Source organism: Magnolia sinica, chromosome 2, assembly GCF_029962835.1.
Source record: "Magnolia sinica isolate HGM2019 chromosome 2, MsV1, whole genome shotgun sequence".
NCBI lineage: Eukaryota > Viridiplantae > Streptophyta > Magnoliopsida > Magnoliales > Magnoliaceae > Magnolia > Magnolia sinica.
The window spans coordinates 75,757,662-75,901,840 of record NC_080574.1 but is presented as its reverse complement, the minus strand read 5'-3'; the positions used below and the strand labels follow the sequence as shown (position 1 = coordinate 75,901,840).

Below are 144,179 nucleotides of genomic sequence, written 5' to 3'. Positions count from 1 at the left end.
GACCACCACAATGGGTCAAAGAAGCTTTGACTCGATGAAAAATGAATGTTTACATTTCAAAACAGAACTCCCGCCCGACACCGTTTCAAATAGGACTGTCCGTTTGACGATGCAAACAGATGTTTTTGTAAAAATGGAAACTAGATCCAGACCGGCCATCTGATAGATAGGGTCCCATCGACCCTAACCATGCTTAAACCCATAATTGAAAACCACCTGTGCCAACCCTATCATCAACCGATTAAACAATATAGGAGAAAGACGTTGACGAAGAGAGTGTATCCGTGTCCATCGGTCCTCTAGCAAATCCAACCATTGGGAGTCGTTAGATGGAGGCCACGTACATAGAGAAATCCCAGTCAACCCTATTGGTTTCCAAAAATGTAACCCTACTCATCTGAAAGCGAAAAGAATCTTTCCATATTAAGGAAAGACAAATCTTAGCCGATCGTTGGCTTCTAAAAGTTTCTTCCGAACAAATCTGGGGCGTCTACACTAGGGCAGTTTAAAATGTCATGCATATCCAAGATTTTGGTGAGATGTCGCATCCGCGCAAAACATCGCCTCTCCCTGATTAGTGTTGTAATGATCGGCTCATACACACCATTGGGTGGGCCACATAGACCCCCTTGACATTATCCAAGCCTTCTAGACGCATCAGATCAACAGATAACCCGACCATGGCAAAAACGCCATGATCAGTGGGTCATCATCTCCAATCAAACCGTGAGCGGCGCATTTCGACCAAGTGCTCTTTTCCATGATCCAAGCCGCTCGTCGTGTGGCCCACCACATTTAATGTCCATCAAGGACAATAACAAAAACCCATGCACGAGATCTAAAATAATGAGAAATCCTGATGCCAACCATCTTCAGCTAACTCACGTTATCTCCTCACTAATCCTCATGATTAGCTACGGATGTTTCTTGAAACGGAAAGGTTATATATAACCGTCCACTAGGGCGAATCCCAATGAAGGAGAGGGAAAGGAAATAGTAAATGAGAGATGGAGAGAGTGAGAGAGCGCAACAGAGTGAGTTGCAGGCCTCTGTAGCAACTCGACTCAGCCCGAGTCGTCCAGTTCCTGAGAGAAAGTTAAGAGAGAGGAAGGAGTTAGTGAGAGCGAAAGATGAAGGAAGAGTGGGTCGGCTGCTAGAACGGGTTGGAGGTCCTATTGCAACTTGACTCAGTCACCTTGTCAGGCAAGTCATGATTCATTTTTTAGCTGAGAAGGAGAGGGAGGTTTAGAGAGCTCCGTTTACCCCAGCGGTCCGTTTCCATCTCTCAACACAGTCAGGTAACCCAGCTATCTCTCAGCCATTTGAAAGTGACGATACACCCATCTCGGTAACGGGTTAACTCAACTATGAACCATTGAACTGTTGCCTCCAGGAAAACCTCTAACCGACTACCTTGAAAGATAATCAACTCCTCTTCCCTAATACCAAACCTACGCCAGTTTTTCAACCCATCTGTGCTTGAAAATGAGTCGGGAAATTGGCCTCTTCATATGACTCGGCCAGACGCTGAGTCAAAGCCCTCGGACTCAGCACGGACATGCCAAATCGGACCCTCATCTTGCCATCCAGTAATGCTACCTCCAGCGTAGGCAAGGTGACCGCACTCATCTCTGCCATGATGTTACATCTGACTAATTGGCAAGTGGATTTTTGCAACACCCAACTGAGTTGACTCAGTAATAAAGAGCTGGAATACCGCAATCCGGGATTTTTCATTTCAGAAAATCTGAAGCGCCACTATAAGTCCAGAAAACCAACAGCCAAATGCTACATCTGGTGGTTTTCTAAGAATCTAAAATGATTGGCTTCCTTGTTGAGAATCCCAACTGAGTTGACTCAGTAATGACCCACTGAACCTTGGAATGATTTATCCAAGTACCACTTACAGCAACCCTCCTAGAGGAACAACTAGTCCCCTAACTAGTAGTGAAACAAGTAAGCAATGATAAACTCAAAACAGCTATATTCCATACCTTGGTTAGAATAGAATTTGATTTACATTTCCTTGATTTAGGAACTCATAGACCCACCTCATAAGAAGGTTAAAAGTAAGAGGAACATCCACTCCAGGTGAGGGATATCCCACATGGCTTCTTCATTTCATTGAATTCCAAATTGATGTTAAGCCTCGATGGTAGGATAGTGTAAATGTTAATTTCACTCCTTGCAATTTCTGGTTAATGTTAATAATCTTCAATGAATTTTAAAACCTCATTACTCTAAATTATTAGATAGGATTGTGCATTAAACTTCTTATGCCACCTTGTGATTGCTTGATATGGGTATATTTCTATTAATTATAACATGAGGTGGAAAATCTTATTTACATTCATCTCATAAAATGCATAATAAGAAAATTCCCCCATTACTTCTTACTTTGCTAGACTCCACTTTAGTTTAAATTTAAACTTGATAAATGTTAGAATGATGAGACTTGTAAGTTATTTCCTCCATTTCTAATTGATATGGGTGAACATGAGGTAACGTTTTAATCGCATATTTATTAATCATGTGAATAGAACTTAGCCTTATATCCATTATGTCATATTTGTAATTGCATGATTTCCTGCACATTTTTACTAATAATGACAAAATACACAAACCCTCACTCCCTCTTATTCTCCAAAGTGTACAATGAAGGTTATGAGTGGAATGCCCTCCTCTCGAGGGAATGTAGAATGAGTCTGCCAGCAGTTAACTATACTTGATATGTCATATTTGTGGGCCCTTATTGGACCATGAGCAAGTAAATGGACTTATATCGAGCTCATGTTGGATGATTGATATCCTATTAAAGGACCACAAATTTTGACAATGTTTATGTGAGAAATCTTGTTAATCCTATGGAATGTACATAAGTATCATTGTGCATGACATATGAGCTTTTCCGAGTGCTCAATGTAAGTCACACTTTGTCGATTTACTGCGAGTCCTACCACTTCAGTTAAACTCCTAGAGCATGTGCATTTGTGTTACTTTGGGCACTCTTTCTTTACGTGAGGCTTTTCCGGGATTAGACACTCCTCGGGCGTACCCCATGTATTTTTCTAGGAGATATCCTTGGGCACTCTCACTCGCATGGTCTTTTTCAGGTGGCTAGCTTTCCTTAGGCATACCTATGTGTATTTTTTCGGGTGACTAGTCATCCTTAGGGCGACCCCTTTATTTTGACAGCTGGATGTGCATCCTCAGATCTGTGACTTGAGCGTACATTCATACACTCATACATTTATTTACAAGTTCATGTTATCCTCTTTATTATATGAATATGTTGGTTTAAACTGTTTTGGAATGATATGATATGCATTAATCTTTGTGAGAAATTTCCACTGAGTTTTCACTCACCTAATTGTACGGTTGCACCAAATAAACACAGGTATGATGAACAAGTGAAGACCCCTATGACGGGTTTCCAAGGACAGTTGAGTAGGAGTTTGATAAGGAGGGCCTCTATGCCGATGTAGTTGAGACGTTGGAGCTCAACTGATATTTTAAGATTTACATGCTCTCATATTTCAGACTTTGAAATTTTGCTTAAATTGTAATAAAAATTCCCTACTATGGGATTTCATTTTGCTATACTTTTAATTGGTTTGAATTCCCTTAGTTATTTCTCATGATCTCCTTAGCTTATGCAGTAGTTACCTCACTTTACGTTATGAAATTTTCTATTTAATTAGATGTAAAGTTGTTACTCCATAGTGTAATACTCGGGTTCTCAACGAGGAACGATCATCCTTGGGTGTTGAGAATCAGGGTGTTACACCATCACTTCTCCTTTACTTTCATTGTATCATGTGCATTGCATGCTTATATCTTTTACAGCGAGGACAATGTAGATTTTAGGTTGGGGGTGTGGACTAGGCAAGGTAATCAGTGTTTTCGTAGTCTGTGAGCAAATTTTGTGAAAAATTTTCAGAAAATTTTGTAAATTCGAGCGATTTTAAAGTTCATCCATAATTTAGAAGTATAAGATACTTAATGTTGGTGATTTATGATTCTTGGGTTCAGTTACTTGTTAGATTTCACAGTTAAGTTCGAATTATTAATCCATGATTAGAAGTTTTAAACATTGATTGAGTCATGATTTCACATGTCACATCTAGCTTACACATTAAGGAGTCAATTTGATATTGAATTGTTAACTTGGTGATTATTAAGCATGGAAACAACCAACCTAGGGAATTTGTCCATCATCTTCAATGAGAAGAATTGAAAATAATAATAATAATAATAATAATAATAATAAATAGATAAATAAATACCTAGCTAAAAAAATAGTAAGTCAAAAACGGCTATCTATTAAAGATCTTTAAAAAGGTTGACATACCGTGAAAGTCATCAATGGAAAAATCAAAAGCTTGAAGAATCAAAAGATGAACAGTAAGGCAAGTTTTAGTTTAGGTTTTGTGTTTAGGGTCAAATATTACATATTATCCCCCATTTATTACTTAGTTTTATGAACATGTAATGCTTAATGTTCTATGTTAATCATGTTTATGTTACAAGGTGAATTTAAGAGCTTGGATTGAAAAGGGTGCTAAAAGCATGGATTTGATGCTCAAGAATCATCATGGCAAGGGATGGATCTTAGAAGGCTAATATTGAAGAATTCACATGCTAAGGATTCAAAAAAACCAAGTGAAGAATGAAGAGAATTAAATATTTGAAGTGAAGAAAAGGAATCCTGAAATTGTCCTGAAAACAAACATATTCTTGAAAGTGTCCTAAACAAGCATATTCTGAAACTCTGGGTCATTTTTAAAAATTGCGCAGAGTAAAGCCTACTTTGGGAAACTGCTTAAATTTGAGGCAATTTTTAGAGTTTTCCAACTAGGTGCAAAAGTTAGAGTTCCATAGCTATAAATAGGACTCTCAATGATGTTCTTAGGCATCTTCTAGGGTTTTTGGAGTAGAGCAAAAGCGTAGAGAAGCCATCGCCAAGAGTTTTTCTTCCCTTTCCTTAGTTGTTTTTATGCTTTTCTTAAGAGATTCTAGTTCAATCATGTCTATGGTTGGCTAAACCTCAGACCTATGGATAAAAGGTGAAGCTTGTAACGTGATGGGATGTTTTTTATTGCTTTGATTCATGTTTAAGTTGAACTATCTTTAATTCTAGTTTAATTATAAGAAATACTTTTAGTTTTTAATGGTTTGTTGTGACTTAAATTACAATAGATCTACGATAGCTTTGAGTATGTTCTTTTCATGTATTGAGATCGTGAAATTAGGAAATCTCGTTGTTCACCATTGTCCCATAGGCATGGTTGGGTGATGGAATCTTTCTAATCTTCATGATTCTCTTATGATTGGTTGTGGGATAGGTAAATCCTATTATTTGCCTTGTTTCATGGGCATAGTTTTGTGATGGAATCACTTCCAGTTCTCACACCTCTCATCCATTGAGTATTAGGTCAAAGGAAGTTCAGATTTGGTTTTCATTTTAGGTTTTCATCTTCTTCTAGTTCTAGTTCTAGTTGCTTTCAGACAACACACGAGATTAGTCCCTGTGGATTCGACCTCGGTCTCACTGAGATTATTACTACATCGCAGCCCTACACTTGGGGTTGTAAACAAGGGCCTGGGCGAACTACCAATGGTTGGCAGGCTACTGTGCGTACAGTGAGGCAGAACCTTGTCCCACATCGGAAGCACTATGGCGGTCATATGTGAACTTACTGAGTAGGAGTTGCGTACTAAGAACTTGACTCATTCATTCATTCATTCACTGTTTACTCGGGCTGGTGTGCGTAACCAAATCATTATGTGTATCTTCGCAATGACTAGGATTTCGGTTGGGCGCGCAACCAACCTGAGATTAAGAGTTTACTATATTGAGTCTAGCTATCCAAATTTAGGTATGGGACTGGTTTGGATAGAAGTCCCTTGTGATGGACTCCATAGCTTACAACACTACATAATATCATCCCAACTTCACACTCCAGCTTGGTCATTCTTTCACACCACATATTACATTGCATCCTCAGCACATAGCATTTGGTTTAATATGTTTCTGTATTGCCTAGCCTGAATAAGGTTGATGGTATTATGGACTCTCCAGGATCTGCATATTACATTACATCCGCGACATATGGCAATTGGGTTGCTATGTTTCTGTATTTACATGGCCTAGATGAGGCTAATGGTATTCGTAGCTCTCAAGAATTGCATATTGTATTGTATCCTCGGCATCTGATATTTGGCTCACTATGACTCCGCATTGCATAGCCGATCTGCATTGCATACTCTAATTTTGAATGACTTATGGACTTGCCAGTATTCTGCTTATGCTGATATTATATGCTTCGCACATTCTTTATGAACACACGCACACCACCCTCCAAGCTTCGTAGTAAGCCTATGCATGATCGTTGCGTGCAAGTGACGTTAGGCCGTAGCAGTGCTGAGACAGGAGCAGGTGCCAGAGCTTTGAAGTTTTGTTTCATATATATGTATTTTTCCTTTTCATGCACTGCAATCAAATGTTTATATTAGTGGATATGTGATGATGATGTTGCCTTTATGATTTGGGTACACTTGTGGTTATGCTCCAATATTTACATAAAAAAATTCACACTGAAAATCCTTCTTGGAAGATCCCAGGATCGAAACCTGGCATATGGGCAATGGGAGCCAAGAATGGGGTACTACGGATGTTATCGGTACTGGACTCAGCGATCGAGAATTCTGTGAGCCTAGTTTTTGAGTTTGGGGCGTGACAGATAGAGCCGCGTTCTTGACTTCCTCCAATGATGGGAAGGACTTGAGCATTCTGATATTGTCTTCTAAGATGAGGTGTGTGTTTCGACAAGAAAACAAATGCGTTTGATTTGAGGGATTTATTCAATGATAACAAAGAAAGAATGAGAGAACAATGATCACATTTATTCTGAGTTCATTTACATCCTCGGGTTCCCTTGATTCTGAAAATAAAGTACAATCATTTGAAGCAACAAATGAAATAGAAGACAGTCTGATGGCAATTTCGATAGCATTTCGACACTTTTTTATCACATCTCTAGGGGAGATGGGTTGTGCAAGCTTAAAACCCTTGATCTGATCATTGAGATCAATTTTGATCATCTTTCCATTCATTCTTCCTTGATCTGACTGTTGAGATCAGTTCTGATCATCCTTCCATTCATTCTTCCTTGATCTGATTGTTGAGATTAATTTCGATCATCCTTCTGTTCATTCTTCCTTGATCTGACTATTGAGATCAATTTTGATCATCCTTCTATTCATTCTTCCTTGATCTGATCATTGAGATCAATTCTGATCATCCTTCTGTTCATTCTTACTTGAAATGTGGAGTGATCCCTTGAAATGTGGAGGCCATCTGTCTGAGGGTAGGAGAACACAGGCTTAGATAGGGAATTTAGAGTGCATGGATCTTACTTCGGGAAATATGGAGTGCATGGAACTTACTTTAGGACAAAAACCATGCATCAGGGCAAGTCTTCTCACAAGGTGGCGCATGGGCTATCTGTTAAAACAACATAAGCCTCTCCTTAAGACAAAGGGAGAGAGAAGTGGTGCATGGGCTATCTGTTAAGACAACATAAGGCATGTCTTAGGACAAGCTCCACACAAAGTGGCGCATGGTGTTTCCTTTGTAGAAATGATTGCAAAAGACTTCTTCTGCAAACTATATCCATTAGGACAACATAAGTCTAGTGTCTGGACAAGCTCCTCTTGATGTGGCGCATGGAGTTTCCTTTGCAGAAGTGATTGTAAAAGACTTCTTCTGCAAACTATATCCATTAGGACAACATAAGCCTGGCGTCTGGACAAGATTCCAAGAGAAGTGGTACATGGGGTTTCCTTTGCAGAAGTGATTGCAAAAGACTTCTTCTACAAACTATATCCGTTAGGACAACATAAGCCTGGCGGCTGGACAAGATTCCAAGAGAAGTGGCGCATGGGGTTTCCTTTGCAGAAGTGATTGCAAAAGACTTCTTCTGTAAACTATATCCGTTAGGACAACATAAGTAATGTAGAGCGGGTCGCAGACAGTTTCATGGCCAAGATGGATCAAAAAAGGCCCGGTCGATGACAAAAGTGATCCAGACTGTCGGACCTTAGATCGGGCGTATCTCGCAATCCGGAATGAGTTACCAGACGTAAAATATATAATTTTGGGGTAGAACGAGCTACTTTAGCCAATAACCCAGTTATGCCAGGTTACGCAGCCCAAAATTGTGAAAAACCCCTGGATCGATGGTCGTTTCCCTGTTTTAATTTCGTTTTTACTATAAATAGTAAGTTTCAGTTTGATTATAACTCTTCATCCGTCGGGCTTTAGGAGTTGCGTCCAATATGAAAAGAGCTTAGAATAATTAGGGGAACGGTTTGGTGAAGCTAAATAGGACACTTACCATCTTTGGCCGAAAACCTTGCACACTAGTAGACATCACAACCGTCTATAAATAGTAAGTTTACTATTTATAGTAAGTCGCGAATTCTAGGAGTTTTAGTTGTAGTTTGATTCTGATTTCTTTCCCATTGCTTTGTACCCCTATTTAAAGGGTTGTGAACTCATTTTTAGTAATCAATTAATCACTTTCGAATTTATTAGAATTTATTTCTATTTTTTGCTTTGTTTCCTCATGGATTCGAGAAGTCTCTGTGAGGAGTCCAGAGAAGCTCCGTGGATTCGGAGTAGTTATCCTCATCACATTCATCCCTTCATCAATTGGTATCAAAGAGAGGATTCCCCTTGGGCCAATGACAAACAACGAAGGTATGAATCAAAATCCTATGGACGGTGATACAGGGATTCGTTATCTTTCGAAAAGAAAGGAAGCTTTCCACCGGGAGAGTTAGTTGACCATGCAAGGGCTGCAGGCAACTCTCGACCATCTTGCAGATACGCTACTTTCACCCCGAGCCCTAGGCGGTGCTCCACAACCTTTGGTTGCTCCACCACCCATGGTTGTTGTACGACGCAACCCCGATTTTCGTAGAGCACTACCAGTGGCAATCCGTAGGGCTACACCAGATGATTCAAGTTCTAGCGACGAGGATCTTAATGAGGGTTTTACCCGACGACCAATCCATGGAGGAGATCATCTAGATCGTGCTGAAAGAGACTATCGAGGTAAGGCTGAACTTCCTAGTTTTAACGGTTTTTACGTATAGAAGATTTTCTCGATTGGCTAGCCGAAATACAGAGATATTTTGATTATATGGACGTGCTAGATCATAAAAGGGTAAAATTGGTAGCATTTAAATTAAAATCTGGTGCTTCTGCATGGTGGGAACAATTACAACTCTCACGAGCCCGCTGAACAAGGCACCCATCTCATCATGGCCACAGATGAGACGTCTTCTTTGATCACGATTTCTCCCCGGTGATTATGAGCAGATATTATTCCAATAATATCAAAATTGCAGATAAGGAAATCGAACCGTCACAGATTACATTGAAGAATTTTAACGATTAGCTACATGAAACGATCTATCAGAATCTAAGTCACAGAAGGTGGCACGATTTATAGGTGGGTTGCGACCAACAATTTAGGATCGAGTTCAGAAGTACCCAATTGGGACTGTGGATGAAGCAGTTCAATTGGCGGGTAGGGTAGAAACATAACTTGCAAGAGCTCCTGCTCGTCTATATCCTTCAACTCAACCCCCCATGACGGGTCCCACATAGGATCCAGTGCTGCCACGAGGAAAAGACCCAGTATCTCAACTTCCTACAACCGCAAACCGTGAACGGGGAGCGGCCCATCCAGACCTCAACGTGCAGGACCCACAACAGCGGGTCCAAGTAGGATTCCAAATCCTTATGCTAGGCCAAGGTCGAACAATTTTTACCACTATGGCCAACCAGGCCACTTATCAAACACTTGTCCTCAACGTCCCACAGCACACTTGACTATAAACGAAGGGAGCACTGAAGATGAGGCCGTAGAAGAAGACCATCACTTTAATGAACATGAACAAACCACTGAAGAAATAGTAGGTGGCGATGAAGTAACGGGCGATGATCGTGGTAAATTTCTAGTTGTGAGGCAATTACTGTATACCCCACGAAAGGAATTACATCCACAACGACACAATATATTTTGTACTCGGTGCATCGTCAATGGAAAGGTCTATGATGTGATCATAGACAGTGGTAGTAGCAAGAATATCGTCTCAAGAATGATGGTAGACAAGTTGCAACTATCAACGATGAAATATCCTTCCCCGTACTCAATTGGGTGGATAAAAAAGGTGAATGAGACCAAGGTAACTGAACAATGCACTATCTCGTTTTCAATTGGCAAAAATTATAAGGATCAAATACTTTGTGACGTGGTCAATATGGAAGCTTGTCATATGTTACTCAGTTGACCCTGGCAGTCGGACGGTGATGCGACCCATCAGGGATGAGATAATGTCTACGTATTCGTCAAGGATAGTTGAAAAATCATCCTTGCTCCTATAAAACCAGAGAACCACCCTGAAGCCTCTAAAGTGGAGGGGAGTTCCCTCTTGACTATTCGAAATTTCATGGAGGAATCCAAGGAAACTGGTGAGGTATACGTCGTAGTGGTGAAGGGCGAGGAAGAGGAACCCTCAAACATCCCTCCAAGTTTAAGACTGTTGCTAAACGAATTCAAAGAAATCTGGCCTGAGGATTTACCTAATGGATTGCCACCCATGAGGGACATCCAACATCACATAGACCTCATCCCTATGGCTAGCCTGCCCAACCGCCCTCATTATCGGATAAGTCCGAAGGAGTGTGAGATACTTCAGGGTCAAGTGGAGGAATTGATCCGTAAAGGTGTCATGAGAGAGAGCATGAGCCCATGTGTCATACCAGCATTATTAACGCCAAAAAAAAGATGGAAGCTAGCGCATGTGTGTCGACAGTCAGACAATCAACAAAATTACCATTAAGTATCGGTTCCTAATACCATGGTTGGACGACATGCTCGATATGTTAGAAGGGGCCAAGGTATTCTCTAAACTAGATCTAAGGAGCGGGTACCATCAGATTCGTATCCGACCCAGTGATGAGTGGAAAACGGCATTTAAGACCAAGGAAGGGTTGTATAAGTGGCTGGTCATGCCCTTCGGCCTATCGAACTCACCAAGTACTTTTGTGTGTCTAATGAATCAAGTTCTAAAACCGTTCACTAGCCGATTTGTGGTAGTATATTTTGATGACATATTGATATATAGCCAGGATGAGGCGGAGCATAGGAAACATCTCAGGCAGGTGCTACAAGTCCTATAAATTAACAAGTTGTACCTCAACTTGAAGAAGTGTAGTTTTTTAACTGACAGCCTGTTGTTTTTAGGATTTGTTGTAATGTCCACAGGCATTCGTGTGGACGATGAAAAAGTGCGAGCTATTAGGGAGTGGCCAATCCCGACAAACATTCATGAGGTGAGGAGTTTTCATGGGTTGGCAACCTTCTATCATCAATTTGTGTGAAATTTTAGCACCATAGTCGTGCCTATGACAGATTGCATGAAAAAAGGACCGTTCTAGTGGACCGATAAAGCTGACAAGAGCTTTCATGAGATTAAGCATCGTTTGTCTACAACACCGGTCTTGGTGCTTCCTAATTTCGATAAATTATTTGAGGTTGAGTGTGACGTTTCATACGTCGAAATTGGGAGAGTATTATCACAGGAAGGCAAGCTGGTAGCCTTCTACAGCGAGAAGCTCAGTGAAGCCCGAAAGAAGTGGTCGACTTATGAGCTTGAGTTGTACGCAGTTGTTCAGGCGTTACGACATTGGCGGCATTATCTGATTCAAAGAGAGTTTGTTCTGTACACTGACCATCAAGCATTAAAGTTTATTAATAATCAGACTAACGTGAATCGTGTGTATGCTAGATGGGTTGCATTTTTACAGGAATTCACATTCGTCCTAAAGTACAAGTCAGAGCAGCAGAACAAGGTGGCTGATGCACTTAGCCGTCGTGCATCACTTCTTGTTACGATGAGTAATAAGGTGGTCAGCTTCAACTGTCTCAAGGAGCTGTATGCCGAGGATGAGGACGTTAAAGATTCTTGGGTGAAGTGCCAAGAAGGTCACCCCAGTGACCTTCATATACAGGACAATTTTCTCTTCAAAGGGAATCGATTGTGCATCCCCCAAAGTTCTCTGAGGGAGCAGATTATTCAAGAGCTACATGAAGGTGGCCTCGGTGGACACCTTGGGCGAGACAAGACTCAAGCTCTTGTGGAAGAGCGGTGTTACTGGCTGCAATTAGTACATGATGTGGGAAAAGTTGTACAACGTTGTCATGTTTGTCAGACCTCCAAGGGGCAATCTCAAAATACAGGCCTCTACATCCCGTAACCTGTGCCTGACGGTCCTTAGGAGGATTTATCAATGGACTTCATGCTTGGTCTCCCGCGAACACAACGCGGTATGGATTCGGTGTTCATGGTGATAGATCGTTTCTTCAAGAAGGCACACTTTATCCCATGCAAGAAGACCCTCGATGCAACACACGTGGCGAATCTATTCTTCAGAGAGGTCATACGGCTACACGGGGTCCCCAAGACCATTACTTCTGATCGTGACACGAAGTTCATTAGCCACTTTTGGCTGACTTTGTGGACTCGATTCGATACACGACTTCAATTCAGCAGTGCTTACCACCCACAGACTGATGGGCAGATCGAAGTTATGAATCGCATGTTGGGAAACCTCCTTCGCTGTATTTCGGGAGAAAAATCGAAGCAATGGGATTTGGCCTTGTCTCAAGCAGAGTTTGCATTCAACAACATGGTGAACCGCTCGACAAGGAAATCACGTTCCAGATTATCTATGGACGAGTGCCTCGCCACATGCTTACTTGGTCCCTCTGCCCAAGCACCCAGGCACAAGCATTGCAGTAGAACATATGGCAGACAAGATCTTAGGCATCCATGCGGAAGTGCAGACTAAGCTACATGCCTCGAACGAGAAGTATAAGGAACAAGAAAACAAGCACCGGCGACAAAAAGTGTTCGAGGTGGGCGACCGCATTATGGTCCATCTGCGCAAAGAGAGATTTTCGACTATGACGTACAATAAGTTGAAAAATAAGAAGATTGGACCCATCCCAATCATTCAAAAGATCAATGACAACGCTTATGTTGTTGATCTTCCAGATGACATGGCGATCTCACGGACTTTCAACGTCACGGACTTGACTGAGTATCATGAACTTGACCAGGATAAGAACTCGAGGATGAGTTCTTTTGAAGTGGAGGAGACTGATGTAGAGTGGGTCGCAAACAATTTCATGGCCAAGATGGATCAGAAAAGGCCCGGTTGATGACAGAAGTGATCTAGACCGTCAGACCTTAGATCGGGCGTATCTCGCAATCCGGAATGAGTTACCTGACATAAAATATATGATTTTGGGGTAGAACGAGCTACTTTAGCCAACCAACCCAGCTATGTTGGGTTATGCAGCCTGGAATTGTAAAAAAACCCTAGATCGACGGTCGTTTCCCTGCTTTAATTTCATTTTTACTATAAATAGTAAGTTTTAGTTCGGGCTTTAGGAGTTGAGTCCAACGTGAAAATAGCTTAGAATAATTAGGGGAACTGTTTGGTGAAGCCAAATAGGACACTTACTATTTTTGGCCGAAAACCTTATGCACTAGTAGACATCACGACCGTCTATAAATAGTAAGTTTACTATTTATAGTAAGTCGCAGATTCTAGGAGTTTTAGTTGTAGTTTGATTTTGATTTCTTTCCCATTGCTTGGTACCCCTATTTAAAGGGTTGTGAACTCATTTTTGGTGATCAATTAATCACTTTCGAATTTATAAGAATTTATTTCTATTTTCTGCTTTCTTTCCTCGTGGATTTGAGAAGTCTCTGTGAGGAGTCCAGAGAAGCTCCGTGGATTCATAGTTATCCTCATCATGTTCATCCCTGCGTCAATAAGCCTGGCGTCTGGACAAGATTCTAAGAGAAGTGGTGCATGGGGATTCCTTTGCAGAAGTGATTGTAAAAGACTTCTTCTACAAACTATATCCATTAGGACAACATAAGCCTAGCGTCTGGAAAAGATTCCAAGTGACGTGAAGCGTGGGGCGGTTCGCGCAAGGACTTTTCTGCAAACATGGTTGCGCAGTTCTCGCAACGAACTTTTTTGTAAAAGTGGTTATGCGGTTCACGCAACGGACTTCTCTAAGGCTTTTCTCCAAAGTGCTTTGCTTGTATAGGCGAAGGGGTCTTTTCTCCAAAGTGCTTTGCGCGGATAGGCGAAGGGGTCTTTTCTCCAAAGTGCTTTTGAGTGGATAGGCTCCTCTCCACAAAAAGTGGTGCAAGAGCCTCCATTTAAACATGCCTCCACATTAAGTGGCGCATGGGACTTCTCTCATTCCCGTTGCACGGGTCGCGCGACACTCTCTTTCCTCTCTCCTTCTGTTGCGCCAACCGCACAAGGCCTCATTCCTGTTGCGTCAACCGCGCAAGGACTCCTTCTTATTCTGCCAACCGCACAAGGCTCCTTTAGATGTGGAGTATGTGACCTCCTTTCATTCTCTCTATCTTCCAACCTACCAACTGACCAACCCCCAAATGAGGCATGGGAAGGAGTATTGATAGGCCTCTCTCTCTTACATAGTGGTGATCACCACCACTTCTCCCTTCATATAATATCCAACCTCCTCTCTTAAACAATGGTGTCCACCAAGCTCTCTTAAATAGTGGTGTACAACCACTCCTTTATACTAAAATACTCTCCTTCACTGATTTTTACCAAAATACCCCCGAATACCGATTTTTACCAAAATAAGGAGTGAATGACCTTAAGAAAGATCTGCACCATGGAATTCTCTGACCAATTCAATGGAATATTTTTTGTGCCTCAACAATGTGGAATGACATCCGCAGACTGGATGGGATGTGGTTGACTCTCCGATTTAAAAGAGCATGAGAAGAAGTTAATTGCTTCTTCTTTAATGCAGGCTGGGTCAGAAGTGGTGTCCCCTGAGTTCAGCACAATCTCTGAAATGCAGGCTCTCCTGGATAGCACTATGGCTGACTAATGGAAGAATCTGGTGTTGCAATCTCCTTCCTTGAGCTAGTTGTTCCTGGCCTTTTGTCTCCAGAAGATCTCCTCAGCCAACTCCATCTACGTGAGTCTTTGCTTTACCTCGGCTAATGTGGGTTGGCTGACCTCCTCTGAATTAGTCTACGCCTGATTTTCTAAGTGTTGGAGGTTCTCCAAAAACATTCTTATTCTAGCCCTTTAGATGATTTTTTGCTTTCCTGAGCTTCAGCATAAGGTTGATCATAGGCTGGTCTGACAGATCTTCCTTCCACACCTCTTTAATGACATGAAGATAGTCTTGGTGCGTAAGCCACATCCGTTGAAAGCGAAAAGGCTTGGCACTAGGAGGGGGGGCCTGGGGAAATTAAGGAGGGGAACATGGTCGAAGTTGGTGCTGGGTAAATGTTTCACACTAAACAGCGGGAATTGGTTTAACCGTTCCCATTGCATAACACCCTATCGAGTCTAGCCCAAACCCGAGAGGTGCCTGCTTGATTGTTGCACCATGTATAAGCATTGCCAGAGAAACCTACGTCCATCAAGCCTGAGTTCTCTAAGGCTTCAGAGAATTCAGCCGAGCTGCCACGATCTTGAATCCTACTTACCCTTCTTTCACCAAGAGAAAGGATGGTGTTGAAATCTCCTCCCACAACCCACGGGCCTGGCATGCCTCTCGCTACCGAGGATAAATCCTCCCAAAGAGCTCTCCTCTGGATTCTGGAACATTAAGCATACATAAAAAATAGGTGAACATTGTGGGGTGAGTTATGAAATTGGATATGAAATGAAATCATCTGGTTAGATTTTTGAACAACAGAAACACTCATGTTGTTGTTGTGAAAGAACCATATTTTTCCCCCAATATTAGCAATGGAGGAGGAGTGAAAGCCTAGCTTGAGACCCACTGCCACTCTCTTCTCCTCTTTGGCCATCAGCTCTAAAATAGCCAGACACCAGGGGGAATGGTTGTGGACAATCCTGTGAGCAGTCCTGAGAGTGGATAGGTTAGCCATCCCTCTAGCATTCCAAATTAGCACACTATCCATCAGAAATATTTCCAGAGTTAGTGGCCCGCCTCTTGAGTCTTCTTAGTCGGCCGTTCCATTCTTCTGAAAGGAATTCCATCTTGTTGCTGGCAATTTTTCTCCCTCCGGTTTTTTTCCTTCTTGTCTTTGTTGGTCTCCTTGGTTGGGGAATAACAAAGTTTTCATTTTGAGGAGTCAACTGCTGATGAATCTGCGTAGATAAGGAGTCTAAGTCGAGATCAATGGTTTGAATCTCACTATCTTGGTCTTGTGGCAGTTGAGCATCTTGCTGTAGATTATGCTCAAGGGGTTCTTCTTCACAGCTGAGGTTGGCCCTGCTGCTCGTTCGAGGAAAATCCTCCTGAAGAAGTGGGATAGCTTCATGCTGACTGGGATCATCACCAATGATTGGATCGGTAAGGTACGGGGGATAGGTCCAATGTGAGCTCCAGGGAGGTATCTACCAGTCCGTTATTTAGCTTGCTGAGCAACAGCTCTCCTCTGTCTGGAATGAACACATCGCGGCCAACGCTTCTAAGAACAGGCCTAAGTTTCTGTATTTGGATAGGGGAGTTACCTTCTGAACGGGAAGTGTGAGGATGTCTGGTGTAGAAATGTAGCGGGCTATCCTTTTGTTGATCATTCTGTTCGGACATATGGTGGGTACGAGCAATGGGTGAGGTAGGGTGGCTGTCCTGACCAATTGGGGCTGATGAGGCTACAGGCAAGTTAGTAGCAGGCGCATCTGTAGCTTGCCTTTCGCAGTTTAGATCAAACTCACGGGGCGGAACTGTGGGCATTGGTCGAGGGGCAATAGTTCTGGATGTCCCCAGAGTATCTGCAGATCTTGGGATAGGGTGGAGGATGTCTGCTGGTTCTGTGGGGTGACTCGGGCTACCTAACTACCTTTCAAACAATGCAATCCTCAAAGGGGGAAGGTGCCTGGGAGTAGCAGCTTGTCTGGCGTGCTCCTGGAGGTCTGAGTGCTGGACTCTTTGTAGAACAGGAGAATCGATGTGGCCTGAGTCCTGGATTCCCACCTCTTTTAGGCTAGTGGGAGGCTGTGGGAGGGGTGGAGCTTGGCCGAGGATACCACTATCGAAGCCCGCTGCGATCGGTTCCTCCCAATTCTCAATAAGTTGGGGCGGCCTGTGACTGATCAGGGGTGTTCTAAGAAACTCTCCACACTGGCCATCTGCTACCTGAGAGTGGGGGCTGATATTGGGGAACACCAGATTTCTCAACTAATCGTTGGATTAGTTGTGAGATAGCGTTTTAATTCGCAAGCGTTTTAAGAAGATAATCCTGGCCACTGATCGTATGGTGAAAATCTGACATTACAAATGTGTTCTAGGTATCATAGGTCATTAAATGGATGTCTCAGATCAGGAGGTGGGACCCCACCCACTTGAGAAGATGGGTCATTTAGCTTAACGTGGAAAACAATCCACTCGTTAATGGTGGATCATCAATGTTCGGTTAATGTACTGATCTAGTGCATCTGAATTGGCTATAATCTGTCCCCCAATCACTGTGGGGCCCACTTTTTGGATGAAAAGTAGTTACCTTGACGAAACGTGAGGTTTTATCATTTTATATGTTGTTTTCTCGCCCGATGAGCTCTCTCCCGAGATCTTCTCACCATAAGTGAAGGGGCTTCCTAACGCCCTATTTTCGACGCCTGGGATGATCCGGGATTATTTCTAGAACGATCCCAGTGGCTGAGATCATGCCAGGAATGAAACGGTGGGATTCTTTTCGCCTCTCTCTCTCTCTCTCTCTCTCTCTCTCTCTCTCTCTCTCTCTCTCTCTCTCTCTCTCTCTTTTCTTATAAAAAATCTAGTTTCAAAGGCTAGGATTTCTTTTGATGGATGGACAAGATTTATAGGAGAAATCCTGCGTGGAACGCCATCACAACAACAACACGTAATCCCCATTTTTGGAAAGCCTCCGCACGAAGCTCGACTCATGCATTCTGACGTGCACATCCGCGAGAGTTCCAACACGTAGGAAAGGTCAAGTTATGGTAGGATATTCCCATTAATCATGATGAATGGTTCGGATCTCTCATTTGGGCGATCATGGTGGGCCACGGCTCATCAAGAGTCGATTGTATCCATTTAAATCAGATCAGGGCGGGAACAAGGAGAAAATTCTCTTTTTGTCTATTTTCATTTGGTCAAGCCTGGTTTGACTGGCTACACAGTCCAGTGCATAGTGGGTGTGCACTATCTGTGCATATGCACAAATCTAACAGTGGGGTCCATTTGTTACTTAGTGAGATCCACACCGTCAATTCCGCTCTACCACTCCTAATAGGACACCAGTCCCATTTTCCAGCAGATCCAATGTTCAAGTCAGCCATACATTTGGATTTTGTCCTTCTAATTGTAGATTCTTATCAATCTGACGGCCAGATTGCATTTGATTTAATCGTCAATGATCATCAGGGTTCGTAGTCTAGTTTAAAGTAAATTTGGTAACCCTACAACCTGATTAAATGAACAATCACAAGTTTAAATGACTAGATTATTTTAGAATTGATCCTCTATGATCCAGGAGTCCTTTAAAGCATCTAGATGAATCTAATGACTGGTTTTAATGGTCAAACCCTTTATCGAATTATGTGAGGTCTAATTCTAACAACCAATCTCAAACCCCTTAATCAATTGATAATTTGAAGGCCGGATCTTGAAGTCCTACTATAAAATTGTCCTAAAATCGATTCCCATTGGTTCTAAGTGTCCTAAATCTTATCTAGGTGGGAATCTATCTTTGATTTATAATTAGACAGTTAGATGGTTAGATCTATGGGTGGTAATCATTCCTAATGGTTAGATCCAGGCTAGCGAAGTTGAATGTCTAAGTAGGATAGACTTGTGTTTATATTATGTTAGGTCTTCATGATAATGCTCAAGTACTGAAAAGTACGAGGTGTTACAATTAATGAACACGAATAACTAAAGAAAAATCTATCCTAACCAAATCCTAAGAAATCAGCAAACCTAATTATATCTCCATCAGACTACGAGGTCAATCTTGATACACAGGATTAATCAGACGGATAGACGTAACCTCTAAATCAAACATCTCATCGAATGGCTTGAGACGATGTCCGTTCACTTTGAAAATGTGACCATTCATTGGGTTCTCAATCTCGACGCCCCATGAGGATAGACAGTTTTAACAATGAAAGGGACAGTCCATTGAAATCTCAGTTTCTCCAGAAATAAATCAAGTCGATAATTGTACAAGAGGACTTTTTTATTTGTTGTGAATGTTTTCCGAATAATGTTCTGTTCATGGAACTTCTTCATCTTGTCCTTGTAAATTCTGGAATTCTCATTAGCATCATTCCGGATCTCTTTAAGTTTGTTAATTTGTAATTTGCACAACATGCCAACATTGTCCAAATTAAAGTTGAAATTCTTAATTTCCTAGTAGGCCTTATGCTCCAGCTCGAACGGCAAGTGGTAAGCCTTCCCATAGATAAGTCCAAAGGGTGACATTCCAATAGGGGTCTTGTATGCAGTACGGTATGTAAGACCCCATCCATTCTATACCTTTTCTAAGCCTATGTGTACAATGATTGATGCCCTTGGTGAGACCTGAATTGGCCATACATAGTGACCACTCAAGCGACCAGAACCTTGAGACCCCAAGACGCATGTCATATCGACTGCCCCGTCACCGCGGTTGTAGAGGTAGCACCTGCGTGTTTGTCCGACGCTCCGTTGGTGAGATACGCCACGAGAGTCATTTGTGTATCATGTGCGTATGGCATCGTGCATTTCATTCCACACATGTGTGCAACACATGCTTTCCACACATGGGTAAGAGAATCTCTACTTATGTGTGCGATGTCACCCTCCCATACCACGCCTCTCTCATGTGTACCCCAAAGTCAACTCTTCTCCATACTACACCTTATGCATGATCTCATCATACCATGACATCCCATGTCCCTTTAATGCACCATTAAGTCCTAATCATGCATTAATTTCCATAATCCTTGCTTAAGCTAACCATAATCGCATTAATTTAACCTAACCACATTTTTAGCCATTTCTCTACAAATACTCCTCCATTCCTGAACATTTTCACCATTTTTCTACAATAAGTAAGAGAGAGAGAGAGAGAGAGAGAGAGAGAGAGAGTGTGTGTGTGTGTAAGAGAGAGAGAGAGAGCTAGGGAAAGGTGATCTTGGTGGGCCATCGACCACATCCCTTCCACTATCAACTTTACCCTTTCATCTCAACCATCCATCTTAATCATCAAGGTGAGTACACCCAATCACATTCTCATCTCTTTAATTCTTTGTTTTTCCCCTTTTGTGTAGTAGTTATGGGACCCACGAATGTGGGCCTCACTTTGAAAATTGCACACCATCCGGACCTGCCATAATACCCAATGGGTTGGATGGTCTTGATACACAAGAGTCAACTTGATCTAAAGTTGTGTGGAACCTACTGACTGTGGGCCCTGCTATGACGATTACCAGCCATCCAACCTGTCCTTAAGGCCACAAAGACCTGGATGAGATGAAAACATAGTTATCAGCTTGATGAGTAGGCTATGACCCTACTGTGGCCCATTATGACACTGCATGTGGTCCAGACCGTCTAGGTCATGGGCTGAACTAGGATGTTCAATCCCAGACACACTACCCTTATGAGGAGACGTCCTCTGTGGACATTGTGAGGAGACGTACTCTCTGGGCATTGTGCATCCAGGGAGACGTCTTTGACTTCTCTCTCTTTCCTAAAGAGTTATGGGCCCACCATGACCACATCGTAGTGTGTATGTAAGATCCACATCATTCATCCATTCCAACAACTCATTCTATGGTATGAGTCCAAAAATAGGCATCTTGAAGATCGTCTTCATTTTCATTTTCAAGGTCACTCCTGAGATTTTCATAGTCAGACATATTACAACTATCTGAAAAAGTGACTCTGACTATAGTCATGAGGGCTTTCAAATCATTTGTATTTGTATTTTCTTGGTCCGATTCATCAGACTCGGAAGTGCTTTCAATGTCAGATGATTCATCCTAAGTAGCTATCATGCCTTTCTTTAGACTTATCCTTCATATGACATTTATTAGCAAAATGCCCATATTCATGGTTGTAGAAACATTGACTGTCCTTTGTTTTAGATTTCCAAGAATTAGATTTTTCCTTTTCTTTTATAAGTTGATCTTTGAAAATCTTTCTTTTCTTGTTTTTGAAAATTCTATAAAATTTCTTAGCTAACATTATTATATCATCTTCATTTTCTTCAAAATTAGAATTTGTATTTTCTTTTCAAACAGAATTAGAAGATTTAAGAGCAATGGACTTAGCTTTAGGAGTTTTAAAATTCAACTCATATGTTTGTTGGAACATAAAAAAAAAAAAAAAAAAGGAGAGAAGAAGAAAGATTGAAAGAAAGAAGATTTGAAGAAAAATGTGGAAATGAGGAAGAAAGGAGGAGATGGAATATCATATTAGGGGTTTGCGCGGACCGCGCAATCAAATGTTGGTTACGCGGGTCGCATAAACAGTTTAATCTGTTGTGTGGGCCATGTAAAGGAGTTTAGGGATAATTTGACATGAATGATTGGATCTGATGCGAGGTGGGCCCCATGGCACAAAAATTGAGGGTTCGCACATGTGAAGGCCTATAAATACCCCACTTCCCCTCTCATTTATGGATTGGAAGAATTTTGGAAGAAGGTCAGTGCTTCAGAAGAAGCTGAAGGTAGGAGAAGGAAAATTACAAAGGGTTTGCGCGACCCACGCAAACCATCTTGGTTGCGCCGGTCATGCAACTAGACTGTTATACAGTTGTTGAAGATACGGGCCGAAATGCTACCAAAATTATCGGTCTTGGTCTTCACCATCTCAAGTTCTCCTTTTTGCATAAGGATAAGCTCAAGAGGGGTTGATCAGATGATCAAACCTGCACAATATTCCTCCTAAAGAGATGATCGGATCGCAAGTCGAAATGCTGCCGAATTTGATATTCAAATTTGACATTGGAACTTTGTCAATTTTTGTATTTTGAAATAATCTATCTTATAATCAAGGGATATTTGAGGATGTAAATGAACCTAATAATTAATAATACAATGATTGTTCTTCATACATTCTCTCTATTACATTCGAATACGACAATTCCCCCAAATCGAATACATTTGTTTCTTATTCGAAACAAAATGGTGACTCCACTAGGGACATTATCTTATTTAATGTTAACATTGAGAAGGTTATAGGACTTTCGTTGTAGTTTGGCTTCTTTCTAATGCCAAAATGGCGACTCTCAGTGGGAACATCCTCCCCTTCATCTCTCAGATAGATTACATTACTATTCAAATAATAATTACGATTTCATGTTTTATTTGAAGGTAAGAAGATAAAATAGCAACTTATAATCAATGACAAGTTCAGCGAAGAAGGTAAATTTCTATTTCACTGCGACTGGGTTCGTAGTGGAATATGCAACAAGTCAATCATCGGCTCGTAGAGTCCAATCTCCTACAAGTAAGGGTGACAAACCTCTAGTGATGATCGGAGTTATTTCTGCTTCCCCTCGAGCACTAGAAGGTGATGAGGATTAGATTGTCGTGACATCTCAAAGGATGAGAGCCTAAAACACAAGAAGTCCTAGAACGGACTTACCTTCACCAAGAATTAGGGGACCAATAACGTGGAATGCTGCTAAGAAGAATCCCGAACTTGCCCCTCCTGCGATATATCTCGAGTAAACGGTTCCACAGTTAGCATCACATGACTTCCCGATGCTGATTTCCTTAAGAGCCCGATGGATAAAAGAATAAAAGGGTAAGGCACTACTCGTGGGATAACTTACTTCTGTATCACCTCAATCAATCAGTTGAAGTGAAAGTATAAGAAAATTGAATGAGACTCCCCTCTATATAAGCCTTATCACGTCAATATATTCACATCCTACTCTGAATACAGCTTCATCAAGAAGTGGGGAAGCGACAGTGCATATGGCTGGAACAAATCAGGAAACCATGTTAACTGTAGAAGATTGTATGAATGAAACGGCACATGCACAAAGAACACTGATGGAAGAGTGTAGAAATCTCAGGGAGGCTTTCGCAACTCTCATGCACAACGTGGCCCAGATGGCAACTCCTCTAATGATGGGCACGATGAACGGACAAGAACACCAACCTGAAGGCTTTCAGCCACCAGGGGAAGGATCATTCGGATCTGCTCTAGCAGTGAGAACCATAACCCAATAGGAAGTATGACAAGTTGTTGAGAAAGCTGTAAGAATAGAAAGGGAGCATGAGAATGTCGGCCAATTCAGATATAGAACACCATATCCAGGGGAAGTGGAAGACGTCCTTTTTTTAGTTAACTTCAAGCATTTAAACTTTCAAAAGTTTAATGGGGACGGATTGCCAGAGGAACATTTGATGCATTTCATCACTAGAATGGGAAATTTCTCCATGATACCACAATATTGCCTACGATTGTTCGGATCTTCTCTGACAAGTAAGGCATTCCGATCGTATTTTAGTTTGGCTCAAGGATCAATATGCACTTGAGAACAAATGCAAGACGCTTTTATCTCAAATTTCTTCTCATCAGAACATGATGTTAGCATTACGGAGTTAGCTTCGGTACGGCAGAGAGAATGGGAACCTATGGAGAAATTCAAAGACAGATGGAAGACATTGGGAGCTTCTTGTAGACAGTTTCGAAAAGAGAAAGATCAAGTTAAGATGTGCTTGAAATCCATGGAAACGGGAATCGCATTTGGGCTTACTAGCGCCGATATCAAGACTTTCCGTGATCTGGCCACTAAAGTCCATGCCTTAGAGTTGATGACTCGAAAAATGCCAGCATTTCTGAGGCAATCTCTCCAAAAGCCCTATAAATTGAGCATAGGACTAGAGGAGCAAGAGAATATTTGAACGCTTCAGCCATTGTGCCGGCAACAACAAACACTATAGGGTGAATAGAATCTGCCCACTTTGAGCTGGGCAGGAGCACTACACTCAACCAATACACAAGAAACGCCGCAAGTTCCCCATAAAGAGTATACTCCGGATGTTCTTATATATTTTCGCAGACGTCCTCCAATTCTCGCGAACGGTTGCCATTAAACCTAAGGAGATGAGAAAAGGTGAATAATAAGAAGTATGTATCTGGATACAATAAGAAGTTGATAGTTCGTAAGAAAGAAAATTATCAAAGAGCTCTGCTGAAGTGTGCAAGCCATTGTAAAGGGGAGATCTTGTGAATGTTTGGGAATTTGGACATTCCTTAAAAAGTTCGGTGGTCGTTTCTGAGATAGAAGCAACGTGGCCTGGTGAGGAGATATAAGCTAGTTCTTCATTTGTTGGCACAAACTCATCATAGAATTTTCCGGTTATTGGAAGACCGGTGATTCGCTGAAGATCCCAGAGCGTGATACTCATCTCACCCGCGGGAAGATGGAAGGAATTGGTTGAGGGACACCAATAATTTAGGAAGCCTTTTAGAACAGTGAGCTCCTTATAGAAATGTTGCAATGTAGCTTCTATCGCATTGTAGGGATCAATCTTCACTAAGATTTTCGAGTGCTTGGCTAAGATCGTTGTTGCCCATCCAGGATAGTAGTCACGAGAAGTCAGGAGGCCTCTCATCCTGAATTCTTCCGGACTCCAGATCAGTTGACGCTCTCTGAAACGTTGTTGAAGCGTCTCGTAAAAATGAGTCGGGAATAGGTTGTGCAGATTATGAGAAGGGGTGAGGAAGATCATCTGGTGAACATCGCCAATCTGTTGCCTTGGCTTTTTTGGTAGCAAGATGACTTCCAAAATTCTGGGTTCCCTCGATGACCAGGATTCTATGAAGGCCAGTTTCTCTCCTTCCATTTGATCTGTAGGCTCACAGTTGAGGATAGACTGATGGCGGTGAAGGCTCAATAGGATCACTACCATGCCTTGCTTATAAGGGTTAATAAATTTCATAATACCCTCAATGACTCTAATCCCTTCCCAGGAGTTCTGGAGTTTCTTTTTCTTGTGTTCTTTGATTTTCTCCTGAAACTCCTCAACTTTGTTGTGGCGGTCTTCTTCAACCTGGATGGTGGAGGAGTGTCTTCTCTCATTGGTGGCTTCTGACTCGTCGTCAAAAAATTAGTCATTATCTTTAACCACTCATCCTAGTCGTAATCTCGACCATGTCTCAGTGGTCATTCGATCTCGCCCATAGAGATTGCCCGGTGAATAGGAGGCAATGTGGCTATCCGTTCACCAAAATCAAAGGTAGGTAGCACAGGTTCCTTTATATAGGTCGGGCGCTTGCTAGTGGTTTTGAAATGTTTGCGTGATGGTTAGAGAGGAGATGATGATGGTTCAATAGCTTGGGAAGACAGAAGATTGTGAAAAGGCCTAGCTATATGTTCTAGAGGGGGGGTGAATAGGACAATGCCAAATAAAACTTATAACAGCGAAATTAAAAAGAATATGATAGCCAAAATAAATCACAATGCAAGAAAGTAAAATAGCCTCAAAATTCAGATCTTGGGAGGTTGATACAAATGTTGTTCTAAGGACAACCTTACACCAAAAACCAGAGTTTATGGTAGGACAACCTTATTTCTAGAAAGATCTTTGTATCAAATCTCAAACCGAAGAGGAATACAGAAATAAATACAAACTGAACTAAAATAAATTGTAATCACAAATGTATTGTTCTAGGGACAGCCATACACCATAAAAATGGCAGGGCAACCTTGCTGGAACAACTTTTAAAGGAAATTGAAAATCAAGCTGATAAAGGAATAGCAGAAAATAAATTCTAAACTATTACAAAATTCTCACAATGCTTGAATTAAATGATTACAATATTCACCACCATACATACATCCCACAAAAGAATAATTAAAGATCAGAAGTATAAATCATTCAACCACAACACAAGGGATTATAGTGGTTCACCTGTGTGTTCACCAACTGTTAAACAACAGCCACACAGAATGCTACTCCACTCCTAATATCCTCACACAGGGGATATTAGCGTTCACTAACAAAATAGGTTTTCCCAGGTTCACCCAAAACCTTTACAATTATGTCTTTATCTATGGGCTTACATAATTAAAAAAAAAAAACCCTCTTCTGAGTTTTCCTGGCTCTCCTCAGATAACTAATACAACAAGATTTTTCTGGCAAATCTTGAAAGAAACCAAAACAGAAAGGAATTTACAATTAAATGTAAAATACCTGATTATCTCCTTCGTTGTAGCAGCCCGGTAGAACCAAATCAGAGTAGATGATTGAATGTCCAAGTTCAATGTCCAGTACTCAATTACAATGGTTCTAATTCTAATAGATTTTAAATTAAACCAAATAGGGCTTGCCTTAATTGATTTTGATTCCAAAGAAAGGGAATAACAATTCCTCTTATCAAATTAGATTTAAATAGCAGAAACAAAATCAATTAAATAAAGCTAAGGAAAGAGAATATTAAATAAGCACACTTAGCTTAGATGGAGCACAGAATTATCTCTCAGAAGTTCGACGAAGATTGGCTTGAATGGACTAATTAATTCGATGATTTCTTCTGAGATTCGTGCACTATTTATAGGTGAGCAGATCGTGTCTTTGAGTGGTCTAGGTAGTTCTTCGACTAGTCGAAGCAATAACAGATATTTGAAAAATCAGGCGCGATAAGCTTTGACCGTTCTACGACTGGTCGAAGGTCTCCTTCGACTGGTCGAAGAACCTGAAAAACATCGCTGGATTTTGAGTCGAAGATTTTCGACTGGTCGAAGATGCAGTCGACACTGTTCCTTCGACTGGTCGAACAGATTCTTGGACTAGTCGAAGCCTAACAGATTTTATCCGAAATTTGTAACAAACTCACGACTGATCGAGGAATTTCTTAGACTGGTCGAAGCAACTCTAAGACTAGTCGAAGAAGGCCAAGGACTAGTCGAAGAACAGACCAAACTTATGTAAAATAAACATTCGATTTATGTATCCAAAGTGACCTACTTTTAAGGTCAACCTAAGGTCAGTCAAACCTCAACCATGAAGTAAGGACATTGAAACATTAGGAACTAGTGACCTTGAAGTATGAGCCTTGAAGTCTTGATGTAGTTCAATCTTGAAATCTTGATGTAGCTCAATCTTGAAAGTGTCTTGAGTTATTTACAAACTGTCTTGTACTCTTCTTGAAGTCTTGCAGCTTGAGTTCTTGCAGCTTGAGTCTTGTCTTGTGAGCAGTTCTTGCATTCAAGATTGATCCTTTTACTTGTGAGCTTTGCTTGTTGTGAGCTTAGCTTATTTATGAATGTTGATCCTTGAGAGAGCTTCACTTATGCAAGTTATATATAACAGTGATTTTGGCACCACAAATTTGACAACAGGCAGGGATATAAACTATAATACTTACAATCTCCCCCTTTGTCAAATTAGTGACAAAACACATAACCAAGATAAACATAAAGTGTAAGACCCATATCTTGGCCCATACTGTTCCGTAAGCTTCCGCGGTCCTCCCGTTCAAATTTCGGCGACTCGCGATCTGTAATTGGCAGTTGCGCGCGACCCTGAGTAGTATCCCATTTTTTCAGAGTCAGCTCGACCCGAGACCTGTACCTTTGCGACCGCGCCGTCGCCGCGGTTCTGACGCCGTGTCTCGCGCGCTGAGGCGATACCCAGGCTAGGAAATGTGGGCCCGCATTCGGTTCAAGAAAAGGCCGCGTGTTGCAAATACCGAGGGAATCTCTACAACATGTCAAATCAATCCCATCAATCAAACAAGTACCATATCACATCACTCCCTTCACTCACACCCATCCCTAAGTACAACTAACTACCCCCAAAAGTCAACTTTCCATCACTTCACCCATCTCTCTCCCCATCACCCCATCACTCACATCACCTTTCTCTCTCTCATTTCTCTCCCAAGCTCTATGGGAGCAATTCCAACGTCCCAACCTCCATGAGAGAAGCATTGTGTGGCCCACTCCCTACCACTCAATCCAACCCTTCTAAGCCGATCTCGACCGTTGAAGCACACCCTTTGGAGCTCTAGAACCTATAGGCGAAAGGAGAAATGAAGGAATTCGAGGTGGGTGATTTTATTCATTTGATTTATGATTTGAGGGCCCACATATGTGGGACCCATCTTGATGTATGTGTCGTATCAAAGAGGGGCCCATAGTGGCGGGGTCCCTCCATCTCACGGATCTCTCTCTCTCTCTCTCCCTCTCTCTTGATGTGTGGCCCACCTAATGATACACGCAGGATGATCCAGACCGTAAGATTCACCTTGCTGACTGTTTTTGGGCTGATCTAGACAAAAGGGAAATCACTAACATCAGCTTGAATTTTCTTATGAGAGTGGGGTGGCCCACTGACGTGTGGGCCCTACCTTGATGCATGATTGAATCCACACCACCCAGCCAGGGGAGGACGTCCCTGCACTGAGCCCAGCAGGTTTGGACGTGCCAGTTGCTGGTACCGTCCAGCAGCATGAATGAAGGGAAAAATACTGATAATAGCTTTATCCTGGTGGGTCTCACACGTGTGGACCCACCTTGATGATGTGTTGGATCCACACCGTCCAAGCAAAGGACGGTGGGTCCCAAGCAGCATGCTGCTGCTGCTATAGTGACGTCATTAAGTCCTGGGACCACCATGGTATGTGTTTAATCCATGCCATCCATCTGATGTGGGGCCCTGATGTAGGTGTCTTGACCACCCGCATGGGACGTGGGCCCCCACCCAAGTCATACGTGTGGTGCATCCACACCGTTCATTGATAGTGGGACCCACCTCTATGTATCATGCATCCAGGCCGCTGTCCAGGGCCTGGACGCTGTGTGCATTAAATAATAATAGTAATTATTATTAATATAACAATATTATATTATATCATGTGGTGGCCCACATAGGACCCACCGTGATGTACGCTGGGCGTGGGACCCACCAGGCATGTTATATCCTGGCCGTCCCTCAATATATGATCAGACCCTGGACGTATAACAACAACAAAACAAAATAAAATAATATACAATGTTATATATATACATGCATATATCATTAATATTATAATATTATGATGGCCCCATATAGGACCCACCTAATGCACGTGCCTGACATCTCTGCCGTCCATCACATGGACCCTATTAATGCACGTGCCTGACATCTCTGCCGTCCATCACATGGACCCTATGTGGTTTAAATCCACACCGTCAGTCCAGATGCTGGACCCTTTCCTTCAAATATAATATTTTATTATGTTATATATATATATGCGTGTGATATATATATATGGCGGGTCCCATGTGGGACCCACCTGCTAACGGATTGGCTGGCACCTCACGCCACATATATGTCTGCTGCACCGTCAGCAAGTTCTATGGGCCTCACCTCGATGATGTGTTGCATATCACACCGTCCCATGCCTGGACGGTGTTGATTTGTTATTAAAGGTGGACGGTGACGTGGTGTCCACCTTGATATATGTGATTGTAGCCACACCGTCCAGACCATCTGGACGGTGCTGGACAGTTTGGACGGTGGTCTAGTGCCCCGCATGATGTATTTAACCACACTGTCTGCCATGTGGGCCACACCGTGATGTATTTATCCACACCGTCCAGATTGTGCTGGACAGTGCGGGACGATATTTGGAAAGTACTGATTTACATGGACAATATTTGGGCGGCAGTGATTTACATGGTCAATGTTTGGGTGGTGCTGATCATCATTAGTGTATCACGTGGGACCACCGTGATGTATGTGATTCATCCACACCGTCCATTGTTTGGGATGGGGGACCACCATGATGTATGTGTTGTATACGAAGCGCCCATCCATCTTACTGGCAGGACCGTGGGCCCCGTTATCTTGTGAGATCCACCAATATATATATATATTTTGTGTGTGTGTGTGTGTTATATACACCAGGTTCATCCGTTTTTAAGGACCATGGGCCGCCCAACAGGCCCACTGTGATGTGTATCTAGGATCGTATGTTCTTTATGACACCCACCTATATTATATAATGCCCACCTATTTGTATTTTTTTAGCCTATGTGATGAGGCCCACCTGCTTGAATCTGAGGCCCATGGGCAAGGCCCATTGTGATGTATTCGAGGCCCATGGGCAAGGCCAGACGTGATGTGTTTATGGCCCATATGATGAGGCCCATTGAGATGTGTTTCCAGCCCATTCGACTTAGCCCATTTGTATCGGCCCATTTGACTTGGCCCATTTAATTCGACCCATTGATACGGCCCGTTGTTGTATACATTGGCCCATGAGTGAGGCCCAATGTGATGTGTATACGCCCCATAAGCGAGGCCCATGATGATGTGTATTAGGCCCTTGTGTGAGACCATGGGCCCACTATATGTTGGCCCTATGAGGACCGCTCCTTGAGAGCAATGATGGTTAAATGTCCACATTGTTGGGCAATGATGGTTTAATGTCCACGTTGCGACCTTCCCTTAGGCCTTGTTCGACCGATTATTGTGACCGATTGCCGATCCCGATTGTCGTGACCGAATTGCCGATTCTGATTATCGATTGATTTCTATTGTCGTGACCGATTTGCCGATTCTGATTATCCATCGATCTGATTGTCGCGACCGATATGCCGACTCTGATTATCGATCGATCCCGATTGTCGTGACCGATTTACCGATTCTGATTATCGACCGATCCGATTGTCGTGACCGAATTTTCGATTCTGATTATCGATTGATTTCTATTATCGTGACCGATTGCCGATTCCGATTGACGTGACCGATTGCCGATTCTGATTATCGATTGATTCCGATTGTCATGACCGATTGCCGATTCTGATTGACATAACCGATTTGCTGATTCTGATTATCGATCGATCCCGATTGTCGTGACCGATTTACCGATTCTGATTATCGACCGATCCGATTGTCGTGACCGAATTGCCGATTCTGATTATCGATTGATTTCTATTATCGTGACCGATTGCCGATTCCGATTGACATGACCGATTGCCGATTCTGATTATCGATTGATTCCGATTGTCATGACCGATTGCCGTTTCTGATTGACATAACCGATTTACCGATTCTGATTATCGATCGATCCCGATTGTCGTGACCGATTTACCGATTCTGATTATCGACCGATCCGATTGTCGTGACTGAATTGTCGATTCTGATTATCGATAGATTCCGATTTGTCGAGGCTGAGTATCGAGGCCGATTATATAGGCCGATTCCGATTGTCAAGGCTGAGTATCGAGGCTGATTCTGATTTGTCGCTGATTGTATAAGCCGATCCCGAGTGTCGATTCTGAGTATTGAGGGTGAATATCGAGTCCGATTGTTGAGGCCCAATGCGATGTGTATGCGGCCCGTATTTGAGGACCGTTGTGATGTGCATTCAGGCCATGTTTAAGGCCTAGTATGATGTATATGAGGCCTATGTGATGAGGCCCATTGGGATGCATTTGAGGACCAAGCTATGAAGCTCATTATGATGTATGTTAGGCCCATGTGAAAGGCCCATTGTGATGCATTCATGGCCCATTTGATGTATTCGAGACTCGATTGTCGATGCCGGTTATTGATATCGATTATGAGTATGTGACAGCATAGCATCATGATATCTACCCATACGCATCATCTGCATGTTTGTTATGAAGTGTGGTTGATCCTTGCATATGTCATTGAGCATGTTGTTATGAGACTCCCTGATAGGCGGAGGTTATCTCACATGAGCGCACGGTATGCGCAAGATTGATGCATGACTGGATTGTATGACTCATGCATCTTGCATTATGATTACTGTACGCCCTAGCGACATCAGGGTCGTAGCCTCTACAGGCATATCATGGATGGCCAGATGGGACACCGGAAATTTGTTCTACATGGGGTGCTATAGATATCCCTGGGTGAAAGTCCCTAAACCCTCTTGGTTCCAGAGGTTGCTCCAACGTCTAGACCGAGTGGATGCATGAGCGCATGAGGGCCGTATACCATTAGGCCGCGTCTCCCACTGTGTCGTGGTCGGTTGGAAGGGGGTGTGGCCTTACCTGCCCGAGAGGAGGGGGCAATGCTAGGCTGAGTCTGACCAGCTCGAGGAATGGGTCCGCTATTGACGAGCCGGGCCCGATATTGGCAGGCGGATAGTGAGGTCTCTTCCACTCACCTTGTTGCGCGCGATGGGGCGGCAATCTGGTTTGGAGTGTAATAGACCCCGGTGATGATCCTAGAGATGAACCGTACTGATATGTGGACTTAGTGAGTAGGAGTTGCATACTCATTCATTCATTCATCATTCACTATCCACTCGGGCTGGTGGTGCGCAACTATTTGTTACGTGTACCTTCGCAATGGCCAGGATTTCGGTTGGGGCGCGCGACTAACCTGAGATCAGGAGTTTACCACATTGGGTCTGACTATCCAAATTAGGTATGGGACTAGCTTGGATAGAAGTCCATTGTGATGGACCCCATAACCTGTGATACTACGTACTACCATCCCGACTTCACACTCCAGCATGGTCATTCCATTTGCACTGCATGTTGCATTACATCCGCGGCATATGGTATGACTGACGCTGTTTATTTTACTTATCAGGAATGTATATTGCATTGCATCCTCTGCATCTGATATTTGGCTCTTTATAACTCTTCATTTGCATAACTGATTTGTATTGTGTATTTTAATATTGTATGATTTATGCACTTATCAATATTTTCGCTTACTCTGTTATCGTGTGATTTATGACTTTGTCAGTATTTCTGCTTACTCTGATAATTCATGATCTTGTTCGTATATTTTTTTTATTCTGATATTGTACGATTTATGGATCACCAGTATTTCCGGTATTGTATGATGATGGCATTGTATTGAATACTTGGCACTTATCTTGTGCACACACTTACACCACCCTCTAAGCTTTCTATAAGCTTATGCACGAAAGATACGTGCAGGAGATGTTAGGTTGCAGCATTGTTGAGCTTGGAGCATGCAGCGGTCTTCTGGAGCTTGATTTTCGATTTATATATTTCCTTTCAGCATTGTACTCAAATGATATTATTAGTGGATATGTGTTGTTGATGTTGACTTTGTGAATTGGGTAATCTTGTGGTTATGCTTATTACGAGTTAAATGTATATAAAAAAAAATCCTCCTTGTAGGATACCAGGATCGGAATCTAGCGTATGAACATTAGGATCCGAGAATGGAGTACTACGGAGGCTGTCAGCACCAGATTCGGTGATCGAGATTCCTATGAATCCGATTTCTGGGTTTGGGGCGTGACATAAAGTAAAACAACTGGTTAAAGAGTTATGAACCAGGTCATATCAACTGGCTTACCTGCAAATCAATATTCAATATTCAACATTCAACATTCAACCAGTTTCATTCAACTAGTTCAAACATACTCCCCCTGAGTAACATAACCAATGCTACTCCTCTCACAATCACATCGTTAAGAACAAACCATTCTCCACCTTTTTGTCACAATATGACAAAGGAAACAACAAAAAAGGAGAACTAAATAAAGGGATATATGAGAGTAAACATGAGGAGTTATGAGAGTATAGCAAAACAGTGATAGAGATACTCAGCATAGCTTCACATAGAATAAATATCCAGCATAAAACATAGATAGTATCCAACTCAAAATCAGTCAACCAAGTGCTAAGTTATAAAGTTATTATAGACCAGAAGTCACATATAAACTAGTCAGAACCAGAACCAGATGACGGAGCAGGAATAGAGGGATCAAGTTGGTGCATGCCTTTGTTCAATCGCCTAAGATATTTGCGCATGTACTTGAATTGTAAATCATGAGCAACAGACATGTTTTCCATCTTTATATTTAAATTCTCAACTTTATCCTCTAATGCACTAAGACAAGCATCAACATCAGACGGTTCAAAATCTGGATCATTTGTTGAGACAGAATCCAGTTCCTCAAAAATGTCATCACCAGCTTCTTCATGACCACCACCACCACCACCACCTTGTTCAGGAAGTAGATCCAGCTTCATCTTATTGATATTGTTGAAGATCAGATGATGGATTGGTACCTCATCAATCGGCATATCGACTAACATATGTGTAGCCAATACAGTCATTAAATAGGCAAAAGGAATGTCACTATGACCAGGATGGAGTCTAAACTGAAGAATGAAATGACAGATTAAGGATGGTAAACAAATCTGAGTACCATTGGAAATAGCATGGATAACACGAACCATAAACGAAGTCAAGTCAGTTTTATTACCCGAACGAGGATACAGATTAGACACAAAGATTTTGTGGAGAATTCTGTACTTGGGTAACAAATACCTTGCGGGAAGCGCATTCCCTTTTTGTGTCCATCAAACATCCATGTTGCACAAATCTCTAGTGAGCATGCGTTTTTCAGACATTGAGGGTTTATCAGTTAAGTTATGGATAGGAATACCCTCATCATTCATAGGAATGTCCATAAGGGCTGAAATTAAATGACGATCAATGTTAAAAGGCCCTTCTCTAGTAGATATTTTAAAAGTTAAATTATCCTGTGAGAAAGCACTAATACATGTAAACATGGATTGGGCAATGGACCGGTATGCAGGCCCACCCCAATGTAATAAGTTAACCCAACCTACAGCTTCAAGCATAGGAAGGATGTCAAAAGGTGCAATATGATTAACATCAACGGGATGTTCAACAATAACATTACGTAATCTCATTTCCCTAACAAAAGATGGATCATCATTGGGAACAAGAAGATGACGCTTAGAGATAATGGTCGATCTGGAGGAGGAAGAAGAAGGACCGCGGGAAGTAGTTTTTCTACCTCTAGAAGCCATTTGCAACAAGGATATCAAGGAAATAAGAAGTTACAAAGGATTAAGAAGTGGGTTTACACAAAACAGATTTTTCAAAATCCAAACCCTAAATCTCAATGAAATCCAAAATACAAAGCTTAAAGCTTGAAAAGTAAACAATCTAGACACAAATCTGCAAGAAAAACGTGATTTGGAACTCTAACCTTGAAGAACATGAAAGATGGGTTCAACAAGTCGAAGCACGGCTCCTTAGAGAAGAAAAATGAAATGAGGAAGAAAGCAAAAATCCCTAAATTTTAAGTGATTCCCGAGTTCTACGACTGGTCGTGGATATCTACGACCGGTCGAAGGTCGACTGGTCAAGTATACTCACGACTGGTCGAAGAATGTCCAAAAATTCATATTTCTTACAAATTATACAAAAATTGGAATTCAATCTAGCAAATATATACACTATAATACAAGTAGGCATAAATAATCATTTTAAAATGCATATGCCAAGATCAAATTTCATCTTTTTGAACCTGCTTTTATCGAGAGGTTTTGTGAAAATGTCAGCTCGTTGATCTTCGGTAGGAATATATTCTAGAGATATAACTTTTTCTTCTACTAATTCCCTTATATAATGAAATCTAATGTCAATGTGCTTAGTACGAGAATGTTGAATAGGATTTTTTGAAATATTTATCGCACTGGAATTATCACAATGTAATAACATAGAATCCTGTTTAATTCCATAATCACTTAGCATTAGTTGCATCCAAACAAGCTGTGTACATGCATTACCAGCTGCGATATACTCAGCTTCAGTTGTTGAAAGTGATATAGAATTTTATTTCTTACTAAACCAGGAAACTAGACAATTTCCAATGTAAAAACAACCACCACTGGTTGATTTTCTATCATCTAGATTACTAGCCCAGTCAGCATCCGAGTACCCAGCTAATTGGACACTGGTCTCATGAGGATACTAGAGACCGAGATTTACAGTACTTGCGACATATCTAATAATTCGCTTGACAGCAATCAAGTGAGATTCTTTTGGATCAGATTGATATCTTGCACAAATACCAACACTTAGAGAAATATCAGGTCTACTAGCAGTTAAATATAACAAACTACCAATCATACTCCGATAAAGTTTTGAGTTAACATTTTTACCATTAGAGTCTTTTGAGAGTTTCAGGTTAGTACTCATAGGAGTATCGAAATTCTTGCCATTCTCAAATCCAAATCTCTTGATTAGATTCAAAGCATACTTAGATTGAGAAATGAATATTCCTTCAGGTTGTTGCCTTACTTGCAATCCAAGGAAATAAGTCAATTCCCCAACCATGCTCATTTCGAACTGTGATTTCATCAAATCTGCAAACTCAGTAGTCAAGTCAGTACAAGTTGATCCATAAATGATATCATCAACATAAATCTGCACCATTAAGATATGATCATTATGTTTTTTAACAAACAGAGTTTTATCAACAGATCCCATTTGAAAATTATGGCTTAAAAGAAATTTCGTTAGTTTCTCATGCCATGCCCTAGGTGCTTGTTTTAATCCATAAAGTGCCCTTTTAAGCCGATACACATAATCAGTATTTTTGGAATCTTCAAAACCCATTAGCTGTTCAACATAGACTTCTTCATGTAAATCGCCATTTAGAAAAGTACTTTTCACATCCATCTGATAGATCTTTATCTTTCTAAAACATGTAATGGATATAAATAGTCTGATAGATTCAAGACGTGCTACTGGTGCAAAAGTTTCATCGAAATCAATCCCTTCAATTTGAGTATAACCTTGTACCACTAGTCTAGCCTTGTTTCTAATTATATTTCCACACTCGTCAGACTTATTTTTGAAAATTCATTTTGTTCCAATGATGTGTTTATCTTTAGGTCTTGGTATGAGATACCAAACATCATTTCTTACGAATTGGTTGAGTTCTTCTTGCATCGCACCAATCCAGTTCTCATCAGTAAGAGCTTCTTTTATGTTAGATGGTTCTATTTGGGATGTAAAACATACATAATTACATATATCCTCAAGTTGTCTATGGGTGCGAACACCGGTGAGAGGGTTTCCAAGAATTTGTGTGGTTGGATGATCTTTAACAGTCCTCAACTCAGAATCAGTCTGATTCGAAGAAGTATCAGGTTTGTCAATGATTAGTACTTCATCATTATCTGAATTAAAAATTGGCGTGTTTAAGTGATCATCAATGACAACATTAATGGATTCTTGAATCACACCAGTCCTTTTGTTCAAAACCCTATAAGCTCGACTGTTTAAGGAATATCCTAGAAAAATACCTTCATCACTCTTCGTATCGAATTTTACTGATTTAAGTAGATTTTTCAGTTTGAATCCTTTTGAAAACTTTTCTTACTTCTTCAAGGGTTTCAGATTTATCCCTTAAGAAGACTACCCAAGTGAATCTGGTAAAGTCATCAACTATTACCAGGATATACTTTTTCCCACCACGACTTTCTATTCTGGTAGGTCCTATCAGATCCATGTGGAGAAGTTCGAGTGGTCTTGATGTGGTATTTGAATTCACCTTTTTGTGTGAGTTCTTTATTTGTTTGCCTATCTGGCACTCACCACATATTTTATCTAATTTCTGAAGTTTGGGTAAACCTCTTATAAGTTCTCATTTGCTCAATCTATATAAATTTCGATAATGTACATGTCCAAGACGTTTGTGCTATAAATCAGTCTCGTCTGTATGGACCATGTAACATGTTTGATTAGATGAGCTGGATTCGCTAATAATATAGCAATTTTCAGACATTCTACGTCCAGTTAATATTACAGAACCCTTATTGTTTAGTATCTCACAGCTTTGATTAGAAAACCGAATATTATGGTTATTATCACATATTTGAGATATACTAAGCAAGTTATGTTTTAAGCCTTCAACATATAAAACATTTTTAAACACAGGAAGATTAAAAAGTTGAACCGTACCTTGGCCTATAATCTTGCAGTTTCTACCATCACCAAATGTGACTGAACCATCAGTCATATCTTTCAGATCCGTGAATAAAGCTTTGTCACCTGTCATATGCCTGGAGCATCCACTGTCTAGGTACCACTTTGAATGACTTGTTGCTTTGAAAGCAGTGTGAGCAACCAAGCAGGTAACTTTAGGAACCCATATCATAACTGTTTTGGGTTTAGAAACATAGTTGGTCTTCTTTTGTGTATATTTGTAGGAATGACCTATAGAGTTAGATTTTAAGAGCTCCTTGAGTAAATCAACTATCTTTTCAGCTAGTGGATTTTGTTTCTGATTAAAGTTGACATGGCTGCTTCTAGGTTTTTGAAAAGTTTTTAAATTTTTAAAAAAATCTTGATAAGTACTTTTCCCTTTTGAGTTTGAGGACTCTCCTTTAACAAACATAGGAGGAGTATACTTTTGTTTAGGAGATAGATTTTTATCATAGCCCAACCCGGATAGATCGCCACATTTTCTTGATCCGGATAAAAGTTTCTCTAACTTTGGATCACCTTGGGCATATTTTCATGTGTCCTTTAGACTCAGAAGAGAAGATACTTCAGTTTTAAGTTTCTCAATTTCAGATTTTAAATCAATAATTAGGGAGTTTTTGAATTCCAAATCGCATTTTGATTTTTCAAAACAATCTGAAATTTGTGATTTTTCTAAGACAAGTGATTCAAAACATTTTTTAAGTTTAGAAAACTTTTCTTTTTAAAGTTTAAGTTTGACAGCAATTTTACAACTTTCCTTATATAGGGCATTGTAAGCGTCTTGAAGATCATCTTCATTTTCACATTCACTACTCAGATTTTCTTCACTTGTTGAGTCATTATCTGAAAATGTGAATTTGGCTAGAGTCATAAGAGCTTTAACCTCATTGTCCGATTCAGTTTCAGAATCTTCTGATTCAGAAGAACCTTCAGAATCAGATGATTCATCCCATGTAGCCAACATACCCTTCTCCTTGGGTTTGTCCCTTTTAGGACATCTATTTGCTAAGTGCCCATATTCTTGACAGTTGTAACATTGACTATCTTTCAAAGATTTTCGAGATTTGGGTCTAAACTTCTTTTTATCATTTGATTTTTGAAAATCAACCCTTTTCTTGCTTTAAAAAATCTTGTAAAATTTCTTAGCTAAAAGAGTCATATCATCTTCTGAATCAGAATTTTCTTCTGAATTACATTTAAAAGATTTTAGTGCGATAGATTTACCTTTAGGAGCTTTAAAGTTTAACTCGTAGGTTTGTAGAGAACCAACTAGTTCTTCTACCCTCATATTTTCCGTATCACGAAGTTCCTAGATCGCGGTTACTTTAGAATTGAACTGTTCAGGAAGTGAGCGTAATATTTTTGCACACACTTTACTTTCTGGGATTTTATCGCCAAGACCCCACATTGAGTTTACAATGTCATTCAATCTAGTGTAAAAGTCCATAAACATTTCATTTTCCTCCATATGAATTTCTTCAAATCTGGTTGTGAGGAGTTGGACTTTAGATTTTTTGGCAATTGTAGTACCCTCGTGTGTCATTTCTAATATATCCCAAGCTTGCTTTGCAGTATCACAGGAAATGATTCTTTTGAACTCATCCGGTGATAGTGCGCAAGTAATTGCATTTAGTGCTTTAGCATTTGCACTACTCTCACTTTTCTGAAGAGTGGTCCATTGGTAATATGGTGTGACTTTCATAGATTTTGAACCATCAACCCCAGTAACTTCCATGATAGGAGGTTTCCATTCAGTTGTTGTGACTTGCCACACACTCTCATCCATTGATTTGAGGAAGACCCTCATTCTGCCTTTCCAATAGGCATAGTTGGAGCCATCAAAGGGTGGAGGCCTAGTGACTGAAAGGCTATCAAAATTTGACATCTTAAATAGCTTAAATCGTTAGCTCAGGAATTAAATCCAAGAATAAAAAGGAGCTATTAGGCTCTGATACCACTTGAAAAGGCCTAGCTATATGTCCTAGAGGGGGGGTGAATAGGACAATGCTAAATAAAACTTATAACAGTGGAATTAAAAAGAATATGATAGCCAAAATAAATCATAATGCAAGAAAGTAAAATAGCCTCAAAATTCAGATCTTGAGAGGTTGATACAAATGTTGTTCTAAGGACAACCTTACACCAAAAATCAGAGTTTATGGTAGGACAACCTTATTTCTAGAAAGATCTTTGTATCAAATCTCAAACCGAAGAGGAATACAGAAATAAATACAAACTGAATTAAAATAAATTGTAATCACAAATGTATTGTTCTAGGGACAGCCATACACCATAAAAATGGCAGAGCAACCTTGCTGGAACAACTTTTAAAGGAAATTGAATATCAAGCTAATAAAGGAATAGCAGAAAATAAATTCTAAACTATTACAAAATTCTCACAATGCTTGAATTAAATGATTACAACATTCACCACCATACATACATCCCACAAAAGAATAATTAAAGATCAGAAGTATAAATCATTCAACCACAACATAAGGGATTATAGTGGTTCGCCTGTGTGTTCACCAACTGTTAAACAACGGCCACACAGAATGCTACTCTACTCCTAATATCCTCGCACAAGGGATATTAGCGTTCATTAACAAAATAGGTTTTCCCAGGTTCACCCAAAACCTTCACAATTGTGTCTTTGTCTGTGGGCTTACACAATTAGAAAAACCCCTCTTCTGAGTTTTCCTGGCTCTCCTCAGATAACCAAAACAACAAGATTTTTCTAGCAAATCTTGGAAGAAACCAAAACAGAAAGGAATTTACAATTAAATGTAAAATACCTGATTATCTCCTTCGTTGTAGCAGCCCGGTAGAACCAAATCAGAGTAGATGATTGAATGTCCAAGTTCAATGTCCAGTACTCAATTACAATGGTTCTAATTCTAATAGATTTTAAATTAAACCAAATAGGGCTTGCCTTAATTGATTTTGTTTCCAAAGAAAGGGAATAACAATTCCTCTTATCAAATTAGATTGGAATAGCAGAAATAAAATCAATTAAATAAGCTAAGGAAAGAGAATATTAAATAAGCACACTTAGCTTAGATGGAGCATAGAATTATCTCTCAGAAGTTCGATGAAGATTAGCTTGAATGGATTAATTAATTCGATGATTTCTTCTGAGATTCGTGCACTATTTATAGGTGAGCAGATCGCGTCTTCGACTGGTCTATGTAGCTCTTCGACTAGTCGAAGCAATAACAGATATTTGAAAAATCAGGCGCGATAAGCTTTGACCGTTCTACGACTGGTCGTAGGTCACCTTTGACTGGTCGAAGGTCTCCTTCGACTGGTCGAAGAACCTAAAAAACATCACTGGATTTTGAGTCGAAGATTTTCGACTGGTCGAAGATGCAGTCGACACTGTTCCTTCGACTGGTCGAACAGATTCCTGGACTAGTCGAAGCCTAACAGATTTTATCCGAAATTTGTAACAAACTCACGACTGATCGAGGAATTTCTTAGACTGGTCGAAGCAACTCTAAGACTAGTCGAAGAAGGCCTAGGACTAGTCGAAGAACAGACCAAACTTATGTAAAATAAACATTCGATTTATATATCCAAAGTGACCTACTTCTAAGGTCAACCTAAGGTCAGTCAAACCTCAACCATGAAGTAAGGACATTGAAACATTAGGAACTAGTGACCTTGAAGTATGAGCCTTGAAGTCTTGATGTAGTTCAATCTTGAAATCTTGATGTAGCTCAATCTTGAAAGTGTCTTGAGTTCTTTACAAACTGCCTTGTACTCTTCTTGAAGTCTTGCAGCTTGAGTTTTTGCAGCCTGAGTCTTGTCTTGTGAGCAGTTCTTGCATTCAAGATTGATCCTTTTACTTGTGAGCTTTGCTTGTTGTGAGCTTAGCTTGTTTATGAATGTTGATCCTTGAGAGAGCTTCACTTATGCAAGTTATATATAACAGTGATTTTGGCACCACAAATTTGACAACAGACAGGGATATAAAATATAACACTTACAGATTGGGTAATTCTTGATGAGAAGGTTGAGCGGTTGAAGGTTCGATGAGACGGAAGGTCCTTTTAGTGCAGGGCATGATGAAAAAGTTCAAGTTCCAGGAAACAAGTTGAGAAAAAAGGCTAAGTCAGGGAAATTTTACAAAGGGTCCGTTGCGGGGATTGCTCAAACGGAATCAGTAGCGCGGACTCGCACAAATTACTAGTGACTTGTGCAGACGAAATGTCCATTCCGCGGGTCGCTCAAACAATATTGATTGCGCGGGGAAATGACGAATGGACGGAGCTTCTCTATAAGAAATGGAAAGTGAGGGAATGAAGGGAACTCTAGTATTTATAGAGAATGAGGCCCAAGTACGGAATTCGGACACTCGTTGCGTAGGTCGCGTAAACACTTGCAGAATTGTGGAAGAGAGGGTAGGTTGATCCTGATCCTTTGATTCAAATGAACAAAGAAAGGATCAAGGGGGCATCTGTTGGAACATAAAAAAAGGAGAGAAGAAGAAAGATTGAAAGAAAAAAGATTTGAAGAAAAATGTGGAAATGAAGAAGAAAGGAGGAGATGGAATATCATGTTAGAGGTTTGCGCAGACCGTGCAATCAAATGTTAGTTGCGCTGGTCGCGCAAATAGTTTAATCAGTTGTGCCGGCCACATAAAGGAGTTCAGGGATAATTTGACATGAATGATTGAATCTGATGCGAGGTGGGCCTCATGGCACAAAAATTAAGGGTTTACATGTGTGGAGGCCTATAAATACCCCACTTCCCCTCTCATTTGGGGATTGGAAGAATTTTGGAAGAAGGTCAGAGCTCCAGAAGAAGCTGAAGGTAGGAGAAGGAAAATTACAAAGGGTTTGCGCAACCGGTGCAAACCATCTTGGTTGCGCGGGTCGCGCAACCAGGCTATTATACAGCCATTGAAGATAGGGGCCGAAATGCTGCCAAAATTATCGGGCTAGATCTTCACCATCTTAAGTTCTCCTTTTTGCATAAGGATAAGCTCAAGAGGGGGAGATCAGATGATCAAACCTGCACAATTTTCCTCCTAGAGAGATGATCGGATCGCAAGTCGAAATGCCGCCAAATTTGATATTCAGATTCGACATTCAAACTTTGTCAATTTCTGTATTTTTAAATAATCTATCTTATAATCAAGGGATATTTGAGGATGTAAATGAACCCAATAATTAATAATACAATGATTGTTCTTCATACATTCTCTCTGTTACATTCGAATAAGACAATTCCCCCAATTCGAATACATTTGTTTCTTATTCAAAACAATGTTTGAAGAGAACCAACTAATTCCTCAACCTTTATAAGATCAGTATCCCTTAATTCCTGAATAATAGTAACCTTAGAATTGAATCTCTCAAGAAGAGATCGCAGTATTTTTGCACAAACCTTGCTTTCAGGGATTCCATCTCCTAGACCCCACATGAAATTTTCTATGTCATTTAGTTTCGTATAGAAGTCCTTGAAAGTTTCATTTTTTTCCATACGAATTTTCTCAAATCTGGTAGTGAGGATATGAACTTTTGATTTCTTTACTATAGTAGTTCCTTTATGTGTCATTTCGAGAATATCTCATGCTTACTTAGCTGTATCACATGAAATAATTCTTTTGAATTCATCAAGTGATAGAGTACAAGTTATGGAATTTAAGGCTTTAGCATTAGCAATGCTTTCACTTTTCTAAGTTGCAATCCATAAATAAAATGTAGTTTCTCTTATAAATTTAGTTCCATCACTGACTAATACTTCAATCATAGGAGGTTTCCATTTAGTCAAAATAGTTTGCGACATACTTTCATCTAAGGATTTTAGAAAAATCCTCATTATGGCTTTCCAGTCCGAATAATTAGAGTCATCAAAAGGAGGTGGCCTGGTATTAGATAAACTGTCAAAATTTGACATAATAAAGCTCTAAATCTAAACTCAAGGAAGTTAATCCATAATAAAATAGAGTAACCCTCTCTAATACCACTTGAAAATGAGAGCTTAAGAAGTCCTAGAGGGGGAGTGAATAGGATTGCCAAATAATTGAATAAAGTGCTGAATAAGTAAATAAATCAAAGATCTCAATTTCACTAGTATTGAAACGTTGATTCAAATTGATTCGTAGGACAACCTTTACCCAAACAAGTTTAGGTAGGACAACCTTATTTCATGAATGTGATAAGAATCAAAATCCCAAACTTAGTAAGAGTAAATAAAACTAAATATTACAAGCATTCACCACTTTAGCATAAAAGGAATTACAAATATTCACCCCAAAAAAGATAAAAGCATTCACCACAACACCAAGAATTATAGTGGTTCGATGTGTCAACAACTATTCTCAAACAGTCACACCTACTCCACTCCCAAAATTGCTATCCACGTAATCTTGGCTTTCACTAAGAACAAGGTTTTCACAGGGTCACCTTAAAACCTGATACAGTTATGATTTTACAGGGCTATTACAAACAAAGAAACCCCTCACTGAGATTTTCTAGCTTATCTCAGAAAAACCAATATTGAGATTTTCTAGCTATCTCATAAAAATCAAATACAGAAAATAAATGTATACTTATCTTCACCGTAGAAGAAGTTGTAGCCGAATAACCACTTTTCTTAAATGTCGAATATTCAATGTTCAATCCGATAGAAAAGGTCCAGGGTTCTATTGATTTTAATTAAATTTAAACCAAGTGACTACTTGTATTAATTTTCTTAACTCTCAATAAGAAGAGTATTCACTCGCTTTTTAGAATCAAAATGACAGAGTTTGAGATTAAAGGAATTAAACAAAAAAGCTATAAAATCATTTATAAATACCGTTCAATAGCTTGACAATAACTGAGGCTTCTCTCTCACTTGCAGAAGGATTTAGATAGTCTTGAATGAATTTTTGGATTGAGAGATAACCTCAATTTATAAGCAAAAAGGTTATTTCTTTGACTACTCGAAGGTGGTCTTCAACTGGTTAAAGGAGCCAAAATCCTAACTGATTCAATTGCTGGACTTCGAGCCGAGAAACTCTCGAATGGTCGAAGATTGTCCTTCGACTGGTCAAAGGTGCAACAAAATTTTTTATTTCACTCAGTTTATACTAGGACTGGTCGAGAAAATCTTAGGCTGGTCGAGCCAAAACTTAGGCTGGTCAAAACTCAACCAAATACAAGCATAAAAATCTAATTTTAAATAGAATTTAAAAGCATCTAAACCTAAGGTCTTCTAGGCTTTATAATACCTGTATGGACTGAACTTCATTGTCTTGAAGTAGATTAGAGACTTGAACTTGTCTAAGGAGCTTGATCTTCTACTAGAACATTAGTAGATCTTGACTTCATGTTGTCTTTCGAGCTTGATCTTCAACTTAATCTTGAGTTTGGTCTTCTACTAGATCTTGGTCTTAATCTTTTATTAAATCTTGAACTTGATCTTGAATCATACTTAAAGATCACTTGATAAGATGTTTTGACTAAACGAAATTTGACAAACAAAGTGCAAAGTGTGCTTTAAACTTTATAGCACTTACAGTGACCCTGTGAAAATATTTTTATAGTGAAAGCCAAAATTACAAGGGAAGTAATTTTGGGAGTGGAGTAGGTGTGGCTGTTTTTAAAGCACTGAACCACTATAATTCTTTGTGCCATGTGGTGAATGCCTTATTTTTATTTTTGGTAGATTGGATATATTTAATTTTAGTTTTGTGGTGAATGTTGTAATTTTTTAATTTACTCTTGCTAGTTTGGAGTTTTGATTTTAAAGATATTCGTGAAATATGATTGCCCTGCATAAAATTTTAGGTGAAGGTTGTCTTACGAATTATTTGGAATCAAGGTTTCAATACTCAAGCAATTGAGATCTTTGTATTATTTACATATTCAGCACTTGTTTCGATTATTTAGCATTGTACTATTCACCCCCCCACTAGGACATCGTAAGCTCTCTTTTTCAAGTGGTATCAGAGCAGGTTGCTCTTTTTATTTTTTGAATTTACCTCCTTTGCTCTTTTTATTTTTTAAAATTACCTCCTTGAGCTAGATCCGGAGCTTTAATATATCAAATTTTGAAATCCTATCCATTACCAGGCCACCTCCTTTTGATGGCTCTAATTATTCATATTGGAAAGCCAGGATGAGAATTTTTCTCAAATCCATAGATGAAAGTGTGTGGCAAGTCAATGTATCTAAATGGATCCCTCCTATGATGGAAGTAGTAGCCGATGATGGAACCATATCAATGAAAGAAACCGCATTTGCTTTTTAGACTATGGTTCAGAAAAGTGAAAGCAGTGCAAATGCAAAAGCCTGAAATGCAATAACTTATGCTTTATCGCCTGATGAATTCAAAAGTTTCATTTCTTGCGATACAGCTAGACAAGCACGAGACATTCTCGAAATGACACATGAAGGAACTACTATAGTCAAAAAATCTAAAATTCAAATCCTCATAACCAAATTTGAGGAGATTTGTATGGAAAAAAATGAGTCTTTTATGGACTTCTATACGAAATTAAATGACATAGTGAATTCCATGTGGGGTCTTAGAGATAGAATCCCTGAAAGTAAGGTTTACACAAAAATACTGCAATCACTTCCTGTGATAGATTTAATTTAAATTTTATTGCTATACAGGAATTAAGGAATACAGATGTTATGAAAGTTGAGGAGTTAGTTGGTTCTCTTCAAACTTATGAGCTGAATTTCAAAGCTCCTAAAGTCAAGTTTATTACTCTTAAATATTCTAAATCTAATTCAAAGGAAACTTATGCAAATTCTGATTTTAAAGAAAACAAAGATGATATGGCAATGTTAGCAAAGAAATTTTATAGAATTTTCAAAAATAAGAAAAGAACAGATTTTCAAAAACCATCTGAAAAAAGAAAAGGAAAATCAAATTTTTGGAAATCTAAAATAAAAGATAGTCAACGTTTCAAATATTAGTCTTTAGATGAGAGGTGAGATTTATAAATAACATCCGTCATCAAGTTTTTATAGATAAAGTATTAGTCCACCTCAATGTGTTTGGTATGTTTATAGAAGACAAAATTAGTAGAAACATAGATGACAATCTGGTTAGTACAGTAAAGTGGAAGAAGAGATGTAGTGGCTATGCTAAATTCCAATAAGAGTGAACAAAGCTAAAGAATCTCATTAGTGCCATCGACCCTTGCGGAGGAAAGAGTAACAAGTGACTATTTCTTACTCTTCTAGATATAAGATTACCACCAACAACTATGCAAAAGCCAATAGTGGAGTGGTGATTATCCCAGGAGCTAACCCAATCAATATCATAATAGGCATGGATGTCAAGATGATCAAAAGTGCACAAGGATACCCTTCCTAGGAGCAACCTCAACATGATGAAAGATATCATATATGACTTCAAGATTATGCGAATGCGGCCGCCTGTAAAAACTGGCTTACTACACTCATAATATAGGCAATGTCAAGTCGAGTATTTGACAAATAAAGCAACTTGCCAATAAGTGACAATACATCTCGAAATTAACTAGAGAATCACTTTACAACATAAACAATTGACTTCAACAAGGGACTAGATGGGCCTAGAGTCTACCATACCGGTGAGCTTTAATGAGGTCTGGGGCATAATAATATTGAGAAATGAAGGTACCCTCTGAAAAATAAGTAATTTCAAAGACAAAAAAGTAATGAAGTGCCCTAAAGTCTTTCATTTTAAAATGTTATGCCAAAAGCGACTTGACTACCGAGATTTCAGCATCATTGTCATCGTAAAGGAGAATGCCATCAACATACACTACTAAAATAATAAAAGAGTGCATCACTATCACCGGAGAGGAGAATGCCATCAACATATACCACTAAAATAAAAACAAAGTCACCATGCAGGTTGACAAAGACAGAGTAATAAAATGCACAATATTAAAAGCTAATATGAAAGACAGTGGTACTGAATCACTTGAACCAAGCACATAGAGATTGTTTGAATCCATATAATACAGTCTTGAGATAGCACACTTTTCCAGTTGATCCTTAATGCCAGATAAAGTTGTACACAAATTGAGTTAACTCGATTAACTCACTCAACTTGGTTCGATAAAGCTCAACTCAACTCGGCTAAAAACTAGATTTGGTCTTAGTCGAGCTAATTTTTTGGGAGCTCAAAAAAATTCAAGCCGAGTCTGAGCTGGACCGAGCTTGACGCGAATTGGTTCGATCCTTGGCTTAAACCCAACTCGATTCGACTTAGATCGAGTTTGACTAATTTGACAGGGTATAAATACCCAATTGTCCAAAACCCTAATCTCTTTTTTTTAAAAGAAAAGGTAAAAAAATAAATAAATCTCCAATGAGCAACAACCAATGCCTGTTCGGGAACCCACCCCCCTTTCCCCACTCTTATAGCAAGCAGCGACCAATGCCTGGTCGAACCCTAACCCACCCGACCACACCACCCATTTGGGCCATTTCTATCTCCCTCTCACTAGCTGAAGTTCTGATTCAACCCGGCTAGCATTAAGGTTCTCTCTCTCTCTCTCTCTCTCTCTCTCTCTCTGCCCCTCCCCTTGTCCGGCCGGCCAATGTCAGCCAGGCTCGAACTTGGCTTGAGATAGCCCGAGCGGCTAATAAAACTAGGCCAAGTTAGACAGCCAGGCTTGAGGATCGAACCGATCCGAGTTTGAGCTAGGGTTGGTTGTCGGCCAAGCTAAACTGTGCCAAGCTCGACTTGGTTCAACTCGTGTACAACTTTAATGTCAGATGTTAGAAAAGATGACACATGTAAATTTCTTCATAAAGATCTCCATTGAGAAATGCATTTTTAATTGAGTTTAGTAACAATAATTTTTTTTAATGGTAATTGATGTCAATTTTCTGAGTAAAGCCCTTCACAACATAAGTTGAGTCTTATAATGAGCAATAGACCCATGGTTGTTGTACCTAACCATGTATACTCACATACAGCCAATGATATAACATACATTAGGTAGAAAAAATAACTTATGGTACTATGATTTTCTAGGGCAGCCATCTTCTCAAAGGGTATTTGTTACTCAAAAAGGAATTGAAATAGGAAAGTGCAGACACAAAACCATGAAAGGAAGGAGTGGCCAATCCATAATTGAATCTCACATAAGTGAGATGTGCAAATTTACTAGGACACCAGGAAGTTGCCCACCATCACACATTGTCAAAATAATCCCATGATCTAGAGTGCCTATTCAATGGGTCCGATGATGTGTCGGCCATTACCAATTTAGCAGACATCTAACAATCCCAACATTTCCCTCGATGACCTACAAACAAACACTTTTAAAACGTGTGTTGCCCATATTACTGCATGGGGAACCTAACGAATAAATGAACAATCGAGATGGTCCACCCACAATGGGACCCATTAGGCAATGGTTTCTAACAACCAACCAACATAAAGATGTTGTAACCCGTGTCTTGAACCACCTGGCTAACTCCATTGTTGTGTGTTGGGAAAAGGGATTCCTTCTCGGCCACACAGTAATATTAAAATCAAAATAAAATAGAGAAAAGATATAAATTATAACAAAAATATTTACGTGGTTCCCCTTCGATATGTCCACGAAATCACATTGATCTACTATGTTCAAAAGTAAAAAAAAAATAAAGCAATTCTCAATACAATACTTATACAACTCTCTTTCTCTCACTTTTTCTTTCTCTAGAGTATATATTATCCCAAAATGAACTAGGATAAAACACTGAAATTACGAAATTGCCATTCAAGCAGGTGGCAGCATAAACCCCAAGCAAGGTGAGACTCCAAAAGATCTTAGCGCGGAGCTCGACGTGTGACAGTGCTAACTGGATGAACATTAGATATTTGATAATCAGGTTCCATAAAGCCTAACACTGTGGACCACATTGAACTTGCACCCCTAACCAATTAGGCTAACCTCAGCATTGCAAAATCGGCACACCAATTGATACCATGTTATTAAATCAAAACCTACATAATGCACCAATCTACAGTAGATTGTGTCACGCCCCAAACCCGGGCCTAATACACATCACTATGGGCTACATCACATGGGCCTAACACACATCACTATGGGCTGCATCACATGGGCCTGATACACATAAAATGGGCCGCTCAAATGGGCCAAACACACATCACTATAGGCCACTCAAATGGGCCTAACACACATCACTATGGGCTGCTCAAATGGGCCTAATACACATCACTATAGGCTGCTCAAATGAGCCTAATACACATCACTATGGGCCGCTCAAATGGGCCTAATACACATCACCATGGGCCTTAAATACATCACATTGGGCCTCATCAATGGCCACAAATACATCTCAACGGGCCTCATACAATCATAATGGGCCACATACAATCACAATGGGCCACATATAATCTCAATGGGCCACATATACATCACATCAGGCCTTGCCCATGAGCCTCAAATACATCACATTGGGCCTCGCCCATGGGCCTCGAATACATCGAAGTGGGCCTCAAATATACTTCACAGGTGGGCCACACACCTGGGCCTAATACACATCATTATGGGCCGCTTAAATGGGTCTCATCACACGGGTCTCGAATACACAATAGGTGAGCCCTGCACCTGGGCCTGAAATACACAACAAGTGGGCCCCATCACATGGGCTGTAAATACACAACAGGTGGGCCTTATATAATACAGGTGGGCCCGCTGGATGTCACAAAGAACGGACGGTCCTGGATACACATCACAGTGGGCCTGCTGGGGGGCCCATGGTCCTTAAAAATGGATGAACAGTGTGTATATAAAACATATATATATATATATCATGGTGGATCTCACAAGACAATGGGGCCCACGGCCCTACTGGTAAGATGGATGGGTGCTTCGTATACAACACATACATCATGGTGGTCCCCCGTCCCAAACAATGGATGATGTGGATGAATCACATACAGCACAATGGTCCCACGTGACACACTAATGATGATCAGCACCACCTAAACATTGACCATGTAAATCAGCGCTGTCCAAATATTGTCCATGTAAATCAGCGTTGTCCCAACATTGTCCAGCACCGTACAGCACAATCTAAATGATGTGGACGAAATAAATATATCATGGTGGTGTCCACACTAGCAAAACAGGTGGACAACTCGGGTAAAACACATATAAGGTGGGTTCGCAATGGACGGACGGTTTTGATACATCACATACATCGTAGTGGGGCCACATAACGTGCTGACGTCAAACAACAGCAGCCCCACCATCTCCAAACGGATAGACGGTATGGATATAACAAATACATCTAGGTGGGACCCACAGGGGGCCCACCACTCACGTGCATATACATATATGTATACCACACACACACACACACACACATATTACAATATTATATTTTATATATATATATATATATATATATATATTGAAAACGTCGAGTCCCTGTCCCTGGACAGTGTATACACACATACAAGGTGGGTTGCCACCGTCCGAAGATCTGAATGGTGCAGATATACTAAATACATCAATGTGGGTCCCACCCACACGTGTGGGGTGGGGCACGGATGGACGATACAATGAAACACATATATCATGGTGGCATGGCACCGTCCAAATGTCTAGACGGTGCAGCCACAATACAAACAAGGCGGGCCCCACCCGTCCAGCATATGGATGGTGTGGATAACACACACACACACACACACACATATATATTAAAGGTGGGTCCACACGTGTGGGACCCACCAGCTCTTGGAAGAAGCAGCCTTCTCTCATCATTTCAAATAGTCCAGCAGCAACTGTTGCTGGACGCTCAATGCCTAGACGGTCGAGATTACGGTCATCAAGGTGGGACCGCGATCCGGCTAAAATGGACGGACAATGGTGGATCTAACACATACATCGGCGGGACCCACATAACTTGATGTCGTCATGCAGCGTGGGACCCACTGTCCACTTGGACGGTGTGGATGCAAAATACACACATCATGGTGTGCCCCACATAGCAGCCAGATGGACGGCATGGAACAACACATCCATCATCGGGGTGGCCCACTACAGCACCGTCCAAACAATCTGGACGGCTGGATGAACCATAAAAAAATTAGGTGGGCCACACGGTCATCACAAGAGAGAGAGAGAGAGAGAAATCGGAGTAGCAGAGGGGCCCGTAGTTTCGAACACATACATCAAGATGGGTCCGACTATAAGTTGGCCCTCAAATCACAAAATAAAATACCCACCGTTAGATCTCCTCTTCCTTCTTACGCCAATGCATGCTAGAGGTCCAATGGATGGACTTTAATGGTTGATATCGATCATGGAGGGTGGGATTGGATGGTAGGAAGGTGGGCCACACCTAACTCTTTCTCATGGAGAGCTTGGACGTCCACCTCCCATGGTTACTTGGGAGAATGAGTTTGAAATAAGAGAGAGAGAGAGAGAGGATGGGATGTAAGAGAGAGAGAGAGGGATGGGTGAGTGAGTGATGGGTGATGGGGAGAGTTGACTTTTTGGGATGGGTATGTATTTGGGGATGGGTGTGAGTGATGAAAGCGATGGGGTGTGTACTTGACATTTGATGGGACATATTCTCTTGGGATTTACAAGACGCGGCATTTTTCTCGAACTGAACATGGGCCCACATCTTCTGGCCCAGGTATTGCTTTAGTACTCGAGACGCGGCGTCAGAACCGCGACGACGGCACGGTCGTAAGGATACAAGTTTCAAGTCGAGACGACTCTGATATATGGGACATGACTCGAAATCACGCACAAACGCCGATAACAGATCGCGAGTTGTCGGAATTCAACGGGGAGGACCGCGAAAGCCTATGGAACGGTACAGGCTAGGATACGAGTCTCACAGCTCTCCTCACCCAAAAAAAATTATCCTCAAAATTTACAGAACAGACAAGGGAAGAGAAAACATCATCAAGTATATATGTCAAGGCTTAATCAATCTACAAAAGGATGAAGATAGCGCTCTCTAGTCTTAGCCTTGAGCTCCCAAGATGCCTCCTTAATAGAATAGTGAGCCATACTAATCCTCGGATCCCGGATCAGAAACGATCAAAACGGGAATACTATGCAGGCTCATAATCTCAACGGTAGGGAGCTATATTAAGGGAAATACATATGTTAAAATAAAATCAAAGCTCTAGAAGACAGCTGCACGCTCCAAGCTCAACACCGCTGCGACCAATACCACCTACACGCATCTATCGTGCATAAGCTTATAGAAAGCTTAGAGGGTGGTGAAAGTGTGTGTGTGTGCAAGATAAGTGTCAAGCACACAAATACAATGTCATAATCATACAATGTCGAAAATACTAGCGAGATCATGAATCATACGATATCAGAGTAAGCAGAAATACTAACAAGCCCATGAGTCATACAATATCAGAGTACGCAATACAAATCAGCTATGCAAATGAGTCGTCATAAAGAGTTAAGTATTAGATACCGAGGATGTAATGCAATATGCGGTGCGAATGACCATGTAGGAGTGTGAAGTCGGGATGATGGTACATAGTATCACAAGCTATGGGGTCCACCACAAGGGACTTCTATCCAAACTAGTCTCATACCTAAATTTGGATAGTCAACTCAATATGGTAAACTCCTGATCCCAGGTTAGTCACGCGCCCCAACCGAAATCCTAGCCATTGCGAAAGTACACATAACAATTAGTTGCGCACCACCAGCCCGAGTGGATAGTGAATGAATGAATATAATGCTGAGTATGTAACTCTTGCTCCATAAATCAGCACTGTACATATCTGGGATCATCACCGGGGTCTAATACACTCTACGCCACCTGCCGCCCCATCGAGCACACAACTGGATAAGTGGAAGAGACCTCACTATCCGCCTACCAATATCACGCCCGGCTCGTCGATAGCGGACCCATTCCTCAAGCTGGTCAGACTCAACCTAGCATTGCCTACTCCCTTAGGTGGGTAAGGCCACACCCCCTCCCAACCGACCATGACACAGTGGGAGACGCAGTCTGCTGATATATGGCCCTTATGCGCTCATATATATTTACTTGGTCTAGACGTTAGGACGTTCTCTGGTACCAAGAGGGTTTAGAAATTTTCACCCAGGGCCATCTGTGGCAGCCCGATACTAATAACATATTTTTGGAGTCCCATCTGGCCATCCACGATATGCCTGTGGAGGCTACGGCCTTAATGTCACTAGGGCGTACAGTAATCACAACACACAATGCAAGATGCATGAGTCATACAATCCAGTCATGCATCAATCCTGCGCATACCGTGCACTCATGTGAGATAACCTCCGCCTATCAGGGAGTCTCACAACAACCCGCCCAATGAAATATGCAATGGTCAACCACATCTCATAACAAACATACAGATGATGCGTATGCACATGTATCATGATGCTATGCTGTCACATACTCATAATCGGTATCAACAATCGGCTTCGATAATCAGCATCGGTAATTAGCCTCGATAATTGTCCTACTTGACAATCGGCCTTAATAATCGGCCTCAACAATCGGAATCAGCTTCGATAATCGGTCTCAACAATCGCAATCGGCCTCGTAATCCGAATCGGTCTCTACAATTGGAATCGACCTTGACAAATCGGCATCGATAATCGGCCTCGATGATCGGCCTATCAAAGGAGCCTAAGGAAAAGTCACAATGTGGACATTTAACCATCATTGCCCATCAATGTGGACATTTAACCAACATTACTCCCAAGGAGTGGCTCACATAGAGCCAAAGCCAAACATATAATGGGCCCATAGCCTCACATAAGTGCCTAATATATATCACCATGGGCCTTAAATACATCACATCGGGCCTCATCAATGGCCACAAATACATCACAACTGGCCACATATAATCACAATGGGCCACATACAATCATGATGGGCCATATACAATCTCAATGGGCCACATATACATCACATCAAGCCTTGCCCATGGGCCTCGAATACATCACATTGGGCCTCACCCATGGGCCTCGAATACATCACAAGTGGGCCTCAAATATACTTCACAGGTGGGCCACACACCTAGGCATAATACACATCACTATGTGCTACATCACATGGGCCTAATACACATCACTATGGGCCACATCACATGGGCCTGATACACATCACTATGGGCCGCTCAAATGGGCCGAACACTCATCATTGTGGGCCGCTCAAATGGGCCTAACACATATCACTATGGGCAACTCAAATGGGCCTAATACACATCACTATAGGCCACTCAAATGGGCCTAACACACATCATTGTGGGCCCCTCATATGGACCTAACACACATCACTATGAGCCACTCAAATGGGCCTAATACACATCACTATGGGCCGCTCAAATGGGCCTAATACACATCACCATGGGCCTTAAATATATCACATCGGGCTTCATCAATGGCCACAAATACATCACAACGGGCCCCATACAATCACAATGGGCCACATACAATCACGATGGGCCACATACAATCTCAAATGGGCCACATATACATCACATCAGGCCTTGCCCATGGGCCTCGAATACATCACATTGGGCCTCGCCCATGGGTCTCGAATACATCGCAAGTGGGCCTCAAATATACTTCACAAGTGGGCAACACACCTGGGCCTAATACACATCACTATGGGCCGCTCAAATGGGCCTCATATACATCACATGGGCCTCATCACACAGGTCTCGAATACACAACAGGTGGGACCTACACCTGGGCCTTAAATACATAACAAGTGGGCCCCATCACATGGGCCGTAAATACACAACAGGTGGGCCTTATATAATACAGGTGGGCCTGTTGGATGTCACAAAGAACGGACGGTCCTGGATACACATCACAGTGGGCCTGCGGGGCGGCCCATGGTAAAATGGATGAACAGTGTGTATATAACATATATATATATATATCATGGTGGATCTCACAAGATAATGGGGCCCACGGCCCTACTGGTAAGATGGATGGGCACTTCATATACAACACATACATCATGGTGGTCCCCCGTCCCAAATAGTGGACGGTGTGGATGAATCACATGCATCATGGTGGTCCCACGTGACACACTAATGATGATCAGTACCACCCAAACATTGACCATGTAAATCAACGCTGTCCAAATATTGTCCATGTAAATCAGCGCTGTCCCAACATTGTCCAGCACCCTCCAGCACAATCTGGACGATGTGGATGAAATAAATACATCATGGTGGTGTCCACACTGGCAAAACAGGTGGATAGCTCGGGTAAAACACATATAAGGTGGGTTCGCAATGGACGGTCGGTTTTGATACAACACATACATCGTGGTGGGGCCACATAACATGCTGACATCGAACAACAGCGGGCCCCACCATCTCCAAACAGACAGACGGTTTGGATATAACAAATACATCTAGGTGGGTCCCACATGGGGCCAACCACTCACGTGTATATACATATATGTATACCACATATATATATAATACAATATTATTTATATTTTATTTTGTTTTATTTTATTTTATTGTTTTGAAAACGTCCAGCCCCTATCCTTGGACAGTGTATACACACATACAAGGTGGGTTGCCACTGTCCAGATCCACCATCTAGAAGATCTGGATGGTGCAGATTTAATAAAGGCATCAATGTGGGTCCCACCCACACATGTGGGGTGGGCCACGGATGGACGATACAATGAAACACATATATCATGGTGGCACAACACCGTCCAAATGTCTGGACGGTGCAGCCACAATACAAACAAGGTGGGCCCCACTCATCCGATATATGGACAGCGTGGATAACACACACAGAGATATATATATATATATATATATATATATTAAAGGTGGGTCCACATGTGTGGGACCCACCAGCTCTTGGAAGGAGCAGCCTTCTCTCATCACTTCAAACAGTCCAGCAGCAACTGCTGCTGGATGCTCAATGCCTAGACGGTCGAGCTTACGGCCATCAAGGTGGGACCGCGATCTGGCCAAAATGGACGGACGGTGGTGGATTTAACACATACATCGGCGGGACCCACAGAACTTGTTGTCGTTATGCAGCGTGGGACCCGCTGTCCACATGGACGGTGTGGATGCAAAATACATGCATCACAGTGCACCCCACATAGCTATCAGATGGACGGCATGGAACGACACATCCATCATCAGGGTGGCCCACTACAGCACCGTTCAACAGTCCAGCACCATCCAGACAGTCTGGACGGCTAGATGAACCACAAAAAAAATCAGGTGGGCCACACGGTCATCACAAAAGAGAGAGAGAAAGAGAGAAAGAGAAATCGGAGTAGCGGAGGGGACCCGCCACTATGGACCCTTCTCTATCCAATACATACATCAAGATGGGTCCCACTATAAGTGGGCCCTCAAATCACAAAATAAAATCACCTACCATTAGATCTCCTCTTCCTTCTTCCGCCAATGCATGCTAGAGCTTCAATGGATGGACTTTAATGGTTAAGATCGATCATGGAGGGTGGGCCACACCTAGCTCTTTCTCAGGGAGAGCTTGGATGTCCACCTCCCATGGTTGCTTGAGAGAATGAGTTTGAAATGAGAGAGTGAGAAAGGATGGGATGTAAGAGAGAGAAGGATGGGTGGGTGAGTGATGGGTGATGGGGAGAGTTGACTTTTGGGGATGGTTATGGTACTTGGGGAAGGGTGTGAGTGATGGGAGTGATGGGGTATGTACTTGACATTTGATGGGACATATTCTCTTGGGATTTGCAATGTGAGCATTTTCCTCGAACTGAACGCGGGCCCACATCTTCTAGCCAGGGTATCGCTTCAGCGCGTAAGATGCGGCGTCGAAACCGCGGCGACGACGCGGTCGCAAGGATACAAGTTTCGAGTTAAGCCAACTCTGATATATGGGACACGACTCAAGATAGCGCACAAATGCCAATAACAGATCACGGGTTACTGGAATTCGACCGGGAGAACCGCGAAAGCCTATGGAACAATAAGGGCTAGGATACGGGTCTCATAAATAGGGCCATCAAAGCTAACGGCCACTATAATTTTTCCAATCTTCCCATTGATAGAAACAATGCCTCATTCATCACTCGACTCCCATTACCCTTTCCAACATCTCCAAGGTATCATATATGGACTAAGACATTTGATGTGACTCATCCTCCACCCCAAATGTGTGGACCGCATGATCCACCTCTATTGCATTGCATCCATGCAGCTTCCTAATTCTCCTCTCTTTCATCATCTTCTTCACCCTAGTGGCATCCCCCAACTGCTCGGCTTCCTCATACATGTTAGCCAAGAGCACATACTGCCCCACATTCTCAGGATCAAGAACAAATAGCTTCTCGGCAGCCTCCTCTGCAAGATCTATATTGTTATGTATTCGACAAGCACCAAGCAATGCTCCCCACACTTCCTTTCCTGCCTTCATGGGCATTCTTTTAATGAGTCTGGCCACCTCATCGAGCTACCCAGCTCGGCCCAAGATCTCCACCACACAAGCGTAATGGCCATCACTCCTCTCCACGCCATGTTCTCCCATCTTTTCAGAGATTTCCAAGCCCTTTTCGACCAACCCCGCATGGCTACAAGCAAACAGCACACAGATGAAGCTGATATCATCTGGCTGCACACCCGCTTCCACCATCCGTGTGAACATCTCTAGAGCTGATTCCACGTTGCCATGCATCCCATAACCCCATATCATTGCATTCCATACTACTACATTTCTTTCATGCATTCTATCGAAAATGACCCGGGCAGTTTCCAACCAGCCACACCTTGCATACATTCCGACTAGACCGCTGCCCAAGACAATATCTATTCCGATCTCGGACTTTATGAAGTGAGAATGAATCCACATACCCTCATGGATCGCCACCAATTGTGCACAAATGGGCAAAACGGTAACCAAGGTAACACGATCAGGCCTTTTTGTAATGCCACCCACACCACCATCTATTTGAAAAGCAATAGTACTTGCTTAAGCATTCATTCTGGCTGTATCCTGCTATCATGGAATTCCAACTAACCAGATCCTTCTCAAGATTTCCATCAAACAGCTTCCTAGCCATTCCGATCTCACTGCACTTTGCATAGAACGCAGCGAGAGCATTGCTCATGAACAAATCAGACTCCAGCCCAGCTGTCAAAACATGGTCATGGATCTCCCTCCCCATCCTCCCATCTTCCATTGCACCGCATATCTTCAATAAGAAAGGAAACGTGTACCAGGTCGGACAAACCCCACTCCGTAGCATGCACCAGTAAACCTCAACAGCTTCCACAAAAGGACCCAAATTCGCATAACCGCGGATGACAACATTCCACAGAAGAACATCTATTTCACGCACTCCCTCCAAAACCTGGCATGCACCGTCCATGCCCGAGCTCCCGTACTCAGCATACTGGCTAACAAGCTTCGCAGCGAGAAACGGGTTTTGCAGGAAACCACTAGAGATAATCTGGGCATGAATTATGAAAAGGCCGAGCTTTAAGTCCTAGAGGGGGGGGGGGGGTTGCATAGGACTATGTCAAATAAAAAATAAATGTGGAATACAAAGATAGATAGCAAAATTAAATAGCAACCTCAAATGCACTAGCCTTAAGAGGTTGATACAAACTAAGTTCTAAGGACAACCTAACACCAAAAACTAAAGGCTTATGGCAGGACAACCTTACTTGAACGTTGGTAAGTATCAAAAATTCAAATCAATAAAGAGGCAAAGGAAATAAACTAAGTTATTACAACATTCACCACAAGTGCATAAAGAAAATTACAACATTCATCACCACACATACATCACAATCATCATCCAAACTCCGAGAATTATAGTGGTTCGTGTGTGTACACCAACTGTTCGCAAACAGCCACACAACTACTCCACTCCCAATATCCACACCCACGAGATATTGGCTTTCACTAAGAAATAAGGTTTTCCAAGGTTCACCTTAAAACCTTCACAATTGTGTTTTTCAAATGGGCTTACACAACCATAAAAACCCCACAATGAGTTTTTCCTAGCTGAATCTCACAAACCAAAATTGCAGAAAATGAAATTGTACTTATCTGAAGATTCTTCTTCCGATGTAGCCCAGTAGAACTAATTTGATGTAGACGTAGATGTTCAATGTCTAATCTCACAAGTGAAAGGGTTCTAGATCTAAATGATTTTTAAATTAAATTACCTTGGGCTAGCTTGATTTGATTTTGATCTCAAAAAGGTAAATCACAATTCCCCTTTTTAATACAATAGAGTTGAATAAAGAGATCACAAAATCAAATACAAAAAGCTATAAAAAGAATATAAAATGAATAAGTAATAACTTCACAATTACAGGGACTTATCTCTCAGAGTGATGGCTGGATTAGGCTTGGAATGAATGAAAAACTCTGAGATTCGTCCTCTATTTATAGGTAAAAGATATGTTCCTTCGACTGGTCTAAGGGTTGATTCGACTAGTCGAAGTACCAACCAATTTTTAAAATTTCTGACGCGATAAGATAAACTCGTTACTCGACTGGTCTAGTGGCTAGCTCAACTAGTCGAGTGGCCTGCTCGACTGGTCGAGCAATGCACTCAACTGGTCGAGTGGGACCAGAAAAGCTTACTAGACTTTGACTCGAGCATTGTTCAACTGGTCGAGACTGTTCACTCTACTGGTCAAGCACTGTGCATGACTGGTCCAGTCACAACAAAAAATACCTGAAAATTCTCAACAAATCTTGGACTAGTCGAGCCAATGCCTGGATGTTGAGGGTCAAATATTGCATATCAGACCCAGTTATTGCCTGGATTTATGAACATGGTACCGTTGAATAGCCCATTTTAATCATGTTTGTGTTGCAAGGTGGAATTGCGAGCTGAGACTGGATCGGGATGCTAAAAGTACGGATTTAACGTTCAGAATGCACCAAGGCAAGGGACGGACTCCAGGGGACCAAGATCGATGGAATTACACGCCAGGGATCCGCGAAAATTGAGAAACTGAAGCTCAAGCGGCCTGAAAGTCAGCCAGAATGCAAGATCACTGGGTTTCCATCATTTGTTTGGCTCGAAACTTTATACATGGCTCGAGGACCAAAAACTAACTGTACACGTCAAATTTCAGCCATTAGATCCTCGTGAAAGTGGCTGAACTAACAGATCAGTCCATAAAATCCTGATTTGGGGCCCACCCGCTGTCCAGATACGCTTTAACTTCGGCCCCCACGGCTCAAATGAAATGGGGAACAAGATGGATGGTGTGGATTTCTCATAATCATCATACAGTGTACATAGTACACTTTTTGCACTAAGAGTGCATGGCAACACAGGGACGTCTCTCTTCAAAAACAGAACTCTGTTTCTGTCATGAAACAGAGACTGCGAATGATCTCAGTGGGCCATCATCATGGTCCAAATGCTCAATCCGAGCCGTCCATCATGCAAAGGGGCTCGATTTAGCCAAACCCATGTTGACTTTATGCACTCATGCACGCACACGTGTTGGTTTCAATAGTCACAAATGGACTGCCCTGCAACTGTTGCAGCTGATTTCTTCCGTGGGTTACGCTGAATCTGATCCAAAATCCATCCCTCTTACCAAAATTTTGTCCCGAATCTTATGGACGGTGTGGATTCATCAAACGACAGGGGATTTGGGCCCCACCAGTTACGCAGAGAAGGCCTTACGCATGTATTACGCACGGACGTGCGTCCGGACGTCGTGGGGCGTTGTACGGCCCATATGGCGATCGAATTTCTGATCCGAACCGTCTGAATGCTAACTCAGGAGGTCTTGATCCTAGACATGTAGCCAGATGCAGGGTTAAATCAGCAACGGGACCGACTTTTGGGCGGGAGCAAGTTTTTGCAAAACGCTTCGCAGGTGGTTCTCAAACGTGATACGCACACTGTTGTGCGTATTATCCACCGCCGTTACACGCAGGTTGGCCCTGTCTATAAAAGCAAAAGAAAACGGAAGCAAAAGAGGGAGCGCTGGAGCAGGGCTGCTGAGCCGTGGGGAGAGTGCAGCAAGACAGTGGGTATGCTCGGTTTTGGAGAGAGAGCAGCAAGACAGTGGGCAGAGGCAGCCGTGGGAAGAAAAGGGAACGGAGAGAGAAAGGGAAAAAGAGAAGTTGGGACGTGAGCAGCATCGCTTGGGCTGGACCTGGACCTGGTTTTTCTTGTCTTTTTCTTTTCTCCTTCTTTTATTTTTGATATTTGAATTTAGCCCATTCATGTGTGGCTAAACCTCTTAGCTAGGGCTAAGAGGTGAAGCCTGTAGCGAGATGGGAGATTTTACTGTGTGCCTTTAATTCATAAACTGAATTTGATATAGTTGATTATTAAAGGAATATTTTTCTTAGTCTTTTATGGTCTGTTGTGACTGAAATTACAATGGGTTTGCAATGGCTTTGAGTATTTCTTTTCCCTTTTTATGTTTATGAAGTCAGGAACCCCTGTTGTTCATCATTGTCCCATGGGCATGGTAGGATGACAGTACCCTTCCTGATCCTCATACATTGTTGGTTGGTTGGTAATTAGTTTAATTCTGTTGTTTACTTTGTCTCCTGGGCATGGCTTGGTGATGGAATCCATTCTAATTCATATACCTTTCATCTCTTGAAAACTATATTAAAGGAAGTCTAGTTAAATTCCATGATTTCTAAAGCAGGCATAATTTCTCCCTGATCTCTGCAAGTGGATCCTTTGAATCCCTAGTTTCTTCCTCTGAATTCCTTAAAGTTTTAGATAATTATTCCACAATTATTCCTCAAACTCTATTTGGTTTAGATCACATCTTAGTCTAGTTCTAGTTCTACTTGGTTTCAGATAACGTACAGGTATCAGTCCCTGTGGATTCGACCTCGGTCTTATCGAGTTTATTACTACATCACAACCCTATACTTGGGGAGTGAACACTAGACTAGTCGAACAATGACTAGAACTAATCGAAGAAAAACATATAAACTTATACATTAACCCAAATTCAATATGCAATTAATATGACCTAACCTATGGTCAATCTAGGGCCATCCATACCTTAAATGTGAGTTTGAAACATCGAAACATCGATCGCTTCGGTAACTCGATTACCTTGAAGTACGTGAAGTTTGACCTTGTAATCTTGAACTTGAGCATGAGCTTGTGTTCGTGAGACTTTAAGCTTGAGGTAGTGATCTTATAATATGAGCTTGAGTACTTAAAACTTGAGCTAGAGGTAAAGAACTTGAACTTGAGCTTTGAGTTTTTGTTCTTATACTTGAGCTTGTATTCGACCTTTGGCAATGTTCTTCAACTTGGAAATGTTAAATAGTTGATGATGACTTGAAGGTGAACTTTTCATCTTATCATAACATGATACTAACTCCAAGTGATTTGGCACAACAAAATTTTGATAATACTGGGTGCTTGAATTACAATATAGCACTTACAAATTATCGTGAGGCTTTTCTCACCGCTGCAATCTTTCAGGAGCTAAGTGTAGGCATAAGAGTCCTGTAATACTTTCCTCTCCAACTTCCATAGAAAAGCCTGACAGAAGCAGATCTGAGTGTTAGGACTATAATTCCGATATGGGGACCTAAGATTTGTGCATTTGGGCTTTCAATAGAATCTCTATTCAATGCTTCAAAGGCTCTCTATAATGCTCTTATGTTGGGTTACAAACCCAAATCAATCGAAATAGCATATGGTTGAATTGCAATAATTAGTCCTTGGAAATTGGAAATGGAAACGGATTTTTGAATTTTTAAGCGGAAATGAATCAGACAGTTACACGACCGATCATAGGGTGTCTACGACTGGTCGTATGACCTCTACGATTGATCGTAAAATACCCACGACTGGTTGTAGGACTCAAAGATTGGTTGCTGTAATTTGAGTCAAAGAACTAGAACTGGTCGAATGACTAGTCGACACTGTTCACACGACCGGTCGAAAAAAGTCCAGGACTAGTAGCAGATGAACAGAAAATTCTGAACAAGTGCAACAAACTTAAGACTGGTCCTGAATTTTCTAAGACTGGTCGAGCCAGTGCTAGGACTAGTCGAACAAGGTCCAGGACTAGTCTTAGAACAGACCAAATACTTATAAAGTGATTCAATTTGAATTATATTGAAAAAAAACACAACTCTAATGAGGGATACTTCCTCGTAATGAATACTAGGAATCCTCCTGATTTCTGTCAATTGCCCTTCGACCACACTGAAATTTCATAATTGAATTCATTTGTGCATCCAAACATCACACAACATGCACACAACATGCACCAAAATGCCAATTACTCTTCAACTACACTAAAATTTCATAATTGAATTGCTCTTGGACTACACTAAAATATCGTAATGGAATTGCTTTTCGACTACATTAAAATTTCATACTTGAATTCATTCATATATCCAAATGCCACACAACACGACCATACGTGCACCAAAATGCCCTCTTGGGAAACAGTTCTCATGGGAACTTCATGAGAACTTTCTACATGTGATGTGGGCACAAAATCATGAGAACTTTTGACATGTCACGGTTCAGTAGATGAGTCACCACGCGAAACCCCCTGGGCTAACTTTTAGCCCGATCCAAAAATCTGGCGTGTGTTTGTGTCTGTGTGTGTAACAATGACAAAGCACGGTCTATATATGTATGTATGTGTGTAAAAATGACAGAGCACGGTCTGAATGAATTGAATTAGCAATTAACAAAATGAGGAGGCACGGTTAGAAAACCAGTTGCAGGATGCCGACTTTAGAAATGAAAGAACCAGTGCAGAAAAGAAGCCAGTATGACAGGCCTAGGCTCGAGTTCAATAAAGAGAATGAAAACTGTTTGATGGTATATTTACAAATCTCATGAGTTTGGTGACTGATGGATTCGTAAAATCAGCTAAAAGGGATCTGCATTGTCATCCCAGGTATCGTCACCATCGGTAAAACTCATTAAATACTCCATTAATGCTGCATTCTGCAACCAGTCTCTGCTGCCACCATCGGCCAAATGTTGCCTGAGCAATGGGAGGATGTGCATCACCACGTCTTGGAGAGACAAAAAGTGGCACAATAATTTTCTTCTCTTGTATTTCATCTGGAAACAGACCACAAGCATTTTCCATCACCTTCCACACCATCATCGATGTACTTCAGCATCATCAAATTCATTGTCACCGACATTATCGAAGCCGCAGCCATCAACATCATCAGAGCCATCATCATCATCAACATCATCATTGCAGTTGTCGTCGTCGTCGTCATCATCAATATAATCATCGTCATCGTCATCGTCGTCATAGTTGGAAGAATCATCGTCAAAAACGGCAAAGCAAGCAATTCGACCGGCTATCAGAACCTTCATAACAAGGACCAGCAAAGAAATTAGAACTTCCTCTGCTGTCCAGATAAAATTATACTGATATGCAGCTAGATGAGTTAATTGATGCCCCAGCATTGGGTACGAAGATCCATATGCATGAGAAATGCCATGTGGCGCAAACGTACCTAAATCCAAAATATTTGAATTGTGGGCCCCACTGCATATGGGGCATAGCCCCAAAATGAGATTGGAGATGATCCCCAACTCTGGTTAACGGACATTTGTCTGTTGAATTTCGGCTGTTGATGATTTTTCATGTTAACCGTCCTTTCTATCTATAAAATGCAATTTGGGATTTGAACCATCTACAGTGGGGGCCATGATTCAGACGGTCTGGATTGAGGCGCATCTGTACCACTGAGGCTGTGCAGATATGAATCATCATGCTCAGACAGAGGTATCAAGTAATTCCTTGTGTACATCTGATAGTGTGAAGCGTGAGATCAGAATGATGAAGAGATCACTGTGTAAGTTCATACCTCTTCCAGGTTTACAGGCAGTGAGGCCCGCTCTGTTGCTTTCGGGGTCCATATCTTGATGTCATTCTCAATGCCGCTGCTCGCTAGCATGGGGACATGTGGGTGAGGTTCAATACAGTTCACCACATGCTTGTCGGCTTCCATAACGCGCAAGAGGTCCCCACCTCTCTTTCTCCAAATGAAGATCCGACCACAATCTGATCCACTGACCACATACTCACAATTCGGACCAAAGAAGCTCACACCCTTCACAGTCTCCAAGTTCAGATGCCCCTTGTAAACTTGGGGTCCTTGTCTAGCATCAGCATCCATATTGGATGGAGATGATGAAACTGGATCAGGTCCTGTTCCAGCATCGGATCCCTTGGATGACCAAGATGCCAAAACCGGATCAGGTCCTATTCCTAAGTCCTTTGAGAAAAGATAAATTTGCTCATTGTTATAGGAAACTAGCAGCTCGCTCTGATCTGAAAAGGCCAGTCCTGTGATTCCGGCTCGTTCATAGGCATAGCCAATCAGATGTGAGGGACAGAAGCAGTCTGTAGGATGACCGTAATCGGTCGATCCATCCCGCTTATACTTGCGGATATCGTAAACACGAGCGTATTCATCTGATCCAGCAATTGCAAAGAGATTTGGGTTCCTCGGGTCTATTGCTATTGCATTTAGAAGGATGATTGGCATGAGACGTGATTTATCGACAAAAGAACGGCAAGTGAAGAGCCCTGTAGCTGTTTGTGTTCGCAGATCAAACTGCCAAAAGAACTTCATTAGAATAGCACTTTAGTAGCAAATGAAGTATGGAAAACGCCGGAAGATAAGGCCTCTTTGGAATGTCCATGAAATGCAGACAGGAGCATTTCTCCACTGTCTCGAATGAGAATGAGGTGCTAAATGATTACATGGATGGGAGCATTCAGCACAAACCGCCATCCACATTTTGCGGAATGCATCAAAAAGATCTGATAGTGCATAAATGGGAATGGTACAAGCTGCATTCCTCTCATTCTCATTCTGGGATACATCCAAACAGGCCCAAAGACTTAGAGATGTTCACAACTCACATGCTGTACCAGCCCATCTTCACCACAGCTATAAAATGTGTAAGGACTTCCAGGCTCAATAGCCAACTTATGAACACGACCTTCATGCTTGCCCAGATTTACCGTGTCAACAGATCCGCCTTCTAGTAGCTGAGCAAGTCTCACCTGATGGAAAATCATAATATAGAGGTTTGTTATCCATTCATATACTCCATAGCATCGAATAAGGAAGATAATAGTGTGATGGAGGTTCCTGGATCCCAACAATGACATCAACACAATCCACTAGCATCGAAACACAAGTGAGATGTTCTTGGGAACTAGTGTAGGGCAGAAAAGCTGGGGAAAATGGAATCCCATTTAACGCAGGTTTCATTTTCCGCTTGGCCAAACACTATTCACCTTTTTGGCTTGGTAGTCCTACCAACTGGTATTGGGCACTGCATCAAAAAACTACCTAAAAGAAGGTTGCCGAAGAACAATGAGTAAGATTATCTGTATCAAACATAGGAGAATACCTGGCCATCTGCAGCACAGGTGACGATCCTCTGATCATCTGTGAAAGGCATCATCTTTGCTTGAAGAACATTGTTCGTGTGCCCAGAGTAGAATGACAATTTAACAAGCCCTGCCTCCCAGTTCCATAGCATTATCATTCTATCGTCGGAGCCCGACGTGAGAATGTCACCGTCTGCATTGAAGCTCACTGTGTTCACACAGCCTCTATGTTTGTCCAGCTTCTTATGGATACCAAATCGCAGAACAAGATCCTGGGCCACGAAAACGATTATAAAAGCTGCAATTCAGAAACCTTGGGAATCACAGATGGGATTAGATGGCATGGCATTTCTATAATTTCTGGTGTAGAACAAAAACTAAGCGGAAATTTGACCTCAGTGACGACTACCAATTTCCTTATCTGATGGGTTGTACCCAAATTGGACAAAAATAGCATATGCGTCCATGGCCCAGACCATTCATCAAGACCTACTGTCAATTGTCCACGGTAGAAAAATCACCCTAATCAAATCATCTTAACCATCCAATCGATGACCTACAAAGATGGAAGTATAGCATACTGGCAATGGTCAACACAAAGTGAAAAGGTCCAACAATTGGGCAACTAGGATCTTCCAATTCATGCAATAATGAATGGTGATCCATCAATGGCAGGACCCACCTAATGAATGGACCACAAGGACTTTCTGTGCTATTTACACAATTAGAGTGTCGCACACCCAATAACAAAATTGGCGCACTGCATGCAAGATATATTAATTTCACCAGTTCATGCCCAAAGGTGGGCATACCCTTACTAGTTCAATTACTTTGGCAATTGTATTTCGTTGAATGACGCAAGGGGTACCATGGTGATTGTGTGGTTTAAAGGCAAGTTTCTTGCTGAACAGAACCTGGTACATTGCCAAGTGAAGTAATAAAATCCCAAACAGATGACCGATGCTTGAGCTGAAATTGTTAGAAAACAAATGCGAGATATTTATAATAATAATATTTTTTTAAAAAAAATGAAATGAAATTAATGCAGGGGCATTTTCACACCGAGCTCGAGTGGGATGCAGGGGCACACTCGGGGTGGGCGGCCCGTGTGAGGCAGGTGGCTCGTGAGAGGCGGCCCCCACCCATGTGAGGAGGGTGGCTCGCGTGAGGCAATACCCATGTGATTTGGAGCCTAGGAGGGGGGTTCGGTCGAGGTCCTAACCCATGAGATGTGGGGCTTGGGCTATGAGATAAAGGGATTGATTCGCCCTGCTCTAACAGTTCGAGCTTTTAGAGCAAGTGGTTAATTGTCTTGCGTCAAGTTGGTATCAGAGCGGGAGGTCTCGTGTTCGAGACTCCTCACTGAGGGTGATTAATGCAAGGGCATTTTCACACCGGGCTCGAGTGGGGTTGCCTGTGGGATGCAGGGGCACACTTGAGGCGGTACCCATGTGATTTGGGGCTCACGAGGGGGGTTCGGCCAAGGTCCTAACCCATGAGATGTGGCGCCTGGACTATAAGATAAAGGGATTGATTTGCCATGCTTTAACAGTTCAAGCTTTTAGAGCAAGTGGTTAATTATCCTGCATCAGAAATGAAAAGAAAATGATATATTGCACGATTGTTTTTTTTTTTTCCAAAGGTCTAGTTGAAATGTCATTAAAGACAACAGACTTGTTAGATTTGATTTGAGAGGCTGGTATAGTACAAGGCAAATAGCCCATAGTCCATGCATGAAGTTGGACACTTGTTGTTTAGACCAATGCCTATTCCGACTGCTAATGTTGGTTGGACTCACCTGCAACCAATTGGAACATAATGCAGCACATCAAATAGGGATATAAATGGGCCGGCCGGCCTATCAGGTTGTTGGGCTTGACTAATGCAAAGGGAATTTTCACACCAGGCTCGAGTGGGGTGGCCTGTGGGAAGCGGGGGCACACTCGGGGTGAGCGGCCCGTGTGAGGCGGAACCCATGTGATTTGGGGCCCACGAGGAGGATTCAGCCGAGGACCTAACCCATGGATGTGGGGCGTGGGCTATGAGATAAAGGGATTAATTCACCCTGCTCTATCAATTCAAGCTTTTAAAGCAAGTAGTTAATTGTCCTGCATCAAATTGGTATCAGAGCAGGAGGTCTCATGTTCGAGACTTTTCATCAAGGGTGATTAATGCAGGGGCATTTTCACATTGGGCTCGAGTGGGGTAGCATTTGTGTGAGGCGAAACCCATGTGATTTGAAAAATCTATTCATCCCTTTCTATTAATGTGAAACGGGCTCGAGTCTATGAGTTTTAATCCAGCTCCAGCATGGACTTGGCCTATTAGGTTCAGTTGGGCTCCAGCTCTAGCCACCTATTTAATTTTATCAGAGGTGATCAGGCTTACATATTTTGATATGAGAAATACACCCACATGACTTCAAACAAGCTATGGGACCTTTTTAGAGGCATGAAGCAATGAAAGAGAATTGGCAAGAGAAACGAATACACAGATAAGCAATCTTAAGCAACTGTGCTAAAAGAACTTCAAACTGATACTAGAACGAAACCATGAAATTGTTGAGGAAGCTGAAAGTTGAACTTAACGCAATTTCAACTCCCATACGTGGAATTTTTATTTTATTTTATTTAGATATAGCATGTGTGAATATGAAATGAAAATCTTTGAAAGGTCATAAATGTTCACATAAAAGAACTTTGTGATGCAATGCTTTGCAGAGACATGAAGAATGACACATGACCAATCTCCATTACAGCAACTAAATAATTCAAGATTGGGGCTGAGAATTAGGAAGGAAATCATTTAACGATTCAAAAGAAAACGATTAGCTGATAGGAACCAGCGGCTGCACCTCTCAGAACAGCAAATAATAATAATAATAATAATAATAATAATAATAATAATAATAATAATAAAATAATAAGAAATAAAAAATTTGATGAATTGAATATTTAGGGCTGAAGTCGCATAAGTTGCAGTTCTTCTAGTGGAGTCGCACCACTAGTGGAGCATCGCCTCAAGATGAAACCTATCACAAGATCTATCAAAGGGGAAATAACGAGCATCATCTCGAGAAGAAAGCCCATCACAATATCTATTGAAGTGGAAATAAACTGATTTCATAGCATCCCCAGACATGGCTTTACATATTTTTATTGTGTTTGTCTTAAACTTTTCCTATTCTAACTCTAATTCTAACAATTAGAGAAACTAAACCAAAATTGGGAACTCACTGGACAAGAAACCGTCTTGAGAAGGTAATGTTTGTTTTTGTTGAATACAAAATATGGACATGGAAAGCGAACATTAGAGCCATAGGAAATGGTTTCCTAGTGAAAATTGTCATTTGGTTGGCAGTGCAGTTTTCTATGGATTCATGTGCAACTGAAAAAATGTCAACAATCAAACACTTGCCCCTCCTTTAGGTTGAAGTGAGGAAGAAATTCCCTGGGCCAAGCAGTGAAGAACATCAATAAGGTGGACCTCCCTAGAAAATAAGGGAAGATTTCGAGGTGATTAGATTAAATGCATGGAAAGCTCACTTATAACAGGGACCTCCACATCAAAGTGAGCAGTTTTGCATTTGGCTGCATCATTGTCCCTGGACAAGAACTTGCATTTGTGTGGGGATGTCCACAAGTTTGAATGTTTTTTCAAGGGAGAAGCTGCAATGCAGCTGTCCATCGGCAAAGGCTTCCATGAAAATTATCTGCTCCACATCCCTACTGCGATTGTACTCTAGAAGATGCAACCCAACAATACATGGCCCAAATTTTAGGAGAGCATATTCGCATTTGAGGACCCACTCATTGCAGGGCCCGGATCTCTTGGTGTGTCCCATGTTTGTGCATGTGACATTGCTCAGCTCTGTAATATATGCTCATGTGGTACATTCTTCAAAAGAAAGGACTCTCAGGAGGTGTGATGCAAATGCAAAATCTCAGCATGAAAGGAGACACCTACCACACATCCAAACATGCAACTTGACATCCATATTCCAAACTTAAACCCTTGACATAGACACCTTTGTCTTAATGCATGCATCCAAACGATCCCAAGATTTGGGGTTTGGGAGGGAGAGGATGAGTATTTGGGAGAGTATTTGGGTCGGGCAAAGGGCATTGTGATGCAGGACACATGATTTAATGCTAGCAAGCAACGTGGAGATTATGAAAGAGTCTATAAAGTAATTCAATTAACAAAAAATGCTAACCTATCAAGTAATTAAGAGTAAATAATAGGAAATAAAATCTGATTTAACCTAAATCACATGTCCGTGTGCTAAGAAATCACATAAATCAATCAAAACTGGGACTGATAGAAGGATAGAACTTCCAATTTAACATAGGCACGTTCCACACTCAATGGACAGATTCGTATGTTTTATGATTATGGTTAGGAAGGGAAAAATCTGAAATTTGGAAAATTAGGGTTCATGGGAATCAGGGATTTTGGAATTAGGGTTTTTAGAAATTGGAGAAAATAAGAAATTGAAAATCTAGGGTTTAGAAGGTTGTAATGGAAGGGAAAAGAGGAAGACAAGAAAAGAAGAAAATACCTTTCAAAGATGAGAGAGAGGATGTAAGACGAAGAATACCTTTTGAAGAAGATGAAGAGGAAGGATGTACTTGGAATCAACCACCAAACAAGCTTCCACCCTTCCACAATTTAATTGGAAAGGAGAGTTTTTTTTAATAAAAAAACCCTAGAAAATACAGGAAAATTCCTTCACACAAGAGAAATCCACTCTTCTTTTTTTTCTTCTCAATAACACCACTACTAGGGTTGGAACTCCACCCCCTTTGTGCTTTTATAATTAAAAATTCAGAATTAAATCCAGCATAATTACAACTATGCCACTCACTTAAGTGAAGTGGCCCATCATCCAAAATAAGAAAACTAAAACATATATTATCAATCTTAACCATCAAATAACTCCTAAAAATAACAAAAATTATAAAGAAAGCAAGATCAGAGTCCAATGGGCCCAGAGCTAGAAGATCTGGTGGCCTGATGGCTTGATCGACAAGATCCAACAGTCGAATCAACACGAAATGGAAATCTTATGATTAAAATGATCTCCTAAGCAGCCCACATGCATCATCCCAAGGTGGGGTCTTCCTGATGCACGTCCAATGCATGTGGGGTCTTCAAAATGGCCTGGTGGGCCCCATCTGGAACTCGTCTCCCATCCACAAAGAAAGTTGCACTGATGTGGGTGGTCGTCTCCGTATCTGGTACACTCGAGTAGGTCCTCTGATGTCCCCATTACATTGGCTATCCTTTCTTCTGTCTCTCTATGGTGCTAGGTGTAGAAGATGTGAATGTCAAGTGGAGCTATGAGTTACTAAGGGGAAGGCCTTAACGGAGCATTATCTTGCAGAGAAACCTTTTGAAATCACTAGGGGAGATGTTCATTGTTAGTTGGGTTGAAAGATAGGAAGGTTTGGAAATTGTCCTTTGATGGCATCTTTAGCTCAAAATCCTTTTGGCTTTGGCTTTGGGTGAGGCAGTCCTTAATCTAACATTTGGACCGGTAGGTCTACTAGGTCCCACCAGAAGTTTAAGCCTTTTGTTGAAGGCTAATGGTTAATAAAATCCTTACGATTTACCAACTTCAACATCAAAAACATCGTCTTCCAAATGTTTTCTTCATGCATAAATCCTCTTAAGTTCAGCGAATCACCTCTGTCTGAACTGCATTGTGGCATGACTGCTTCGGTGCCTCTTTCACACTTTTTGGTATCCTTTTGATTCTCCAAGGTTCAATGAGTGATGTCTTTGAAAGGTGGGGTGGAGGACCGTCTAAATAGAGGGGAAACATTTTTTGGGTAAATGCTCTCCTTTTCCATTACGTGGAACATTTGAAAGAAAGAAAACAAAGAGAACAAAAATTTTGAAGATGTGGTGACTGCCTTAGAAAGGAATTTTGACCAAATTTGAGGATCATTATTATCTTGGGCTCTACCCTCAAAGGAATTCACTGTTATTCCGGTCGGGTCTATCAAAGCATCAAGAGGGGGTGGTGGATAAGTGGCAAATGTCATACAAGTGAAAACTACTTTTGGAGTCATCTAGCCAGTGTTTGGAAGCTCAACTTTGATGGTTCATCCTCCCAAAGCAGCAACCAAGGCATTTAAAGAAGTGACACACTTATCCTTGTTACTTTCTACATGTGCTTAGTGGTTGGAGGGAATTCCAAGAATATGATCTCTTTGGCCAAGATTACAAGGAACCTTGGAGACTTGCCTTTACTCTTGATGAGATATGGAAGCTAGCTTCAAGGTTAAACATTCAAGTTTATTTATATTGACGCAATTATTGTTGTTGACAATTTAGCCAAATAAAGTGTCTATTTCAAATTGCTTTGTGCTAGGAATTTGTACCCATCATTCTAATCATGGTTTGGTGGCTACTCTGACAGTTCTCTTCTACTAATGACTTGATGAGCCTCTAAGAGGGATGTAATCCCCTCATTGGTACAAATAACATCATTGAAGAAGTAACCATCAAACAGTCATCCACCAAGTTTACCATCTATGAGCTAGAAAATTGATGCATCTCGATCCCTTTAGTCTTAGCAACCATGGAGTCAACTTCTCCAAGTAGTGTAGCATGAGAGAGAGCGGCAAGAGAAAATGCATGATTTAGCTTAAGAATGTGAAGAAAGACAAATTCAAAGTGTAGGTAATCTCTTGCTTCCCTGTGGGAGTTTCTAATGGTTGCCACTTGCCACCATGGCAGAATCGTATCACCCAATACGCAGTATGGATCCGTATCAGACCATCTTTAAAAAATAAAATAAAATAAATTGTTGTATCAGCCCACATCAGCACCGATATTTACACATGATATCGGCTGCGACTGATGCATGTATATAGGTAAGTTGGGAAAGTTTGTTTTCACTTGTTTCCCCTCTTTTCCTTCTCCTTTACAATTTTCCATGGTTGGGGATTCTTCTAAACCAATTTCTGACCACATTTATGCCTTCTTCAAAGATCAAAACATGGGATTTGGGCTTGAATCAAAGAATCAAATGTCTAATGATAGATTTGGGGAAATCAAAAAAAAAAAAAAAAGGTATTTTTGTTGGTTTTCTTTCTTTTCTTTTTTCTTTTTAGAAAATTTCAACAACTTTATTACTTTTATTTTATTTCTTTTCAAACCATTTTTGCAATGATGCATGAGTGTTACTATTATAGGTCTATAGATGCGTTGTTTTAAATCAATTGTTTACAACAATTTTTGTGTGTGTTTGTTTGGGCCAATTTTGGGCATTTTCTGGAAAAAAAAAAAAAGAAATTGAATTAAGTATTGGGGAATAATAGACATGGGTAAATCTATATCTTTTGAGCACAAATATCATCCGTTGTTGGATTTTAATTATAAGTGTATTTTGGCCAATTTCAGCTATTTTTGGGACATGCTGAAAATTTTTAATTGTTTTTCCAAATTAGTTTAAGGGAATTATACATCTAGGTAGGTTTATGCTCTTTGAACACATATCTACCATCTATGTTCTAGATTTCAAATATGTGCCTATTTTTAGGCCACTTTTTGCGATTTTGGGCAATTTCATGAAATTTTTTTTTCCAAAATTAGTTTAGGAGTCTAGGCAGTGTTCGAAATATTGGTATCATGTTACATACCACATCATTGGGATACAAATATGAATCAGTTATCACACGGGATATATCGTTTGTATCAAGTAATTTATCGCACTTTTTGAGAAACATTCGGAAAATGGTTGAATTTTTTTAATGAAATTTCAGGGATTGTTAAAAAAGACCTTAATACACACTTTTAAATAATAACACTCAAAAAAGAAGTGAACATAATAGGTTTCCCTCATATAGGGTCCTAAGCTATGCATTGTCTAATTGAACTAATGCAACTATATTCAAATTGAATGCATAACATTTAGAGTGAACATGATGATCATTTCATCAAACACTCGTAAATACTTCAAAATTTGTCTCAATTGGCAACTGGTTGAAGGGAAATTTTTAATTTTTATTTAAAAATTATTTTTATTTTAAAAAAATTGACAAGGATTTAACAAATCAATAGATCAACCCTCATGCATGCTTTATCTTTCAAAAAAAAAAACCCCTCATGCATGCTTGATTTCATGTTTAGAGTGTAATATTGCGAGTAATTTGGGAGAAATTGGGAAAAATTTTGAATTTTTCCGAAATCGGACCACCTACACTCAAATTTCAAAATTATAGTGTTTGCGATGATTATTTCATCAAATATTCCTAAATACTTCAAAATTAGTCTCAATTGACAGCTGGTTGAAGGGAAATTTTGAAAGAAAAAATAAAATAAAATAAAAACATGGAGAAAATGAAGAACCAATGGATATCTAAATCAAAGCTCCAACTCCATGATTTTTCATGCAAAACATGAATAATCAATGGATTTATAACCATTTGGCACTAATTTAACATAATTTCAATAATATATATATATATATATATATATATATATATATATATATATTTCAACAATATATATATATATATTTATATATATATCAGAAATTGAAAATGCTCACCGGATCGAACATATGGGATATATTGGCACTACTTGTGCATTTCATATCACACAGGTGGATACAAGATATATCGTGGGTTATATCGGTCGATATTGTTGATATTTAAACCATTGGGTCTAGGTACATCTATGCTTTTTTAACATAGATATACCAAAAGAGAAGGATTTTAGTTGTGTATTTTTGGACCATTTTCTGTCAATTTTAAGCCATTTTTAAAAAAAGTTAATTTTTCCAAAATTAGTTTCGGGGAATGATAGATTAGGTACACAGATTTTTTCCTGAACATGGATCTACCATCTATTGTTGGATACTAATTGTGCATATTTTTTCCATTTTTAGCTATTTTTTAGAATTTTTTTAATGTTTGCATTGATTATGATTTTGATACTTTTGGGCTTTGTTAATTGTTGAATTGTGAATATTATTTAGTCTATATTTTATTTAATGCATCGTTAATTGATGAAGATGTTAGTTGAATAATTGATAAATAATTGCATAGTAATATATCATATCATAAAAAGTTTATGGCCAAAAGATTCAACATTGCGACTTACAACAAGTGAAGAAAGACGAATTCAAAGCATAGTTAATCTCTTGCTTCCCTCAAGGAGTTTCTAAGGGTTGCCACTTGCCACCATGGTTTGCAATATCAGTATCGTATCGCCCAATTCAGCTATATCATCCAATACGACATACAATACATGGTATGGATCCATATCAGGCAATCTTGAAAATTTTGTTGAATTAGCACCGATATTTACACACAGTATCGATTGCAACTGATGCATGTATAAAGTAAGTTGGGAAAGTTTGTTTTCACTTGTTTCCCCTCTTTTCCTTCTCCTATACATTTTTCCATGGTTGGGGTTTCTTTTAAACCAATTTCCGACCACATTATGCTTTCTTCAAAGATCAAAACATGGGATTTGGGCTTAAATCGAAGAATCAAATGTCTAATGATAGATTTGGGGAAATCGGAAAAAAAAAAAAAAAAATCTAGTTATTTTGTTTAATCTTGCCAGAATGGTGTTGAATCAACATGATAACTCCAGATCGACCAAGTCATGATTTATCATAGATTTGGGAATACATCAATTATTTTTTAATTCACTTTTATTTTCATTAGTTTTCTTTTCTTTCTTTCTTTTTTTTTTCTCTTTTTTGTTTATAAAAAATTTCAACAACTTTCTTACTTCTGTTTTATTTCTTTTCAAAACATTTTTGCAATGATGCATGAGTGCTACTATTGTAGATCCATAGATGCATTGTTTAAATCGACTGTTTACAACAAGTTTTTGTGTGTGTTTGTTTGGGCCATTTTTGGGCATTTTCTGCTTTTTTTTTTCTATTAAGTATTGGGGAATGATAGATATAGGAAAATCTATATCTTCGGAACACAAATATCATCTGTTGTTGGATTTTAATTACAAGTGTATTTGCGCCAGTTTCAGCTATTTTTGGGACATGCTGAAAATTTAAAAAAAAAAAATTCCAAATTAGTTTAAGGGAATGATACATCTAGGTAGGTTTATGTTCTCTAAACATATATCTACCATCTATGTTATAGATTTCAATTATGTGCCTATTTTCAGGTCATTTTCTGCAATTTTGGGAACTTTCCTGAATGTTTTTCTTCCAAAATTAGTTTAGGAAAATGACAGGTCTAGGTACATCTATGCTTTTCTAACATAGATATACCAGAAATGATGGATTTTAGTTGTGTATTTTTGGACCATTTTCTGTCAATTTTAAGCAATTTTCTAAAAATTTTAATTTTTCCAAAATTAGTTTCGGGGAATGATAGATTTGGTACACATTTTTTTTCTGAACATGGATCTACCATCTATTGTTGGATACTAATTGTGCATATTTTTCCATGTTTAGCTATTTTTAGAATTTTTTTTTATGTTTCCATTGATTAAGGTTTTGATACTTTTGTGCTTTTTTAATTGCTGAATTGTGAATATTATTTTGTCTATATTTTACTTTATACATCATTAATTGATGAAGATGATAGTTGAATAATTGACAAATAATCGCATGGTAATATATCATATCATAAAAAGTTTATGGCCAAAAGATTCAACATCACGACTTAAAACAAATCAACCCGATAGACAGCATTCATAACAAAGAATGGTCCCAATCCACCATTGAATACATGGTCAAGGATATACATACATACATACATACATACATACATACATATATATATATATATGTAAAGCTTATGGCCAAAAGATTCAACATTGCGACTTACAACAAATCAACCCAATAGACAGTATTCATAACAAAGAATGGTCCAATACACCATTGAATACATGGTCAAGGATATACGGGCGCGTGCGCGCACACACACACACACACACACACACACACCTTTTTCTAATATTTTCCATGAGTTTTTTACTCAAAAAAAAAAAATGTCCGATATGGGGAAGATACCGATATGCGATGCCCTATCATATAGGTTCCGGGTCAATATTGATATTCAGAACCATGATTGCTACTTGAGGCAAGCAAAAGGTCAAACAACATTTGTATGTGAGGAAAAGTTTAGTATTTCTTTTTTCTTTTTCTCCTTTCTACTAGAATTACCAATGATCAGAAAAAAGAGGCACTTCTTTGGAAGTCTTTAGGCCATTGGCAACAAACTCGATGATTGTCACTTAAAAATGCGAGTATTTGGAATGCACTTATGAATCCTCTCATGCATCAAACCATTTAAAAATGGAGCTAGTCCTCTTCAGAACCCACTTGAGTATGGCCATTCCACCCTATCATCAGCCTTTGTAAAGTCGAGCTAGTGAAAGTAGCTTCATACCTAACATAAAGTAAGACCAACTACCATATTTGAAGGAATTTTGGCAGCAAAAGCAATATTGTCAGGTATGTCTTTGGTCGAATTTGGGAAAACATCATACCTAGAGAGAATGTTGTCTGGCTTATAGTTGCAATAAGCATGAAGTGAAGCTGCAACAAATTCGGAGCAGGAGCAGGGATGCCTCTTAAACAAGTACAAATAGGTAGGAAGCGGAAGCGAGGGCAAGAGTCTGAAGTAGGAGCAAGGGCAAGAGTCCGAAGCGGGAGCATCACCTAGTTAGGAGGATCCTGCAATTAAGGTCCAGCTTCTGAAAAGAATGTTAGTAAATAATTGGGATGAAATGATCATGTAAGCTACAAGGATTCTCAGGTTTGTGGAAGGTGGAAGGCTCCACCGGTTGTGGGTTGAACTGAATTCTGATAGAGGTTCTATGGGAAACCATGGGGCCAATGTGGTAGGGACTAGGGAGCGTCTCCAAGCACCACTCACGGTGCACATCAAAGAGTATTCAAGGTTTCTTGATCAATCTGACTTTGGAGGCCCAGGCCTTTGCTGCATGGATCAACATCTAGCCACTTGTGATCATAGTTATAGATCTTGAAAACTCGACTTGACTTAAAAGTTTGTCAAGTCGAGCAACTCAGCCTATTCATTGATATTATCTTTATCTCCAGCTTGGAGATACCAATAATACTGGTAGTATCAGAAATTCCAGGTATCAGCAATGTATCGGTATCGCTAATGTATCGCCAGTATTTTCAACTATGTAAACTCCAAGTGTCACTTGTATTGCCAATGAATCACCAATATTGTTTTTTTTTTTTTTTTTTTTTTTTTTGAAAGATCACGAAGCTTGCATTAAAAATGAAAAGGGAGTACAGGAAAGGAATAACAGAAAAGAGGAAAAACAGAAAAAGGAGAAACAGAAAGAGGAGAGAGAGTCTGCTGAGGAAGCAGACTCAACTAAAATCCAAGAAACAGAACGTCATAGCTCTTCAGAGAATCAACTTGACCAGCCCATTCTAAGATTAGACGCTTAGCCTTAGAAGTAACAGCCTGAACAGATTTTGAAGTATCCCTGAAACATCTCCCGTTTCTTTCTTCCCAAACAAACCACCAAACAGCTAGGATAGCCATTCTCCATATCCGAGATCTATGCTTGCCTATATTGACCCTGTGCCAAGCCTTGAAATGTTGATCCGTCGATTGAGGAGTACATCGACAGATGCTGAAGCGCATACAGAATTCAGACCAGATTGAGGCTATGAAAGGACAATGAAGGAGCAGATGATCAACCGATTATTCGCTCTTCATGCACATTAAACAAATATTGAGAAGAGCCATCGCTCTTCATTGGAGATTATCACTGGTGAGAATTCTTTTCCGACCCATTAACCAGACAAAATCGGCGAATGAGGCAGAAGTTGAAGAGGAAATGAAGGAGCAAGCGATTTAACCGAAAACTTGCTGGATTTATCTAACAACCATATCAATCTGTCTTCGGATAATTGGTTTGGTGCAGATCTATAGATGCATTCTAGAATATCCGCATACTCCTTGATCTCCCAATCTTGGAGATTCCTTCTACATTCCAGATTCCAAACTGTTTTCCCTGTTGAAATAGAGTAGCAGTCGGCAACAGAAACAGCTTGCTTTGGGGCAAGAAGGAAAATGTTCGGAAACTCATTTTTCAAAAGAGAATCACCCACCCATTTATCTTCCCAAAAACGAATATCGTCACCCTTTCCTAACTCAAAAGCAATACCTTTAAGGACCTCCTTTTTCATTTGAAGGATACCCTTCCAAAGGGCCGAAGCCTTATAACGAGACGAATCTTTGGTCCACCAACCACCCACTGATCTGCCATATTTGCTTTTGATAATCTTGTTCCATAGGCTCCCGTCTTCTATGCCTAATCTCCAAATCCACTTACCTAGGAGCGCCTGATTCAGTCTTGAGATCTTTAACCCCTTCTCCGCCTTGTTGGAAATCTTTGCATACTACTTTCTAATCAACAAGGTGAAATTTCTTTTTCTCCACCTTACCATGCCATAGGAAATCACATCTCAATTTTTCTAGAGAAGACAAGAGTGAAGCTGGACATCTGTATAAAGACATGAAATTAACCGGTAAATTTGAGAGAACCGCCTTGAGGAGAGTGAGACGCCCTCCCAATGATAAGAACCGACACTTCCATTTAGCTAAATATTTCTCAAACCTGTTAATAACCTTATCCCAAGCGGCCCTAGGAGGCGATCCAATACACAAGGGGAGACCAACAAAGGAAGATAGAAGAGACACCGCTGAACATTCGAAGAAATCTACCCATTTATTAATTTCCTGTTCCTCCATATTCACCCCAAACATCTTAGACTTTGCCATATTCACTCCCGATCCCGAAACTGCCTCAAAACACCGCATCGTAACATGCAAATTATCCACCTTTTGTGGAGTCACATCACTAAAAATCAAAGTATCATCCGCAAACTGAATATGCGAGATTGGATTAGGCAAACCTTTGACTTTGATACCACATAAGATGCCAGCTTCTTGCCCTTTATGTAACATCCTAGATAAGGCCTCCCCAACAATGAGAAAGAGAAACGGGGATAATGGATCACTTTGACACAAACCTCGCGAACTTTTGAAGAAGCCTTTCGGGGATCCATTGAGAAGAATAAAAAAATAGGCCAATCTAATGCATTCACCTATCCACCCATGCCATTTATCACCAAAGCCCATCCACTTCAACATGTATTGCAGGAAGCCCCAATCAACATGATCATAGGCTTTTTCAATATCCAACTTACAAACGATATTCTTCAATCCGGATCTAAAACTGGAGTCCAAACATTTGTTAGCTACAAGAGCACAATCTATAATCTACCTGCCCAAGATAAACGCACATTGATTGCCTGAGATTATCTTCCCTATAACCTTTATCAATCGAGAGGCCAATACTTTAGCCAAGATTTTGTAGGGTCCCCCAAGTAAGCTAATCGGTCTAAAATCTTTGAAGGCCACCGCACCCAAACATTTAGGAATTAAGGCGATAAAAGAGGCCCCCAGCCCTTTAGATAGCCTACCTTTGTCATGAAATTCATCGAAGAAACTCGCCACATCATCTTGAATCACATCCCAAAGGGATTGAAAAAACAGAATGGGGAAACCATCCGGCCCTGGAGCTTTGTCTCCCCCTGAAGAAGTGAAGTTAAAGAATCGATCGCCATCTTCACTTCTTCCTTGCTAAATGGAGATTCAATGGCTGTGGCCTCATCTCCCGAAATTGAGTCTAGCTGAAGCTGGTCCAAACGAGGCATGTCCCAATCTTCTCCCTAGAGAAGGGTGCTGAAATGAGCAATTGCCTCTTCTACTATTTTGTCTTTATCTTCAATATGGTTCTCATTCACTACTATACTGTTGATTTTGTTAATTGTGGCACGCATACTGGCAATACTGTGAAAAATTTTTGTATTTTTGTCCCCCTCTTTAATCCAATTAGCACAGGATTTTTGTTTCCAAGAGATCTCATTTTCAAAGGCCCTTACTGAAAGAAATTGGATGAGCTAAATTCTTCTGGATAGAATGTCAAGAGACAACAGCCCATCTTCTATGCCAATATCGATCTTATGAAGCTCAGACAAGATCGTATCCATTGCCGCTTCCCTTTTGCACAGGTCCTGAAGTTTCCACTGTTTAATTTTTGTCTTCAACAATCTGAGTTTCAAACATAACCTGTAACCAGCAAAACCTTCCACTTGGAGACCACCCCACCATTTCGCTAACGACTGACGAAATCCTTCTATTCTTAACCAGGAGGAATCAAACCTAAATGGTTTCAGACCCCAATTCTGCTCCTCAGCTGAGAGAAGGACCGGCCACTGATCTGATGTAGTTCTAGGGAGAACTGACTGGGAGACAGAGGGGAAGGAATCCAACCATTCGGGGGACAACAGAAACCTGCCCAACCTAGAAAGAGTAGGGATTGCACGCCCGTTGGTCCATGTGAATCTGGACCTAAGAAGTGGGAGGTCCACTAAATCCTGATCATCGATCCAAGCCGAAAACACTCATCGCTGGCGTAAACTTGTTACCGTGGGATTTTTCTTTAGCAAATCTGATGAGGTTGAAGTCTCCAACTATACATGCAGGGCCAGAGAAGCACTCTCTATTAGCACTCAGTTCCTCCCAAAAGTCGTTTCTGCTAACTTCAAGATTGGGACCGTAAACTGAGGATATGAGACAACAGAAATCGAATGAATTGTCTTGAAGAATAATCGTCACGGAGAACAGCCCAACCCAACTGTTCAAGAGGGACCACCGAGACGAATTCCAGGCTACTAGAATGCCACTAACACTACCAATAGCATCCAAAACCACCCATTTAGCATTCTTAACCTTCCAAAGAGTACCCAGAAGAGCATCATTAAACTGATGCACCCTAGTCTCATGTAAGCAAATCACATCAGGATTGCACCTCCTGCAGGAGACTTTAATAAGCCGCCTTTTCTGCTTAGATCCCACACCCCTAACATTCCAGGGAACTATCTTCATTGGAGAACCGAACTGCCCCGAATACCCTGAAGACCTGAGTCAGTACCAACCAAGGTATCCCGTATCGGTATCGGTTGGTGTAATGGTGCCCTCCGATACCGATACGGATACGAGGGTGTAACGGCGATACGGGGGTGTAACAGCCCGTAACGGTGCAATTTTATTTTATTTTCCCAAAAAAAATGAAAAAATATGGATTAAATCCGGAATATTCTAAGCATTCCAAATATGCATTTATTTATAAATTGGAACAAGTTTATGGTGGTGTAACGGTCCACTCTTTGGTGAGAAGTTGTAGCGGACTGTTTGATAAATTTATGAATCAGATAACCTGAATTTGACTACAAAATTCATATATTTAATCTTCTAAATATCTAATTGATATACTTAACAATTTGATATCATTTCTCCCAATAGTTCTTTAAAAAAATGAAATTAAATTCAGGTAGATGGCGCTGCCAATTTGGGGCTGACTTGGAGGACCAATCCATGCCCCAAATCAGCCTCAAATTCATGCAATTTATTGGCATTATCCCACTTATGAATTGGTGGACATTTATTGGATAGTGAATCATGAAAAAAATCAAAAGGCCCTATTTTAAAAAATAAGTGTCCACAAATTAACAATTAAAACTATTCAAACAAATTGATTTTGGCATTGTGAGTTAGCAATTACAGTCCATAATTTAATTGGTAAAATTTAGTTAATACATGTCTTGTGTATAATTTTTTAAGGGCCCGAATTAGGTGGGACTCGGATTATGAAGTGTAGCACACGAGTGTCAAAGTTTTTTGGGCCCCACCCGTGATGAATGTGTTATATCCACACTGTCCATCCATTTTGCCAAATAATTTTAGGACATGAGCCCAAAAATGAGGCAAATCCAAAGATCAGGTGGACCGCACCATAAGAAACGACAATAATTAAACGTCCACCATTAAAAATTTATTGGGGGCTATAAAAGTTTTAGATCAAGCTGACATGTGTGTTTTCCCTTCATCCACGTCAGTGTGACCCTATTAACAGGTTAGATGGAAAATAAACATTACAGTGGACTCTCAAAAATTTTTAATGGTGAGCATTCTATAACCACTGTTTCCTATGTTGTGGCCCACCTGAGATTTGGATCTTACTAATTTTTTTAGATCATGACCTAAAATGATGTGGCAAAATGGATGGACGGCATGGATAAAATACATATATCATGGTGGGGCCCACATGGCACGTGTACCATTTATGAACTTGTGCGATAAAAGCGTTGTGCGTACCCAGTCCATTCATTTAACGCCAGTAATTCATGTGGGTCTGATCATGAGGTATGTGTTATATCTAAACCGTCCATTCATCTGACGAGCTCGTCTTAAGGCTTGACACGAAAAATAATACAGATCTAATTATCAAGTGGACCACACTACAAAAAGCAATGGGGGATTGAACGTCTACCGTTGAAACCCTTTTTGGGATCACAGAAGTTTTGGATCAATATGAAATTTGTTTTTCCTCTTCATTCAGGTCCTTTTGACCTTACGAACAGATTGGATGGAAAATAAACATTACGGTGGGCCCTACGAATTGTCTAACGGTGAAAATCATTATATCCGCTGTTATTTTTGGTGTGGTCCAGACGATCTTTGGATATGATTCATTTTTTGGGTAATGATCTGAAATGATCTCTAAAAATAGATGAACGGTGTCGATATAATAAATACATCACTGTGGAGCCCATGTAACTTTGATCTCCTTTGAACCGTTCGTACAACTCAAAGCTCGAGAAGTGTCAGTGCTCGTCTTAGCTTGACACGTACCTGCAGCAGCTATACAGCTGGTGTGTGCTACACCAGCAAATCCACTTCTTCGATATGAAAAGAAAAAAGAGGGAAAGAAGAGGGAAACCGAAAAGAAAAAGAGGGAAAGAAGAGGGAGAGGGAGAGAGAGGGAGAGAGGGAAGAAGAAGAAGAAGGCGCGGCCGCAGCCGCAGTAGTCCAGAGGAAGAGGAAGAAGAAGAAGAAGAAGGAGAAGAAGAAGAAGAAGAAAAGAAAGAAAAAAGGAACGTTTTTTTTTTTCCTACTTTCTTTAGCCATAACAGCCGTTATGGGACGTAACGGCCGTTATGGCCCGTAACGGCCGTTATGGTCACAAAATCGGGGAGGTGCCCGTTTCGACCTCGTATCGCGTAACAGTAACCGCCGTTACTGTTACGTAACAGCCGATACGGCCGTATCGTAACCGATTTGGGATACCCTGGTACCAACACCTTTGGACCTCACAGGACTCAGATCGTTGCATTGAAGCTCTTTGTTGATGCTTGACTTGGAGAGACAATTTCTGGGGGATTTCAAGGCTAGAAGGGGTCTACCGCAAGTCTCCACGCATTGGAATAGAGCTACAAAATCCTCAGGACAATCCCTAAAAGACAGCCCTAAGGATCTTCCAACATGCCCAATTGCATCTCTAATCCATTTCTTTTTCTAAATAGTGTCTATTAGCTTTGCCCTGATCTGATCCTCTTCCGATTGTTTGTCATAGACATCCTCCTGATCCGGTAATATTCTAGCCCGTACCTGCAATGGTTCTGCTTCTATAATTCCTTCTCCAGATCCATCGTGAAAAAGAGTAATCAGAGCTTAATCTGGCCAATCGCAAGAGGACAGGAAAGGGGGGGATATGGGAGAAACAGGAGTCTGGATTGTCCGACGTCCATGAATGATTATCGGTCTCCATAATATCGTCGCTTGCGTAAGGAAGGATACAGGAGTCAATCAGACGATCTTGATTCGACAAGCATGCTTTCTCCCTCGAAGACAATTCCCCCATCTGATTCTGTTGAAGAGAAATAGGAAGCTTCCAAAGCATCACAGAGGGGGGCTCTCTTGGATGAAGCAGGATATCGGGTGCCAAGGATCAATCTACACTCGTTGGTAGGCTCGAGTATTGAAATATTTGCAGGGTCCGAACCATCCAAACCATTCTCCGACTGAGGATCAGAACTAATATTTTCCTTATTAGGCTCCACCGAGCCATCAATGTGATATCCGAAGCTGCCATGTGTGAGGATCAGTCGAATAAAAAGGGGGTTTGGCAAGTCACTCGAGTGCGATGATAAGCATGGGTGACGTGGCCTTGATTCGTCCATCCACATGGACATCTCGATAAAGTTGCGATCGGGATTCATAAGGGGAGAGACGGTATCATCGGATTTGGCGACACGCGTCTAGCAATGGGACTGCATTCTAACGCCACCATCAATAGAAGCAGCTGGAAAGCAGGGGGTATGGTTCAGTGCTCCACGGGAGCACGAAGCACGTGCTCCTTCATGCTCCACCATCTCTGTCACAGGCTAGAGAGGAACGGGGGAGGATTCCTTTGTTCTCTAGAGGTCTCCCCATCTGGGAATAGGATCGTTTTTCGCTTCCATCTGAACTGGCAGATCGATCTTCTTGTTATCCACTGACACCTAACTGTGTCGAGGCAGAGCGTCACCTTTTCTTCTTCTTACCCGGACTTTGATGACGGCCATTTCTTCTCCAATCTTTGTCCTGGAGTCCAGTTCTATGAATGATCCTAAAACTGATGCTACTTCTATGAAGAATTCCTCATACCACAACTCCAGAGGAATCCCCCAAATAAGGACCCAAATCTCTTCGAAACCGAACACAGAAAACTCTTCCCATCTCTGAACTCTGATAACCGGTCCCTCCGAGTGCAACACTCCTGCCATTAGAATGATTTTCGGGTTTAGATCTGGACTGACCTTAATCCATAGGTCATTGTAACCAATGGGTTCAATGATATATTTCTCTGGTTGGATATCACAGCATTCATCGATCCACCTTCTAACTTAAGATATGGAGGCCCCTTCTCTGGTAGTGGCCACTATCGTGTTCCGAAGCTCTCTTCTTGATCGTTCCAAGCATTCTTGATTGATGTACAAAACGCCATCTTCCTTTAACTCACTGGAATCAGCTTTGCTGCTATGCTTTTTTCTAACTTTTTCTATATCGAAATTGATTTTTTGGAGTTCTTGTGACTTCGAAGACTCAGAATGATTGATGAGCACCTCCTTAAAGGAGGGGCCATCTTTCTGGAGGGAGAGATCTTGAGAATGCACCGATTTTGATTTTATAATAGCTGTGTTACCTGCACGATTCCCCTTCTTCGCTCTACGTTCAAGGCAAAATCTCGCCCTTTGAACCAGCATCTTAATTCCGCCAAAGCTTTCACCATAGAGCATTTGAACCACTCTAGCTAGCTCCTCCTCGAAGCTCATCCTTACCAGCGCAAAACCTCTGTAATGTCCACTGATCCTATCTCTTGGCATAACCACATCCATTACAGCTCTCGCACGTCTGAAAACTCTGGATATGTTGATGGGGAGCCATCCTTCCGGGTATCCTGAAACAAATAGAGTTGGGTAGGTTGACACTTCTCTTCCATTACTTTCTACCTGAGTCCTCTTCCTCTTTCTACTTTGAACCTCTATCGACTCCCCTATCTATCCCTGTCGTTGATGATTATGTGTTATTGTCTTCAAGGATCTTGTTTCTGCAGGATCGCCTGAGTCTTCTTCCATCCACACTCTTCGGGCTCACTATATGTGTGCATCACCAATATTGTTTACTATGTAAATTCTAGGTGTCACTTGTATCACAAGTGTATCAACGATATTTCGATAATATCGCCAATGTATGGACATCAACAAAATTCTGTTTATTAAAAAAAATCCATTTCATTTTTTACGGGCACATGGTTTCATGCGGTGTTCAATTTGTCGACGATAATATCTCGATATTATCGTTATCGCAACATGCGCAATATCAAGACCAAAATCTTCCATTTCCTTTCCAGTTGTTGATGATTTCTTGATGAAATATCGTGTTGTCAATGTTATGAAATATTGACGGATGTTTGGATGGAAGGTTGGATGGATGGTTGGATGGTTAGATGGGATGGATGGGATGGCCGGATTGATTTCTTACGATGGCACATGCTTTTAGGCCTCTATTAAATGGATACTTATTATGTATGTATTCTTTTTACAACTTTAAATTCCTAAATGTGAAAATATGTGTATTTTAGCATCTCTTAAAGTTTCACTGCAAATTCCACAGTTTTCCCAATGTTTCCTCACATTTCCAGTTATTAGCGATATTATTGGCTAGCAATGTTGTTTTCGTATTCCCGACCAGCGAAACTTGTACCAATATTGATACATCGAACGCTGGTAATATTTAACATTTAAAACTTACAAACATTTAAGTCTCAATGAGTTGCATTGAGTTTTGTGACGTTTTATTAAGTTTTGTCGAGTCAATTTCAAGTCAAATCGACCGAGTCAACTGAATCTTGACCAAATCAAGTTTTCTAGTCTTGATGAAATTTAATTAAGTCTAAACGAGTTTTCCTTTTCTTTCTTTTTTCCGAGTTATTGAACCTATCTCCTGATTGAGGGGGATTCTTCTGAAGTTAGTTCGTTGACCTCCTCTAGCAAGTTCCTGTGGAACTAAACATTACAAGCAAATTTGGTTACACATAGTCCAACAACGAATGAGGGTCATCGAGGTTTCTTCTATACAACTTAGGGAATAATTCACACAATGTTAGTGATTCAGGTAGTCACTAGCTCCGTAGTTCATAGTTTGTTTTCTTCCCTTATGTTTCTAATAAAATTTCTTGGTTAACTATAAAAGATGCAGTACTCGCAACGGCACTTTTTAGTACATTTTGCAACAAGCCATGTACAATCTAACTTGGATATCTTGTAACCGATCATGCCATTTCATTCTCTCAAGTCCTCCGCAAGCAAATTTAGTTACAATCTATCAAAGGAGGAGGTTATTGGGTTTTCTTTTGTAGAGCTTAGGGAATAAAGCACACAATGTTAGTAACTAAAGCAGTTTGTGGCCTATGACACCCATAAGAATATTGGAGTAGAGAGGAATAAACAACTTGATTGAAATAAAAACTATTGCTTCTTCCAAATATAAACCTCACAAAACTCAGAAATGCAGTGCTTTCTACCTCCTAGAACAACCCCTTTTATGTACCCTAAAAGACAACACAAAAATCCCTATAAATCTTTGATTAAGATCTTCCAACTATAATTGATCTCAAATCAATCTAATCGATATAAAATAACAGCTATAAATATAAGATTTGGCCAATTTGTAATGACCTAAAAATAGCAAGTAAATCTAGAAAAATAACCCCAAAATCCTTAGAGAATCCTCAAAATCAACTAGCAGCTAATCTACCAAAGTAAACGTGGTATCTAAAATTTAACCCCCAAACTAGCAGCAAACAAGCTAAAATTCAGTGCGTGTCAAGCTCCATGGTGGGGCATTGGGCCTACATCATTCCCTCAGTGTTCAAGAGAACTTGAGTTTGTTGAGTTCAATGCTTCATATAAGTAGTACTTCATATAAGTAGTAGCTATTGGACTTGGTCTTTTCAATTCATTGTCCATGATCCACGTGCATTTAGAATAGGGCTTGTTCTTCCATTTCACTAAGTATTGCTTGTATCGACCTCATATATTGTCAGTGGTCATCATGTGTAACACTTGTTTAGCTTCTTCCGTCTTTGGAAGTTGTTTGTCCATATCAACAATTAATTTGTCTTGCATGTACGGCACCTCGCTATGGTTTCAAACAAATCAGTTGCATTGAAAGTTGGTGAGATATCTAAGTCATTTGACAACTCAAGCTCATAGGAGTTGTCACCCAACTTTCGCTTAACTTGACATGGCCCAATCTTCTTAGACTTGAGCTACTTATAAGTTCCCCTCAAAAACTATTTTTTAATGGTCCTCAAAACCTTTGTTTGCAATGATATGATAACAAAGCCATCTTCTTTATGTCTTCTCCCAACGACGTTCCTTCGCAGCTGGCCTCTCTTCAAAATCTCCCTTCTTTTAAGCTTGCAAGTGTCAAATGTGCTTGGTTAAAGCATCAACATCTTGCTCACACGATCCTATTCCAATAATAGTAGTGAGTACATGTTGAACTTATCCTATTTACGACTTCAAATGGAGATTTGCTCATGGTACAATTTACTAAGCTATTGTAGGCAAACTTTTCTGGGGGTAAAGCCAAGTCCTACTGAGATAAGTTGTTGCCCACAATACTCCTCAAGAGGCTAACTCACTTTGGCTGTCAATTTTGAGGATAAAATGTACTAGAGCATTGAAGTTTAGTCCCCAAATGTTTTCATAAAGTGCACAAGAAGTGCCCCACAAACTTCAAATCATCGTTCGGAGTTATTGTTTTCAGTAACATGTAAAGACACAATTCGAGAAGAATATGTTTTTTTAAAAAAAAAACACATGCACACACACCCCCACACACTCACGCCATAGTGGGATTTCACCACCTATGGGTACTCGAACCCTTGACCCAGCGTTGAAACTCCTGAGAGTTTGCCACCAGAGCAAGAGTAAGGACCCAGAAATATTGCATATTCCCCCCGTGTTGAGTATATAGCTTCCATCATCCTGTGTTGAGTGTGAAATATTGCATATTCCTCCCTATTTATAACTCGGTTTTATAAACATGATAGTGCTTAATTGATGCAGGACATGAAAATCAGATATGATATGCAAGATTTCAGGCTTAAGATCAAGTTAGTTCAGAAACATTTACACAAATTCCATATCCCACATGAAAGTCCAAACTTTAAATTAAGGAGAATCTATACGAGTCCAGGCCTACACTTGATAGGGTTGGATCAATAAAAATTATGAACCAAACGATACTCAAAGATAAGAAATAATCATCCACACATGCATAGTAATCAGTCCCTAATCCAAGGGACTCACCAATTTCAAATCAAGGAATCCTAAGGTAAGAAAAGGAGCATAAAATTGGAGATTTGAGTAATTTAGAGTTAGGTTTAGGGATTTTAAGTAAAAGAGAGGAGAGAGAGGAACCAGAAAAGTACCGCGCGCCTGGACAACAACAATGGCCCAAACGCACGTGCGTGTGATCTCGGCAGCACGTGCGTGGGGCCCACTATTCAGAAAAAGGCCACCTTGGCCCTGGTCGGCCAGGGATGGACTCCAAAACCCTCAAATCTCAGCTCGATCCGATGTACGGTTTGTGCGTGGTGCTCCGTCGAAGTTTCAGCGCTCCTGTAGAGCCAAATTCTAAAATTCTGCTGTGGGGAGGAGAATTGCTGCAATAGATGATTGATTCGAAGTGTAGATGATGGGGTGAGATGAGAAGAAGGGATGGTAAAAGATGGGTAATAGAGATGGCTATGGATGAGGGCGAATCAGGATAGATGTGGCTTCGCACCACGGTAGTTAACCCTTCGATGAAGGGAGGGCTTCGCACCCAATTAGGCTTCACAACTCAAAGAGTAGGAAAACGCAGAATTTTTATTAATCTTCAATCAATGAAAAAAGCTACAAGGGGTGCCTATTTATAAGAAAACCCTATAACCCAAAAACTCGCACCATGTGCGCAACCTATTACTTGGCGATGAAGTAAACTACAATAAAAACCAAACAGAGAAATCTAAAGCATTCACGATGTTCTAAATAATAACAATATGCAAAACTTAAAATATGAAATCAATCTGATGAGTGGGCCACAATCATAAGATCCCATGATGGGCTTTTCTTGACTATCGGGCCCACTTTTTTTTGAACTAAAACTCGTCTTCTACCTAGGAGGCCCTCCTTAGACATCGTCATCGAGCCAAATCGATGGTGGGGTCCTCCTACGTATGTACTTGCGTAGGGGTGGTGGTGTAAGTGCATGTGTGCGCGTGATGTCCCCATCATTAATAGATCTAATTATGCATGTTTTCATGTGCGAGGTGATTTCGAGAGCTTAAGGTGAAATTGATACCAAAAGGAAGATTTATGCTCAAAAGATTACTAAATGAAGATTTTGAGATTTGAAAGTCATTAATGAAGAATTCACATGCTAAAGATCCAAGGAAATCAAGTGAGGAATGAAGAGAATCGAAGATTTGAAGTGAAGAAAAAGAAAAGGAATCCTAAAATTTGTCCTAAAAACACATTTTCCTAAAAATTGTCCTGAAAAAACATATTCTGAAACTCTGAGTCTAAAAAATGAAAGTTCTGAAAGTCTATTTTGGGAACTGCGCAGAGTGCGTAAATTTGAGGCGGTTTGTAGATTTTTCCAACTCGGTGCGAAAGTTGGAGTTCCACAACTATAAATAGGACTTTCTAGGATGCTCTAAAGCATCGTCTATAGTTTGGAAAGGGAGATAAGGCCTAGGTGAGCGCTAACAATATTCTTCCACTTCGATTTCTTCATGGATTGTAGTATATCTTTTACTTTTTCTTTTGTTTTTGAGTTAGAAATGACCTAGCTAATTTGAGTTAGATATAACTAGCTAATCTATTAGCTAGGGCTAAAAGGTGAAGCTGTAGTTTATTTTGATGCTTCATTTGCTTTTATTCTTGTTTATGTTTAACGTCATTGATTTCTAGTTTGAATTTAAGGAATATTTTTAGTTTTCTATGATTTATTGTGACTCAAATTACAATAGATGTTGTGATAGCTTTGAATATCTTATTTTCCTATTTTAAGATTGTGAGATTAGTAAAACTCGTGATTCACCATCGTCTCCTGGGCATGGTGGATGCATGAATTCCCTTCTAATCATCACAATGCTCCTTCATTAAGGACTAGATTAATGAAAAGTTCAGAGATTTGATTTAATTGCTTCATCTTCCAATCGGACAGGATAGGACTCTAATTCCAGCTGTGTTTGTTGAATCAAGTAAGGTAACATCTTGATAGCTACAAGTGGATCCTTAGCGCTCTAGTTTCCTTCTGATTATTAATACTTTATTGACAATTCCTCCCAACTATTCCAGAATTCAATTTAGATCTTTTTCTAGGTCTAATTCTAGTTATTTTCAAATTACGTACAAGTTTAGTCCCTGTGGATTCGACCTCGGACTCACCGAGTTATTACTACATCGCGACCATGCACTTGGAATTGTGAACAAGTTTTTGGCGCCGTTGTCGGGGATTATGGCTACATTTTTCTGAGATTAATTGGTATTAGAATTAGGTTAAAATTAGGGTTAACTTCTTCTTCTTCTTCTTCTTCTTCTTTTTTTAGGATTTTTTTTCTGAAATTGTTTTTAGAAACTAACATTGTTTTCTGTTTTGTAGGATCTTAACATAGCAACTCTAATCCGGTAACCTCTTTCCAATTCTCTCTTTCTTTTCTAGATTTCTTATTTGCTTTAGTTTTCTTTCTTCTATGTTTTAGTTGTTTGGTGCTTGGGGGTTGTGCGTGTTTCATGCCCAATTGGGTTCGTGATAACACTCTCCATCTCTTGAGTGAAGGAGGATTAGTCGAAAGGTTTCCTATCCATCAAAGGATTAGACACCACTTGAGATCCTCTTAATTAATTAAAGTAATGGCTGCAAATCAACCTCAACCTCCAGTTGAGGAGGTTAAAGATGAGAATCAGTTGCATAATGCTCCCCCACCTCGTACTTTGCGAAATTATTTACAACCAGCAGGAGTGAGTACACATTCCTACATGGTGTTTCCACTTAATATAGGAAACGTGGATGTTAAACCTGGAGTGATACAACTCCTTCCTAAATTCCATGGACTAGACTTTGAAAGTCCATACTTGCACATCAAAGAGTTTGATGAGATAGTCGCCACATTACATTTTCCAAACGTGTCTGAGGACACAGTGCAACTCAAATTGTTCCCCTTTTCACTGAAGGAGAAGGCTAAGACGTGGATGCGCTCCTTAAAGCCACGATCTATCGGCCCATGGGCCGAGATGACTCGGGAATTTCTCAAAAAAAATTTCACGTTTCATAAAACTAACACTTTAAGGAAGGCAATCATAAACTTCGCCCAGAAAGAGGAAGAGACCTTCTTCCAATGCTGGGAAAGGTTCAAAGATCTCACAAATACCTGTCCACATCATGGCTATGAAATTTGGCAGACAATAAGCTTTTTCTAAAATGGATTAACTTCGCCAATGCGCCAATATGTAGAGCTGATGTGTAACGGTGAATTTATGAACAAGGAAGCTGATGATGAGTGGGATTACCTTAATCAATTGGCAGAAAATGCGCAATCATGGGACACCTCCCCAAGACCCACCACTTTTAAGCCTACTCAATCAAAGGAAAGGGGTGGAATGTATGCCTTAAAAGAAGAAGCTAACATCAGTGTAAGGGTGGCCAATCTCACAAGAAAAGTCAAGGCCATGGAACTTAAGAAGGTGGAAGCTATCAAACTAAGGGAAGTCGTGGAAGTTGTTTGTGGTATTTCTACTAGCAACATACATGTGACGCAAAATTGTCCCGCAATCCCTGCTTTTCAAGGTTTATTAAATGAGCAATCAAATGCCGTAAATACTTGCCAACGACCATTCAGCGGACCCACCTCAAACACATATAATTCCAATTGGAGGACCCATCCAAACTTCAGTTGGAGGAACGGACAAACGGCCAATCCTCAAGAGGCCCTTACTCAACTTTTAAATCAAAGGAAACTTCGAGAGGATCCAGTTCAAAAATTCATGCAAAACCAAGAGCTCTTCTACCAAAACACAGTGTAAGCATTCCAAGATCTCAAAACAACAATGGGAATGTTTGCATTATCAATTCAAAGGATTGAGTCACACTTAACGAATGGGGAGAAAGGGACTTTTCCTACCCAATCTCTCCCCAATCTAAAGCCACAATGTGAAATCGGTGACTCAAGATCTTCAAATCAACATGTGGAACAAGCTAAGTCCATCACCACTCTTATAAGTGGAAAGACAATTGACAAAACCATTCCGGCAAGGGTTGAAAAGCCTAAGGACTCGAAAGAAGTTAAAATGATGGACTTAGCGACATCCCACATAAGATGGAACCGGAATCTCAAAACAAGCCGATTGCGCCATTCCCCCAACAATTGATTGCACCAAAACTTCTATCTAACTCCAGGGATATTCTAGAGGTGCTTAAGCAAGTGAAGGTCAATATCCCTTTACTGGATGTCATTAAACAAATCCCTTCATATGCCAAATTTCTGAAAGATCTATGTACAACCAAAAGATGGCAAAACAATTAAAAGAAAATCTTTTTCACAGAAAAAGTGAGTGTAACCCTTAAGCAAGATGTGCTAGCCCAACCATCATGTGTAATTGGGAACCACCGGATTGAGCATGCACTTCTTGACTTGGGGGCGAGTGTTAAGTTGATCCCATTCTCGATTTACAAACAATTGGGTCTTGGTGAATTAAAACCCACCCGGACCACATTACAACTTGTTGACTGATCAGTCCGTGTACCGAGAGGAATGATTGAGGATGTGTTGGTCCAGGTTAATAAATTTTACTATCTAGTAGATTTTATTGTTCTAGATACTCAACCCATTGTGGATGTGAGCACTCAAATACCCGTCATTCTTGGTCGTCCATTCCTTGCTACATCAAATGGCATCATTAATTATAGGAATGGAATTATGAATCCATCTTTTGGAAATATAACATTGGAGCTCAATATCTTTTTCAATATGAGAAAACAAACAGAGGATGCAGACGATACCCACAACATTAACATGATTGACTCTTTCGTGGAAGATAGAGCACTTTTAACTCTATTCTCTGACCTTCTAGAGACGTGCTTGGCCCACTCCCCTGATTTAGATGGTGACATGATTCAAGAGATGGATGCCTTGCTTGATGCAACGCTGGTACATGAAATTAACTGGTGGAGGCCACAATTTGAGAAATTGCCCCAAACCGATGTAATGCCTCTACCATCTAGTCTCAAGGCACCAAAGCTTGACCTAAAACCCTTGCCCACTGATGTCAAATATGTTTACTTAGGTCTGAATGAGACATACCCGGTGGTGATTTCTTCCCACCTTGAGAAAGAACAAGAGAGTGCTTATTTCTACTCTCATTAAGCATAAAGGAGCCCTTAGATGATCGATTACGGACCTCAAGGGAATCGATCATTTGATTTGTATTCACCACATTCATCTAGATGATAATGCAAAAACCTCACAACAACCACAATGTTGATTAAATTCAAACATGAAAGAGGTGGTTAAGGGAGAAGTGCTTAAGTTGTTGGATGTGGGTATCATATACTCTATATCCGATAGTCAATGGGTGAGTCCAACTCAAGTGGTTCCTAAGAAGTCCGGAATTACCATCGTAACCAATGCTGACAATGAACTCGTGCCAACTAGAGTCACTACTGGTTGGAGCATGTGCATTGACTACAGAAAGTTGAATACCGTCATAAGGACCACTTTCCTTTAGCCTTCATTGATCAAATTTTGGAAAGGCTAGCTAGTCATTCTTACTATTGCTTCCTTGATGGATATTCGAGCTACAATCAGATAGAGATATCCCTTGAAAATCAAGAAAAGACAACGTTCACATGTCCATTTGACACATTTGCTTACCGAAGGATGCCATTCGGACTGTGTAATGCCCTCGCCACTTTTCAGCGATGCATGTTGAGTATTTTTTCTGACATAGTGGGGCAATATTTAGAGATCTTCATGAACGACTTCTCTGTCTTTGGTCCATCCTTCAGCGAGTGTTTGGAAAATCTTAAATGTGTGTTGAAGCGATGTGAGGAAAAAAATTTGATTCTGAATTGGGAGAAATGTCATTTCATGGTTCCCAAGGAAATTGTTCTTGGACATATAATTTCGTCCAAAAGAATTAAGGTAGACAATGCTAAAATTGATCTTATCTCTAACCTGCCTCCGCCCAAGAGCATACATGACGTGCGATCCTTCTTAGGACACGTCGGATTTTATAGACGATTCATAAAAGACTTTAGCCATCTCTCTCATCCTTTATGTAATCTACTTCAAAAGGATGCACCATACGAGTGGATTGAACAATGCCATGAAGTTTTCACTGAGCACAAGGGCATGTTGACTACCGCTCCTATCATGCAGCCACCCGATTGGAGCATACCTTTTGAGATTATGTGCGATGCCTCTGACTGTCAATGGGGCGGTGTTAGGCCAAAGAAAAGAAAAGAAGCCCTATGTGATTCACTATGCGAGTAGAACTCTAAATTCTGCCTAAGTGAACTATTCTACTACGGAGAATGAACTATTAGCCGTAGTGTTCGCTTTGGACAAATTTAGGTCCTACTTGATCGGATCCAAGATCATCATTTACACTGATCATGCAGCACTAAAGTACCTTCTCTCTAAGAATAATGTTAAGCCTCGCCTGACTAGATAGATCCTCCTACTCCAGGAATTCTCTGATGAACAATTGTTTAAACTCTCCCAATTACCTTGGTTTGCCGACATTTCGAATTATCTTGCTACAGGTTTCACGTCAACATATTGGACTGCGCAAGATAAGAAAAAATTCTTCACCGAGGTACGTAAGTTTTTCTGAGATGATCCTTAGTTGTTTAAATATCGCCCAGACCAAATTCTAAGGAGATGTGCGCCAGACGATGAACATCAGAGTGTCATCTCCTTCTGTCATTCTCAGGCCTCCCAAAATTCTGCAGTGTGGCTTTTACTGGCACACGATGTTCAAAGATACTCATGAGTTTTGCAAAGCTTATGAGCGTTGTAAAAAATTGGGAGGGTTATCCCGTCGAAATCTAATGCCTCTGAACCCCATTCTTATCATTGAAGCATTTGATTGTGGGGCATCAATTTCATGGGACCATTCCCCCAATCCTTTGGGAATATTTACATTTTGTTAGTAGTAAACTATGTCACTAAGTGGGTCGAAGCGATCCCGTGCCGGAATAATGATCATAAAACGGTCATTCGATTCTTAAAAGAAAATATCATTTCTAGGTTTAGAATGCCTCGGGCCATCATTAGTGATAGAGGTTCACACTTTTGTAATAAGCCATTTGGGAACTTAATGAAGAAATAAGGCATCTCTCATAAAGTGAGCACTCCATACCACCCACAAACAAGCGGGCAAGCTAAGATTTCCAATAGGGAAAAAAAACAAATTCTGGAAAAAAAACGGTTAACCCTGACCGTAAGGATTGGTAAATTCGCTTGACTGATGCCTCATGGGCTTACCGTACAGCTTTTAAGACCCCCATTGGAATGTCTCCCTTTAGACTCGTCTATGAGAAAGGTTGCCACCTACTTGTGGAGCTGGAGCATAGAGCTTGCTGGGCTATCAAAAATTTGAACTTTAATTTGGACAACGCTGGCTCGCTGCGCAAACTTCAATTGAATGAACTCGAAGAAATCCGAAACATACTACATTCAATGTGGGCCCAAATGAGTGGTCAATTATGTTTAAATGGTGATCACTGAATCTCCACTATTTTCTCTCGTGCGGCTGCCCTGAGTTTTGGATCCATATGAGTTTTTGTCTGATGTCCTAAAATGATCTAAACAAACGGATGGACGGGGTGGATTTTTTAAAACATTATGATGGCCCCACGTAGCATCTCAGTGCAGGAAGGAAATCCACGTCCGGGACATGGATTAGCTGTTGACAGGTTTAGTAGGGAGACTCGCTACTGAGGTGACGTCACCAAGTTCTATATGCCCCACCATGATGTATGTGTTGTATCCTCACCGTCTATCTATTTTTCTAGACCATTTTAGGGTATGAGACCAAAAATGAGGTATATCCCAACTCAAGTGGACCACATTACAGGAAATAGTGTTGGGTCCTTGCTCTTAATCTGGTAGTAGACTCTCGGGAGTTTCAACACCTGGTTGAGGGTTCGAGTACCCATAGGTGGTAAAATCCCACTACGGCGTGAGTGTGTGCTGGTGTGTGTGCGTGTGTAAAAATAAAAATAAATAAATAAATAAAAATAAATAAATAAATAAATAAAGGAAATTGAATGAACATAGACCATTAAAAATTTTTTGAACACATAAAAGTATTGGATCAAGCTAATATTTGATTTTTCCCCTCATATAGGTCTGTATGACCTAATCATACAGATTGGATGTCAAATAAACAGTACAGTGGGCCTTCGTAGGATTTTAATGGTGGATATCCAATCATTATGTTTTCATGTGGTGTGGTCCGTTAGAGATTGGATTTGACTCATTCTTTATCCCATAAACTAAAATGATATCCTCGAATGGTTGGACGGTGTGGATACGAAGCATAAACCATGGTGGGGCCATATAATCGCTCGACGTCACTTTAGTAGCAAGTCTCGCTCTCAACCCGTCATAGCTAATCCGCGTCCCTACAGACACGGGTACGTACGTGTCATGTGAGGACGCTAATTGCATACTGACTAAATTATGTGGGGTTCACCGTGATTTACATATTTTATCCACTCCGTCCATCCATTTTACCAGATAATTTGAGGGCTTTAGCCCAAAAACAAAGTACATACAAATCTCAAGTGGACCTCACCACGGGAAACAGTGTGAATTGAAATTATACCGTCTAAAATTCCATGAGGCCAAAGAATTTCTGGATCAATCTCTTATTTGTGTTTTTCCTTCATCCATGTCTTTGTGATCTTATGAACGGGTTGGATGACAAATAAACATCACTTTAGGCCCTACCAAGGTTGCAACTGTGGAAATCATTATTACCATTGTTTCATGTGGTGTGGTCCACTTGAGCTTTGGACATGCTTCAAATTTCGAAACAACCATTAAAATGAGCTGAAAAAACGGATGGACGGTGTGGATAACCCACACACATTCATGGTGGGCCTAACATGTTGGGCAACAGTAGTACTCTCAACTGCCACGGGATCCAAACAATGATTACGAGTTACCTCGTCATTCTATGTGGGATGAAAAATGACCAGAAATGTGTATTTTTTTAAATTCATTTACTTTTGTATGTCTTCATTGTTATAAGCTTGCATTTGTACTATATAAACTCATTTTAGTTACTATTTGAGTGATTTCTTACGACAATGCATGCCTTCTAGCCCCCATTAAATGGAAACTTCTTATTTAATGTATTCTTTTTGCGATTTTTTTATTCCTGAATATGTAAATATATGTATTTAGGCATATCCTGAAGTTTCACTGAAAAATTCCACCATTTTCTCCATGTTTCCCCCTTTTTCCTTGCATTTCCGGTTATCGGCGATAACGATATTATATCTTTATCTCCAGCCAGCAAAACTAGTAGCGATACCGACAACTCGAACACTGATGGAAAGTAAATAGAAATCACTAAGAACATTGGAAAAACTTGATATATGAACGTATACTCTTAAATGATTGATAAAGAAACTTTTAAATTGATTGCTCGTGTGATTCAGCTCTAGGTTTTCAAATTTGCACTCTCGCTTCTTTAGATTGTACTGATTCATACTTAATTGCACAAAAGATTATTTTCTGAAAGTGAATTGAACACTGAAGATTGAAGATCACTTCACGCATGTTTTGCTCGGGACTAGCAAAATGTCGGTTTGGGGGTGTGTTAAAGTGTGAAATATTGCATATTTCACCCTACTTATACCTTGGTTTTATAAACATGATAGTGCTTAATCGATTTAATTATGCATGTTTTAATGTGCGAGATGATTTCGAGAGCTTAAGGTGAAATTGATGCCAAAAGGAAGATTTATGCTCAAAAGATTACTAAATGAAGATTTAGAGATTTGGAAGTCATTAATGAAGAATTCACATGCTAAAGATCCAAGGAAACCAACTGAGGAATGAAGAGAATCGAAGATTTGAAGTAAAGGAAAAGAAAAGGAATCTTGAAATTTGTCCTAAAAAAACATATTCCTGAAAAAACATATTCTAAAACTCTGAGTTTAAAAAATTAAAGTTCTGAAAGTCTATTTTGGGAACTTCGCAGAGTGCGTAAATTTGAGGCGATTTCTAGATTTTTCCAACTTGATGCGAAAGTAAGAGTTCACAACTATAAATAGGACTCCCTAGGATGCTCCAAAGCATCTTCTAGGATTTGGAAAGGGAGAGAAAGCCTAGGCAGAGCGCTAACAACATTCTTCCACTTTGATTTCTTCATGGATTCTAGTATATCTTTTACTTTTTCTTTTGTTTTTGAGTTAGCTATGACTAGCTAATCCATTAGCTAGGGCTAAAAGGTGAAGCTGTAGTTTATTTTGATGCTTCCTTTGCTTTTATTCTTGATTATGTTTAACGTCATTGATTTCTAGTTTGAATTTAAGGAATATTTTTAGTTTTCTATGATTTATTGTGACTCAAATTACGATAAATGCTATAATAGCTTTGAATATCTTATTTTCCTATTTTGAGATTGTGAGATTGGTAAAACTCGTGATTCACCATCGTCTCCTGGGCATGGTGGATGCATGAATTCCCTTCTAATCATCACAATGCTCCTTCATTAAGGACTAGATTAATGAAAAGTTTAGAGATTTGATTTAATTGCTTCATCTTCCAATCGGACAGGATAGGACTCTAATTCCAGTTGTGTTTGTTAAATCAAGTAAGGTAACATCTTGATAACTACAAGTGGATCCTTGGCGCTCTAGTTTCCTTTTGATTATTGATACTTTATTCACAATTCCTCTCAACTATTCCAGAATTCAATTTAGATCTTTTTCTAGTTCTAGTTCTAGTTATTTTCATATTACGTACAAGTTTAGTACCTGTGGATTCGACCTCGGTCTCACCGAGTTATTACTACATTGCGACCCTGCACTTGGGGTTGTGAACATCCTATTGCACAGAAACAATCCACTAAAACAGAAACCAAATATGCTCCCATGTAGATCCAATAGGATCTTTTACAAATGGTACACTCTGTCCTTGTGTAGATCCAACAGAATATTTCTTGCAACAATCCTTCGGAAATGCACAAGCATCAAACTTTGAATAAATATCCATCGTGTGGGATGATTCACACTTTGGATCTCAGCGATCCACAATATCGAGCACCTTGCTGTAAATTAGCTCCTTTATTTTTATTTTTTTAAAGAAAAAATTGGGTCCTTTATTGTTCTTTTTATTGTCTTAAATCCAACAACCTCCACAACGAGCACCCTAATAGTACCACCACTGTTGTTAAATGCGACCGCATATTCGCATATGCAAATTCTCCCATGCATTTTGCATATGCCAATATGCGAATTCTCCCATGCATTTCGCATATGCCATCGATTGCAGTACATATGCGATCGCATATGCCAAAAATGCAAGAATATGCAATGGCATACAACATATGCGATCACATATTGGCATCCACAAATTATTTTATTTTAGTTTATTATTATTTTTTTGTAATATTAAAAAAATACCTTTTGCCAATAAAAAAGACATCCAAACCTCCTCCATTTGCAACATTCTCATTCCAAAACTCTCTAACTCTTTTTTTCTCTTACATTCTTATTTCCGAGTGCAATCAATCTCTCTTACATAGTTCCTATCCTACTTCCAACCAAGTTCCAAGTTCCTAGTTCCTACTTCTTTACAAGATTAAAGCAAGAAGATCATTTATTCATTTAAGAAGATAAGTTTACCTCCCTTAGAAGATCAAGATTCAAGCACTCTCATTCTACAATCTACATTTCCTTCTCTTACACAATAATCCTAATTCTTGAATGTTAATGACTTGATGTATACTCAATTCATTGTTTAATTGATTTTATTTCTCTCAAATGTATTTTAAATATGTAAAATTAAATATCTATTTACTCAAGAAAGTTCCCCCTAATTTCTTATAGTTTTTCACATTTTTTTCTCCTATTTTTTTTATTTTTTAAAATTTTTCAAAAAAAAAAAACACAAATATGCGGTTGCATATGCGATTGTGCGATCGCACATGATTGCATATGCGATTTAACAACATTGAGTACCACCCTCCCACCCAAAAAGCCTGCCATTTTATTCCAATTATCAAATTTATTTCACAAAAGGAAAGTATATTCTTGTATAAAAGTTGTCCACTTTACATGACAAGCTCCTAGCTTCTTTTGGGAATTGAGATATCTCAACGCTTCATGATCCAAATATAGAATATATAGTTATGATGAATCAAGTAATGCCTCCAATGTATGAATCTCTAGACCATTGCATAGAACTCAAGATCAAGAGTAGTTTTTCCATGCATGATTAAGCTTCTCCTTGAAGAAAACGATTAACTATCCTTCCTGACTTAGAATTGTACCATCAGGTCATTTATTGCAACTTTGATTTAGGCCCTTACATGGGCGTAAAAACTCTCATTTGTTTATGAGTACTAATGTTAGGCCCAATTGGGCATCTCGTGGTTGAGGATCACATCAAGTCTCCAAAGTAAGAGGCCCATCATGCTCAAATTAGATTGACCTGATCATTTACTAGTTGACTTATCCTTTGACTTTAGGATGCAAAAGGTGATATTAATCTCGATTTGTTGGCTTTTTACACATCTAGCTATACCACAATACGTGGTTGACACATAGCTTTGATTGAGTCAATGCATCGAGGTTCATAAACCTCTTGTGATCTAACCACCGTTACTACGGACTTATGATTAGTGGCTTAGATCAAGATTATTGGGGACCTACCAAGCTCATCTTGATGAGCAAACACATGTTGTGAAATAGTTTTTCGAAGGTTTTTAGTTGTTGGAGTTTTTATTTCAACTGTTGATTTTGCTTTATCATGCTTGATGACAACCAATGGTCATAATCTATTGGTGGCATGCCCTTCATCTAGCATGGGATTAGGACGAGTGGGTAACCACAAGGTGGAGGGATATGGTCCATTTAGGTGCATGGATAGATGTGTTATCTGCACTTTTAATGATGTAGGAAATACTGAAGTGCATAGGTGTTATGTGCATTTTTAATGTAAGATAGATGTGTTACATGCATTTTTAATGTAGGAAATAATTTTTGAAAATCATGCTTCGATCATGTCTTTCTAAAATCCCATCACGAACTTCCTTGCATGTATGCAACTGCTAACAAATGCAATAACAATGCTGAAATTATGGATAAATCTCCGTTAAAATGTTGCTAAGCTGTGAAAAGAATGGACCTCCAAAAGAGTTCGTGAGGTGGGCACTTCACAATTTCCGTAAGTTTCTTCTAATCAACCTTAATCCTTTCTACAGAAAGAATAAACCCCCAAAACACAACATTATCGAAGAGGAAGAAGCTCTTTTTCAGGTTAACATATAGTTACTCCCTCCATAGTACATCAAATATTTGTTGTAAATGATCAAGGTGAACAAATGAATTAGGATTAAAACAAAAATATCATTAAAATAAGCAACTAAGAACTTCTCCATGAAGGAATGGAGTACCTTTTTCATTAGCCTCATGAAAGTACTTGGTCATTTGAAAGGTCGAAAGACATCAAAAGCAAAAAAAAAAAAAAATCCCGTGTGCTTTACGAAAGCCTGCTGTCATATGCACACTAGAAGAGGGACGATTTACAATCCCGGAATGGCTATGCAACCTCAAAATGAGACTATATCGACCTTGCAACAAGGGGTCGAGTTGATCATGAAACAGTTGGATGATCTAAAGACCCGTTTCACGGTCAGAATGAATACTTTGGAAGGACATATGACTATTCTCGAAAATGTAAACAGGGGAGTCAATCCAGACTGCCGAACCTCTATTGAAGGCCTTGAAGGAAATTTAGAGTCCGAGAATGTTAACTCAAGGCATCTTGGCCGGAATGGTGATTTTTAAGAAGAAGAATATGAACCTGGATACAGGGCCCAACAACATCTCTATGCACAACCAAGGGCCAAAGGGATGAATAATCTCCGATGGGGTCATCCAATTTATCCCAAAGGAGGAAGGAATATAAGCACTTCAGGTCTTACTAAGCATGTCAAGGTTGACATTCCAAATTACAATGGTAATTTGGATCCCAATGTGTTCAATAACTGGCTAAAGTCAATAGAGCGATATTTTCGTTAGTACAAAATGGAAGAAGCCATCAAGTTACATTTTATTGCCCTGAAACTTAAGGGTGCAGCTCAAGACTAGTTGTACGTCATCAAAGATTGATTTGCGAAGCGGGTACCACCAGATAAGAATTCGTCCTAGAGATGAATGAAAAATTGCTTTCAAGACAAATGATGAATTGTATGAATGACTAGTTATGCCTTTCGGCTTGATGAATACACCTAGTACGTTCATGTGCGTGATTACTCAAATTTTACGGCCATTCATTCGCAAGTTTATCGTCATATACTTCGACGATATCCACATCTATAACCGTTCACAAGAAGATGATTTGAACCATCTTTGTCAGATAATGAGAGTATTACGGCACAAGAAACTCTACGTCAATTTGAAGTTTACTCTATCGTGGTTTTTCTAGGGTTCGTCATTTCAGCCGAAGGCATGAAGGTTGATTCTGAAAAGATAAGGGCCATTATTGAATGGCCTACTCCTATAAACATTCATGAGGTTCGTAGTTTTCATGGGCTTGCAACATTTTATCGAAGGTTTATTCGGAACTTTAGTTCCATCATGGCGCCCATTACTGAATGTATGAAGTCCAATCCATTTGATTGGACTACAGCAACAAAAAGGCATTTCAAGAAATCAAGCACAAAATGACAAAAGCTCTGGTTGATTTCAAAAAGGTGTTCGACGTTGCATGTGATGCATCTCACATAGGCATAGGAGGTGTCCTTAGCTAAGAAGGGCATTCAGTGGCCTTTTTTAGTGAAAAACTCAATGAGGCACGAAGAAAGTAATCTACATAGGACGTAGAGTTTTATGCTATTGTACAAGCTCTGAAGCATTGGCGTCATTACCTCATTCATCGAGAGTTTGTATTCTATTCTAAGCACGAGGCATTACATTATTTGAATTCTCAGAAGAAGTTGAGCGCTAGGCATGCTAAGTGGAGTGCTTATCTTCAAGAGTTCACATTCAACCTAAAACATCGTGCCAACATTGAAAATAAGGTAGCGGACACCCTCAGCCGAAAATCACACCTATTGTCTACCTTATCAGCTTCCGTTGTTGGGTTTGAAGAACTTAAAAGGGACTATGCCGCATATGATGATTTTGGGAAGGTATTTTCAATACTCATTTGAGTCATTTCTAGTGCAAGCAACAAGTACCCAAGATTTAGTTTGCACGATAGATACTTATTCTATGATATGAGGTTGTCTTCCTAAAAGTTCATTGCGACTTGCAAGAGCTTGTTGTACATGAGCTTTATTCGGGTGGCCTAGCTGGTCGCTTTGGTATCGATAAAACGACAACCCTAGTCGATGACGGTTTCTATTAGCTAGGTTTGAAGAAAGATGTCGGGATCATTGTTCATCAATGTCAAGCGTGCCAGCTAGGTAAATGTAGCAAGAAGAATACTAGTCTTTATACACCATTACCTATGCCACATGCCCCATGGGAAGACATCAATATGGATTTCGCCTTGGGATTGCCTAATACTCAACATGGCTATGACTCTATTTATGTCATGGTTAACAGGTTCTCGAAGATGGCTCATTTTATCCATGCAAGAAGACATTAGACGCTATGCACATCGCCAATGTTTTCTTCAAAGAGGTGATTCATTTATATGGTGTTCCCAAAACGATTGTATTTGATCATGATGTTAAGTTTGTGAGCTACTTCTAGCGCACCTTATGGTCTAAGATGGGAACTAAGTGAAGTTCTCAAGTACTTCCGCAAACAGATGGGCAAACTGAAGTCACCAACCGTAGTCTTGGAAATCTACTTTGATGTCTGATTGGTGATCATATCAACTCATGGGACATCATATTAACACAAGCTAAGTTTGCTCATAACAGTTCTATGAACCACACTATGAGACTCTCCTTTTGAAATTCTGAAGGGTATGGGCTGCAAAAACCTATCGATTTAGTCCACTTCCGAGTGGGACTCAATTGAGCCAGGACATTGAAGCTTTTACACGGCAGGCTAAGGAGATACATGAAAAAGTTAGATGAAAGATCACCCTTAGTAATGAAAACTACAAGGGACATGCAAATGTTCAACAACGTTCTACACAATTTCAAAAAGGAGATAGAGTTATGGTGTGACTTAAGCCTGAGTGGTTTCCAGCAAACTCTTATACAAAGCTTCACTTCAGAAAGAGAGATCCTTACCATATTTTGAAGAAGTTAGGTGATAATGCATACCTAATCAAGCTTCCACCCGAAATGAAGAGCAAGCCCATTTTTAATGTAGAAGGCCTTACTATTTATCTTGGACATCATGCAAACGAGAGCACGGAAGCATGGGCTATCCAGATACCTGAGGTACCATGCCAGCTCGAAGAAATCATTGAAGAAGTGTTGGTTGATTGGATAGTTTCCACACGCCAAGGAGGGTATCAGAAGTTTCTTCTCAAATGGAAGGGCCAACCAAGATCCAGCAGTACATGGATTTCAGCAGATGATTCCAAGCGCATCAACTCAAAACTCTATGAGGAGTACATTGTCATTAACTCAACAAAACCAAGTTTTTCCAAGCTGATGGGAATTAATGCAATCACCCCACATCCGACACCTATTCGCTCCATACATGTGTACAAGAAAATGACCACTTTGCCTTCTTAGCCCATCGCTACTTTCATTTTCTTTCAAATATCTACATTAGAAATTTTCCTTTTGCTTTCATATCTTTATATTAGGCTAGAAGTAATTCTATATTTTTTTATTTAAGTATTTTCTTATTTAGGTGTTTTCTTAATTATACTGTTTTCTTATTTAGGTAGTTTTCTATTTTCTCATATCTTGGCTAGCTAGGAATTCTATTTTTAGATTCCACAGCTTTATTGCAAATTGTAAGAACTGATTATAAATAAGGCTATAGCCAATGGAATAAGACAAGTTGAATCATATTTCTATTGAGTAAATTTTCTTATTTCTCTATAGCGGTCATTGAAAGGGTACAAGTAATATCTAGTTTAAGACTAGAGTGTTGAGCTTGCTCATAATCTTGCATCAGCGGACGCTAACATTCAGCTAGAAGATAGTTGGGTCCTTTGCAGAATGTCTTTCTTCTTTTCTTTGTTCTATTTACTTCCCCTTTCGGGGTTTGCATTAGGAGTTTTCTGTTCGAACCAGGAAAATTATCATTTATCTAAGCCGTTCATCTGGCAGCCCCCATGATTGAGCACGTAAGACCTTGGACCTTCCCTATCAGACAATCCTATCCATCCAATCAGTGGCTCGAAAATGGGGAATTACACCCAAGGGTCTAGACTTAACACAGAATCATCGCACGCTTAGGACCATCAACTTCAATAGATTCTTGTGGTATCTTCAATCCACGACGTGGCCAACTATAGCAATGGTTCGGATCACAATTTCATAGACCGAATATCCAGAATCCGAATTCCTCTTTCCAAAAAGGCATGAAGTAGAACCAAAACGTCTCTCTATAAGAAATCAACGGCGGAGATGAATTTTAAAGATCTGGAGAAGTACCTCAGATGCTCCGACGCGATGGACGAAGGTCCTCGCAGTGAGATCGCCGACTTCACGCTGCCGTATCACTTCGATTCCGCTGTCCAATGTCCGTCGCCTCTTCTGAAACCTCCTCATCTTTTTTCCTTTGAAAACTAGAGAGAGGAATCGAGGAATGTGAAGAGAGAAAGAGAGGAAGAGAATTCAGTGCCGTCGGATCTCACGTCGAATACATGGACGGCAGAGATTCGAGGGGGAGGAGAGACCGCATAGGCGCCGTCCTTGGGCCTGTCTTTCCACGTACATTATGTACGACGCTTCCATTTGCGTGTGCCTTTAGAACACGGAGTCACCACCCAGCTAGCTGGTGGAAAAGTTATGTGGGCCCACCATGATATAAGTGTTATCCACGCCGTCCATCCATTTTTCCCAACTCATTTTAATAAATTATATCACAATGGAGGCAGATCCGACACTCAAGTTGACTACACGGCAGGAAACAATGGGAATTGATCGACTGCCATTGAAAACTTCAAATTGACATTTGTGTATTCCAACATCGCTGTGGACCCAGGAAGTTTTCAACCGTAAGCGTTTACTAGTCACTGTTTCCCATGGTGTGATCCACTTTAGGGCCTGTGTTGGGAGCGTGGATTCGGAACCCGGGATTTGAAACCCACTGAATTTGCAATCCTTCCCATGTGTTTGGCACCATGGAGTGTGAATCAACTTTAATCCAAAAGTACCTAGGCACGGTATATTTACAAGGTTTTGAATTTAATTACTAAATCAACTTTAATATCTCTAATTAGTGAGATGTGTAATTTTTGATACAATGGTTGTAATAAGCCCGCTGAAATATATGCTTTGTCTAAAGTTGATGAAATTCCAAGTCTATGGCCGCAAGCACAAGATCATGTCTGAGTGACTAACCAACAATTTTTAATCGTTGATTAACATGGACAATGTTTGAACGATGCTGGACAAGATTCCTCCGGTGCTGATCATCACTAGTGGGCCATGGGCCCAATAACGTGGACAATGTAGGATCATTGCACGGCGCGCAACATATGCGTGGTTGTGCGGACTAGAATATGGTCATTTGCATAGGCGCACAATGACACTATGCACATTCGCACAGAAGGGAATAGTTGTGCGGGAATAGAGGTTCACACATGTGGTGGCCTATAAATACCCATTCCCCCTTCATTTCATTCATTCGCAAATACGGAGCTTTAAGAGAATCAGAAAATATCTAAGATTTCTCTCAGGTATTTTGCAGAAGAAGAAGAAGAAGAAAAGAGAGAAGTGTGGGGGAATGCCTATTGTGCAGCGCACAACAGGGGCACACAATGAATTACTATTCATATTATATGTATTTCGAGTATAAACTCCGAAATCCTTCACAAATGGTAATTCCCTGCGGAGTTTAAGCACTCTTTCCAAGATTATCATCTACAGATATATCCTAAGTGTACTGGGAGAGAATAAAGGGATCTTCGAATCTGCATAACTCTTTCGTCATTAAGACAGATACGCCACAAGCTAGAATGTTGACAGAATTGCTATCCGAACTGTTTCATGTTTATGTTATTACCTTTATCACATAAACACTTTATATTGGAATTAAGGGAAATGTGAGGATGTAATTGTAACCCAAAACCAATAAATTAATCATGATGATTGTTCTTTTATCTTTCCTTTGTTGTTATTGAATAAAATATTACAATCGCAATACATTCATTTCTTGTCAAAACAAAATGGTGACTCCACTGGAGATTATCTTTATTCAATACTAACTTCATAATTATCGAGGGAACTTTTATTATCAAATAGCATCATAATGGTGTCAAAATGACAACTCTCAACGGGAACATCATCCCATCATCCCCTTCATCTCCAAACCAACGTGTATTTCGCTTGGCTTGCATTATTAATATATCATTACAAGAAACTTCAATCCCTTCTGACTGCAATGGCTTCTTTCTCGAACAACACAATTTTTTACTTTATACCTACTGGATTTATCATCGACTACATTCATAACAAACAAGCACTGCCTAAACCCTCGAATAAGAATATCTAGCCAACTTTGTCATGGACAGCAAGATGTAGGCCATGACTGGGGTGGTTTCCCCATCGTCGATACTACAGGACGATAAGAAAGAATGGATTGCTGTGTCACCAAGAAGATGAAAAGCCCTGTTGGAGCATAAAAATGATAAATGTTAAAGTGTTATAAAGAAATCAAGTAAGCAAAGAAGAAAAATAATAAAAAGATAATGATTAGTGTTGCATCAAACCGCGCAACAAACAGTGGTTGCACTGTGAAGGGCAGAATAGTGGTTGTGCGCCGAATGATTGAAGTGTTGTGCAAGGTGGGCCCTATGTCACATAGTTCGAGGGATCACATGTGCAAAAGCCTTTAAATACCCCACTCTCCCTCTCATTTGCACACACACAAGAAAATTCAAAGCTCCTGAGAAGAAGAAGACCTCTGAGTACCCTAACAGGTACTTAGAGAAGAAGAAGAAGAAAGAAGAAGATAATGGACTATGTCCATTATGCCGGACCGTGCAACAACATATTGTTGCGGCGGCCCGTACAACAACATGTGTTGCGTGAGAATGAGATATAGTGTGGATATGTTGTCGAATTTTCTAGATTATTGCAAAATCTTCTTCGGAATCAATGTTCTTACACAAGAAGTTTCTAGTCCATATGAATTGAAAGAGAGAGTGAAGGATGTTCAAATCCGCACAACACTTCTCTTGCTGAGATGAATACATCGCAAGCTAGAATGCTGCTGGAATTGATATTTGAACTCATTTAATGCCTGTACTTAGTAGCTATATATATACTTGTAAATGAATTCGGAATTAATGAAATACATTGTAATGATTGTTCTCTCTATTCTTTCTTTGTTATTATTGAGTAAGATAATCCCCAAGTCAAATACATTCATTTCTTATCGAAAATAAAATGATGACTCCACTAGGAATTATCTTATTTAATATTAACTCAGAAATTATTTAAAAGACTTCATCATTGTTTGGCGTCATACCGACACCAAAATGGCAACTCTCAACGAGAACATCTTCCCCTTCATCTCTAAGATAAAGTATAAAGTTGTCTAAATACCTACTTACAAGTATCTTGAATTAATCTGACAAGAACTGAATTCATTCAAACAAGACTGCGGTGGCAACCTTTGCAACGAAGACAACTTTTTATTTCATACCAACCGGGTTTGTAATAGAATATGCTCATAGTCAGCTTTGAGCCAAAAGAACCAACTGACTCTGCAACAGCAATTTCGGTTAAAAGGGATATGTCACAAGCTACTACCGAAGTAATTTCGTATCACCACTTGCGCAAGATAACGACGATGAATGGGTCGTCATCTCCCGTCGAAGATCAAGAACTCAAACTTGCTCAGCTGTCAAATTAACTCCGTCACGGATGATCAGGGGACCGGTAACAAGGAATGTGGCTAGAAGAAACCCTGCGCTTGCCCCACCAGCATTGTATCCAGGAAAGTCTCATTGTTCTTTGATGCCACAAGACTTTCCGGCCCTACCTACCGCAAACGTCCGATGGACTAGGAAAGAAAAGGGCAAGTCACCTGTAGAAGATGTATCATCCTCTGCATCTCTGTAAATGACATCTTCGCAAGCCATATTACAATCGGTTGAATCATGCAATGATATTAAAGAGTCCAACGAGAGTCCCCTCTCGTCAAGTCCTCTCATGCCAATGCACTCTTATCCCACTCCCACAACAACTTTGTCAGGAAATGGAGAAGTTGTTGTATGTATGGTAGAGACAAGTCAAAAATCCATTGCCAACTACTGATGAGTGTATGAACGAGATGCCACAGGCACAGAGAACATTAATGGAGGAATGTAGGAGCCTCCAAGAAGCCTTAGCCACCCTCGCGCATAATGTAGCTCAAATTGTAGCCCTTCCTATGATGGCCACCATAAATGGCCACGATCAACAGCCTGAAGGCTCACAACCACCTAGAGTGGGTTCACATGGATCTGCTCCCGCAACAAGGGTGATAACACAGGATGAGATATGGTGAGTGATAACGGAAGTCGTCAGGACCGAGAAGTAGAAGACGTATCGTTCCCAGCCAACTTCACACATCTGGATTTTCAGAAATTCAATGGATATGGATCTCCAGAAGAGTATCTTATGTATTTTATCACGACTATAGGTAATTTTTCTACTATCTCATAATATTATTTGCGACTGTTTGTCTCTTCTTTAAGAGGAAAAGAGTTCCGGTGGTATTCAAGTCTAACACCAGAATCAATATGAACTTAGGAGCAGATGAAAGATGCATGCATGTCAAATTTCTTCTCATATGATCGGGATGTCAGTATTATAGAACTAGCTTTTGCAAGGCAGAGAGAAAATGAGCCCATAGAGAAATTCATTGACTGATGGAAGACTTTGGGGGCATCGTGCAGGCAATCACCCAAAGAAAAAGAGTAGGTGAAAATGTGTCTAAATTTCATGGAACGGGAATTGCATTCGGACTTACAAGTGTCGACATAAGGACCTTTCGCGACCTAGCCACAAAGGCACATGCATTGGAATTGATGACTAGAAAATGCTAGCATTTCAAAACGAGACAGGCAGAAGAGCATAGAATAGACTAATGGCAAAATGTCGTTGACCGAGAAAAGAAAAATGACATTTCGTGTGATAGATGAAAGATAGAGAAGAGAGAAATACGAATCGTTATAAAGGAAGAGTGGGTGATAAGAGACCCAGACAACTTGATTCTCACAAAGGATACGTGATTGAAAGAGAAGACATTGTACCTATGATGAATCAGTTGTTGATCACTGGGACGATAGAACTGCCTCCGTCTAAGCGTCCCAAAGAGGCAAACAAAATAAAAGAAAAACTTTTGTCATGCAAATATACTGCAAATAATGATAAATAAAGGTGAGATTGTGATAGGAAAGGAGAAGGAAAGGAATAGAAGAGCAACAATGAACATATTATCTGCTCGAGAAGCGGCGTATGAAAGAACAGAATCTAAGAAGAAAGAGAAGTACAATACAAGTACTACCAAATCTTCAGATTGTCCATGCAAAGCGGCGGTAATCACACTATAATCAGGAAAGAGAGTGACAAGCCCCATCTAGAAACAAAGATCACAGGGAGAAGCGTCCAGAACACATCATGATGATGACAAAAAAGAAGAAAAGAATAAAGTTGAAAAAGTAACTTATGATGTGGTGAGCCATTTGAAGGATATACTAGCTCGACTATGTGTGTATGATGCGCTGCAATTATCAAAGGACTTTCGACTGACTCTACTTCGAGCATTATCTAATAACAATATAAAAAAAGCACTACTTGTTGAGATGGAGAGCATAGAGCCAGAAGCACAGAATAACTGTACGTCTGTTGTTTCTTTCTCTGATGATGATCTGACCTGTGACAGGGAGCATAACATACTATTTCGGCCATGTGCACCGCGGGTTCTCCACTCTTCGATGAAGCTGTAGTCGGAGTGGGATAAGAATACATTGACGTAATGGGGCTCATGAAAAGAGGGGAGGATGGGGTTTCATTCGACTTCTCTATGCCCCCATTGCCATTGATTGATCGGGGCAAAACAGACGCTGGTGAACTTACTAGCAGTGCTTTGCCTTTTTGTTCTTTTGTCCATTTGGCTTTCGGGGTCATCAAAGCCAGGAAATCACGTGACGTCAGCTGCAGAACTGTTTGCCGGGGGTATAACGCAGGAGGGGCAAGTTCAGGATTTTTTCTAATAACATTTCGTGTTATCGGGCCCCTAACTCTTCTAAGCTGCGAGCTTGTTCTTGTTGCAGTTGCATTCTGAGTCTTTGTCTTTCTGTGAGTGACGACAACCCATTCATCTTTTTCTCCTTGCATTACTGGCGAAGCAGTCACGACTGTAACAGCTGCCTGTGATTCTGTTTGCTTGTCTGCTACCGTTTACTTTCACTAAGTCCAGTTTGTTTATCAGCATACTCCACAACAAATCCTGTCGTGGTGTAGTAGAAAATTGTATTCCCTTGAACGGCTGCCATTGATTGGTTGGTTGTAATGTTCTTCTTCTCCTCTCGTTCATATTTACGAAGTAAAGGAAAATTAGTATTTATATTAAATCGTATTCTATTTTGGAGATAAAAGGTAGGATGTTCCCATTGAGAGTGGCGCCTTGAAGACGTCAAACAGTTGTGATTATCTCCCTTGTAATTCTTAGGTTAATATTCAAGTGAATATGAAAATTTCCCAGCGGAGTCGCCATTTTATTTCGAATAAGAAACAAATGCATTTTGTTTGGGAAATTTTATTCGTTGATAATTAACAAAAGAGGACCAGGAAGACAATCACATTATTCATTTATTCCAAGTTCTTTTACATCCTTTTTTCATTTGATTCCAAAACAGACTTATGATGATGATGAAACAATAATAATAGAAATGATATGAGCTGAGGCAATCATTGGCGGAAGCATCATGTATTGCAGATTGCTGCCCAAACCCTTTGTGCGCTGGTGCCCTTTGTGCTCTAGAGCTTGTTGTGCACTAGCACCCATTGCACGCTAGTGATGTTTGTGCACCAACGGTGTTGCGTGCAGCACAATAACTGTTCCACACAATGGTCACGGAGCTGTACCTCTCTCTCTCTTCAAATCTTCCTCTGCTTCTCGATTGGTTGCTTCTTACCCCTTATTGATGGGTTGGGGGTATTTATAGCCTTCTCACACGTGCGAACACACCACGTGGTCATTATGTGGTCCTCTCTGTGCGAATTCCTTTGTGCGAAAGACATGGTGCGGACTCCATTGTGCGGAAGACTTTGCGCAGACGACTTTGTGCGGAAGACTTTGTGCGAAAGCTTTTGTGCGGATATCTGAATTGCGAGATGTATTTTTTGCACAACCCTGAATTTTGCACAATGGTTTGCACACAACGATTTGCACACAATGGTTTGTGCACAATGATTTGCGCACAACAACCCTTCTGTTGCTTTCCTCTCTTTTTATGCCTCAACACATACCACTAATGATTGTGGGCTAATTCACAATAAGCAGGTTAAGCGAATAATGCTAGGCAACAGGTCTGTAGTAAATCTATTGCCATTAATAGTGTTGAATGAACTCAGATATCACCGCTCCCATCTGCGCCCTAGTGAATGATGATACAGGGCTTTAATCAAGACAGACAATGTGCACTTGGAAAAATCACATTGACATTGGAAATATTTGAGTTAACAACGAATGTTGTTTGTCATGTTATCAATGTGGTAATAATGTATAATCTCCTCTTAGGAAGACTGTTGATGCATCAGTATGGCATTATACCGTCTACCCTACACCAATACTTCAAATATTGCAGAGGTGGGGCCTAATATAAGGTGATGGTCGATGCAAGACCGTATAGAGAAGTAGAATCCTTTTTTGTAAATGCAAGCTACTATGATGAATTTTTAGCTAAAGATAAAGAGAATGGTGATAAGAATAAGGCTACAAAAAATATCAGACATAGGTGATAGAAAATAAAGTTAAAAGAATGGAATTGTCTGGGAAAGTGAATACGAAAAAGAAATTTTATTTCGTGTTAAAACACTTGAGACAACCGGGGCAGCCCCCATTAACATTATTGTCACCCGAACAGCTGAAAATCCTGCAGTCAAATTATACAATGTCGTTACCATATGCTGAGAGGAATAAGTCATTCCTGTCTATGCCTAAAATATTTCATGTTAAATCCAACCTAAAGAATCCTGAGCCTATTGAATTTTATGCCCCGTCAAAAGCAAAGGTAAAAGAAAATGTTGATAATGAAGTGAATTGTGGAAAATTGACATTAAAAGATTTAGAAAGGTATAGCCTTGTCAGTAGAAAGATCATGAAAAACCAACTGGGTTTTGATTGCGAAGAACCAACTGGATTGAATAATGGAAGAGGCATTCAAATCCCGATTGAGTGAATGAAGAAAAACGAGAAAAATCCCGTGAATTAAGAGCATTGTCTTCCCAAATGCAAGTAAACATGATCATGACAAATTCGGCAGTCGATCAAGAAACAGATTCTAAGATAGTCAAGCATCTGAAAATAGCTTCGAAGAAAATAAAAGACGGGGGGCAACTGACAATCGATACCCTGCGAGAAGTAAATTTGGGTATAGAAGAAGAGTAACAAAATACATTTATAAATGTGAGCCTTCCTGAACAAGAAGCTGATCAGTATATTAAGCTCCTGAAGGAAAATAAAGATGTATTTGCTTGGACATATATAGAAATATCAGGCTTAGAACCGTCAGTAGCAATGCATTGACTCAACATTTTAAAAGATAAAAGGCCGATCAAACAAGCATAGAGGCAGTTTCATCCTGATTTAATACCTCTAATAGAGGAAGAAGTGAATAAGTTGATTAAAGTCAGTTTTATCAGAGAGGTCAAATATCCTAAATGGATATCAAATATTGTCCCAGTGAAAAATAAAAGCGGATAAATCAGAGTATGCGTCATTTTCAGAGATTTAAATGAAGATGTCCAAAAGACAATTTCCCATTGCCAATAACGGAATTGCTAATTGACAGTACGAAAAAAGATGTTATCATGTCTTTCATGGACAGGTATGCTGGATATAATCAAATACGAATGGCTCTAGAAGATGAAGAGGCTACAACATTCAGAACTTCTCGTGGAATCTACTGTTATAAAGTTATGTCATTTGGTCTCAAGAACGACGATGCGACATATCAGAGGGCAATGCACAATATATTTCAAGATATGATGTACAAGCATGTGGAATGTTACGTTGATGATTTGGTAGTCAGATCAAATAATCATGAAGAACACCACGAATATCTGTCCTCAGTATTTCGTTGGCTAAAAAAGAAACAACTAAAAATGAATATGACAAAATGTGCTTTCGATGTTTCGTTATAAAGTTTCTTGGTTTCGTCATAACGCATAGGGGAATTGAAATTGACCCCAGAAAAATCAAATTATTCAAGATATGCCGCCACCGAAAACATTAAAAGAATTGAAAAGTTTGTAAGGAAAGCTAGCATATATCTGACCCTTTATCTCTAACCTAGTCGAAAGATGTCAGCCATTTGCCCATTTAATGAAGAAAGGAATAAAATTTATATGGGATCAGTCGTGCCAGGATGCATTTGATTCTATCAAAGAGTTACAAAAGCAACCACTGGTATTAGCAGCTCCTATAAAAGGCAAACCCCTCATTCTATATATTATGCAGTTGAGAATTCACTGGGAGCTCTAATGGCACAAGTGAATGAGCAAGGGAAGGAAATTACACTCTATTATCTGAGCCAAACTTTGATAAATGCAGAATGCAATTATTCATCCATTAAGAAAGTATGCCTAGCATTAGTATTTGTAGTGCAGAAATTAAGGCATTACTGTCTTTCTCATGATAAAATTCTAATCTCATGAGTCAATCTGATAAAATTCATAATGACAAGGCTAATGTTGTCAGGAAGATTGGCTAGGTGGATACTGTTGCTTTCAAAATATACGATCTCTTATGAGCCAGTAAAAGCAGTAAAAGGGCAAGCGATGACGGACTTTTTAGCAGCTCAGCCGGTGGTAGATAGTGAAATTATCATAGACGATTTCCCAGACGAGCAAATAATGATGATTGAATCCACTAACTCATGGCAAATGCATTTTAATGGCACCTCCAAAACCTTAGGAGCAGGTGCTGGAGTGATATTTATCAGCCTCCAAGGAGATCTGTTCCCATACTCCTTCACATTAGGTACAACATGTACCAATAATGAGGCTAAGTATATACACCTCATTATAGGAATGGAAATAGCGTAAGAAATGAATATAAGGGCTCTGTAAATATTCGGGGCCTCTAAACTAGTAATAAATCAGCTAATGACAGAGTTCAAAATAAGAAAACAAGAACTCTTAGCATTTTGTCAATAAGCGTAGCAGTTGCTGGAGCAATTCCATAATGTTGAAATAAAGCATACACCACGATGTGAGAATGCAAGGGCAAATGCTTTATCCAGCTTAGTTGCAACTTTATCCTATCCTGATCGGAGTCCCCTTCAGGTAATGATCGAAGAAAGAAGGTTCTTATCATCATCAGAAATCATTGATAAAAATGTTGAAGCACTTCACATATCATGTTTAGAGATCACTATAGACGATTGGTGCCGACCATTTGTTGATTATCTCAAATATGATATCTTGCCAGAAGATCCATCACAGAAGCTACAGATTAAGCAGAGATTGAAGAAAGTCATTATAAGCAATGAAGTACTATATAGAAGATCCTATAACGAGATGTTACTAAGATGCTTTGACGAAGAGGAAGTAGGTCGTGTATTAAAAGAAGCTCATTCAAGTGAATGTGGAGCCTATCAAGCTAGTCAAAGTTTATTCCATCGGGTGCATCGAATGGGATACTATTGGCCCACAATGTTCAAAGACGCGATTGCTTATGCGAAGCAATGCCATGAATGCCAAGTCCATGGCGATATCATACATGTACCCCTTGAAGATCTTCACCAATCAGTAACTTCTTGGCCCTTCGCGGCATAGGGGCTAGATGCCATTGGCCCCATCAATCTACCTTCATCTAAAGGACGACAATACATTCTAGTAGCAATAAATTATTTCTCCAAATGGATTGAAGCAATTGCATTGCGAAATGTCAAAGAGAGAGATGTCTTAAATTTTATATGGCATGTGATAATATATCGCCATGGCATCCCGAAAAAGATAATCATCGATAACAACACTCCTTTCAAGAATAGGGGGATGGAGAAATTATGCCAAAAATTTGACATCTACCATTCATTCTCGACACCTTACTATCCGCTAGTCAACGGATTAGCTAAAGCCTTCAATAAGACAATTGTAAAAATATTGAAGAAAACTGTCATGAGAAATAAACACGACTGGGACGAAAAACTATAAGAAGCTTTATGGGCCTACCGAACTACCTAACGTACTGCGACAAAAGCCACATTGTATTCGTTGGTATATGGTGTCAAAGCCATCATCACCATCGAAATGCAAGTCGTGTCACTCAGGGTGGCAGTACATGAATCTATCACAGATGATGAAAACGCCAAAATAAGGCTAATTGAGTTAGATATGATCGATGAAAAGCGACTAGTAGCCCATCAGCGATTAGAACTATATTAGGCAAGATTTCCTCTGCATTTGATAAAAAAATCAAACATCACTCATTCAAGAAAGGTGATATGGTACTAATGTTGAAAAGATCTATAGTGGTCACCCTCAGAACAGGGGGCAAGTTTGACCATAAATGGGAGGTCGGTATGTAATAACTGAAGTATACTCAAATGGAGCCTATCGAGTTGTGGATCAGAACGGACAAGGCATCGGTATACTATTCAATGCCCGCTTCATCAAAAAGTATCATCCTTGAAGATCGTCTAAGTTTTGATTACAAAGATTATCAGAATAATTTGTCTCAATCAAGGTAAGACAAGTAGAATGATGAAAAAGCCTCAAAAGGCAACGCGTGTATTCCTCTCCACATATGAATAAAAAGGCAAATTCTCAAGCATATCAAAGTTATTTGCATTAAATTTATATAATCACCAATTATTGACAAGCACCAATTACAACCGCTAACTATTATTGCCGAATGTCAATTATCGCCAAATTAAAAATATCGCCAATTATTGCCACTAAATTGATATTATCACCATTATTGTTATGAAAATCATTATTATTAAATTGATATTATCACCAAACTGATATATTACTTTAACCATAAATACTATCGAAAATATTATCAACGGTGGTGATTTTTCATTTACGACACAATTTTGTCATTTACGACAATAGAGTGTGCCTATACGGCCAACCACACATAAGCCATGTGATAGCGATGGCGATTTATTATTTACAATAGCGAAGCGTGCCTATACAGCTAACCACACATAAGACCTATCTTATCGGCAATTCATCAAATATTATGCGGGCATCAGTGAAAAGCCAGTGGCCCTAAAAAGCCCTCGAAGGTAATCATACGCTTAGACCCATGCAGGTAGCAGAGTGCACCTATACGGCCAACCACGTATAAGACCAATGTCGTTTGTATAGCTTTTGACAGCGCCATGAGGGATGGTGAGAGAAAATGCCCTCCTATGAATGGGTTGGACCTTACAGGCGAAGAAAAAGAGGGTTGCAGTAAAAACCATGGGGGATGGTGAGAGAAAATGCCCTCCTATAAGCCAAAGAGTGCATTTTGACGGCGAACTCATAAGAGTTATAGAGGTCATTCACGTAAGACCCCCGACTCTAACTACTTAAGAGTCTAAAAAACTGTGTGCGCTCCAACTACTCAAGAGCTTAAACTATATAACATCTTTAAAGCTAACTAAAATTGAAAATTAGCTCTGCCCATTGGCATGAATACCACATAGGTAAAATCACTAACAATGAAACATGATGTTATTCTATCATATAATGACATTGCATATCTTATCAAAGTATGACTACAAGCACTGATAAAGCAAGTATAATACGAGTATGTGTCTAATCATTTCCCGCACTCATAAAATTTCTGAAGCATGCTCATCATGTTATAATAAATACCAAGACTTAGTGAAATGTCAAAATTCATTCATAGCATGTTAAATTTTACAATAAAAGGTGCAATTACATGTAGATAAACTCTATAAATCCTCTGACATGCCTAATGCTGCTACATATCTTTGCAAGTTTTCTCTCAACTGAACTTGCGTTGTAGCATTCTAAAAAGGCCGAGCTAAAAGTCCTAGAAGGGGGGGGGGGGGGGGGGGGGTTAAAAGGAAAATGCCAAATTAAAAAAATTAAATGCAAAAATAAACAAATGTAAATAAAGATAGCACTTAACAATCCCACAAAGCAAAAATAAATAACAACCTCAAATGTACAAGTATTGAGAGGTTGATACAGATGTTATTCTAAGGACAACCTTACACTAAAAACCAATGGCTTATGGTAGGACAACCTAATTCCTAGAACGGTCTGTGTATCAAAATCTCAAATCGATACAGAGAAATAAAGAAAAAAAATAGTAAAGAAAATAACTAAGCTATTACAACATTCTCACACTTGCATAAAAGAGATTACAACGTTCTCCACAAATGCTTAAAAAGAAATTACAACATTCACACAATACCACAATCAACCATCCACCAGAAAATCAGAAATTATAGTGGTTCACTTGTGTGTACACCAATTGTTTAGAAAAATAGCCACACAAGTACTTCACTCCCAATATCCTTACATAGTGGATATTGGCATTCACTATGAAATAGGTTTTTCAAGGTTCACCTAAAACCTACACAATTGTGTCTTTCAAATGGGCTTACACAATTCAAAAACCTCACACTCCGAGTTTTCTAGATTACTTCAGACAAACCAAAAAGAAAGAGATTTTTCCTGGCACAATCTCAAAAAAACCAAAAATAGATTTACAGAAATGTAAAATACTTATCTGGATATTCTCTTTTGATGAAGCCCAGTAGAACCAATTCGGAATAGATGTTCAACGTAGATGTTCAATGTCCACACTCACTTATGAAAATGTTCTAAGTTCTAATTGATTTTTAGATTAAATCACTTTGCTAGCTTGATTTGATTTTGAATCCAAGAAAGGAGAAAACTTAAATCCCTTTTTCAAATAAGATTGGAATATAAAAATCTCAAAATCAAACGCAAAAAGCTAAATTAAAGCGAATATTAAACGAGCACTAAATAGCTTAAGAATATCACAAACTTATCTCTCAAAGTGGTGTTTTGATTTTTCTTGAATGATCTATCAAACTCTAAAAATCGTGCTCTATTTATAAGTGCAAAAATTGTTCACTCGACTGACCCAGAGGTCAGCTCGACTGGTTGAAGGACCAACAAACTTTTGAAATTTCGAGCACGATAAGATAAGACCATTCCACCACCGGTCGAGTGGCCTTCACGACCAGTCGAGGCCTGCTCTCGACTAGTCGTGTGGGACCCAATTTGGTTGCTAGACTTTGACTTGAGCACTGTTCACTCGACTAGTTGAGCAGTCTTCAAGATTGGTCGAGGGTCCAACAAAAAATCCTGAAAATTAGTAACAAACCTTGGACTGGTCGAGAAAATTCTTGGACTGATCGAGCCAGTGCTAGGACTAGTCGAACATATGCTAAGACTAGTCGAGAAAAAGCTTATAAAATTATATAGTGACTCAATTTAAGTATGCAAACAATATAACCTAACCTATGGTAATATAAGGTCATTCATACCTTATAAGTGATATTTGAACATTGAATCATCATTTGCTTCGGTTGATAATTGATCTTGAAGTACACAAAGCTTGATATCTTAACTTACTTTGAATCTTGAACTTGAAGTACTTTCAGGCTTGAACTTGAAGTACTTGTGAGTTGTATTTCACCTTGAGCTTTGAGTTCCAAAGTAAAGCACATTGTCTTGACATACGAGAAGCTTGAACTATCACTTAATATTGTACTTGAACTTATTTATCTCTTATACTTGTGATACTTAAATCTTGAATTAAAACATCTTGAACTTGTACTTGAATTGCATGATCTTGAATATGAAGATGAACAAAGCAAGATACAGATTCTAAGAGGTTTTAACACTACAAAATTTGACAATCATACGAGCTAGAAAATATAGCACTTACAATCTCCCCCTTTGTCAAATTTGTGACAAAACACACTTCATTAAAATAAGATAAGCATAGTACGCCCAATAAAGAATCATGCACCAGTTACAACATGGTTAAAGAATCATGCACCAGTTACAAACTGGTCAATTCAATACACACAAATACTCTCATCAATACTCATCAATACTCCCCCTTAATACCATACTACAAAATTTTTTTTACCTATCCACATTCTCCACAGTTTTTTTTTTCATCAAAATGAAATAACCATGACAGAATAAATTCTCCCCCTTTTTGTCACAATATGACAAAGGAAAGTGTAAGTGCTAGTTTATATCCCTGTCTGTTGTCAAATTTGTGGTGTCATAAATCACTGTTATGTTATATATAACTTGCATAAGTGAAGCTCTCTCAAGGATCAACATTCATGAACAAGCTAAGCTCACAAGACAAGACTCAAGCTGAAGAGTACAAGGCAGTTGGTAAATAACTCAAGACTCTTTCAAGATTGAGCTACATCACTATTTCAAGATTGATCTACATCAAGACTTCAAGACTCTTTCTTCAAGGTCACTTGTTCCTAATATTTTCAATGTCCATACTTCATGATTGAGGTTTGATTGACCATAGGTTGACCTTAGAAGTAGGTCATTTCGGATACATAAACCGAATGTTTATTTTACATGTGTTTGGCCTGTTCTTCGACTAGTCCTAGGCCTTCTTCGACTAGTCCTAGACTTGCTTCGACCAGTCTAAGAAATTCCTCGATCAGTCGTGAGTTTGTTACAAATTCCGGATGAAATCTGTTAGGCTTCGACTAGTCCAGGAATCTGTTCGACCAGTCGTAGGAACAGTGTCGACTACATCTTCGACCAGTCGAACATCTTCGACTCGAATTCAAGCAATGGTTTATAGTTTCGACCAGTCGAAGGAGACCTACGACCAGTCATAGGTGACCTACGACCAGTCGTAGGAGAGCTTCGACCAGTCATAGAACGGTCAAAGCATATCCCGTCGGATTTTTCAAATATCTGTTATTGCTTCAACTAGTCGAAGAGCTCTCTAGACCAGTCGAAGACCCGATCTTCTCACTTATAAATAGTGCACAAATCTCAGAAGAAATTATCGATTTAATTAATTCATTCAAGCCAATCTTCGTCAAACTTCTGAGAGATAATTCTGTGCTCCATCTAAGCTAAGTGTGCTTATTTAATATTCTCTTTCCTTAGCTTTATTTAATTGATTTTGTTTCTGCTATTCCAATCTGATTTGATAAGAGGAATTATTATTCCCTTTCATTGGAATCAAAATCAATTAAGGCAAGCCCTATTTGGTTTAATTTAAAATCTATTAGAATTAGAACCATTGTAATCGAGTACTGGACATTGAACTTGGACATTCAATCATCTACTTTGATTTGGTTCTACCGGGCTACTACAACGAAGGAGATAATCAGGTATTTTACATTTAATTGTAAATCCCTTTCTATTTTGGTTTTTTTCAAGATTTGCCAGAAAAATCTTGTTGTATTGGTTTTTTGAGGAGAGCCAGGAAAACTCAGAAGTGGGGTTTTTTTAATTGTGTATGCCCACAGACAAAGACACAATTGTAAAGGTTTTGGGTGAACCTAGAAAAACCTATTTTTAGTGAACGCTAATATCCCCTGTGTGAGGATATTAGGAGTGGAGTAGCATTTTGTGTAGCTGTTGTATAACAGTTGGTGAACACACAGGCGAACCACTATAAACCCTTGTGTTGCGGTTGATTTATTCTTCTAATCTTTAATTAATTTTTGTGGGATGTATGTATGGTGGTGAATGTTGTAATTATTTAATTCAAGCTTTATGAGAATGTTATAATAGCTTAGAATTTATTTTCTGCTATTCCTTTATCAGCTTGATTTTCAATTTCTTTTGAAAGTTGTTCCAGCAAGGTTGCCCTGCCATTTTTATGGTGTATGGATGTCCCTAGAACAATACATTTTTAATTACAATTTATTCAGTTTGTATTTAATTCTGTATTCCTCTTCGATTTGAGATTTGATACAAAAATCTTTCTAGAAATAAGGTTGTCCTACCATAAACTCTGGTTTTTGGTGTAAGGTTGTCCTTAGAACAACGTTTGTATCAACCTCTCAAGATCTGAATTTTGAGGTTATTTTAATTTACTGCTTTGTGATTTACTTTGGCTATCATTTTCTTTTTATTTTCGCTGTTATAAGTTTTATTTGGCATTGTCCTATTCACCCCCCCTCTAGGACATATAGCTTGGCCTTTTCAGAAAGAACCGATAAATGATAATGGAAGTAAATAAAAAAGGAAGTAAAAAGAGGAGTAATAAGGAATAAGAGAAGATATGAGCAAGATAACTGGTTAACCAAGTCTATAATAATAAGCAAGCATGACCAAGCACATAAAACAAGAGAAATTCAAGTATTTTAAAAGTTATTACATATCAGATACTCAAAAACTAATCTAAACTAGAAGAATGAGCATGTATGGAAGGATCAATTTGATGAAGTCCCTTATTAATGCGCTTAAGATATTTGCGCATATATTTAAATTGCATTTCATGGGACACATTCATACTTTCAACCTTCTCCTCAAGATAGCGCAAATGCGCATCAAAATCAAATGGCTGATAATCAGGATCAGCAGCAGAATCGAATTCAATTTCATCAAAGAGGTCATCCATATTGATATCATCTAGAGGTAAATCAACCTCTTTTTCATTTGCTTCAGCAGCTCCACTAGCACCCACATCAACTTAGCTTAGGGCCAACTTCAAATTCATCTTGTTACTGTTAGAATTATTGAAGGGTAGATGGTAAATGAGAGCTTCTCCAACAGGCATAGCCACTAAACTATAAGTGGCTAAAACAATCATAAGATAAGCAACGGGTATGTCACTGTGACCTAGGTGGAGACGAAACTGAATCATGCTATAACAAATCAGAGAAGGAAGACATACAAAGACTCCAGAAATGATAGAATGAAGAATACGAACCATGAATGTAGTAAGTTCGGTTTTGTTACTAGATCGAGGATAGACATTTGAAATGAAAATCCTATAAAGAATTATGTATCTGAGTAACATAAACTTGGAGGCAAGCGCATTCTCAGTACTCCATTCTACATCCATATTACATAAATCTCTAGTGAGCATTTGCTTATCAGATTCAGAAAGTTTAGCCACAAGAGAACTAATGGGAATACCTTAGTCATTGACAGGTATATCCATTAATCTAGAAATAAGATGACGGTCCACATCAATTCGACCTTCTCTGGTCATAATAGTAAATGTCAGATTTTCAGAAGAAATGTCATTAATACAAGCATACATAGCCCGCGCAATGGAGCAGTATGCCGGTTCACCCCAATGAAGTATGTTATCCCATCCTATAGACTAAAGGAGAGGAACAACATCAAATGTTGCCAAATGATTAGGATTAACAGTCCGTTCTACTATCACATTGCGCAATCGAATATCCCGCACATACTCGGGATCATCCTTGGGTGACCGAAGATGGCACACCATGATAGGAGTGGAACAAGATGAAAAGGGACCACGAGATTCTTTCTTCTTGGTTCTACCCTCCATTGCAATAAAGAAATCAAGGAACAAAGAGATTACAAAAGAGTCAAGAAGAGTTTCTAGTAGATCAGATTTTTTTTATAGAAAACTCCCAAAACAATAATAAAGCATGAAATAAACTACACAAATGAAGAAAAGGAAGTGCAAAGGACTTAAATATAGAAGAAAAATGAAAATAATGCACTAACCATAGAAGAATTGAAGATGGTTCGACCGGTCGAGGTAGGGCTCGTTGGAGAAAAAGACCCAAATGAAGAAAAAGTGATTTTTTTTCCCAAATAAAAGGTTAAACCCGTGTTTCATGACAAGTTGAGTACATACTCGACCGGTTGTGCCACGACTGGTCATGCACCTCACAAAATTTGTAATTTTTTTTAAAAAAATAAATTTTAAATTTTTTAACATAATAACTATATATATTATAATACAGAAAGACACAAATCATCAGTTCATATTGCATATACCAAGATCGAATTTCAATTTTACAAACTTGCTTTTGTGGAGCGGTTTTGTGAATATGTCTGCAAGTTGAGTCTCGGTTGGAATATTATCCAAAGAAATTTCTTATCTTCCACTAATTCACGAATATAGTGATATCTAATGTCAATATGCTTAGTTCGTAAATGTTGAATTAGATTTTTAGAAATATTAATTACGCTTGAATTATCATAATATAAAACCATGGATTCTTACGCAATTCTGTAATCACTTAGCATTCTTTTCATCCACACAAGCTGAGTGCATGCATTACTAGTAGCAATATATTCAGCCTCAGCTGTTGAGAGCGATATAAAACTTTATTTCTTACTTAGCTAAGAAACTAAACAGTTCCCTACATAGAAACAACCACTGCTGGTTGATTTACAATCATCAATATTACCAGCCCAATCAGCATCTGTGTAACCAGCTAATTGCACACTAGTATCATGTATATAAAGGCCATGAGTGAGGCCCAATGAGATGTATGTGAGGCCTGATGCAATGTATATAAGGTCCTTATACGAGGCCCATTGTGATACGTATTAGGCCCATGTGATGCGGCCCATTGTGATGTGTTTGAGGCCCATGAGAGGCCCATTATGATGTGTATTAGGCCCTTATGTGAGGCCATGGACCCATTATATGTTAGGCTCCATGTGGACCACTCCTTGGGAGCAATGTTGGTTAAATGTCCACATTGATGGGCAATGATGGTTAAATGTCCACATTGTGACCTTCCCTTAGGCTTTTGTTAGGCCTATTCCCATCATTCTCTAAGCGGGTTAACCCTAATCATTGGGCCTCATTGATGTTTGCATGACCCGCCTATTCATATTGGGTTAACCATAATGTTGGGCCCCCATTGGTTGCTCGTAGGATTATTTTCTTTTAATCTTGGAGTCTATTAGGACTTATTTGGGCCCCCTAGGGCATCTAGCGGGCTATATGATAGTATGGCAAAAGAAGCTCGCTCCGGATCCTTAGGGATATAGGTAGGCCACCTAGGCCCAACCTTGATATGAGGAGAGTACAACATTACCATAGACGGAGGGATCCATGTTATCTGATTTGGTATATTCACTATCGAGGATCGATCCTCATATTATGGATTATATCTGTTGTCCTTCTATGGACCCCGCCATATATATAGGCCGTTCATCGATTACGACTATGTTGGTGTACGCATTAAGTATGTGTTAGCATAACATTGTGATTATATAAAGCCCATCGTGACCATGTGAGGCCCATTGTAATTACCTGAGGCCCATTGTAACCGTGTGAGGCCTATTGTGATGATATGAGGCCTATTGTATATGTATGAGGCCCATTATGATGTATGAGGACCATTATGTTGTGATGGTATGAGGCCTATTATGAATGTATGTGGCCCATTGCGATGTGAGAGGCCCATTGCGATGTAAGAGGCCCATTGTGATTGTGTGAGATGAATCATTATTATGTTCAATAATCATGCATAGCATCATGTTACATGTCCATGCGCATCATCTGTATGTTTGATATAAGATGCGGTTAACCATTGCATATGTCATTGAGCAAGTTATTTATGAGACTCCCTGATAGGTGGAGTTGCTCATATGAGTGTGCAGTACGTGCAGTTTTGATGCATGACTGGATGGTATGACTCATACATCTTACATTTTATGATATGATCACCGTACGCCCTAGCGACATCAGGGCCGTAGCCTCCACAGGCATATTATGGATGTCCAGATGGGACACTGGAAATCTTTTATACATGGGTGTCATAGATGTCCCTGGATGAAAGTCCTTAAACCCTCTTGGTACCAGAGGACACCCCAATGTCTAGACCGAGTGGATATATATGAGTGCGTGAGGGTCGTATATCAGTAGGCCGCATCTTCCACTGTGTCCTGATCGGTTGAGAGGGAGTGTGGCCTTACCCACCTGAGGGAGTAGGTAATGTTAGGATGAGTCTGACCAGCTCATAAATAGGTCCACTATTGACGAGCCAGGCCTAATATTGGCAGGCGGATAGTAAAGTATCTTTCACTTACCCAGTTGTACGCTTGATGGGGCGGCAGGTAACGTAGAGTGTACTAGACCCCGGTGATGATCCCAGAGATGTACGGTAGTGATATGTGGACTTATTGAGCAGGAGTTACATACTCAGCATTTTACTCATTTATTCATTCACTATCCACTCGGGCTGGTCGTGCGCAACTAATTTGATATGTGTACCTTCGCAATGGCCATGATTTCAGTTAGGCACGTGACTAACCTGAGATCAGAAGTTTACCACATTGAGTCTAGCTATCTAAATTTAGGTATGGGACTGGTTTGGATAAGTCCCTTGTGATGGACCCCACGGCTTACGATACTATGTACTATCATTTCAACTTCATGCTCTAACTTGGTCATTTCATTCGCACCGCGTATTGCATTGCATTCTCAGCACATAGCTTTTGGTTTACTATGTTCATGTATTGCATATTTTTAATGAGATTGATGGTATTAAGGACTCGCTGGGATCTGCATATTGCATTACATCCGCGGCATATGACATTTTGGTCGCTATGTTTCTGCATTTATATGGCGTAGATGAGACTATTAGTATTCGTGAACTCGTCAGGATTTACATATTGCATTGCATCCTCAGTATATGATATTGGCTTATTATGTTTTACATCGCATAGCCTGTATAAGGCGGATAGTATTTATGGACTTACCGGCATGTTTCCACATTACTTTGATATTGAATGACTTATAGCCTTGCCAGTATTCCGCTTACACTAGTGTTTGTGTGCTTGACACTTATCTTGTACATACACGTACACCACCCTTTAAGCTTTCTATAAGCTTACGCACGATTGATGCATGCAGGTGACGTTAGACCGTAGCTGAGCAGGAGCAAGAACATGCCGCAGAGTTTCTGGAGCTTTTGACTATCAATATTGTAGTTCCCTTTATATGCATTGTACCTTAAAGTTTTTTATCATAGTGGATTTTGTGATAGTGTCTTGGTTATTTTCATGGGTTATGCTTATGGTTATGCTCATTGCGAATCAAATTCATGTTGAAAATTCTCCTTATAAGATCCCAGGATCGGAACCTGGTATATGGGTGCCGGGAGCCGAGAATGGGGTACTACGGAGGCTGTCAGCACCAGATTCGGCGATCGAAAATTTTGTGAGCCCTGTTTTCGAGTTTGGGGTTTAACAATAACTCTCTTTTGGAAGAACCAGAGACGAAGGTGTGAAGGATTCACATATGCTTTTTCTGAAGCGTCAAAAGTTCATGAAAAATAGACACCCAACCATTCAGTGAGATAATGCTAAGGGGCTTAAGTGGAAGATGCTCTGATATCAGGACTTTTAACATGAGTCGCTACTTCTCCAAGTGCCTTGTATATGGAGCAAAGGACATGTGGGGCTAGTGAATATTTGTTGCCCTCCGCCATGGCCCCGATGACTACAAATAGTGTGGGTCGCACAACATTAGCCCACTTTCAACTTGGAAGGACGACTAAACTGAGCCAATAAGCTAAGAATGCCGTAAGTTCGCCGTAAGTACTATATTCCGGATGACCTCTAATCATTTGGCGTAGGTCTATCAGGTCCTTAGATTGACAGTTTTGAAAATTGTAAAAGAAGGTAATAAATATGATGAGAATGTAGGAAATATATATATGTGATGAAGAAATGATCAAGTAAAATTTGAATAAAGCTAACCGAAGGCCCTTAGAGAAATGAGCAAGCCATTGAAGAGGGGATATTTTATGAATGTCTAGAAACTTGGACATCTCCCTGAATAATTCAATCATGGTCTCCGAGATAGAAGCTTCTCAGCCAAAAGAAGAGAAAATATGAGAGTTCTTTGTTAGTAGGTACAAATTCATCAAAGAATCGCCCTGTTAGTGGAAGCCTGACTATCCTGTGAAGATCCTATAATGTGATGCTTATCTCGCCAACTGGGAGATGGAAAGAGTTGGTGACTGGACACCAATAGTTCAAGAAGCCTTTCAGCACCATAATGTCCTTATAAAAGTACTCTGATATGACCTTTGTGGCATTATTGTTTTGACAAGAAACAAATGTATTTGATTTGGGAGAATATCTTAATCAAGTATAACAGAGAGAGTGTATTAAGAACAATTATCATATTTATTCATATTGAATTCGTTTACATCCTTTGATTTCCTTGATTCTAAGATAGATTGTTTATAATACAAAAATTGACAAAGTTCAAATATTGAATCTAAATATGAAATTCGGCAGCATTTCGACTTGTGATTTGATCATCTCTTTAAGAGGAATATTATGCGGATTCGATCATCTGATCTCCCTTTCTTGAGCTCATATTCTTGTGTAAAAGGAGAACTGAAGATTGTGAAATCCAAGATTGACAGTTTCAGCAGCATGTCAGCCAATGAGCATTGATGGCCACGTAACAGCACTGTTGCACGGCCTGGCACAAACTCTCCTTCCTTCTCTTCTTTGATACCTTCAGTCTTCTCTTCTTCTTCGGAGCTCTGATCTTCTTCAAAGTTTTTAACCTCTCAAATGAGAGGAGGAGTGGGGTATTTATAGACCTCCAAATGTGTGAACCCTTGATCTCTGTGCCATGGCGCCCACCCTTCTTCAGATCCAACCGTTTATGCAAATTAATCCATCCAACCCTTTGTTCATGATCGCGCAACCGATATAGTTTGCGTGGACACGCGCAACCACATGAAGTTACACTTTATTTCATCTTTACTTACATATTTATTTTAATTGCAGTCTTTTGATCTTTTCTATCTTCATTTTTTTATGCCTCAACAAATCTCCCCTTGATCCTTTCTTTGTTCTTCTGAATCAAAGAATCGGGATCAATTACTTATCTTTCACCTCTTGGAATCGTTTGCGCGCACCCGCGTAAAGGGCACTCGAGTACCGCACTAGGGCCACACTCCCTATAAATATCAGAAGCCTTTCCTTATCTCCTACTTTCTATTTTCTTAGCGAAGCTCTGCTCGTTCACTATTACCCTGAACAACCGATCTTGTTTGCACGAACCCGCGCAACAGACTTTCTGTTCGTGTAAGACTTCTGGACGCTGCGGTGCTCCGCGCAACTGATTTCATTTACGCGGACCCGCACAAAGGACCCTTCGCAGAATCTTCAAGACTTAGCTTTTTTAGACCCTCTTCAGAACTTGACTTTTCCACTATGGCCCGCACTAAAAGGACTTTCTGTGTCGTTGAACCTCCCATGGCACAACCTTCTCACCGGGACTTGCCAAACCCTTCATTTACCCATATCACTAAACCATCACCATCTCCTGATCAACTGCCAAGCAAGCGCTTCAAGATTACCAGCAAGTGTCCCAATTATATAAAGGAACCCGTACTTCCCACTTTCAATTTCTCAAACCGGATCTCTTCACTACCCTCCCCCATCCATAAGGCTATTTCTTTTGATGAGATTGAACGGCCACCGAAACATAGTCGTGACTCTGACTGGGAAGAGTGGCTGAAGACCACAACTCATTTGCCTACAATGAGTTAGAAATCTCCTGCCAGAGAGGACACTCCCCCCTGGTCTAGATCGAAGAAGCATTGTGACAACGAACTAAGGAGTTTCAGGAGAAAATTAAAGAGCACAACAAGAAGAAACTCCAGAACTCCTGGGACGGAGTCCAAGTCATTAAGGGTATCATGAAATTTAATAACCCTCATAAACAGGGTATGATGGTAATCCCTCTAAGCCTTCACCGCCGCCAGTCCATTCTAAATTGTGAGCCTTTAAACCAAATGGAAGGGGAAAAATTGTCTTACATAGAATCCTGGTCATCAAGGGAACCGAGAATCTTGGAAGGGGTCTTGCTAGCGAAGAAGCCAAGACAACAAATTGGTGACATCCATCCAATGATCTTCCTTACTCCCTCTCATAATCCTCACACCCTATTTTTGACCCATTTCTACGAAACACTTCAGCAGCGTTTCAGGGATCGTGAATCGCTTTGGGGCAATGAAGAGTTCAGAACCAGAGGCCTCTTAACATCTCGTGAATACTACTCTGACTGGACGACAACAATTTTGGCCAAGCATTCCAAAGTGTTGATCAAGATAGACCTATATAATGCAGTAGAAGTCACTTCTCAGCATTTCTACAGGGAGACCTCCATCCTTAATTATTGGTGTCCTACAACCAACTCCTTCCATCTTCTAGTAGGTGAGATGAGCATTAGCCTCTGGGATCTTCATTGAATTACTGGTCTTGCACTGACCGAAAAATTCTATGACGAATTCATACCCACGAACGCAGAATTGGCATTCATTACTTCACCCGGCCGAGTGGCCTCAATTTCAGAAACAACCATAGAATTCTTTAAGGAGATGTCTAAGTTTCCCAATATTCATAAGTTCTCACCATTGCAATAACTTGCCCATTTGACTAGGGCCCTTCGGTAATCTTCTTCTGCATAAACCAGTCATTTCCATTGCATCTTTATTTTCATACTTCTCACTATATGTTCTTTTTCTCTTCCTTTTCATAGATTCAGTGGTTGCCATTCACAAGAATTGACAAATCTTTGCGAGAAGGTAACGAAATGTCCAGAATATAGCCTCGATGGAGAGCTTACAGCTTTCCTCGTTTACTGGCTGAGCATGGTGGTTCTTCCAAGTTCAAAATGGGTAGATGCCATTCACCCTACAGTTTTTGTCACTGCTGGTGCCATGGGGGAAGACCACAAACATTCTCTTGCCCCTCCAGTCTTGATTTATAGGGCTCTCAAAGAGATAATGTCTCATATAAAGAGTCCCGTCGTCGGCGCTTTTTCTGTCGATACTCCCTGGCACTATATCATAGGCTGTCTAGGTGTGTACTTTCCATGTACTTTTGATGTTCTGGAGAAGGTGTACTTCACCCTTCACATCTTCCACTATGGTTCTTTCAAAAGAGGACTATGGTTAGAAGATCATAGGATTGGGTTGTCAACACCATCTCGGACACTAATAAAATTGATTTCTTCCAGTTTGTCTGTATCGCTACACAAAGGATACAGATAAGGTAGACACTGGATCGCTTACTTTAGGAGAGAGAGCATTTTTCCTTTTGATTCGATCCTGCAGCCTCCCATTAAGAGAGGGAGTAGAGATTTGGAGGGAGCCTTATTATCTAAGCCGGTTTGCTTGCCAATTTAGTTTTGATCAAGCCATGTCAGAAGACTGCAGATTAGTAATAAGGAGAATGCATAGCTACCGAACTGGTCCATATAATTGGGCGATGATATGGAAGCAGTTACTAGGTGGTTGAGTCAGATCTACTTTTATAATTCCGGGCAGTAATCACATCACTTGCACTTCGTATGGTCATATGAGGCGGTGGGTGCATCAATCATATCTTATTAATAAATGCTTACCCGTGACTGAGTGAATCTAGATTTTGCCACTGAAGTTTAAAGGTCGCAGACTTGAAGAAGGAATAAGTTTTTGGCCAGAGACAAGCCATGCCCCCTTTCTTGGTCTCCTCTGGAGGAAGATATACGTGGATGACCCGATTCACGAGCGAAAACCCGTTAATACCCTAGAAGGATGGATAGCTCATGGGGTTGTTATGGACTTTGAAAAAGTCCCGCGGGATCGTTCTAAGAGAGTAGTTGAAGAGGTGGCGGAAATTCCTTCTCCTACTCAAGAGAATGTTGCTGCATCCCAAGATAATCACGTTCTTACCCCTTCTCCTTGACCCATTCATCCTAGTCCATCTTCTCCGATGACGAGGTCTCGAACGCGTTCTCAGGCTTCTCCTCCTTCTCCTCAAGAAGAAGTTGTTGCCTCGGCCTCTCTAATCCCAATCGATAAAGACCTTCGACCAGGAAGCAGTAAGATTTCCCCTTCTAAAGGGAAACGGGTCGAAGACATAGACGAAGAGAACTCATCTTTTTCATCTAAAGGTATTTCTTCTATTGAATATAACACTGAAGAAGATGGCGAAGATGATGATTTTGAAGAAGGAGAGGTTAACATTGATGACGAAGATGATGATGTTGTTGAAGGCACTTCTACTGAAGAAGAACATCCTCCATTCATTGCTGAAATTCTTCCTAACACTAATATTCCTGCAAAGACCCCAACAACAATAGAGGAGGAAGATGATGAACCATTAGATTATGGAGAATATGGATATTAACTGAGTAAGAAATTTCTTGCAATTTTATCTTTTAAATTTTCACTTGCGATCGTTATTATGGTTATTTTCTCATTGCTGTTATTTTTTATTCTAGGTACTCATGCTGTTGATACTAGAACTGGTGATAATCTTCCTAAAGATCTTCCTCCTATTGCACCATCACCCCTAACAAGAATCTCTTTGACTCCTTTAGTTGCATCAAAGGTGGTGGCTCGCTGGATTAGCATCCCAGTAGAGACTACTGATTTTCCAACTCCAACTACTAGGGATTTGAGCACGGAGGCCAGAGCACCTTCCTTTGATGATTTGTTGAGAGCTAACCATTCTTCTGTCAAGGAAATTCGAACCCCTATTGCCCATATTTCTGCAGCAGATATATTTATCATTTGCTCTATCAGTATTTCTATATCTCTTAGCCTTATTCTAATTTCCTTTATTTTTTCTCTTACAGGAACTCCTCCTCGCAGCAGTACAGTAAGCTCTGATTCTATAGCCACTGTGTCTAATATATTATCTTTTGAAAAGGTTCTTGCATATAAATTGATTTTGATGAGGAATTTTGTATCAACAATAGTTCATATTTTTAAAGATCCCGATCAATGGTCGGATCTAGATGTTGCTATTGAAATCTTGGACAACACTACAAGAATGGCGAAGATCAATATTTCTGTCTTATGCGTTTCTCTTCTCAAATTTCGTGATTCAATAATCTCTTTGGAATTAGCAGAAAATGTCACCATCACCCCAAAGATATTAGAATATGGAAAACAACTAGCTTCTTCCAACGAGAAGGTTTCCCTTATCACTTTTGCCATTTCTGAATTCAACCAAGAGTAATTAACTCTTCAGGAAAAGTTGAAGGCTTGTCTGACAGCAAAACAATCATTCAAAGTTGCATTGCTATCCTGAAGGAGGAAAGCTTGCAACTGGAGTTGAAAGATCATATAAAAGAATCGACTATGAAGGAGACCTAGGAGAAGTTGCGAATCATTATTCAATCTACCAATGCTAAGAAAATTGAATTAATCAAGAATGAAGAGATGGTTACATCTTTGGAGAGCAAGTTAGCTGGCATTCCAGGTCAAACAAAGATTATTCTTGAAGCAAGATCAAAACACCTCGCAGCTCAAGTTCAGTTGAAGGAGGATTTATAGAAATATTTAGGAGTATTGGGGGTTACAGATGAATTGTAAAGAATTTACTTTATTTATTTTTTAATTTAATCACATGTAGCTTCTTTTGATTTTCAGCATATATTAATGATGACATCGTGATATTTTGAGATAGTTTATCTCCTCGTAAACTTCCGAATCATAATTTATTTCAAGCATGTTTATTTATACAATTGTTTAACATGATATTTAATGAAGGCTTGAGATAAAAATTACAATATATTATGATTTTTAGTATGGGATTTCGTATATGATTTTTGTTTTAGTAGGTGGAACTAGATTTCAATTTAGTCAGATAGCCACACAGTTTAAGCTCTTGAGTAGTAGAACAACACAGTTTTTTAGACTCATAAGTAGTTGGAGTCGGGTCTCACTTGAATGGTGTCTGTAACTCTTATGAGTTCGCTGAACTTTTCACAGCGGGGGAGTTCACAAACCGCGATCCATCAGAGGGGCCCAGTGAAGCTACTGGGGCTGTGAACTCGGTGGGATTTATGCGCAGGGTTGGCCGCAGTAACTCTCTAGAGTTCACGGGGTGCACAAGGCTACCTTAGGGTACCAAATGTAAAGCCGTCAGTCCATCAATGAGTAGGTTAAAAACCCTTCCTCATGAGTTACTACTGAAATTAAGCTAGGAATCTAGGGGTCTTATACATGGTTGGCCTATCTATGGACAATGGACAAAGAGCACACACTACAACCTGTTTTTCTTCGTCTGCAGGGTCGGACCATTCACTGGAGGGCAATTTCATCCTTTCCTCGTGACGCTGTCAAAAAGCTATACAGACGGCATTGGTCTCACACGTGACTGGCTGTTAAGGACTTTTAACTGTTTTAGGGCTTTTAGTCGCTGGCTCCATCCGCTGTCTGCATGGGTATGCATATGATGGCTTATATAGGCTTTTTAGGGCCACTATCTTCTCACTACTGCCCGAATGATATACATATATATATATATATATATAGCATTGGTAATGGTAGGCCTTATGTGTAGTTGATCGTATAGACTTGACCAGGCTACCTTATATAATAAACCGTCATCACTGTCTGAAATTTTATATGTGATTCCACTTATCATGAATAATGAACCAATTATTGATATATCGCCATTGTTGATGAAGTTTTGACAACGTCCATGTTATATTTAAAATAGTGTATTAGTTTGGCGATGATAGCAATTCTGGTAAGACTTGTTTGACAATGACAATAATAGTTGGTAATTGGCGATAATCATCGGCACTTGGTAATGGTTGACGATAATATCATTTTGACGATAATTATTGACGCTTAGTCTTGATGTGCTTGAGGATTCACCCTTTATTCATATATGAACGAAAGAATACAGGGCTCTGCCTTTTGAGATTGTTTCATCATTTCACTTCACAATTGTCCCCTTTTGATATAGAAGCATTATTCTGATAATCTTCTGGATCAAAATCGTTTATACTATTAGGGACGATATTTCTTAAGGAAGCAAGCATTGACTGGTATACTGATACCTTTTCCATCTTGATCTGTAACTCTGTATGCCCCATTAGAATATGCTTCTGCTATGATTTATGACCCATCCCATCAAGGGTTGAACTTGCCCCCAGTCTTGCGGGTGGCCGCTATTAGCCTTTTCAACATCAAAACTAGATCACCTTTCTTGAAAAAGCGATGCTTGACCTTCTTATCAAATGCCACAAAAATCCTTGCTTGATATAATTGCAATCTCTGTTGAGCTGCTAGCCGCTTTTCATCAAGTAAATATAATTCTGCCAATCTTATTCTTGCATTCTCATCATCTATAATTGACTAATGCATTATTACTTTGAGTGATGTGACTTGTGTTTTAATCGGAATGACAGCCTCTACATCATAAACCAGCGAATATGGCATGGCCTTTGTCACTGTTCGATGAGTGGTCCTGTAAGCCCATAGAGCCTCTTAAAGCTTCTCATTCCAGTCACGCTTATTTCCTGTCACTGTCTTCTTCAATATTTTCACAATTGTCTTATTGAATGCCTCTACTAAACTATTAGCCGGTGGATAGTAAAGTGTCGAAAACAAGTGATGAATACTGAACTTTAAACACAGCTTCTACATGCCCTTATTCTTGAAAGGAGTACCATTATCTGTGATTATTCTTTTTGGGATACCGTGGCAGTATATTATCGTATGTCGGATGAAATTGACAACACTCTTCTCTTTGACATTGCGTAATATGATTGCCTCTATCCATTTGGAGAAATAATCTGTCGCTACCAGTATATATTATTTTCCTTTAGCCGAAGGTGGATGTATGAGACCGATGACATCAAGTCCCCAAACAGCAAAAGGCTAGGAGGCTACCGATTGATGAAGGTCTTCAGGAGGCACATGTATGACATCTCCATGAATCTGACACTCATGGCATCGCTTCACATACTCTATAGCATCTTTGAACATCGTCGGCCAATAGTATCCCATTCGATGCACCCGATGGAATAAATTTCGGTCGGATTGATGTGCCCCGCACTCTCCGGAGTGAGCTTCTTGTAGTATTTGACTTGCTTCTTATTTGTCCAGATAACGTAAAAGTATTTCATTGTAAGATCTTCTGTATAATACTTCACTACACATAATGAATCTGTTCGATCTCTGCTTGATTTGCTGCCTTTGTGCTGGGTCTTCTGACAGAATATCGTACTTGAGGTAATCTACAAAAGGCTGATGCCAATCGTTTATCGTCACCTCCAAACATGGTATAGGGAGTGCTTCAACAACCTCATCGATAATTTCCAAAGATGACAAGAATCTTCTTTCTTCTATTGTTACCTGAAGGGGACTTCGATTCAGACAGGATAGAGCAGCTGCCAAGCTAGTTAAAGTGTTAGCCATTGCATTTTTGCATTGCGGCACATGCTTAATTTTAACGTGATAGAATTGCTCCAGCACTTGTTGTGCTTTTCGAAAATATGGCAAGAGTTCTTGCTTCTTTATTTCAAACTCTGTTGTCAATTGATTGATTATTAACTTGGAATCCCCAAAGATTTACAGTGTCTTTATCTTCATTTCTTGTGTTATCTCCATTCCAATAATAAGAGCCTTGTATTCAACTTCATTATTCGTGCATGCTACTCCTAATGTGAAAGAATAGGGTGATAAGTCACCCTGAGGAGTAATGAATATCACTCCAACACCTGCTCCCGACATTGGAGAAGCGCCATCAAAGTACAGCTACCATGGGTTTAATGATTCAGCCATCATTACTTGTTCATTGGGAAACTCATTATTAACAACCTCACTATCTGCCACGGGATGATCTGCCAAGAAATCTGCCACCGCCTGCCCCTTAACTGCTTTTGCCAGCTCATATGTAATCGTATACTCTGATAGCAACAACATCCATTTAACTAGTCTTCCTGATAACATTGGCCTTGTCATCAAGAACTTTATAGGATCCGCCTAGGAAATCAAGATTATATTATGGGAAAGGCAGTAATGTCTCAATTTCTTTACTGCAAATATCAGCGCTAAGCATACTTTCTCAATCAGAGAATAATTGCATTTTGCACCTATCAGAGTTTGACTTAGATAATAAAGCGCTATTTTTTTCCCGTGTTCATTCACATGTTCCTAACAAGGCCCCCAACGAATTTTCAGCTTTAGATATATATAAAATAAGCAGTTTTCCTTTCTCAGGAGCTGCTAACACTAGAGGTTGTTTCAACAATTCCTTGATCGAATCGAATGCATTCTGGCTAGACTTGTCCCATACAAACTCTTCTCCCTTCTTCATCAAATGAGAAAACGGCTGGCATCTTCCTGCTAAATTTGAAATAAAACGTTAAATGTACGCCAATTTACCTTGCAGACTTTTCAACTCTTTCAACGTTTTTAGAGCCGGCATATCTTAAATGGCCTTCACTTTTCTTGGTTCGATTTCCCTTTATGCCTAACAATGAAGCCGAGAAATTTTCCCGACGATATCCCGAAGGCACATTTAGCCCGGTTCATTTTCAGCTATTTCTTTCGGAGTCGACAGAAGATTGAAGCCAGATGCTCACGATGTTCTTCATGGTCACTTGATTTAACTACCAAATTGTCGACATAGCATTTAATATGTTTATGCATCATATCTTGAAAAATATTCTGCATCGCCCTCTGATACATTGCTTCAACATTTTTGAGGTCAAATGGCATAACTTTATAACAATAGATCCCCAACGAAGTTCTGAATGCTGTTGCCTCTTCGTCTTCGGGAGCCATTCTTATTTGGTTGTAACTGGCATAGCCATCCATGAAGGACATGATGACATATTTCGTTGTACTGTTGATTAACAGCTCAGTTATCGGTAACGGAAAATCGTCTTTTGGGCAAGCTTCGTTTAAATCTTTGAAATCAACGCATACTCTGATCTGCCCATTTTTCTTTTTCACCGGGACAATATTCGATATCCATTTAGGATATTTAATTTCTTTGATAAACCCAACCTTTATCAATTTACTTATCTCTTCTTCTATCAAGGGGATTAGATCTGGATGAAATCGCCTCTGCACTTGCTTAATTGGCTTCTTGTCTTTGGAAATGTTCAGCCAGTGCTAATGGTTCTAGGCCTGGGATTTCTGCATACGTCCACACGAAGACATCTTTGTTCTCTTTCAAGAGTTGAACGTATTTGTCAGCTTCTTGCTTGAGGAGACTAGCGCTTATGAACGTATTCCGTGGCTCTTCTTCTGTGCCCAAATTTATTTCTCGCAAACTATCAATTGTTGGCTGCCCCTCGTCTTCCATTTGCTTTGGAGCTGTCTCAGGATGTTTGATCAGTTCAGGCTCAATTTCTTTTACTTGATTGACTGTAACCATATTTACTGAAGACTCTGCCCCCAGTCCTCCAAACTTTTCTCATCTTTTCTGATTAACCCCGACCAAAATTTAAATTCCTTTCCCATAATTTAAGCCAGTTGGTTCATCATGAACCCCATATTTTTCATGATTTTCTTACTAGCTAAGCTGTACCTTTTTAGATCTCCGGATGCTAACTTGCCATAGCATGCATCATCATCGGCTCTTTCTTCTACCATCATTTCCGAAGGGGCATAAAATTCGATCGCTTCTGGGTATTTTGCACTAGATTTAACATGAAATCTTTTCAGAATGTCTGGGAATGACTTACTCCTTTCGGCATGTGGCACTGACACCGTATAATTTGACTGTAAGAGCTCTAGCTGGTCAGGTGATAACAGCGTCAATGGTGGCTACCCTGGCTGTCTCAGATGCTTGGGTACAAAGTAAAATTTCTTCCTCGTACTCGCCATCTCAGGCGATTCTGTCACTGCAGTTTCTTTTCTTACCATCTGCATATGATAATTACCTGGGTTTTTGTTTTCGTCATTTTCTCTTTCTTCTTTATTGGCAAATTCATTTTAGTAGCTAGCATTGACGAAGAAGGCTTCGGCTTCTGTATACAGCCTTTCATCGGCCATTACCTTATACTGTATCCCATCTTTACAATATTTAAAACACCGATGTTGGGTGGAAGGAATAATTCCGTATTGATGCATCCACGGTCTTCCCAAAAGGAGGTTATACGTCGTTACTGCATTAATGACATGGCAGACAACATTCATAGTTAACTCTCCTATTTCCAACATCACTGTAAATTTTCTGAGTGCACGCTGTCCATCTTGATTAAAGCCCTGTATCATCATTCCACTAGGGCATAGATTAGAACGATGGTATCCCAACTTATTCAACATTGTTAATAGTAGCAGGTTCACTGCAGACCCATTATCTAGCATTATTTGCTTGACTTGTCTTGCGAATATGGCCCACAATCATTAGTAGCCTATTATGTCCTTTATCACAGATCAAATCATCATCAGAGAAGGAAATCACTGGCATGCAATCTTTTCACTCTTCGAGCTCCCTTTTTGCCATCTCTACGAGTAATGCTTCTCTAACACTATTGTCGGACAGGGCTTGGATCAGCCTTTGCATGGAGTCCTCTGACAATCTTAATGCATCGTAGACACTTAACCGAGCCGGTATGCCCTTTAGATGACTCACAACATCATATGTTACTTTCTCTACTTCATTCTTCTCTTCCTTTTCATTGCTGCGAAGATGATTCTGGACAACTTCTGCCTTTGTTATTTTGGCTTTCTTCTTGGAGAGACTTGTCACTTGCTTTCCTGACCAGAGGGTGATTACCATGACTTTGCTTGTATTCTTATGGTGTTCTATCCTTACTCTTTCATAAGTATCTTCTTGAATAGTTAGCACGTTCATTGTTGCCTTTGCATCTCTTTTTTTTTTCTTTCCCAACTATTATCTCACGTCTGTTTATCATTCTTTATATTATACATTTTAGTGTGAAGTAATTTTCTATCGGATGCCCTACCAAGCGATTATAGCGGCAAAAATCTCTTTCTCTTGTTCTTGCTGCCACTTCAGGGCGCTTAGATGAAGGCAATTCTATTATACCGGCCTTCAGTAATTGATTCATCATAGGAACTACGTCTTCCTTTTCAAACGCGAACCCCTCATGGGAGTTAAGCGACCTGGGCCTTTTGTCATTGAATTTGCCTCTAGGTCGATTCGACTCTTCTCTCCATTCAGTCCTCTTTCTTCTCACTTCTCTTGAGTCCTGATTTCTCTTCTTATGATCTATAGTGTTTGCGATCAACCTACTAGGTCCTCTTCTTGCCGTTCCATAGTGAAACATTGGCATCTTCCTAGTCATCAATTCCAGGGCATGGGCTTTTGTGGCCAAGTCGTGGACAGTCTTAATGTCAGCACTGTAAGCCCAAATGCAATTCCTATTTCCATAGAATTTAAGCACATCTTTACTTGCTCCTTCTCTTCCGGTAATTGCTTGCAGGAAGCTCCCAATGTCTTCCATATGTCTATGAATTTCTCTATTGGCTCTCCTTCTCTTTGTCGCACTGAAGCTAACTCTGTAATGCTGATGTCACACTCTAATGAGAAGAAATTTGACATAAAGGTGTCTTGCAATTGTTCCCAAGTCTGCATCGATCTCAGTGCCAAACTAGAATACCAGCGGAATGCCTTACTTGTCAACAAGGAGCCGAATAATCAAAGGCAATATTGTGGTATTGTGGAGAAGTTCCCCATGTTGGTAATGAAATGCATCAAATGTTCTTTTAGTGATCCATCTCCGTTGAACTTTTGAAAATCTGGCTTCTTGAAGTTAGCTTGAAAAGGAACATCTTTGACTTCTCTTGGATATGGTGTTCGATATCTAAATCGGCCAACGTTCTCACGTTCTCTTTCTATTATGACAACTTCTTTAACAACTTGTTACACTTCCTTTTGTGTTGGCGCTCTTGTTGCAGGAGCGAATCCGAGCGATCCTGTTCTTGGAGGTTGGGAACCTTCAGGTTGTGGTTCTTTTCCGTTCATATTACCCGTCATTAGGGGAACTGCAATCTGAGCCACATTGTGCACGAGGGTTGCTAAAGCTTCTCTCAGATTTCTACATTCTTCCATTAGCGTTCTTTGTGCTTGTGCCATCTCAGTCATATGGTCTTTGGTAGTCAGCAGGGGTCCTTGACTTGTTTTGGCCATGTATACAGCTGCTTCTCCACTTCCTGATGAATCTATGGTTGGGGTAGAATGTGAATATATTGATGTAATGGGGCTTACGAAAAGGGGAGTGTTGTTGGACTTACCGATACTTTCACAGTAGTCGGGGGA

At 40.0% G+C, this 144,179-nt stretch overlaps 1 protein-coding gene and 1 pseudogene across 2 annotated transcripts; both read right to left on the bottom strand.

The window, feature by feature from the left end:
- Positions 1 to 57,884: 57,884 nt before the first annotated feature.
- Positions 57,885 to 64,249, bottom strand: LOC131225953 (pentatricopeptide repeat-containing protein CRR2, chloroplastic-like; annotated as a pseudogene).
- Positions 64,250 to 64,479: 230 nt separating this feature from the next.
- Positions 64,480 to 108,706, bottom strand: LOC131237204 (uncharacterized). Of its 2 annotated transcripts, none has more exons than XM_058234880.1 (5): positions 108,435 to 108,706; positions 67,198 to 67,449; positions 66,701 to 66,844; positions 65,637 to 66,389; positions 64,480 to 64,903 (listed from the first exon to the last, which is right to left on the bottom strand). In XM_058234880.1, exons 1-5 carry the CDS (start codon positions 108,549 to 108,551, stop codon positions 64,709 to 64,711), a joined length of 1,461 nt encoding a protein of 486 aa, XP_058090863.1. In that variant the 5' UTR covers positions 108,552 to 108,706; the 3' UTR covers positions 64,480 to 64,708. The 2 variants fall into 2 exon arrangements, with proteins under 2 accessions (XP_058090863.1, XP_058090862.1); XM_058234879.1 differs by having other exon boundaries at positions 64,830 to 65,133.
- Between the last annotated feature and the right edge of the window lie 35,473 nt (positions 108,707 to 144,179).

What these genes read in the sequence shown, in the direction of transcription:
- LOC131237204 (XM_058234879.1), bottom strand. Translation starts at nt 108,551, where the DNA reads ATGAGGAGGTTTCAGAAGAGGCGACGGACATTGGACAGCGGAATCGAA. An exon ending in AAGATGGGCTGGTACAGCAT is followed by an intron (nt 66,390 to 66,700) that starts GTGAGTTGTGAA and finishes TTCTTTTGGCAG; the next exon opens with TTTGATCTGCGAACACAAAC. An exon ending in TGCCTGTAAACCTGGAAGAG is followed by an intron (nt 65,134 to 65,636) that starts GTATGAACTTAC and finishes CTTGTTATGAAG; the next exon opens with GTTCTGATAGCCGGTCGAAT.